The sequence below is a fragment of the Neovison vison genome, chromosome 12 (genome assembly GCF_020171115.1).
Source record: "Neovison vison isolate M4711 chromosome 12, ASM_NN_V1, whole genome shotgun sequence".
NCBI classification, from domain to species: Eukaryota; Metazoa; Chordata; class Mammalia; order Carnivora; family Mustelidae; genus Neogale; species Neogale vison.
Window position 1 is genome coordinate 73,406,596 of NC_058102.1, and position 144,179 is coordinate 73,550,774.

A 144,179-nucleotide genomic window follows, 5' to 3' on the forward strand; every position below is an offset into this window, starting at 1 on the left:
GCTGGCTGTTTCACAGGCACCAGGCAGAAGACACCTGTGGTGCCTTGTCCCAGGAAGCAAGGGGCACACTGGGCAAACATCCATAATGCTGCCTGTGGGCTGCTTCCCACCAAGCCCTCTGCTGAGATGAGAGCTGGAGAACCAAATAGGAAGCAAGTTCCCTATCACATCTGCGGCAGGAGGCTGGCCAGGGAGCAGAGTCCTGTCCCTGGAGCAAGCTGGCCTGTGCATCAAGAACAAAGGCCTACCACTACACTACCACAATGTCTCAGTTATCTGATCTGACTACCCTGCCAGGCTCACACCTACTCACACAATGAGTCATAAGACCCAGAGACTGCTTTCCTTTCCAGCTCAATGCTGCTCACAGAGAAGCCAACTCCAGGCTCAGAAATGTGTTCATTGTTAGCTCTGGAATTCCCTGTGTTTGTCTACACTGGCCCACCAGTGTATGTCCTTTCCAGATGTCCCTTCCAGATCATTCCTCCAGTGCCCTAGGGTTTCACGCTACCTTCAAGCTTCCCTTCAAAAGGCAGGAATGGGTCCATTTAGGCAGACCAGCTGAGTGACTCTGTGGGAAACTCAGACCACATCCTCCCTGAACACCAGCGCTCCCAAGTCCAAGCTTCAAACCTCACTCACTGGGCACAGAGCACCACGTCAGCATGAACACTGCTCTTTCAAATCTCTTGTCTCCCATTCCTTCAAATCAGAAGCCAAGCTCCAGTCACCACTTTATTTTCCCTTTAGAGAAGTAAGGAAAAGCATAGAATAAAACACTACATGGGCACAGCACACTTCTATCCAAATAGAATTCCGTGCTCTTTCTCATACAGGCATCCTGATGTCACCCATACTAATGAGAGGCACCACAAGTTCAGTCCTCATAGATATAGCTTACCTTGTGTTTTTCCTTTTGATATTTGGATCTCGAAGTCAATGTCTATATTGTTTTCTTAAAATAACAAGAATAAGAATGATGTGGTCACATAAAGGTCTAGGTCTCCATAACCAAACAACATGGCTCTGGTTCAGATAAGGATGAAGACACAAAGTCTTCCCCAGAAACAAAGCCCACACCCTCAGGGATCCTGATGTGCCTCATGGGTGATGAGTTCCTTTGCTCTCTGGAGTTGTCTGAGTGCAGAGGATGCAGGCCCCCTCCAGGGCTCATTCTGTTTTCTTCATCAGTTCCCCAGTTCAAGTCACAAGGGACACACTGGGTCAGATTTCAGGGCCCAGGATGGGCCACCAAGTAAGCAGCCACCACCAAGTAAGCGGCCACCACCACCGCCTCCCCCCAAGGGTAGATGTTCTCTGGAAGCACAATAAGCCACTCCCTGAGCTACTCAACAACCTACACTCCACCTCCATTTGTCCTCACAAAGGCCACTGTGCTCTGTTAGAGCCCCGTCCTGTGGTTTACGACAAAAAAATACTTCAGAAGATTTGTTTCCCATTGTTTAATTAAAACAGGAAATAAAAATGCATAAATAGCCCCTTCCACTAGCAGGTATGACTCACTGAGGTGACTTAGAGAAGAGCAGGAAATACAAGAGGAACAGATGTTCTGATGACCCATCATTTCCATCATCTAGGTTTGGAAACTCCACACGCACTCAGAGAAAGAAGCCCAAACCAATGGCTTGGCCTGGCAATGCAGAGAAGTCTGAACTGGAGGAACAGGGACAGATGAAGAGCTCATGTGTGTTCACTGAGGCCAGTGGCACAGAAGAAGGGGTTCTGCCAGCTCTCCACCCAGTCCTCCCCTGTCCTCAGCCAGGAACCTGCTCATAGCCCTGACTTTTCACAACTGTCAGGATCCTGCAGGATCACGATGGGCAGAGGTAAAAAGGCCAGCTGAATTCATTCCAGTTGATCACACAACAGGAAAATCCTGAGACTTGAGATGTTTCCAGACTGAGAAGACCAGAGATAAGAGGGAAATAGTACCATGTATGGAAGGGATTTGGAGTCAGTTTGGGGATCCCACTTGGGTTTCTGACACTCAAATCCTCTGTGACTCGAATCATCTCCGAGCCCCTGTCTAATCATCTAGAAAATGTGACTAATAATATCTACATCCTAGTTTGGAAGTTTAAGAGGGACAATCCCACAGAGCCAGTGTGCTGCTCTCAAGAGCATGTGCTCAAGAAGCCGTGATTACTATTGGGGTCTGTTTCTTTTCCAGAAGAGAGAAACATGTTGAATGCATGCTTTTAGGAGATGACTCACAAGATGATTTTCAAAGCTTAAGGAAGGTCAAGAACATGTTATTGTGCCATATTTCACTCAGAAAACATGCTATTGGACTGGTGAGGACAATACAATAGCACCGTCATCACTAGGGGTGTGGAGCTTCCCATTTTCATGCAGCCATGTTGTCCCCCTTAGCTCAGGGCCACCAGAAAGCGCAGCTTGGGCAGGGGGCACCATCATCACTAGGAGTGGGGAGCTTCCCATTTCCATATGGCCATGTTGCCCCTCTCAGCTCAGGGCTACCAAAAAGGGCAGCTGTGGGCGGACCACAGACCAAGGTTGCCAGGTGTGGCTGGGGCAGGCAGAACTCTGACTTAAGGCTCAACTCCTGTCTAACTAATTATACTGCTCTTCACAGATAGAGTGCCATTGTCTGCAAGATCTGATGTAGGAAAGGTGGAGAATTTCCCTTATGATTCCCTCTCTGGCCCTTAGGATATGTAGCAAAGTTACATTTCATTTTTAAACATTGAGGGACTTCCTGGTTTTCTTTTCATTATGACTATGGCTCAATTCCCCTGTGGCCTAAGAATATAATATAGTGAATTTCAGGCTTTAAAATGTGCAGATTTGCTTCATGGCCCAACATTTCATCTACTTGAGTAAATATCCTAGGACCACTTGAAAATAATGTATTCTGTACTTAATGTGTAATGCTCCATCTATGTCAATTAGGTCACATTTGTTACCAATATTTCATCTGCTTTTTCTATATTGAGAAAGGTCTATTAAAATCTTCAAACAATGCTACTCTAGTCAGCATTGCATTGGAGAATCTACCAAGTGTTATAAGGCAAGAGAAACAAAAAAGAATAAGAATTGAGGGGATAATTGTGACTATTCACAAATAATATGAGGGCATACATAGAAAATATAGTCTAGAAATATACTATTAGAATTAAAAATGGAAAACTTGCAAATCTTAGTACCAAGAAAGCAGCCCAGGGGAAGAGATTTCTTTCTTTATTTTTTTTTAAGATTTTATTTATCTATTTGACAGATAGACATCACAAGTAGGCAGAGAGAGAGAGAGGAGGAAGCAGGCTTGCTGTTGGCACAGAACCTGACATGGGGCTCGATCCCAGGACCCTGGAATCAGGACCTGAGCCAAAGGCAGAGGCTTTAACACACTGAGCCACTCAGGTGCCCCGGGGAAGAGATTTCTTATGAATTGAGGGAGGAACATCAGAATAATGTCAGTCTTGTCCACAGAGACTGGGCAAGCCAGAAAGGGTTGGCAAGACATATTCAGGATACTAAATGAGAAGAGCATGCGGCCAAGGATACCTTATCCAGCAAGGCTGTCATTCAAACAAGAAATAATACCTATTCTTCTGAAGCTGTTTCAAAAAATAGAAACAGAAGGAAAACTTCCAAACTTGTTCTATGTGGGCAGCACTACCTTGATCCCAGGCAAAGACCCCAACAAAAAAGAGAATTACAGAGCAACATCCCTGATGAACATGGATGCCAAAGTACTCAACAGGATCCTAGGTGATAGAATCCAACAGTACATTAAAAGGATTATCCATCACGACCAGCTGGAATTTATTCCTGGGATGCAAGTGTGTGGTTTAACATTCACAAATCAATCAACATGATAGAGCACATTAATCAAAGAAAAGACAAGAACCATAGGATCCTCTCAATTAATGCAGAAAAAGCATTTGACAAAGTACAGCACCCCTTCCTGATTAACTCTTCAGAGTGTAGGGATAGAGGGGGAATTCCTCAGTTTCATAAAAACCATCTATGAAAAGCTCACAACAAATACCATTCCCAATGTGGAAAAGCTGGGGGCCTTTTACTTAAGATCAGGAACACAACCCGGATGCCCACTCTCACCACTATTGTTCAACATAGTTCTAGAAGTCCTAGCAATCAGACTACAGAAAGAAATAAAAGGCATTCAAATTGGCAAAGAAGTCAAACTCTCTCTTCGCAGATGATATGATGCTTTATGTGGAAAACCCAAAAGTCTCCACTCCCAAATTACTAGAACTCATACAGCAACTCAGTAATGTGACAGGATACAAAGTCAATGCACAGAAATCTGTTGCTTTTCTATACAGTAACAATGTAACTGTAGAAAGAGAAATTAGGGAATTGATTCCATTTACAATAGCACCAAAAACTGAAAGATACCTTGGAATAAACCTAACCAAAGAGGCAAAGGATCTATACTCTAGAAACTATAGAACACTTATCAAAGAAATGGAGGAAGACACAAAAATATGGAAAACTATTCCATGCTCATGGATCGGAAGAATAAACATGGCTAAAATGTCTAAGCTGCCCAGAGCAATTTACACCTTCAACACCTCCCCTATTAAAATGCCATTGGCATTTTTCATCAAGCTGGAGCAAATAACCCTAAAGCTTGTATGGAACCAGAAAAGACCCCACACAGACAGGAAAATGTTGAAAAAGAAAACCAAAGCTGGGGCATCACAATGCCTGACTTGAAGCTATATTCCAAAGCTGTGACAGCATGGTATTCACACAAAAACAGACTCATAGATCAATGGAACAGAATAGAGACCTCAGAAATGGACCCTCAACTCTATGGTCAACTCATCTTTGACAAAGCAGGAATGATTATCCAATGGAAAAAAGCCAGTCTCTCCAAAGCTGGAAAATTTTATGGGAAAATTGGATAGCCACATGCAGAAGATTGAAACTCAACCATTCTCTTACATCATACACAAAGATAAACTCAAAATGGATGGAAGGCCTCAGTGTGATACAGGAATCTGTCAAAATCCTAGAGGAGAACATAGACAGTTACCTCTTTGACATCAGCCACAGCAGCTTCTTCCTAAACACATCACCAAAGGCCAGGGAAACAAAAGCAAAAATGAACTATTGGGACTTCATCAAGATAAAACACTTCTGCACATCAAATGAAACAGTCAGTAAAACTAAGAGGCAGCCCATGGAATGGGAGATGTTTGGAAATGACATGTCATTCCAATCAAGAAGTGGGCAGAAAACATGAACAGACATTTCTCCAAAGACATGCAAATAGCTAACAGACACATAACAACATGTTCAACATCACTTGCCATCAGGGAAATACAAATCAAAACCACAATGAGATACCACCTGACACTAGTTAGTCAAAATTAACAAGTCAGGAAATGACAGATGTTGGCGAGGATATGGAGAAAGGGGAACACTCCTATACTATTGGTGGGAGAGCAAGCTTGTGCAGCCACTCTGGAAAACAGTATTGAGGCTCCTCAAGATGTTAAAAATAGAACTACCCTAACACCCAGCAATTTCACTACTGGGTATTTACCCCAAAGTTACAGATATAGTGAAAAGAAGGGGCACCTGCTCCCCAATGTTCATAGCAGCAATGTCCACAATAGCCAAACTGTAGAAGGAGCTGAGATGACCTTCAACACATAAATGGATAAAGAAGATGTGGTTCATATATACAATGCAATATTCCTCAGCCATCAGAAAGGATGAATACCTACCATTTGCATCAACATGGGTGGAACTGGAGGGGATTATGCTGAATGAAATAAGTCAGGTGGAGAAGAACAATTACCATATGGTTTTTCTCATATGTGAAATGTAAGGAATAGGGTGGAAGACCACAGGGGAAGGGAGGAAAAAATGAATGGGAAGAAATCAGACAGGGAGATAAACCATGAGAGACTCTGGACGCTGGGAACCAAACTGAGGGTTACAGAGGGGAGGGAGAGGGGTAACAGGGTGATGGGTATTAAGGAGGGCACATGTTGTGATGAGGACTGGCTGTTACATGCAACAAATGAATCGTTGAACACTACATCAAAAACTAATCTTGTACTATATGTTGGCTAACTGAACATAAATAAATAAATATGCTTTCTACATGAAAAACATATAGTAATGGGAAAGGAATTTCAGATTTGCATGATGAAATATTCTCAAGATATACTTCACAGCAGTGTAAATATACTTAACACTACCGGACTTTATACTGAAAATGTTTAAAATGGCCAAATCTATGTTAGAATTTTTTTACAAGTTTTTAAAAGTACATTCTGTATAATTCAATAAAGACTTTATTAATTTATTTTAGAGAGAGAGAGAGAGCGCGCATGGCATGAGAGTTGTGGGAGAGGCAGGAGGTGGAAGAGAGAATCGTGAGCCCACACTGCACTGAACACAGATCCTACATGAAGTTTGATCCCACACCATGAGATCACATCCTGAGCCAAAATCAAGAGTAAGCAACTTAACCAACTGAGCCCATCCATCTCTTTGGGCATTAGTATTGGTGCATTCCCTGCTCTCTCTACCACCACTGTTCTGAACACTCCTGAAAATACATCTATGAAAAATCATGCCAGAGTTTTCTGGGGTGAGTCTGAATACAAGCACTACTAAGTGATAGGTGCACCTGCAACCTGGGATGGGTGCTACTCACTGTTTTCTCAGACAGGGGTGCCCGTCACCCTTCTTCTCCAGGGGACCCCCATGTCCTCAGGCACCTGAGGGCCACCAGGCCCAGGAATTCACTTTCTCTAGCAGAGGACAGATGGGACTTCTTTCTCTGGTCAGGACTATGAAGGCTGATCCTGGGAAAGGAGAGCTCTCCTGGACTCCTGGCCCAGCCAGGCAGCCTCAGCCACTGGGTACACGTGACAGAGCCAGGGCAGCTAGGCCTTGGAGGGAATGAGTGCCTTAAACCAGCCTTGCATGGGGCATGTGGGAGCAGCAGCCTCTGCTTCTTGGGGAGGAGTGATATGTGTAGAAGGAGGGAGGCTGGGGTGGAGCCTTCTAAGACACACCACAGGCTCTCCCTTGGTCCTGAAACCAGCAGAAAGGAAGCTCTGAGGACAGAGACTCCAGGAGAATTCCCATCCAGGGAAAGAGGGCCCTCTGGATGGCACTGCAGCTGCCAGCCAGCTGGCCACAGACCATTTGCATAGGACCACTTCCAGTGCTTCCATAGCACATTGTCTATGTTCATGTGTGGGCAGTGATTGGCCCACTCAGTGCTGGTGCACTTCCAGAGGCAGACTAGAACCCTTCCAGGGCCTGTTTGTGGATCAGAGGAACCCCACCCAGAGAAGCAGAGGATGTTCTTCTTCCTCTGGAGCTGGGGAAGGCAGCCACCATCCTGGGGCAGGACCTGGGCCAAGCATGTGTTCTTTCTGAAGTCCCCATGATCAGTGGGCATTTCTCTGCCTGAGAAAGGCACTCTCAACCCCAGGGTCAGGAGCTGTGAGCAGCTGTCTCCCATCCTGGCCCAGGATCATGACTTGGGGTGTGAACATGACTTGCCCACTGAGCATCTGACCCTTTGTCAAACCTGCTCTTGAATGGGGTGGGCACACCCCACGTGAGCCTTCTTTACAAGCACACACACACACACACACACACACGGGGAGGACACGTGGGCTGCACAGGTCTGGTCAGAGCATATGGGCCTAGGGGCTGGCTCTGGGCCTCATGGTGTTACCTTTTTGTACTTCCAGCCAAATGACCAGAGATGTCAGGGAGCCCTGATATGAGATCCTCAGTAAGGAAAAGTGTTTTCAGGGTGTGGTTTCTTCTGATTGCAGCCTCCGGACTTTGGGACGCAACACTCAAACATGTTCTTCTTTTGAGGATCTCCAACAAAATGAGCTGGGTAGGGGGCTCTCTGTAATGTGGGTGCCTGGTTACCTGGGTTCCAAATTCTGTTAGGCTCTGTTGTCAGGGAAGTGAGGTCACCACTTCCTGAGGACCCCTTACTGGAATTCCTCCACATACCAGAGCCCCCTGAGGGCTCCCCTCCCCCAGCTGCTCAATGCTCACCATCTACCCCATGCTCTGTTTATACAGTGACACCCACACAGCCTACCTACAGTCCCCGCAAGGCGTGGGTGTGGATGGTGTCCTCGTTGTGAGAACACAGAGATGGGTTCAGACCAGGCTCCTGCTCAAGCCCAGGACTGTGACCCTGGACAGACCCTGTGTCTCTCAGGGCCTCTCCATGCTCCACATATGCACAGCTCCTACTTCTAGGGACACCATCAGGGTAGGACCTCTACATATGTTCTTGTGGGACATGCACGTGGCAATGCAAGGATGAGTTGGGGGCTGGGCAGAGCATAGAACACAGCTCAGAGGGGCCTGGGTCTGCTCTGGGGTCCAGGAAAAGCCACCATCCTCCTGCGTGTCTCCCAGCCCCTGTGGGAAGGTTGCAGTGAGCTGATTGACCTTGTTCAATTGTGACACAGACTTTCAGGGGCTCCCATTAGGTTTAGGCCCAGTCCCAGGGCCTCATCTGTGCTCATGTGCTGGGAAGTCCCCACAGTGGTTCCTGGCATTCCTGAATCCTGGTCACACATCCCTGTGGAATTCTTTCCCCTCCAGCATGGATGGCCTGTGTGATTGTGCCCTAAGGAATAGAATGGAGCAAAATGATGGGATGTTGTTTCCAACCCAATTGAAGAAAGTCTGTGACTTCTCCTGGTTTCCTCTCTTGTGTTCATTCTCTGTCTCTGTCTTCTCTGTGTGTCCCCCAGGAGCAGGACCTGGGGGCTCTGGGGGCAATGTGAGATACCTCAGAAACCCACCTTCTCCCCATTTCCCTCTCCTGTCCTGGTGCTTGGTTCCTTCCTAAGGCCTCCTCACCCTGACCAGGACACTGACTCTGGAACCTCTTCCAAATGGAGACCTTGAGGCTGCAACTGGAGGGCCTTGGCCTTGTTTCCTAGATCAGTGGTCCAATGCTCTGCCACATTCTGCAAACCCAGGTCATCAGGTCCCCAAACCCACAGGCTGTCCTCTGCTCAGAAGGACCTCAAGGGAGTACAAAGCATTTCCCAGGACTGGGAGCACAGTGGGTCAGGGATGAAGATCCAAGGCCAACAGAATTTTCTACAAGCCTGTAGGACACTAGGGACACCCCATCTCTACAGCCCAATTGACAGAATAGTAAGCTGAGGACTTTTGTGCTGTAACTCCGTCTGGACTTGGGGGGAGGGTATTTCTTCCTACTTCCAGTAGCCCAGGATGGACACCAGACCCCAGGCCCTGTCCTCTCCCAGTGCCCTGGCAACGTCCCTGGGCCCCTTGGGGACGCTTGGCTGTCAGCCTAGCCTGTCTCCTGACCTCATGCTCTGGGTCTGGGTTCTTGTCAAGGGTCCTGATGCCCCTGCCCCATGTCCCTGCCCCTTCCCCGGCTCCAGCCCTCGCTCCTACCCCTGCTCCTGTCCCTGCCCCTGCCAGAGCCACTCCCCCTTCCCCTGCCCCAGTCTGTGCTCCTGCTCTTGCATCTGTCCTTGCTCCTGTCCCTGTCCCTATCTCAACCCCTGCCCCTACTCCTGCTCCAGGGGGGGCTCCTAGAGCCATATCCAGAGCCCACAGCCCTGCTCCTCATACAATTATTTCTTGTTCTAGTCCCCCGACCCTTACGGCCTGCAGTAATGCTTCATCCCCTACCTGTATATTCTTTCCTTCTGGTGCATATTAACTTATTTTATCTTTTCATGGTCTGTATACTATTTATCAATTGTTTTAAATAAAATTACTTGTTTTCACTTCAACACGTCACAAGCATTAAGTACATTCCCAATGCTGTGCCACCACACCACAGAACATCACTACAGGATATCTCCTTACCCAAAGGAGACCCTGAACCCAAAGCCCTCCCTGCCCATTTATCCTCCAGCCTGGCCTCTCACAACCCCTAAGCCACTTTCTCTCTCTGTTCCTCTACCTGTTCTGGATGGTTGTGTATGTGGAATCACACTTTATGTGCCTTTATGTCTGTCCACCTATTTTCAAAGGGGACTCTTTTTTTTTCTGTGTTATTTTCTGTGACATAGAATTTTCCTTATGCGATATTGAAACCCCCAATGGATTACAAATGAGATATAATTATGGAGGCCCCTTTAGGAATTATAACACAATCTTGGAGTTAAGACCCGTGTTCCTGCTGGGACACCACAGTCTGACCCCAGACAGGACACGGCTGGTTCTTCCTGTGGCCCACGCAGAAACCAGGGAAATGCAGAAAGCTGGAAGACACACCACAGAGGGCAAACACGTCACTCACAACCCAAGGCCAGAGAAAAGTTTCACCTGACTCTGTTCCAAACCAGGCTGCAAGTCATGGGGTTCCACAGGGACAGAGACCAAATGTATGCCAGCCCAGGGGGAATAGGCATGTGGGGAGTATGTGTCAGAGATGCGGGAGCTCCCAGGGGAGGACTCTGGCCAAGGAAACCCTATGAAGGCAGTGCTGGTCACCCTCAGAGTAGCAAGTGTCTGGTATGGGGACCAGCAACCCTGGGGAGAAGGTGAAGAACCAGAGGTCCAATACAGTTCCCCTGTAGAGAAGAGTGACGGGCACCCCTGTCTGGGAGAACAGTGAGCAGCACCCATCCCAGGCCGCAGGTGCACCCATCACCTAGCAGTGCTTGACCTCAGACTCAGCCCCAGAAACTCTAGCAGCATTTTTCACAGATGTATTGTCCGGCGTGTTCAGCACAGCGATGGTGGAGAGATGGTGGAGAGAGCAGGGATAGAACAGTGCTAGCACTCAAGGAGATGGATGGGATCCACGGTCCCAGTCCTCATGAGAGAATGTCCTGTAGCTACTGTCCCAGGGTCATCCAGGCACAGGATCCAGGAAGCCCCTCCTGAGACCCCTCTCCTGCCACCCTGCTCCTAGGAACATTCAGAATTGTTTGAGGAGGTGGAGAGGATCCAGGGTGACAGGAGGGCCAAGGAGAAGGAAGGTCAGCACTGGGAGGACAGATGGATGTGCCCTGAGCTACCACCCAGGGCCCAGGCCGTGATGCCCTCGGATTTCACCCCAAATAATGGCTCCTGATGTATGAACCAGACTTCTGTTCTTTCACTCACTCCTTCCCTACCTCATTTATTATCCCCTCTCTCCTTCACCTCCACCCTCCCTTCCCTCCCCCATTCCATCACCCTCTCTGCCTCCCTCCCATCCCTCCTCCCTTCTTCCCCTCACTCCATCCCTCTCATCCTCCCTCCTTCTCCTCTCTCCCTCTTGCCCTCCTTTCCTCTCTCACTTCTCTCCCTCCCTCCCACCCTCCTGCCTTACCTCCCATCTCCCCTCCCTCCCTCCCTGCCTCCCCCATCTCTCCCTCCCTCCTTCCCCTCCCTTCCTCCTTACCCTTCCTCCACTCCCTTCCTCCTTCATTCAGCAGAAGATCTGGGGTCCCTGCTCAATGAGCCCTGAGACTTTATCAGTGAGCACTCCCCCCAACCCACATGGTCATGTCCACTGTGGGAGGTGACAGGGGGCAGTCCTCAGGGCTAGCAGTGGTGATGAATACAAGGAATCTACTCCTGAAAACAGAGGCTGGTTGCACAAAGAAAAGAATGGAGAGACCCATGCTTAGCACTTCCTCTAGAAAAATCTAGTCCTGAAAAGTGATGAAAAGTAAATATATTCTAGACTTCATGCAGTTTGAGTGCTAATGGCCCATAGGCCCTGATTCCTAGAAGCAACAAAGAGTAAATCATCCAGTGTCAACTGAGGGTTTGTGACACAACTTTTCTGACCAAATGACAGTGTTTCAGCCAATGTCTCCAGGGCCTCCGAGTTTTCCCAAGGGTCTCTCTGATCCTCTGACTCTTCCATCGACCTCTTTGGGAAGTTCTGTCCTGTTGTCTTCCTTGTCTCCTGCCTTTTCTGTGGCCCTTCTGTGGTCCCCACTGCCCCCACTAGGGCCACCCTTACCAGGATTCCCCATGCCCCTTGGCTGGGTGCCCACACCCCACACTGGGCTCCACGAGCCCTACGTTTTGTGTAAGACCTGTGCACTCCCTCTAGGTCACCTGGCATCTCCCTTGAAGTGGCCTGCATCTTCCTGCACTGGGTCTCCTCTGATGAGTCTGTGAGGCCAGCCTGTGCCCATGTCACGGGCATGGAAGTGCAAGTCCAGAAGGTCCAGACAACCCACTCCCAGTCCCAGTGTGTGGAGCCTGGGCTGAGAGTGGTGCCTGAGCAGAGGAGGAGTAGGGCCCAGGGAGCCTGAGGGAGGACATGGTAGTGAGTACCCAGGAGAAGAGTGAGACTGTGGGAGCCTGGCATTCAGGCCTGCTGGGAGACCATGTCCCACCCGCACTGGATCTGTCCCCAGGACTGGAGGTGGTCGGGGTATCCACCCTGCCAGGCTGCAGGCTGGCAGTGACTGGCAGGGGAAGGGCATGACTGGTGTAGGAGAGAGCCCTCCAGTAGAGAGGAAGGGGCAGGCCCTTTCCCAGCAGCAGGTGCACTGGGACGGACTGAGGGGGCATCAGCAGACAGCAGTGTCTGCAGCTGGGGTCTCCACACAGGCCCCCTTCTGAGGCTCAGACAAGCTTGTCTGGATGGCCTATGTCCCCAAACACAAAATCTGGCCCAGGACCTCCCTCAAGCTCCTAGTCCCAATCCTTTGTACTCAGCTCAAGTGCAAGAAATGGCCAGTAGTTTAGGTGGTGTTGGGCACACAGAGACATATGATTTTCTGGCCCACGCTATAACATTGCTGACATTTTAAAGATCTCAGGGCTTTGATTCAAAATTGGTAGAATGCCAGGGACCCCAGACAGCTTTCTGGAAACCTGCCTCTGTGCCTTGCAGCCCTTCCATCCCACCAGCTCTGCTCAGAACCCCTCCAGATCACAGGCCCATGGTCTTGTGTCCTCAGATGGCCCAGATGATGTGCCTCCAAAAAGTGATCCAGGTGGAGCAGCAGGACACACTGCAGATTCCAGTAAATCCCCCTCCCAGAAAGTGAGGGTACTGCTGGACGAACTGTCCAAACACTGCCAGGTCAGGGCTCCAGGAAGACACCAGATGCACAAGAGTAACTGAGGAACATCTGAAGGTCAGGTAGTGACAGTGGGAATCTCGGGTGGTTTTGCCTAGGGGGAGGTCCCATCTGCCTAAACCTTCAGTGTGATGGCTCCACTGGGAGATAGGGGAGGGACCATGCCTGGAGGACCTGTGGCTCCACTGTCAGAGGTTGCCAATTTGATCTGTGCACAGGTGGGGAAACCCAGCCATATCCCCAAAGAATTTCTGGAAACAGTAGCCATCTCAGTGACATCCAACCTGGAAGTCAACCTTCAAGCTGCCTAACGTGGGACTGAGCCACAGACCAGCAAGCTAGCCAGAAATGGAAGAAGGAGAACCAGTTCTTCATTTCAATAGTTTCTGAGTTACCAGTTTGTTCCTATGGTTAGCATACATTGCCAGGCCTTGAAAATGTTCTCATTGTTCTCTGCTGGAGAGGTTCTTGAGGTAAAATCATCCAAAACTGACCTTGGTTGGCACAGCCATGCTGGGAAAAGTATGGAGTTTCCCCCAAATATGAAAAATAGAACTCCTGTAGGATCCCACTACTGGGTAGACATTTGCAGGAAATGAAGTCAGTTTCTTGAAGTAAGATCTGCAATGTCTCACCCAATCTCACCAAGGAGGGGCTGCCACCCTTAGCAACAGGGCACCCAAGTGGGAAGTCCTAGGCAACCCTCCCCTGGAGGCAGGTACCTCCCTGGACAAGGGACTGCCCCAGGGCTGGGAGGTCTCCAGGGCAGCACATTCAATGTCCTGGATACTAGGAGGAGATGGACTATAGCACCAGGCCAATGAGGTTCAGGACACACTATTCCAAATGTGGCACCACCTTGGCAAAATAAATATAGAAACTGAAAGAATTTTCCAAAGAGCAAAAGCAGGAAGGTCCCTCTGATCTCCACTCATGAGCCCTTCTTCCCTGAAGCAGCTCAGAATACTCTAATGTGGCACTTTATTTCCCAGACCACAGGAAGGACATGCTTATCACCAGACTCAAGGAATTTAGGGCCACAAAGGCTAGAGGAACAAAACTAGTTAAACTAACCTTTATCTTCCTAGTTACTTTTTTACCACTTACCAGCCCTAGCTCGAACCTCTGTGTCTCTCAATTCTTTACACATTTATTGCTTCTTTGCCTAAAATGTAGACCTGTCTTCTCCAATTGCCTCTGCTGGTCTCCACACGTTCTTGTGAGGCTCCCACCAAAAAAAATCAATACACTTTACCAGCTTTTCTCCTGTTCATCTGTCTTTGTCAATTTCCAGACACAGCCAGGGACCTTAAGACGAGTAGAAGAAAACTTTCCTTTCTTACAGCCCTCGGCGGGAGGTTTGGGTGGAGACAGGGCGCAGGTGGAGTCAGGAAAAGCCATCCCTTCTTCTGACCTTGGTTAAAACCGCCACCCTCTGCTGGGAAGCAGCAAAGGGCTGAGCATGGCTGGGGGAGTCAGGGAGATTAGTGATTTTTCTAAACTAACTTTGACAAATCTGTGTTCTTTGCTGTGAGTGGCCACTGAATCCCTGTGCTGTTAACTTAGTGTTTAGCCAGTTGCTGGGCAGAGAGGTCACCCATGTTTCTGAACTATGGCTACATTGGAGGGCCCCAAAACCTCCTCCTCATGTTCAAATAGTCTGCTCAAGTGGCTCATGGAACTCAGAGAAACACGTTACTTACTAGATGACCAGTTCATTAAAAGTACTGAACTCAGGACCAGGCAGCTGGAAGAGATGAGCAGGGCAAGGTATGTAGTAGAGGCTCAGAGTTCCCCTGCTCTTGGAGTGAAAGAGGCCTTTACCCACCTCCACTCTAACGTTCATCTGTACTTCCTAACTGATGACGTCCCTCCTTCAGGCTCATCTGCTAAGTCAAAGCCCCGGCAGGCACCAAAATGACCCCTCAAGCACTAACCACTGCCTGACACCAGCAAGGCCCCACTTGTGATGGACCCCAAGACAATGATTGACCTGAAATTTACTGACCCCCTGAACCTGCCCATTGACCTTCTTCCTAGATTTTTCTGCATATAAAAGCCCAGGACTGGGTTTTTTTTCAAAGATTTTATTTATTTGGCAGATAGAGATCACAAGTAGGCAGAGAGGCAGGCAGAGAAAGAGGAGGAAGCCGGCTCCCTGCTGAGCAGAGAGCCCGATGCGGGGCTCGATCCCAGAACCCTGAGATCATGACCTGAGCTGAAGGCAGAGGCTTAACCCACTGAGCCACCCAGGTGCCCCCCCAGGAGTGTTTTCAACACCTTGAGACCATGCCAGTCCTTTGCCTTCCAGCGTCAGCTGTACTGAAATATATTCCTTTCCTGTGTCACCACCACTCATCTCTGTGCCTTTGGATCTGGAACACTGTGAATAATGTAATGTAGCAAGTGAAATACCAGTTCTTTCCGTCCCCAGGGTTCACTGCTGCCGCTCTTCTCACTGCAGCTCTGCTGTTGGCTTAGTGACATTTCTGAACTGATTTTGTCAAATCTGTATCCCTTGTCATGTGTGGCCACAAAAGTGTCTGGCCTGCGAATGTAGTGGTCAACTGTTGACTGGGTGAGTTTTCCTTAAACATCTGGAAACTGCACTCTTTCTGAAACACACACACACACACACACACACACACACACACATACACACAACTTCCAGTCTTTACAGATGGGGAGGAGGCATCTGGGTTTGTGGATGTCAGGATGCACTTTCAGCACCAGCCAGGCCTCTTAACACTCTGCCTTGGCTTTCACTTTCTACTTGCCAAGTCTGACAATCACCAGAGGGCAGAGCCTAAGGCCTTCTCAGGTCGGCCCTGAGCAGGCACCCAGCCCATGCATGCAGTGTCCCAGGGGCTTGGGAATAGGTCAGAGCTTCCAGGACCTTCTTCCCTACAGCTCCTCATCACTCTGCCTTTCTTCCAGTGATTCTGCTTGGTTTCTATTTGCACCAACTCTTATCCATTGCCCGGCAGCAGAGACTCACATACACCTTTATATGCTTTGGACATCAAATGTCCTCCAGTAGCCACCTCACTACTGGGAAAGCTGTTGGAAAGCAACAAGTCACAGAGGAATCCAAGGGTCTGGACTTGGTGTTTCCCTCTCCTGAGATGGGGACATCTGTGAGAGGAGCAGGTGGCTAGCTGATGGGGGTCTGCAGGCACCTGACATGGACAGGACACATGGGGTAAGTGAGGCGGAGACCCCCAGGGTATATTCCTGGCATCAGGACGGAACTGGTCTTCAAAGCTGCAGATTGGTTGGGATCATCTTCAGGCTGAGAAGGAAAATGAGGGGAGTAGAGGAGACTGAGGAGATTCCTAACACTTGATCTTAGCCAAAAGGCCGAGATTCATAACAGACACATAAAATTTGTTCAACATGAGGGAAATAAATTTCAAAACTATAATGAGATAACACCTTACACCTGTTAGAATGCCTAAAATTAACAAGACAGGAAACAAGTGTTGGCAAGGTTGTGAAGAAAAGGGAAACTTTTTATACCGTTGGTATATGGTTGGGAATGCAAGCTGGTGCAGTCATTCTGGAAAATAGTATGGAGTTTCCTCAAGAAGTTGAAACTACAGCTACTCTACAAGTATTTACCCTGATGATAAAGATGTAGTGAAAAGAAGGGTCACCTGCATCCCAATATTCATAGCAGCAATGTCCACAAGAGCCAAATTGTGGAAAGAGCCCAGATGTCCTTCAACGGGTGAATGGATAAAGAAGATGTGGTCCATATATATAAGGGAATATTCCTCAGCCATCAGAAAAGATGAATACCCACCATTTGCATCGACATTGATGGAACTGGAGGGGATTACGCTGACGAAATAAGTCAAGCAGAGAAAGACAATAATCATATGGTTTCTCTCATACATGGAACATAAGGAATAGAGCAGAAGACCACAGGGCAAGGGAAGGAAAACTGAATGGGAAGAAATCAGAGAGGGAGGCAACCCATGAGAGACTCTGGACTTGGGGACTCAAAATGAGGGTTACAGAAGGGAGGGGGATGGGGATATGGGGTATCTGGGTGACAGGTATTAAGGAGGTCATATGTTGTAAAGAGCACTGGGTGTTACAGGCAACTAAGGAATCACTGAACACTACATTAAAATCTACTGATGTATTATATGTTGGCTAATGAATTTAAATTTTAAAAATTAAATTAAATTAAAAAATAAAAAATAAAACCAAGGCAGAAACCGTACATAACTCAGAGGGCTCCATGCCTCTGGAGGCTGAGCTAACAACCACAGCCAAGGCCTCTGGCAGTCAGGGGACTGAAGGTCTGAGAGGTGGCTCGGCGCACCCCTACCCCTGAAGCCCCATGGCCATGGCAAGGTGCAAGGACTGGGAGGGAAGACCCAAGCAGAAGCCATCCTGGCCCCAAAGTCACTGCAGGACCACTCCCAGCCCCACCAGGCGGTGTCGGTCTAGAACCAGGAAGAAAGCCTTTTCCCTTGATTGTTCTTTTTAAGGATGGTTGCTCAGCATTGACACAGAAATCATCCAACATAAAACTGGAGCCATTCACAGCTGCAAATGACCCAGAAGTTATCAAAATGTAGTGACCACCAAGAGAGAACCTTTTGTCCTCTGGCAGGCCTCCTGTGTGCGGGTCAGCTGGGGGCCCTGGACATGCCCATGTGGGCAGGGCTGGGCTCCATGGTCTCTCTCGAAGGGACAGAAGTAGGCCTGCTCTGACAGCTCTTCTCAGGAGAGCACCCCCTGATGGAGATGGGGACAGCTCCTCATGAGTCCCAGATGTCCTAGTGATTCTTGGGCATGGCCTGAATCTCAGCTTCTTCATGAAGGTAGGGGAGGGCAGCCCAGCCACCATGGGTCCCACAGGTCTTCCTGGGACAACTCTTCAGGAGTCCCAGATGTCCTGGTGATTCTTGGGCACAGCTCAAATCTCAGCTTCTTCATGAAAGGTAGGGAGGGCAGCCCAGCCACTGCAGGTCCCACAGGTCCTCCGGGGATAGCACCTTGGCGGGCTTGTGGTCCAGCAGGTACCTGTTCAAGTGGCTCTCGTCATGCCACACAACCTCCATCCCACTAGTCAGGTCGACCTCCATCATCTGGTGACAGGCCAAAGTCAGTCAGTGAACCTTTACCACCAATCCCCCAAAAAAGGCTCCCATGTAGTAAACATCATCCTGGTCCCTGAGGATGTGGGCTTGGAACTGTGACCAGTGCTGGTAGCTGAAGTCTTCATGAAACACCCAGTGGAAACTGCAGTGCAGGGCGCCAAAGAGGGGAGAAAGGATCTCCATGCCCACATGGTCACAAAACTTTACGTCCACATCCCCACACACCAGGTCATCCACCTCATGGAGGAAGTGCTACTCACAGAAGAGGCTGACCATGGCCATGCATTTCATGGACACATCTTGCCAGTATGGGGCATCAGTGACCTTGAGGACCACCACCCTCCAGACTTCCTAGGGGGGCACATGGGCCCAGCAGCCTGCTGGTCAGTGATGACCTAGTAGGTGACCCTCTGTCCCACCATGATGGGCTTCTCTGCCCTCTGCAGGAACAGTTCCAGGAAGACCACCTGTCGACGGGGACAAGGGACAAGGTGGGAGGAGGATCACTGTCAGAGGCTGGTGGCAGAACCCCAGAGCTGGGGGCCATGGAAGTGTGTACCTTCTTCAAGGGGGTAGGCACTGGGCTGCTTTAAGCTATAGCCGCTCTCTCAGCCTGTCTCAAGCAAGTCTCCTTGTGGGGCCTCCCTATCTTATGCTCTCAGAGATGGGGCCTATCAGCACCCCATCATACAAAGGGGAGCCTGAGGCTTCAGAAGGGGAAAACCAACCCCACAGTCAGCATGCTAGAGCCAGGAACACTCACCCTGTGCCGAGCTCCCAGGCAAACCCTGTCACTGGCCCCCACAGAGCTGTCTCTACTCCCACAAAGTCCTCCCTTGAAGGCTACTGGGCCTCTTGCTGACAAGGTCCATCAGTCAACCATTGCTATTCCTAGAAGCAGTCACCCCCAAACTCTCCCAGATCAGGAATCAGGTCCAGCCCATGGGCAGGGAAGGGGAAAGAGAACTGCTAGAAGAAGAGGGGGCTTGCTTAGGTCCCAGCCGAGAATCCAAGAGTGTAAGCTTCCAGGTCCAGGTCTACATCTCCCTGGCCCCAAGAAGTTGGAAGTCTTGTCTCTCTGAGGGGACTACCTGTGAGGACAGCAGCTTCCCCAATGTCAGCAAGGGTGGTAAGCCCCTCCGAGACTGATTTTTTAAGGCTTTATATATTTGACACAGACAGAGACATCTAGAGAGGGAAAACAAGTAGGGGGAGCGGGAAAGGGTGATGCATGCTCCCCGCTGAGCAGGGGTTTGATCCCAGGACCATGGGATCATGACCTGAGCTGAAGGCAGATGCTTAATGAGTGAGCTACCCAGGCACCCTGAGACTGATTTTTTCACACAGGCACTAAGGCTATGTCCCTGTGCCTGCCCCATACCTGGCAGCTTAGTAAATCACTCACATGGGGAAAGTGGGCACTACATTTAAATAGAAAACAAGGCCACACACACCCAGCAGATATGAGTCAGGTCACTGGGGCTGGGGTGGAGGGCAAGTCCAGGTCCAGCCAACAGGGGAACAAGCCAGACATGAAGCAGTGGGAGAGAAGACTGCTCCTAGCAGAGGGCAGGAGAATATAAAGGCATGGAGTCAGGCCCAAGGCACATGGGGATGACCACACATCTAGGAGGCCCACAGGGGTGGGGAGGATATGGCAAGAGAGGTAAGGCTGGAAACGACAGGCAGCTGGGGAGCAGGTCACAGAGAGGATCAAAGGTTATGTTCTGAAAAGATCACTCTGTCGGTTACCAGAGAAATATGGGCTCTGTACAGCAGAGGACAGGGAGACCCTAACCCTAAGCCAAAACCCTAAGCCTAATCAAATGTCATGCTCAATAAGACTGACAGCTCTACTCTGAAATCACAAACAAGTCCAACAAGCTGACTTTCGCTCCTTGCTCAGTATTGTACTGAAAGTTCTACCCAGAACAATAAGGCAAAAAATAAGGAATCCATATGTGAAAGGAAACAGTAGAACTAGGTCTATTCAGAGACCAGAGATGGCATCATCTTATATAGAGCACTTCCTAAAGAATCAACAAAAAATTATTACAGCCAGCTCCACAAAGTTATAGGACAAAATATCACTACACAAAAATCTCTCTTATTTGTATACACTAGCAGTGAATCATCCAAAAAGGAATTTAAGAAAATAGTTCCATTTTAGGAAATATCAACATTGACAAAATACTTAGGAATAAATGTAATCAAGGTGTATGTCTTATACACTAAAAATTACAACATATTGCTGAAAGAAAGGGAAACCTAAATAAATCTGAGGACACCCCATGGTGGTGAAAAGACATACTATTAATAAGATGGCAATAGTACACAAAGCAATGTGGAAATTCAATGTGTTCCCAAGAAATCTCACAAAGGCCTTTGGGAAGAAATGAACAAGCTAATCGTAATAGTCATATGGAATTTTAAGGGACCGCAAAATAGCCAAAACCATCTTGAAAAAGAAAATCAAAGGTGAAAGGTCATACTTCCAAAGTTCAAATCTTAATACAAAGCAACAGTAAATGATACTGTCATAAAGGTATGCATACACCCTGAAACAAATAATACATTATATGTAATTATTTGAATTTAAATTTACCAAAAAATTTTAAATAAATAATAATTTTTTAAAAGTATGCATACAGATCAATGGGATTTAACTGAGATCCCAGAAATAAACCTGTTCATCTATGGTCTACTGAATTTTGACAAGGGTGGACAACATTACACTGGGGGGACAGAATAGTCTTTTTATCAAAGGGTGCTAGACAATCAGCTATCCATGTACAGAGGAATAGAACTGGACCCTTACCTCACACCTCATATAAACATTAACTCAAAATAAGTTAAAGGCCTAAATGTAAAAGGTAAAATTATAAATTCTAGAAGAAACAAATGGGGATCAATCTTCATAACCTTGGATTTAGCAATGCTTTTAGATCTGACACCAAAGCATAAGAAGGGACAGAAAAAAAATAGATTAAGTAATAGCCTCAAAATTAAAAATCAGTCCTGGTACCTGGGTGGCTCAATTGGTTAACTGTCTGATTTAATTTTTGGCTCAGATCATGATCCCAGAGTTATGAGATTGAGCCCCACATCTGGCTCCACACTGAGTGTGGGGCCTGCTTAAGATTCTCTTTCCTTCTCCTCTGCCCCTGTCCACTTGCACACTCTCTCTCACTAAAAAGGAACGTTAAAAAATGTTTAAAATATTTGTACATCAGAAAATACCATCCAGAAAGTGAAAAGACAGCCCCCAGAATGGAAGGAAATATTTGTACATTATTTATCTAGTAAGAGTCTGTTACCCAGAATATGTAAAGAGCCTTTACAACTCAACAAAAAGACAACCTCATTTTTAAAAGGGACAAAGTGCTTGGATAGATCCTTCTCCAGAGAAATCATAAAAATGGTGAATAGCACATGAATAGATGTTAAACATCATTAGTCTTTATGAAAATGAAGATTTAAATCATTTTTATATCATTTTAAACAAGTAGAATCACTATGATCTAGAAAACAAAATATAACGAAAGGATGTTGAGAAATTGAAACCCTTAAACTTCACTTGTGAAAAATGGTGCAGTCTATATATAAAATAGTTTGGCATTTACTCAAATACATCAAAGCAAAATTACCATGTTTCAACAATTGTACTCCTAGATATATAACCACAAAACTGAAAACACTGGTTCAAGCAAACAAACAAAAATGTACAGGAATTTTCATAGCAGCAGTGTTCACAATAGGCAAAACCCAGAAACTATGCAAATGTCCATCCGTGGGGAAAAGGATAAACAAAATGAGGTAGATCCATAAATGCCTATCTTGTTCTGCCCTATGAAGGAATGAAGTAAAATAATTCATTTGTGGGGGGAAAATATGGCTGTTCCTTAAAATATTAAACACAGAATTCCACTGCAGCCTATATGTCCCCAAATTTTGAAAGTAGGAGTACCCATATTCAGAGCAACATTTCTCACAACAGCCATCCAAGTGTCTACTGACAGATGACTAGATAAACAAAATGTGGTTTATATCACGGAACATGGTATAAACCATGGAACATGATTTAGCCCTTGAAAATGAAGGGAATTCTGACACAGGCTACAACATGGGTTGAACCTGGAAGTCATTACACTGAGTGAAATCAGCCAGTCAAGGAAGGACAGATACTGTGTGAACCCACTTAGATGAGGTATCTGGGACACAAAGCTGGATGTGGCTACAGGGGGCCGAGGGGAAAGGACAATGGTGTTTCATGCATACAGACTTCCTCCGGGAGAAAGAGAAAATTCTGGAGAACAATGTACAACTGTGGGAACTCAACGAAGGCCAGAGAATCATGTACATGAATTGTTTTAAGGGGTCAATATTCTTATGTTTAGTCACTGTGAAAAAGTGAATGAAGGACTGATGCATGTCACAATGTGTATGGACACTGAAAACGGCCCCAATGACATAAGTCATATAGAAATACCACTCAGATTGGAGCCATCTGTGCTCCTTAAGTCCATCAAGGTTATCCAAATAAGGGAAAGTCCTGGAAAAAGTTCCAGAAGAAAACTGGATCCGAATGGAGAAGACATTTCAGACTGTCAGGCCAGTGATGACATCTGAAGTGGGCCTGTGGTCTGGGATCAAATATGGGAACCATCATGATTTCCTCACTTGAGGTTACATGGTGGTTCCACTGGACAGTGTCACTGTTTGAGGTAAAATGCACTGAAGTAACCTGTGTGAAAAGAATGTGGTAAAGAAACGATGGCTGGAGAGTCTGAGTGTGCAGATAAAGGACATTTGTGCTGCTGTGACAAGTTACTGCAGATTTGAAATCACCACAGAGTAAATGACTCTTCCAAACATTCACGTTAGCAGCATGTCACAGAAGCAGAGAGGACATCAGACTTTGGGATGGAGGCCAAGCCCTCCCAGATCCAGTTCACCCACCGTGGAGAGGCCACTCGCCCTTGAAGGAGGCCACATGTTAGCAAGAGACTCATGGGAGGATTAAATCAGGGGGCCCTGTGTCCTGAGTGCAGTAGAAGCAGTGGGATCTGGAATTCTAATTCTCCACGACGCTCCACCACAACCTGGTTAGAACTGTGAAAAAGTGTGAAAGGAAGCCTCGGTAAAGTGGACTGTGGAGGCCAGAAGGGGAGGTTGGAAGGGGGCGTCTGGCACCCATTACAGAATTAGAATCCCCCACGGGAGAGACTCATCCCTTCCAGGCCCTTCCAGGGGAAGCTGGAGAGTTCATCTCCTACAAGAAATCACCATCCCCGCAGCTCGGCTGGTGAGAATCCTCCCTCACTACAAACCCCTGCCTTTCTCCAGTGGACCTTCCTTCCAAGCAACCCTCCCAGCTTCTTCCTTCTCCATGAAATAATGTTCCTCTCCTTTGTTTCTTGCACTTGCCTGTGATGTGACCATAGCTTGCTCATCCCAAATTGCCATTCTCTGCTCTTCCCAAATAAACCCATTTTGCTGGTCAAATAACTGGCAGTTTGAGTTTAAGGTGAACAGAACTAATAAATTCAAGAAACTTGAAAGGAACAAAGTCAATATACACAAATTGAACCCAAAACCTAGACTCTGAACCTGAGCCCTGGACCCAAGCCCTGAACCATGAACCCAAACCCTAAATCGGAAATCTGATCCATGAACCTTGAACCCAAATCCCAGCATGAACCCAAACCCCAAATTGGACCTTGAACTTTATGCCAGAAGCCCTGAGTCTTAAACCCTAAATCATAAACCCAAAGCCCTAAACTCTAACTGGTCCCTTGAACCTCACTCTAAATCCTCACCCTGACCCTAAACCCAAAGCTAATCTAGAACTCTGACTGAAATCTGAACCTGAACCCAAATTCAAACCCTTCAGCACACTTTGCTTATGCATTCACCAGTGATGGATATTTTCATTTTCTACCTTTTTTTTCTTGTGAGCATTGTTTGGGTTGGGGGCTAGGGTTAGGGTCTTGGATTGGGGTCAGGGCCAGGCTTGAGAGCTAGTTGAGGTCAGAATGTGGGTCTGTATCAGAGCCAGGGTCCAGTTCAGTGCCACTGTTTGGGTCAGGACAATTCATTGTTCCTTAGATATTTTGGAGAGGTTGGGGGATATTGAGCTTTATGTAGCTTGAATTTCCAGAATGAAATGGCTTCAGCTGGGCCCCAGGAGGGAGCAGGTGCTTCTGGATGAAGGCAGAGCTCCCCTAGTCCTGCACTGCCCTCCACCGCCTGAAGAGGGCGCAGGACACCCCTTGCCACCAGGACCATTCGAAAAGTCATTACATCAGAGGTCCTTTCAACCTGTGCCAATCTCCGTGGCTCCACTCCTGGCTCCAGGGATTGGCTCATCCATGGGCATGTGACCTGGTTCCAGCCACTGAGGTGGGAGGAAGCTTGGGTCTCAGCCTGCAGAGCCAAGCATGGGGTGGACTACCCAGGCCACAGTCTTTTCCATCATGACTGCAGAAGTGGCCTAGGCCAGCCACATACCCCATAACATTGCTGAGGGCTATCGAACTGGTCCTGAAGCCCACACATGTTAGATCCTCTGCTACCTCAGGAGAACCCCAAGTGTGCTCATGGTGTTGACCTGAACAGGATGAGCATCTGAGTTGTATATAACCCACGTATACCTGCCAGGCAATGGAGAAGAACTCAGCCAAACATTACCTACATGGGATTCAACCACAGACATTTTATGGGAAGCTTGAGGCCTACAGAGAAAAGGGGTAGGGGGTAAGGGAATTCACTCATAAAAATTATCAATAACGATAGCCCACTGAGGCCTTAATTGTTGGCCAATCTTACTATCATCTTTTTATCCTTTCATGCGCAGGGGCTGGGGTCAGACAGATAGATCCCAGTGTACTCCTACTCTGCCACTGGAAAAGAAGAGCCCTCTCCTCCATCATCCATCATGTTGCAAATCTGGGGTGTGAAAAACTACCACCCGGGAACCAAAAGGGAACACCCCCGCATTCTCACAATCAAGTGTGTCCTGGAACATTAGTTATGGACGGTCTGTGGCTGCTTTCAAGCCACAGTGCAAGAGTGGAGTCATTGTCAGAGACACCACATGGCCTGCAACACCTAACAGAAAATCATTACATAAGACTTTCCAGAAAAGTCTGTGCCAATCCCTGGTCTCAAAGATCCTAGCATCATCTCACTTCTTCAAGTAGAATGTAGCACATTCTGGGTAAAATCTAATTTATTCACCCCCAGAGGCAAGGACTTCCATCCTTTTAGCCATAACTCCATCTCCATCCTCCTCTATGTACACCTTGAATGGCATGTCTACGGGTCTGCAGCCCAAGGGGAATTCATGTTGTTTCCATGGTAGTGATGCTCAGAAACGGAGGTGTAAGTGTAAACTTGTGAGTGTGACCATGTGTTTCTTTTTTGTTAGCCACAGTGTGCAAGGAGAATACCACACAGTAGCATGCTTTCTGTCCCACAGGAATAGCCATGAAATGTGGTTCCATAATGATCTCAGAAGGAATCCACCTTCATAGAACAAACTTCATCTGGGAGGACTCCCAAGTCCCTTGTCCTGGACACTATGTTCCACTGAGCCTGGGGGAACACAGAGGGACAGAGATTCCCCCTGCCCATCAGGGTTTTGAAGGACACCTGCTGTTCCAGGACAAAAGATTCTGAAACCATTCATCCACTTGTCATCCAGCCAGGCACCTGTGAGAGAGATCTACTCCAAGCAGAAAGGACAGACTGAGAGACAACAAATGGGAGTCTCGTGTGACAAGTGCCACAACAGGGAACACTCAGGAGGACTGGGGGTATGCAGGGTTGGCCAGACCTGGGGGCAGGGGGACGGGGAATGCTCCAGGAGGATGATCACAGCTATGTCACAGTGGGGGATGCTCAGGAGGACTGGGTTTGTGCAGGTTTGGCCAGACTGGAGGGCAGGGTACCAGAAGTGCTCCAGGAGGATGTCACAGTTGTGAGCTTGTGTGGCTACACGTGTCAGTATGACCAGGCATTGGTCAGACAGAAAATGACAGGGCAGGTGAGGGATGGTGTCCCTAAACTGTCTTCTACAAGGCAAAAATTTTGGTAACGAGATTTCTTTCAGTAAATTTCATTTAACATACATCTGTGGGTCCCTAAACCTGATTGTGTAGAACATGAAGTATGTAGTTGGCCATGGCTTTCAAGCCTGAGGTGCCAGGGGCAGAGCACACTTGATATTTCTTTTTGTTGCTTTCAGATTATGATGACTTTTTCTGCTTTCATCTCTAACCCACAGACAGGGAACAAAGGTAACATAGATCTACAGTTTGAAATGTCAACAGAAATCTGAAAACCCAAGTTCTCCCAGGAGCTAAAGGTTCAGGACCAGGGGAGGAGATAGCAAGGAACCAAAAGAACACGTCATGTGTATGTGAGCTAGCCCACTTCTCTACCTGTCATGCCTGACAGGAGGGAGTCCCTCCTGCACCTGGTCCGTCCGTTTGCTGCAGAGCAGAGGATGTGCTCAACTGGGTGTGGGTGTCGGTGGGAGATGGCCAGCTGGCCACAGATGATACCTGCCTAGTACCTGTAGGACCAGCTCCTGGTCCTCAGCTAAGATGAAACAATAATTATGTTTGTTTTCCTATCTTCAGGGACAGGTAATGTGCTCAGTGCTTTGGTGACTATATCCTCTCCCATTTTATTTTTTTAAAAACACCTTAGGCAGGTAAGATTGACATACAAAAAGCTGTCCATAATTAATGTATGTAACTTGACCCTGATTCTAACCCTAATCTCTAGTTAAGAGATACTCTATGTATAATTCTGCTCATAAATTAAAGGATGGTTTTTAGGAGCTAAGGAATTCAGGGACCAACTTTCTTTTGCCTTTTTCTCCCTTGAATCCAGTAAATGGGAACACATTTGGCCACATGCTATGGGGAGAGTGGCCACACAGAGGCAACAGTGAGTACACAGTGCCCCAAACCCCACTGCAAAGCCCATTCGTCCTTTTTCCTGTCAAACCTTGTTCATTCAATGTTCACAGATCATTGTATAGATTGTGAAGTGTGACTTTGTTGAATTTTTTTAAAAACCAAACTAATTCTTTCAACCTGTTCAGAATAGAAGATGTTTTCTAAAATCTCAGAGTTGGCAAGCAGATGAAGGCCCAGGGGCCTGGGAAAGGGCTATTACTATTGAATCTATTCAGGTCTAGTTAGGAAACAATGATGACTTCTATTCCACTTCTTTTCAGGAAGAATTTGTGTCAACTAAGAGTCCTGAATCCACACAAAATACTGCAGCTCAAAGAAAACCAAAGGAGAATCAACAGCCTCCAGAAGCAGAGAAAGAGCCACACCCAGGAAATAAGAAGACATATCACGAAGCCTCTGCTCAGGCCAACTTGTGAATCCTCTGGAGCCAGAATGCCCCCAATGCCCCTGGGGGCCATGGGTCAGGCAGAGCGCACACCCTGATGCAGCACTGTTGTAACCGGTGACAAGTCTCCTGGTCTCTTTCTCCATGAGACACCCCACCCCCACCCATGACGACTCCAGCCTGCTTCAAGAAACTCCCATTCCCCTTTCTGACCCCATCCTTCACTTTTCCCATCACTGCCATCATACAGAGTACGTTTAATTACTTACTATTCTGTCATTTAAATGGTTTTTTGTCACGTTTGCTGTGAAACGGTGCCTTGCATCATCTACCCTGATGTAGAATCCCTCGTCGCATTGCCTGACTTCACTCTGCTCATAGTGTCATGGGGCTAGTGTCTTGGGCAAGGGCCTCACTAAGCCGGCTCAGCTGTTGCAGTGAAGGCCTGATTCAGGCACTGCTGTTTGTGTGCAAGTAGGCAGCACTGCCAAAACCTTGGTTTGGGTTCAGAATTGCTCATGGCCTCTCAGATGACCTGGGAGCACAGATAACCTGGGGGCACACCCTGAAGATACTTGCTAGCCCAGTGTTGCCCTAGGGAACTTCCATGGAATAGCCATTGTGTCCAATGAGGGAAATCAACAGGAGCAGGGACGATGGGAGTCAGAACTCCTGAGATAGAATCTGTCTTGGAGATTGCCCAGAACTTCCTAGGATCTCACTCCATAGTCTTTAATGAATCAATTAATCTAAAAACATTTTCTCATTTTAGAAATGAGGAGCCTGAAGCTCCAATGAAGGGACTCTCCTCGGTCATATTGGAAATCAGCAAAAGAGCCAGACTGAGATGGGAGGTGGCCTCCAGCATGATCCCGCAGAGTGGCTTTAGCTAGAGCCACAATCACCCATTTATCTTTCCTGGACTCCCTGACTCTCAGGGACTCTTCATGGGGCATATTCCGGGAACAAAAGTTCTGTCAGTGCCACAGAAACATCTGACACTGGTTATAACGAGACTTTGATGTCAATGGAGTCCCAAGCCATAGGCCATCTCAGAGTTTGTCTGCAAAGATATGGCTGGTAGGAAAGCCACATGCTGACAGAGGGTAGAGGAAGATGGAAAAAGCTAGGGAAAGGGAGGGTGCTCATGTAACATCTGGCCCCAGATGACAAGGTGGTGTCCAGCAGGGCAAGCCCCTCAAATACCCACCAGCGCCTTCACAGAACTCACCCACAAGGTTTGAGGCTGAGCTTCATACATGGGTCATGAGTGCTCCGACTAGTTCAGGGAAGCATGACAGGACATAATAAAGCCACAGCCTTGACAGATGTATATTCATGGAGCAATAGCTTTCTCCAAATATATTCTGATATGGTTAAAAAAATTCACTGATAAAACATGAATATTTTTTATTAAAAAGAAAGTCATTCTTGTTGAATTAATAAATATTTATGGAGTATCTTCTTACGGCAAATATAATACCACCTGGGAACTTGCAAAGACTGTGGGATATAATCAATAAAACAAAGATAGGAAGTAATGCAGGCTAAGGGCTGCGAGAGCCATTCTATTCAGAAAAGCCCATTAAGGAAGTCTACTGAGAAAATGCTTTTCAGCCAAGACCAGAAAGACAGGGCCAGCGAATTCATCTGGGAGAAGAGTCACAGAGGAATTCAATTTTTAATTATATTGACCATAAAACATAACTGTCAAGAAATAATTGTCTTAAGTGCTGCTTTGGAACATTTGGTTCTTCTCTGTAACTATTTGCGTTACATGCTAACCTTTGCTCACCATAAAATACTCTCTAAAAAAATATCTTATTTAAGCGTGGACATCTTGTATTAAAGGCAAATAAGTTAACCCTAGCAAATCCCTAAGCCCTAACTCTAGCCCGTGACCCTAAACCATGATCCTAAATCCTGACCCTAAACCTGACCTTAACCCTAACCCTAACCCTAACCCAACACGCACCTAGCGAGAAGCTAGAAGGGCTAGAAGCCCTCCCAACACAGGGTGCACACATGGCCCCAGTCACCACCAACACCCGCCAATTCTCAAGAGCATTCTGCCCAAATCAGTACCAATTTGGGCAGAATGCTCATTAGAATTGGGCAGAAACCCCCATTAAACTTGCTTCCAATGGCAGGAGCCTTCAGGGGAGCCACCTGGGCCCAGACCGAGGTCCCCAGGGGTGCCCGCAGGAACCCTGTGAGAATGGAGAATGCCCTCTAATCACCAGGTGCATGCCCAGCCCAGATCACCTCAGAATGCTGGCCAGTCCTGCCCTCTACTCAGCCCTCTGGAGATGCCACCTCAGCTCTGGCAGATCGGGCCTGTCATGCCCCTAGGCCCTAATTCTAACGGTACGGTTGCATTGTCAGGCTTCTGTACCCAGAGATCTGGCCCCCAAGCCTTCCAAATTGGGGACCCCTGAACCCCACCCCAGGAGTCCACCTGCCACCAGGAGCAAACCAGCCGTTTGGAGCTCCACAGAACCCTCAGAACAGGAGAAACCTGCACTCCTCCCTGAGGCCACCCCCACCTTCCCCAGCACCACCTGGCTCCAAACTCTGAGCCTGATGCCCCCTTTGACCCCAGCCATCCACTCATTCCCCGGGCAATCCCGCTCAGCCTCAGTGCCAGCAGATCAACCTGCCACGCCCCTAGGCCCTAACCTGAACCCTAGGTTGCGTTTTCAGGCTTCTGTCCTGAGAGGCCTGGCCCCCAAGCCCTCCAGATTGGGGAATCCAGAGCCACACCCCAGGATTCCACCTGGCACCCAGGAGGAAACTGTGCTGTTTAGAGCTGGCCGGCGTTGTGTAGCGATTCTGGCCGTGCACCCACCCAGTATCTGGAGGGCCTTCTTGCTAGGTGCGTCTTTCACCAGTCTGGGACCACAGCGCGACCCACGCTGAGGGGAGCTCTCTGGGGCAAAGTCCAGGAATGAGATCAGGCTGGACATCAGGCTCTGGGTTAATGGGCAGAGTGGGCGCCAAAGGTGGGGGTGGCCTTGGGGGTCCATGCAGGTTTCTCCAGCTCTGAGGGATGTGCACAACTCCAAAAGGCAGGTTTCCTCCTGACTGGCAGGTGGAGTCCTGGGGTATGGCTCAGGGGTCCCCAAACTGGAGGGCCCGGGAGCTAGGCCTCCAGAGGGAAGCCTTTTAACGTGAAGAATATAAATAGAGGATGTGCTCCAAAAGAAATCTATTTCCATGGATAATTACAGCATAATATGAACTAGGTGTGATAGGGAGGAATTCAGCAAAGTCTGTTGTTAAAATTCTCTCCCTGGGGGGCACGTGGGTGGCTCAGTGGGTTAGAGCCTCTGCCTTCAGCTCAGGTCATGATCCCAGATTCCCAGGATGGAGCCCCATGTCGGGCTCCCTGCTCGGCAGGGAGCCTGCTTCCCTACCTCTCTCTGCCTGCCTTTCTGCCTACTTGTGGTCTCTGTCTGTCAAATAAATAAATAAATCTTTCAAAAAAAAAAAAATTCTCTCCCTGTCCTATTGTTTCTGTGCGGCCCAGTAAACATTTATACCTTTTCATCTTCTGTGCATTACTTTCCTTCCCTTTGAAGTCCCCAACTCCCTTCTCCTTAGTTCAGGGTGACATGGAAACCTTTTACTTTTCTATTTTTGCATCTCTCCTACATCTGGCCTTCCCACAGGGACAAGATCCAATTTGGTTTTCTTCTGCTGATGTGTTTCATGTCAATTTAATTCTAGAAGCAGCTGGAAGAAGCTTTGAAGGATGGAGGAAGGGAAGTGACTGGCAAAAGCAAACGCTCCACAGTTTGGATCTCGCAGAAATCAGTTTGATGGTCCCACGCTTCCAGAGCGAGGTCGGGGCGCCGCCTCTGCTGAAGGCTCTGCCCCTTTAAGAAAAGTAGGAGAAGGCCGAGGGAGGCTGCTGGGAAGGAGGGCGGGGCGCGCGGTCCGCGGTCGACACCCCGAGTCGCGCGCAGCCTGTCGGGTTGTGGGGAACTCGGCGCACCAGGTGCGATTCTGAAGAATGCCAGGAAAGACGCGCAAAGGCTAGCGCTTCCCTGGGCCGCTGTTAGGCCAGCCTGGTAAGGACAAAAGGACGACTGTGCCTGCCCCTTTAAGACCGAGTCCCGTTCTCCTCGGAGGGAAATAACGTGGTCAGGAACACTTTGGGAACTTACCCTTTTTAACCCCTCTTCTTTCTTTAACAATTAATAACAGGTACATAGTGTCCCCCGCAAAATCACGTTCACAAAGGATGCTCCATTGGAACTAGGGTGGAAGGGGGAGGCGCCGGTGTAGACGACCTGAGGTTCCAAACCAAAATCACCTCCTGTTTGCCTTGCTTGTTTATAAGCCTCGGCTCGTGCGATTCAAGGGCTGACCCAACGCTCCTAACAATTAATCCAGAGAGAAGAGGCGAGACCCTGAGATCCCGAGAGCACGATGGGGAGATGACACCCAGTGGTCTACCCTGAGCTCGTACACAAGTGGCCTGGCAGGCGTTTTAGTCTGCCCTGTGTTCTGATATTTTAATTGATCGCTTTTGTTTACAGGTGGGGGTTTATGTGTGGAGCCCTGGATTATCTTGAGAAACTGGAAGATCTGGCAGCGTGTTCTTTTACCTGGAAGCAGTTTGCTGGCCCCTTTGCACTGCTCAGAAACAGTCTCCAGGTCGCCACAGCTCCTCTGTTATAACCAGCGGCACCACTCAGGGTCACCAGTCCGGCCCCCTGGTAGGCGTTTGAGTTTGGGGCGCCTACTGTAAATATTTGGGCGGATGGGTACAGGACTGTTTAAAACATTTATGCAGAACAGTTCAGAGGTCCCAAATAACTGGGCATGTAGTTTGTGTTTAAACTGCTGTTTCTTATTCTTTCTTATTCTTATCAAGGCATTTTTCTATTGGAGCAAGACTTTTCGGCCGAGGCTTGGTAAAGATGAGTCATCGGAGGTAGTTAAAGGAGGATATTTGCGAGTTGATATTCTTTTATGACAAGTCCATAAAGTTTTAAGAAAAAAATCTGAATTTTGATTACATTAATGTTTTATGCTACAACAGCAATTACATAAATAGAGTTTACTCAGTATAATTTGTATATCTTTGTCCACAATTATAGTTTGGTAACCTCTACAACTCTTGGCAAGACTTCATAAAGGCAAGAACCGTGTTTGCCCTGGTAACAGCTCTACCTCATCGCTAGAATCTAAGCGTCCTAAAGATGGAGACTTATTTTGCTCACAGTGCCTGCTTAAAGGTAAGTGCTTTATTGAATGTGTTAAAGAACTTTATTTTGTGTGTGTGTGTGTGTGTGAAAGAACTTTAAACTTTATTTTATGTAACCTAATTTTATGTAACTGGATGTTCTGGAGGTTTTCTCTCAAAATCAAATACTTGTATGTTTATTGTTCTAAATTATTTAAAAGGCCTTTGTTGTGAAAATACTTCCTTTTAAATTTTTTAAAAAGATTTTATTTATTTATTTGACAGAGATTACAAGTAGACATAGAGGCAGGCAGAGAGAGAGAGAGAGAGAGAGAGAGAGAGGAAGGGAAGCAAGCTCCCTGCTGAGCAGACAGATGCGGGCCTCAATCCCAGGACCCTGGTATCATGACCTGAGCTGAAGGCAGAGGCTTTAACCCACTGAGCCACACAGGCACCCCAAAATACTTCCTTTTAAAAGGTTGGATTTTCCTAAGTTGATGCACCAATATTTCCATCTGAAATGGGCTTGCACTTGTGAATCATCTGCTACAGAGCTTATACTGTAATATTTTCTTCCTGTGTAACGGGATTTGGAAGTGTCAGTGAACCTTGGAATTTTCAGTATTATTTCTGTTTTTAGAGACCCACAGATTCCAGTTGAGATTATTGTATCAGCCAGACCCTTCCTTCCTCTGGAGGAGCAGCAGCTCTTATCAACAGCCACGTTGACAGAACCTGTGTTTTGGAAAAGGACGATGGCTTCAAGCCTAGGTTGGAGATCATTTGCACTATTTCACATGAACCACTGTGGTGTCTTTCTGAAAGCTGTGAAAAGCAATGGTCTTTCCTTGTTTCCCTGGGGCCATTCCCCTTGGAGAGGAACTGGAAGCTTTTTGGACCCCGAGATGAAAGCTTTCCTGGAAGAGAACACTGAAGTCACCAGCAGTGGCAGCCTCACCCCTGAAATCCAGTTGCGGCTTTTGACGCCCAGATGCAAGTTCTGGTGGCAAAAAGCTGACCTGTGGCCCTACAGCGAGCCTTACTGGGCAATCTACTGGCCAGGAGGCCAGGCCCTGTCTAGGTATTTCCCTATCTGAAATGGGAAGCTTTAAGGCCCAAACAGATCCTGTTTTCTTCCGATTCTTTTTTCAGCCCCTTCCAACTCTGCATTCTCTTTGCTCCTCACAAAAACAAAACAAAACAAACAAACAAACAAAAACAGTGAAACCCCCAAATTCTTGTTTTCTTAATTTGGAGCAATTTAAGCATACTCCAGGCTTATCAATGTATTTCCCCAAATATAGTTCTTTCTCTAAGAGAATCCCTAGGATCAGCTGTCAAGACCCTAGACCCTATGAATGATCTGGAAATTTCACACTGTTCTCTGGTTCATGGTTCATAAGGTATGGCCAGTGCAGTTTCTTAAAGCCCCAGTCCTTCAGCTCTCCTAATTTAATCTCATAAATGTTGCTCCTCGAGCCTCACACTCCGTCACTCCCTGGAGGCTCACTTCTTTCAGTTACCCAAAAAACAAGAGATCTGAGTTGAGTGGGCCCCATAAGGATTCCCTTTTCTCTAGTGACTTAGTGACATCTCAGTTGAACTCCGGACTTGAATCTGCATTTTCTTTTTTTTTTTTTCAAGTAAGCTCTATGCCAATTGTGGGGCTTGAACTCACAACCCTGAGACCAAGAGTTGCATGCTGTACAAACTGAGCCAGCCAGGTGTGCCCTGAATCTGCTTTGTTAAGGTCTCCTCTTCCACCCACCCCCCCCAGCCCCCACACTGCAGAAATGTTCTTTCAGACATTCTCTCATACATCACACTATGCTTTTTATTAAAACACAACTGCTGAGACAAAGGCAAGAGCTTTTAGCATTTCAGTCTGGTTTTTGCTTTTAGATTGTTTAATGATTAAACTTGCTTATACCTTCAGCCTATTGACCTCTGAAATTAAATGGATAAGCACTTCTCATTTACAGGAGTGGGATGACCTAACAGAATTAATGTTGTGTATAGTTTAAATGCAAAATAAATAAATGCATATGTAGAGCTGTTTAGAGAATCCTGAAGATTGGAAAGCTTTCTAGGTGTTATCAAACAATTCTGATTTTCTGGTTTTTGCCAAATTTTCAAGCTATGTTCACTTATATCATACCTTGAAGATATTGACATTTTCAGTGATGTCTATTAAAGTGATTGTTTGTCAACTTCAAATAAAAATACAATCAAATTCCTTAAGACTGATCAGAGGTCACAAGTTGGTACACCCACAGATGTGTTTTGTTTGGCCTTTACATGTAAACTTAAAATAAAAAATCAGTTGCAAACATTTAAAACTTGGGAAGTTTAAAAAAAATAAGAAATAAAAATAAACTTGGGAAATTTCATGTAAAAATGTCTGATCTTGAAAAAACAGAAGTATCTGATTAACACAGGATTTCTACATGGCAGCAGTGAGCTAAAGATGGGTAGCAGCTTTCCATTTACACAGCCATATACACCCCTACTTTGCCATAATCCCTGATATTCTTCCATTTTTCAGTAGTAAGGTCAAGTGTTGGTTGATATATATTATTTCAGGGTTTCTAATCCATATTCAGTGTTTGATAACTGTTTAGCCTTGGTCCAAATTGATTGAACTGGACTTTGTACCTACCAGAGAGGTCATTATAACTCAACATAAGCTATAGGTAATACCACTCTCTGATGGACAATTAATTTTGAATTTTGAATTTTGAATCTAGTTTACTGAATCCTTATTATAGCAGTATTTTGTTGGTCTATATTGTAGGTGCTTGACTGTTTCAGGATCATAATAAGTGCTCAGTATTTTAAAAAGACATTTTTGGGGGGATTGCCTGGTTGGCTCAGTCATTAGAGCTTGTGACTTTTGATCTCAGGGTCATGAGTTCAACCCCTATGTTGGGCATAGAGCTTAAAAAAAAAAAAAGATTTTCTATCTCAGATAGTGTTCTTTGTTTTCTTTCCAAATTAGGTATCTTTTGGATAATCCTGATGTTGTTAAAGGAAAGTCTGTGTTAGATCTTGGGAGTGGATGTGGAGCTACAGCTATTGCTGCCAAGATGAGTGGGGCATCAAGGATCTTGGCCAACGACATAGACCCTAGTAAGGATCTCATATTTTAAAATATTTAAAGCTCATCTTTATTTTCTTCCAGGATAAATATGTATGGATGCGTCAACATGATAGCTTATTTCCATGCATATTTTGTCATCAGATATTGTGAACTTATGTTCAGTGGGACATAATCTGTGAAGAACCTGTGGGTCCTGAATTGAAGTGCATATTTCTTAAGAGGATTTGTATTTATGTCTGTCGGATAGCCCAAAGTGTACCAAGCTGGGAGTACTTACTGTTAATTTCTGGGCAAGGGATTTCCTGAAATATGTAGGTTGTATATATTTGACCCAAAACACAAGTGAAGATAGGCCTTGTGTTTTGAGGGTGATTTTATTCCATTAAAACCCAAGTTGAGACAAGTCAGTTTTAATTTTATCTGATTTTCTTTTAGTTTTCAATTTTACTGAGGATCTAGCTTTTATTCTTATTTTATTTTATTTATTTATTTGGGGGGATGGGTGGAGAGGGGTAGAAGAAGAGGGAGAGAGAGAATCTTAAGCAGGCTCCACACCCAGCATGTGAGCCTAGTACAGGGCTTGATCTCACAACTCTGAGATCAAGACATGAGCTGAAATCAAGAGTCAGACACTTAATGGACTGAGCCACCCTGGTGCCCCAAGATCCTTATTTTATACAGGGGACTCAGGTTGCTAAGTCCAAGACCTGTTTCCCTAGACAGCTATAATAAACCAAACCTCTTGGTTATTAGATCAGCAAGTATTTCTTGAAACCTCCACATTTCTAGGTGTTTTGTACTGTTTGTTTTGTTTTTAGGATATCCCACTCATATATTTGAAAATTGCAGTAAATAGTTTATGTTGGTAGATATTCTTTACCTAAAAAACAACTTTCAATAAAAGGGAAAAAATATTGTTAGATTTTCTAAATTACTTAAATTAATCAATAAGGGATTAAAACTGCCTAGCATAAAGCAATTCATTATGTGCTTTTTTTAAAGTTGCAGGAATGGCTATCATACTGAATTGTGAGTTGAACCAACTGAACCCTTTTCCCATTTTAACCAAAAATATTTTGGATTTGGAACAAGAAAAGTGGGACCTTGTTGTGCTTGGAGATATGTTTTATGATGAAGACCTTGCAGACAGTCTTCATCAATGGCTGAAGAATTGCTTTTGGATCCACAGAACTCGAGTACTGATTGGTGACCCTGGACGACCCCAGTTTAGTGGACATAGCATTCAACATCAACTGCACAAAGTGGTAGAATATTCACTTCCAGAGCCTACCAGGAGGGAAAACAATGGGTTGACAACAAGCACAGTATGGGATTTTCAGCCTTGAGTTGTCCAAGTGCTTCCAAGTGTGAATATAACTGTGTTTGGGTTTAATGCTGAAAGACCCTCCAGTTTAAAGCATGTATATCTTGTTTCCAAAATACTAAGTCCTAAGTTCTGTCAGCCTTTGTTATGTAACTCGTTCTGCATTATGCCAAATATGCAAATCTCTACCTGACAGTTTTCTACTTTTACGGCTATAGGAATAGAATTCTAGAAGGCAGTACCAAAATGGTAGCAACATGTAACTTATGTAGTAGAGAAGAATGAGAAAGAAAATGAAAAAGCGAAGTCTGTTTCTGTAGTTGAGAATAACTATATGATGGAACTTCAAACTAGACACAATACAAAATAGAGAAGAGTACTGTATTTCAAAAACAATGACCTGTAAAGATCAGAGCTGCATTTAGTGTGCTACAGAGTATGTGGGCTTTGGAGTCAGGCAACTCTTGTCACTTTCTAGTTGGGACTTTAGGCCAGTTAAGCTCTCTGAACTTTAATTTCTTCATCTATAAAACTGTAACAAACTTAAGAAACCTCACCTCAAGTGTATTTTATTAAATGAAAGAATAAAGTGCCTCATACAGTACTTGGTACACAATAGGACCTCAACTGACAGTCGTGGATAAAAATAAAGATTTTTAAATAAATAAAATAAAGATTTTAGAATTTCCTAGTGATGCCATGATACTTTCTGATGCTTCTTTATGGTTCACTAAGGTTAGCTAGAAATTGGTTATGCTACCACTTCGTGGTCCAGGTTGTCAGGATCTTATGTATCAATAAAAAAACCTATGACATAAATGAGAATGTGAAGAAGAATATGTATAGCATACCACTATTTATAGAGGAACATATGAAAAGATGTCTGTAGGTACCCATATATGTGTGTGTGTGTATATATATATATATATTTATATATATATACACAAATACAATACATATTTGTTCGCAACGTACATAGCATATCCCTGAAAAGATAAATAAGTAATTGCTAACTGTGGTTGTCTTCTGGGAGGGTACCAGATACCTGGGAGACTGGGGTGGGAGGTCTCCAAGTTTTACTTTTGGGTCTTACGATTCTGTACTATAGATTTTCTATTCTGTAATTTAAAACTAAACACCAGCATTATATGTGTTACAAGTGAAATATAAAATCCACCCTTTCTAATTCTCTTATGTTTTCAAATACTGGAGTTGTTCATAACGTGTGCATTATATACAAACTTTCTAATAACGCATGCATGCCATTGGGATTATGGTACCAGGGAGATGTGATCAGAGTTATAGTCATACAGTGGAAATGTGGAGAAAGCAATAAAAGGCAAGCTGTTGCTTAGATAGGAAAATAGGATAATTCGATGGGAGTTTGGGAGCCCAGCTCTCGAGGATTTGGATATTGTTGAACTTGGAAGTCAACGTTTATTTCCGCCCAGTGAAACAACTTTTGTGCATCTAATTTCCATTGGTATGTTGGATCTTAAATGTGATCAACCTAAATTTTGATTCAGACTTGGTTAAAATTAATAGAAATTAAAGGTTACAATGGCATTGGATGATATTTGAGAGGAAAAGGTTTTGTTGACAATATCCTTTGAAAATTCAGAGTGTTCTGCTGGTTATTGCACTTCCCAGCAAGATAAGAGTAAATTATACTCTGGAGCACTGTGGAAGTCAACTTGATGAGACAGAGAAGATTTACGTTTAAGTCTAAATATCTACAAACCCTGTTTTTGTTATCCTCTTTTGGTGATTTATTAGAAGGGTACAAGGTCTTTGAGATATCTAAATGTTACTTAAGATTATTTTATTTTATTTTATTTTGTTTTTTAAAAGATTTTATTTATTTATTTGAGAGAGAGAGACAGAGAGGGGGAACACAAGCAAGGGGAGTGGGAGAGGGAGAAGCAGGTTTCCCACTGAGCAGGGAGCCCGATGCAGGCCTTGATCCCAGGATTCCGGGGATCTTGACCTGAGCTGAAGGCAGCTGATTAACGACTGAGCCACCCAGGTGCCCGTTACTTGAGATATTTTAAAATCTCCCCTGTATATAATGGTGAGCCTTGAATGACTTCATAGTGATGCGGATAGAGACTCCCAGGCCCCAGTCCCTAACCCCTCAGCTACTCCCCATTGCTCCTGCTAGGGCAGAAGAAAAGACCAAATGGCCATCCCATTTGGTTAAGATAAGATAACAACTCATTGCTCTGCTGAGGCAGAAGAAGAAGACCAGAGGCGGGTCCTGTTTGATTAAGAAAAGAAAAAGAAACAAGTCCCTAGGGGTGATTAAGCACTCTCCTGAGATGCCTCCGCATGGATTATACTTCCACTTGAAGGGGTCATTTGGCCTTGAGAGACTGTGAAAATGTCCTGTTGCCATCCCACATCACCCGTAACCATAAAAACTCACTCCTAACCCTGTTGGGTGCTCAGCCTTTGGGAAATGATCCCGCTGGGCCTGCCTGCTATAATAAAGCTAAGTCTTCCTGCTTTGCCCCATGCCGCTTGAGGTTCCTGGGTTGCTTCAGATTTTCCACAACAATAGTTTAACAAACAGGTTTGTATTAAGACCGTTCACATTTATTTTTTTTTAAAGATTTTATTTATTTATTTGACAGAGAGAAATCACAAGTAGATGGAGAGGCAGGCAGAGAGAGAGAGATAGAGGGAAGCAGGCTCCCTGCTGAGCAGAGAGCCCGATGCGGGACTCGATCCCAGGACCCTGAGATCATGACCTGAGCCGAAGGCAGCGGCTTAACCCACTGAGCCACCCAGGTGCCCCAAGACCATTCACATTTAAAGGGGTTATTGATACAGCTAGATTAATTTCTACCATATTTATAACTGTTTTCTATTTGTTGCCCTAGTTCCTTGTTTCTTTTTTGGTGTTCCACTCTTTTCCTGCCTTCTCTGGTTTTAATTGAGAATTTTATATGATTCCATTTTCTCTCTTCTTGGATAGAAATTATACACATTTAAAAATTTGTGTTTAGTGGTTGCCCTAGTATACACTTATAACTAGTCTAAGTCCACATTCATGTAATACTGTACCACTTCATGATTTTCAGTTTGTTCAGCTTTTATCTTAGAAGGACAGGAGTAAGGACTTCTAATCACTTAATAACATCAAACTGGAAACTGGAAGTATGGGTATTATTTCTATTTATTCATTTTTCTCCATTATTTATTTATTCATTTTTTGTGTGTTTATTCATTTAACAAATATTGGGTGCTTATTATGTACCAGATACTGTTCTAGGCACTGTGAAGAAAAGACAAAAGTTCCTGTCTTTATGAAGCTTGTATTCTAGGGAGTAGATAATAAAAACAGACAAGATGCCAGAGGGTGATAGATGGTAAGAAGAAAAATAAAGAGGTCGAAGTATGAAGTGAGGATGATAGAAATAGGTAGGAATGGGGTACTGAAATTTTAAACAGAAATAGTTAATACAACCAGCAATATAAAAAGGCAAGAATATTAAACTGCAAAGTGCTTCTAGGAAGATAATTCCTTATAGACCCTAAAAAGCTGACACTTTAGATCTTGAAAAACTTGTTTGCCCAAAAGGGGGAAAAGCTACCAACTTTGCTTGATGTTTACTATAACATTTTATTGAATTTGTCTTTAGAAAAATTTCATAGGTGGAACAAGCTTTACCCATATTACACATATATACATATGTCCTACCTATGAGGGGCAATATATATCCGAGATATATATATATCTGCATTTATAAAGTAATTAGTAGTGAGGTCAAGAAATAGAGTTGACTGTATAAACCCTCTTCTAAACATTTAGAAGAAATCTACCATCCCATACTTCCCTTCTTTTGTACTACATCAGAGTTAAAGTAGGAAATCTTTTTTTAAAAAGTCCTACTGAGACAGTCTCATGGCACAGGGAATATACTAAATTTGGGATGGTTTAAACACACTATATATACTTCAGAGAATTTCGTGATTATAAAAGAGTACTGCAATTCATTTGAAAACTAAGATCTGTATTGTTTAGTTCAGGATATGAAACGGATAGATCTTTAGGAAACAGCCTCTATATTGATACTATTTACTCATTCTTCCGCTTTCCTGAGTGCAGTTGTTAAGGAGGAAGTTTCATAGATCAATAGCATGTATTTGGGAAAAGTAGCCATGACAATTAATTAAGTGGCTGGGCAAGGGTCTCAGTAACATTCATATTTTGAATGGCTGAGTTGGATGATGTCATGGGTTTATGACAGTAAACTATTCTATTTCTTTGTTTTATTGAAATATTAAATTCTGTGAGGATACATAGGCCTGATGTTCAACTTTGCTTTTTGGCCAATGAGCATTTAAATACTTAAGGAAAGTAGGGGCCAGAAAATAACTAGGAAGGTAATTATGCTTTTAGGGATACTAAGAATTCTCCTAATGGTTATTCATACTGGTAAATTTCTCTTATGGCAGCTCAACTAGGTAGGTAGGAGAAGGAAATCTCCAGGAAAAACTGGTAATTTAAAACTTTGTTACTTAAGAAACAAACACAATACTCCCCTCCCGCCCCACCCCACTCCAATACATCAGAGGGCATGCTAGGCTTACCATGTCAAAAACAATGACTCCACAAACAAACAGGATAATAGCACTATTAAATGTTTAAGGGTCTGTTAACTTCAAAGCAAAAAGCACATTATCTGAAAGCCAATCTCTAAGACCATTGTTTCCTGGGAATGTAGTATAAAGATCCTTGCTTTGAAAAGCTTCAATAAGCATCAGTAAACAGTCCATGTCACTTGCTTTAGTTTGTTTGGGCCTACTAATTGCTCCAGGACTTCTCGTGAATGATCTACAAAAGAAAACAATGACAATATATTAATTCACAATAATCAAAGATATTTAATTTGTCCTCATGTATAAACTAGGGATGATAACTATGATACCTAATAGGGTTATTGAAAAGATTAAAGGGGATAATATATAAAGAACAATAACTTAAACATTTAATTAGTGGTAACTCTCATTATCAGCTGCAGTGCACATATCATAATAATACTTGAAATTAGGCATTCATCATTTTCTCTGTAATTCTGTCTTAATTTCACCAGCCAGAGATTAAAGCTATAATGTTACCATTAACCTGTGTATAAATTTTCTCGGGGTCCTGGCAGGCAACAGACACACTAACATGGTGTGCTTGAGCAGGGATTAACAAAGCAACTGGGTGCAAAGGAGTGAGCCGGATTAAAGAAAGCCAATAGATGTGATAAGACAATTTGGGAAGCAGCAACATACCAAAAATGGTTAGGGGAGGGAGCAATTACTAGAATAGGACAACTTGACCTAGAGGTAAACATTTTCCATGTCACACAATACTATTATAAAGCATGATTTTTAATAGATAGGTAAAACATGAATTCATTATAATTTAACCAATCCATATTATTGGACTTTTAGATGGTTCTCAATTATTCTGAATTCTCAATGTATAGTATTGATTTTAATATGGTTTACATTTCTTTTGCAAAGTCAATTTTATAATGTCTTTTAAAAAATACGAGTTAAAGGGGGGCCTGGGTGTCTCAGTGGGTTAAAGCCTCTGCCTTCAGCTCAGGTTATGATCCCAGGGTCCTGAGATCAAGCCCCACATCGGGCTCTCTGCTCAGCGCGGAGCCTACTCCCCGCGCCACCCCCCCCCCCCGGCCTTCTCTGCCTGCCTCTCTGCCTACTTGTGAACTCTGTCAAATAAACAAATAAAAGTTTTAAAAAGTTTTTAAAAATATGAGTTAAAGCAAAAATACTGATGAAATTTTATTACTTTAAAAATTATTCATAAGTTTACTAAACTTGTTTAATAGAAACAACCTGTGTTGTGTATACAACAGCACTCCAAACTAGTCTTGGAAATTTTCTAGTTTAGTGGTTGTTAGAGTTATAGATTTCACAAAACAATAGAAAAAAAAAAAGTGGGTCCAACATACGGTTTCTAAATTTTATTTTTTAAGTTTTTAAATATTTAAATATTTATTCATTTGAGAGAGGGAGAGTGAACACAAGCAGGGGAGGAGCAGAGGGAGAAGCAGACTCCCCACTGAGCAGGGAGCCTGATGGGCAGGACCCTAGAATCATGACCTGAGCTGAGGGCAGATGCTTAAATGACTGGGCCACCCAGGCACTCTCTAAATTTTATTTTAAACAAACCAAAAAGAAGCCCAAATACCAGGACCCTAGAATCATGACCTGAGCTGAGGGCAGATGCTTAAATGACTGAGCCACCCAGGCACTCTCTAAATTTTATTTTAAACAAACCAAAAAGAAGCCCAAAAACCAAGACTTGGTGCAAAAAAGAGAACCAGAGTATATGAAAATGAAAAGGAATTAAACTTAAAAAAGCAAAAGTTTACATCAGCAGCTAATTTTTAAAAAATAGCAGCTCATAAGAGAAAAAGTGCAGTTTTATTGCCATAAAAATATTTATTATAAAGGAAATCCATTATATAGGAAATCTAGATTAAAGACAGGTAAAAGCATGGACAAAGTTATATCATGAAAGTAAAAGCATGGACAAAGTTATATCATGAAAACAGTAACTATAACAAAGCTGGAGTGGCTTTACTAATAGGGAGAGTACTTCCCAACTCATTCTGTGAGACCAGTATTACCCTGATGCTAAAGCCAAGTTAAGACATCACACATATACAAAACTAGACCAACATCTCTAATGAATATATACTCAAAAATCCTCAACAATACACTAGCAAATCAAATCTAGCAATATATTAAAAAAAACTTGTGTGCCATGATCAACTGGGATTTATCCCAGGAATGAAAGTTTGGTTTAACATCTGAAAAATCAGTCAATGTAATACACTTTATTAGTTTCCTATTGCTACTGTAATAAATTACAACAATCTGTGACTTAAAGCAACACAAATTCATTATTGTATAGTTTGGAGGTCAGAATTCCAAATTAGACCTCATTGGGCGAATCAGGATCAGCACTTCTTTTTGGAGGCTCAAGGGAGAGAATTCCCCTCCTTGACTTTTCCAGCTTCTAGGGGCCACCACATTCCTTGCAGGCCTCCATATTCAAAATGAGTAACAGTGGACAGAGTCCTTCTCATGCTGCCAACTCGATGATTCTCCTTCCCCCTGCCTCCTTCCCTTATAAAGACCCTTATGATTACCCTGGGCCCACCTGGATAATCAGGATAATCTCCCTATTTTAAAGTCTACTGATCAGCAACTTTAGTTCCATTTGCAGCCTTGTGGAATGTGGGCATTCCACATTTAATTAATGGGCATTAAAATGTGGACATCTTTGGTTAGGGGTGCTATTCTGCCTATGACATATATCAGTAGAATAAAGGACAAAAAAATACATGATCATCTCAATTGACACAGAAAAAGCATTTGACAATACTCGTGTAAAAACATTCAACAAACTAGGGATAGAAGGGAACTTCTTCAGCCTTATATGAAAGAACTAAATTTCATATTTAATGATGAAAGACTAATGTTTTCCTCCTAAGATGAGAAACAGGCAAGGATGTCTACTCTTTCTTCTTCTCCTCCTCCTCCTTCTCCTCCTCTTTCTTCTTCTTCAAGATTATTTATTTATTAGAGAACATGCATACACACACACACAAGCAGGGTGGGTAGGGGCAGAGGGAGATGAAGCAGATTTCCCATTGAGCAGGGAGCCAGACCCCAGGACCCTGGGATCATGACCTGAGCTGAAGGCAGCTACTTAACTAGCTGAGCCACCCAGGTGTCCCTATTCTTCCCCGCCTTCTATTCAGCATTGCATTGAAGGTTTCAGCTAAGGAAATTTAGGAAGGAAAAGAAATAAAAGGTATTCATGTCAGAAGGAAAGAAGTAAACCTATTTTTATTTGTGCATTATGTAATTCATATTGAATGTCCTGTATAATTACAGAACGTCTTAAGGGATCCACTAAAAAATTAAAACTAATAAATGAGTTCAGCAAGGTTGCACAGTACAGGATCAATATACAAAAATCAAATATATTTGTATACACTAGCAATGAACAATCCAAAAGTTAAATTAAGAAAAGAATTTCATTTATATTACCATCAAAAATAATAAAATACTTAGCGATAAATTTAACAAAAGTGAAAAACTTAGTCTGAAAACTACAAAACAATGTTGAAATAAATCCAAGATCTAAATAACTGTCTGTGTTCATAAATCAGAATATAGTACTAACATGACAATACTCTAAATTGATTTCAGATTCAATGCAATCTCTCCCAGAGTCCCAGTTGTCTCTCTCTCTCTTTTTTTAAGAAATTGACAAGATGATCCTAATATGTATATGGGAATTCAAGAGACCCAGAGCAACAAATACAATTTTAAAAAGAAAGATTAAATTGGGAACTTATACTTCCCAATTTCATTTTGGCTGGTGGTTGGTATTTTTAAATTATTTTGGCATTTTTACTGATTATGAACATGCTATCAAACATATATAAATATCTGTTTTCTGACCGCATTTGTGTCATCCTTCTATAGAAATTTATTATTATACATAAATAGGATGACATTTTTCCCTCCAGTAAACCATACAGTATATTTTTAGGTAATTTTGAAATTTTGATGCTAGATGGCAGTATTACATTACTCAAAGTCTGCTCAGGCACCTTTTTCTGGAGAAAACAGAGTATTTAGGATTATGACTTTGAATAGTAGGAATAATCAATGCCTGTGAGTTTATTATGCTATAAAGAGAAACTGTGGGTTCTCCAAGTATTTAGTGATCCCTTGCCAGAACACTGTAGAAACTGTAGGGAAGGAAAAATAATTTTCCTTCTATCCTTCTGAGTTCTTGGCTGAGACCGCCCTATAATAAAAGATAGATTAACCAGAGAAAAACAGTTTATCAATATGTATACTTCATGCATGCATGAGAGATACCCCGGGGAAAATGAGTAAACTCCCTGAGATGGCCGTAGCCACCACCTTAAATACCAACTTCAGCTAAATACAAAAGAAAGATGTTGGGGGGAGGGATTGGGAAGGGATCAAATTGTAGGAGGTTATTAGAAAAAGCACAGTAAAAAGTAAAGGTATGGTTTTTTGTTTTTTTTTTTTTTAAAGATTTTATTTATTTATTTGACAGAGAGAGATCACAAGTAGGCAGAGAGGCAGGCAGAGAGAGAGAGAGGAGGAAGCAGGCTTCCCACTGAGCAGAGAGCCGGATGCGGGACTCGATCCCAGGACCCCGAGATCATGACCTGAGCCGAAGGCAGTGGCCCAACCCACTGTGCCACCCAGGCGCCCCAAGGTATGGTTTTTTATACAGATTTGTGTCGGTGTCTCTGTTGTTAAGATTCTCTTGTGATTTAAAGTTGCCCTTTTTTTCCTAGCATAGAGAGAGAGAGATAGTTAAAGATGGAGATTTTTCTTTAAAAATGCAAACTTCTCTTATAAAAGGGTAACTTTGTAAGGACCTATTTTATATTTTTATTTTCACCAGAGGCTTCCATTGAGGTTAAACAATAACTTTGTTGTTTAACCCTTAAACTGTCCCTGCTCCCCTTAAAAACAAGTCCTGGAAACCAGCTTCAGGCATGGAGGTCAAGAAAAACAAGGCTGTACCCACCAGAGTCTAGCCCTGACAAAAGTACAGCCATCTTGGCAAAGCAAAAGCCGGCACCTTGCACTGTAAGAGTGGGTTAGCATAACAATGACCATCCTGAAGGCCGGGAAGCCATTTCACTGAGCGTCCCTAACCAGCCCATGCGGTGCACGTAATTTGAGATAAGAGAAAGTAGCTAAAACCTAAGAAACAACTTAATCATATGCCACCAGGGCAGTTAGGCGATGGCACCACAGGGACCGGATGTTAAAGAAAAACAAATAGTTAACTTGCAGAGATCACAATCCTGCAAGACAGGAGTCTCCCTTGGTTTGCAAATGTCCTGGTGATTTACAGCAAAAAAGGCTATCTCTTCAATAGCCCAATTTCCAGAGACAAATGGCTCAGTACCTCGAGGCCTAAGGTCGCCCTCCCCACCAAGAAACTGAAGGAGAGTGAGGCAGAAGGAAATGTAAATAAAGTTAAATTTTTTCTAGATCTAAATCTCACTTAACCGCCAGGGTGACACCAGGGTGGCAAAAGGTTAAACAGAGTTAAACTGTCAAAGTGGGGCGCAAGAGATGTATGTAGCTATGAAAAAGTACCTTGAAAATGCTATATAAACCCTTGACTTTGAGTGCTCGGGGTCCTTGTTGAAACCCGCTGCGCCACGCAGATAATTGGACCCCAGCTAGCTGGAAATAAACCTCGCTGTGTGACTTGCATTATCGAGAGTGTTCTCTGTCTAATTGAGGGGTGGTCGACTCCGTACCCTAACAACTTCTGCTCCTTATTCAGAGCTTTCCTAGAGTCTGCTGTTTCTCAAAAATAATCAGCTCAAAAAAATCCTTATCCTGAAGAAGCATATTGGGGTGGCATATTCTACCACCCTTCTGAACACAGACTCTCAAGATTGAAAAAGACTCAAAAAGTCATCAGTACAAATCACACTTCTGTTGCTCAGTGTCACTTTTCTATTTCCCTCTTTTTTTTTTTTTTAAGATTTTATTCCTTTATTTTGACAGAAAGAGATCACAAGTAGGCAGAGAGGCAGGCAGGGGTGTGGGAAGCAGGCTCCCTGCTGAGCAGAGTGCCCATTGAGATGCAGGGCTCCATCCCAGGACCCTGAGATCATGACCCAACCCTAAGGCAAAGGCTTAACCCACTGAGCCACCCAGATGCCCCCCTCCCTTTTCTAGTAATAGTTAAGCCACTTGACACCAAGGCACAGGAAATTGCCTCCCTGGGGAAAGAATTAGAGATTGTGGATTGGGTGACTTAAGTTTTTATTTCGAGTTCTAGTACCAAGTATTTCCACTTAAGGTCATTCTCTCTTCCCTTATCCTTAAAACAAGGGTGTTGTGTAGATGAAGTCTAAGGAAGATTTTACCGTCTTTCAATATCTATGATTAATATAGAGACCACTTTAAGGGCTTTTAGAGCACCAAGAAAAAGAAGAAATTGTGGGAAATAAAAATTAACTTTTTCAAATGATCAAGGAAAATGTAATTTAGATGTTTTTGTAGAATACACAGTGAAAAATCTAAGTCTGGCAGATTCTTACAAACAATGGTCAAAGTTCCAATGCTTCATTACAGTGTCTAGAATAAAGAAGTTATGTGGCACAGAGTCATAATGAATGAATAAATCATGATGAGGAAACAAATGATATAGGAGTTAGAAAAAGTAAAATACAAAATAATAAGAACAGTTGTCCTTTAAGCAAGGAATAGACTTTAATTAAAGGAAACTCTGAAGCAAACTACTTGGGTCTTAAAATACATTTGTTTTGGGCTCTAAGTGGAAAATCTTGACATATTTATGATCTAGGGGTCTAGTAAAGAACCTCCTTGTATAGTAATCAGGCTGAAACAAATCCTTACATATAACTAAAATTTGGATCCATTCACTCAAAAGGGGCAGATTTCCTGTTGGTTTTTCCTGCCTTTCAGTGTAAAATGTAAATTAAATCTAGTGCTGTCTAACTGCTTTATTGTCCTTCTAAAATCTAAACCTCTGTGCCCATAAATACTGTGAAACATGTATAAATAATTATAAGAAACTGAAATGCATGTCTGTTGTAGGAGATTAGTAAAGGTGTATGAACTGAACTTAGTGATAATCATTGCAGGCATAACTGAATTTAAAAGAATTTAACACATTGTAAAATTATTTTCCTGCTTCTATAACATCTAGAAAAATTATATTATATCAAAGAACAAAATTCAGCCAAGTAAATTATAGGCTTTATTAATTGATTCATGAATCGGGCAGCACTCCATCTAGCAAGCAGAGGGAAGCTCTAAGGAGTTGTACAGAATGGAAGATTTTTATAGGAAGGAGAGTAGGACAAGAAGTTATTAGGAAAAAAAAAAGTAGGGATTGGTTCAGTTAAGGTCACCTTCTCATAGAGGGAAAGGCAAAGGGTTCTATCAGGTGGATTACCTTACCTTTCTTTGGGGGGGAAGAGGAGGGCTCATGCAACAGATCACCTCATTGGTGTTTACCAGGAAATTTTACATTGATTGTCTTAAAATTTCACTCCTTGGAGAAACTGAAACTTCAGTTAAGTCTAAGTTTGCTGCACTGGGGCAGGTGACTCTACCTTGGACCTGCAGTTTTCTTTCTAAGAAATTAGACTTTACAATATCTTAAATAACAGTTTAGTTTTTATTTTATTTTCTGCAGAAATAAAATCAAGTGTTTCAAATAGTTTTAAGACATGATTTATAATGTGGAGTTCTGTTTATAGTCCAACTTTAAGATCATGAAATAAAAAAAAATACTTAGGATTATAATAGAGAAGATAAACCTATTAATTTAGGGACCTTGAGGGGAAACTATGGTAAGATTGTCAATTTGGGGGTCAGATTGCTTTAAGGATGATTAAAATTGAACATACTTATGTACCAAAATTTTTATACTATTATAATTGAACATACTTCATGTACACATATTTTTGTATTATATTATAACTGAACATACTTATGTACATATATTTTTATGGAAAGTAAATCATATTGTCTTATATAGTCATATATAAGCAACCACATAAATATATAAGCAGAAGGAAAAATGTTACATAAGTTATCAAAAGAAGAAAAACCTTTCATTTACTGGCCAACCTGCTAAATGAAAGCATTTATTTCTTTGAAGAAGAAATAAATAAAAATTAAATATAAGGTGAATATATAACCCCAATTTATTTTCATTTAATGATGGTAGCAAAAGCATACAATGGTAGTTGTATACTTCTTCCAGGAAAGGAGGAAGAGTAGAAATGATCTGGGTAGTTGAAAAACTTCAGCTTCTTCTCTTTATGAACCTTTATTAATAAAGCAATCATGTATGAACTCTTTTGGATTGTTATCAGATCTCCTAATTTTATGACTCACAATTATACACGAGGGCAAGCTGAGGTCCATAAAATGTTCTGTGCTAAAAAATTTGGGGGAAATGCTTAGAAAAGTTTCTTAGCTATAGTATTTCTCAGACCCTTTGATAAATTAACATTCTTTATAGCAGTATGCTGCATTTCTCTAACTTTTTGGATACACAAACGTTTTTAGTTCTGGGGTGTCTGGGTGGCTCAGTCGGTTAAGCCTCAGGCTCTTGGTTTCACCTCAGGTCTTGATCTCAGGGTCAGTAGATTGAGCCCTGTATTGAGCTCCAAGCTCAGTGTGGAATCAGCTTGAGATTCTCTCCATCTCCCTCTCCCTTGACCCACCCCCAGCTCTTGCATACTCTCTCTCTAAAATAAACAAATAAATAAAATCTTTCTTTTTTTAAAAAAAGCCACTTTTAGTTCTATGCTATTGTTGGAGAAGAAAAATTTCCCTCTATCCTTTAAGATTCTTCTGGCTACTCATTGAATTAAACAGGAGATAGACTAACAGGAAAAAATCAAATTTAATATTTATGTATGGAAGTCTTATAGATATGGGACATAAGAAGTGACTGAGACAGACAGCTTTTATCTTTTTAGACAGAGAAATAAAATTTTGATGACCTGACAGGACAAAGAAAACTTATGTTTGAGAGCTTTATTAATAAGGAATTCTAAACAGAATTGAGGCTGTGGTAGTAAATTAGTAAAAGTAGTAACGGTTGTTTATATAAACTTCTTAGGCCCTGAATTCCCCTTCTCTGATGATAAGGATGTCTTTCTAGCTCCTGGTGCAGGGAGGGTACCAGTCACATGGGAGATTTGTTTCCTACTTTTGGGAGACTAAAGAAGGTCAGAGTGTACTTGCACTGGATGTTTCTTAATTAACATTAATTCAAAATAATAAAAATACTCCATGGCATATTTTGGGCGTGGCCTGCCCTAAACTCCAACACAATACCTCTGATATTTTCTAGAACATCATATGATGTCTCTATAGTTAAGGGATTTCAGGCAGAGGAAGGAAAAAGATACGACCACAAGGTGGCAGTAGGACACAAGAAGCTTTATTTGGGCAGCACTTTGACAGATTTGCTTTCAAAAGTCCCTCACAACATGATACCTTCCAAAGACAACAATGTGTGTTTGGGCTGGGGGTGGGGGGGTGGGGGGTGAGGGGTGGGGAGTGGGGTTGGGGGGGGACACTACTGAGAAGGAAAGGAGGGTAAAGGAATTCCCAGAGGATTGGAGAGGAAGTTTGTGTGCCATGATGTTGCTGCTTAGCATCAAGATAGAGTCTCTAGGTCAGAGAGCTCCAAAGGGCAAGAGTGGCTTGAGTGCAGTTTTTCAGGGTATGCAAAACAGGCAGCTGTAGATAGCTAAAACTCTGCTTCATTAGGCTGTATTGAAAATCACTGACTGGGGCACATGGGTTGCTCAGTGGGTTAAAGCCTCTGCCTTCGGCTCTGGTCATGATCCCAGCGTCCTAGGATCGAGTCTCACATTGGGCTCTCTGCTCAGCAGGGAGCCTGCTTCCCCTCCCTCTCTCTGCCTGCCTCTCTGCCTACTTGTGAGCAGTCTCTCTGTCAAACAAATAAATAAAATCTTAAAAAAGAAAGAAAATCATTGACTGAATTAAGATTTAGATGTTGGTGGACTTTTTGAACTAATAGTCCCAATAAACTACATAGGGGTGCCTGGTGGCTCAGTCAGTTAGGTGTCTGCCTTCAGTTCAGGTCATGATCCTGGGGTCCTGGGTTCGAGCCCCTTGCATCTCCCTCTATTGCCTCCCCTGCTTATGCTCTCTCCCTCTCTCTCAAATAAAATCTTAAAAAAGGAAGGAAGAAAGAAAGAAAGAAAAAAGAAAGAAAGAAACTACATAGAAGCCATCTTTGATTTATTTACATAGCAGTAACGGTTGTTAATTGCTGGCCTAGATAATCTTCTAGATCAAAACTACTGTTATTCTGTTCCAAGTATTTTGAACTCCTGTCATCTTAAGGTGTACTTTCACTTCTAGTAAAGCCACATGAAAATATAAGAATTGATCCAAAAGGGATAATGTGTTCCTGCTCTAACTGCTAAAGTTAACTGGTAATTGTTCTTTCCTATAAAGCAATGGTTCTCAAAGTGTGGTCTATAGATTCTACAGTCTGAAACCCTTTTAGGGTTGTGAGCTAGGAAAGTCACTTTATTCAAGGAACATCATTTTTACTTGAAAGGACAGCTGATAACCAAAGGTTGTTCAGACTTGGTTACTTATCAGACTATTTCTCTTTTTTTTTTTTTTAATAAATTAATCAACATAGAGTGTATTATTAGTTTCAGAGGTAGAATTTAGTGATTCATCAGTTTCATGTAACAACCACTGCACATTACATCAAGTGCTCTCCTTAATGTCTATCACCCAGTTACCCTGTCTCCCCACGCACTTCCTAGCCAGCACAGATTATTCCTGAAAAAGAACAATATGAGCCTGTTACTTCAAATAATTCTTTTAAAGATTTTATTTATTTATTTGACAGAGAGATAGAGAGCACAAGTAGGCAGAGTGGCAGGCAGAGGAAGAGGGAGAAGCAGCCTCTCCACTGAGCAGGGCACCCAATGTGGGGCTCAATCCCAGGACCGTTGGATCATAACTCGAGCAGAAGGCAGCCGCTTAACTGAGACACCCAAGGCACCCCAGCCTATCACTTCAAAGAAAACAAATGTCAGAGTTTGTTGCCAGTGATAAAATTTTAGCTTTCAAATGGATTTTGGAAAATTTATAGCTGCCATTATGAACTTGACAACTATCCAATGGTCGTATTAACAAATGTGATTTTTTTTTTTTTTTGCTGTAATAAAATGTGTCAACATTGGAAGATCCATATTACTAAGAGAACCAATATTTTCCGAACTACCAATGCATGACATTGCAAAATCACGTATGGGTAAAAGACCTGATCAAAATACAAGACAAAGCAGTGGACTGTAATGTGAGTGTATAAAAATTTTATTGATATATTTTCACCTTCCATACTGCAACTAACCTTTGAGAAATGACCACTTACTGAGTTTGGGGGGTAATATCAAAGAAGAGTGTCCACTGGGTAACCAGAAAGATAATGAAGGTAAAATTAGCAAAGGTTGATTTTATAATAGGTTGCCACCCAAGTTGTCCTGAGACAAATATAACAGAACATTAAAATAGGACTATTTCAGCTAAGGTTCCAGGACTAGAGGTACCAGCTACTCTCTTATTCCAGTGAGATTCAAGACCACCTGTATATGACTTGCAAATGCTTGGCTGAAATATGATTTTGGAATCCATGGCACTTCATCCATTCAAAGATACAAAAGTGTTACAGTGAGAAGGGACAGAGAGTTGGAAGTTGAAGAAAGGATTTCTTTGAAGAGAGTTCTGGAAAAAGGATTGGAGGTGCTTGCTTTTCCATTCAAGCCTAGTGAAAGGAAACTCTAAGGAGATTGGTTGGAGAGTCTGATATGTCCCTTGGAGCTTGGGGGACACAAGATGCTAATATCAGACCCACATCTGAGAAAACTAAAGGGCAAAGGCTATGGCAAGAGTCTCTGAAGCTAAAGAGAAGACTGAGGTTGGGACGTATCTACACTGTCATTGCCTAAAGTATGTTTCTTGTGGTCATGTGAGGGCTGCCAAGGGGTTGCCTTACATTTTTCTCAAGAAAGCAACCCAGCTAAGTTAGGAAACCTGAGCAGAAAGAGACTGAAGGTATATTGTTGCATGCCTAGGGACAGAAGAAGAAAATAATAGCTATTAACTAGAAGAGACACACTGGCTTGAATCAAGAGAACTGCGGATAGGAGGTATATACAATGATGAGGGGCTGGTAGGAAGTAGACCCTGAAGAACCCCAAAAGTGCCCCACTGCTGAGAGAGGACAGATCAGCTCACCCATAAGGCCTGGAGTGCTGACACCTGATCACAGTAGGATTGGCCAAGACTTTCCCTTCCAGTACCTCTGTTCCTACTTACCCCAGTCCCAACCTGTACTAACATTTCTGGGATCAGAAACCATATGGGAAAGCTGGGGAAGGAAGAAGAGAAGTGAGGAATGGTAAAATACAGAAACCAACAACATCCCCTTACCCACTGCAGCCAAATCTGAGCTGACTGGAGGGAGCAAAAGCTCTGACTTGAGCTAGTTTGGAGTACTGCATGGACCTAAGACATTTTAATTACTGAAATGAGAGGTTTCAGTGACATGGAATGGTAAGACATTTTAATTACCTGAGAAAGATAAGTCAGTGGCACCTGAGATTTTATCTGGCAGTAGGGAAAAATTAGCCTCTTTAGAGCAGATTTGTAATAAAGTAGTGTGAAGAAAATAGAATCACTTTACAAGTACCCCTTGCTTGTTCAATATATTGATCAAATGCACACATAGCTCAGTGGATAGATTTACACATCTTGATTGGTATTTTGGAAAGATTATCAAAGATTGTTCTTATTACATTCTATATACTGTGGTCTCATCTAACTTAAAATAAGAGCCTACTGGTTAGAATACAATTTTCTGCCTTGTTTGATGACCAGGGAACCTCTGTTGGCCTTCTCACAAATCCCAGGATAATGTATGCAAGTACCAATCCCCTGCACTCAGTCCCATGACTCTTTCTTGTTCTAAGTGATTTTCTTTAAATTGTTATTACTAATTTAAATAGATAAAACCATCCAATGATAGAAAATTCAAAAGATACAAAGGGTGTATAGCACAGGGTTTTTCCTACTCTTGTCCCTGAAACAACTTTCCTTGGAGGTAAGCACTGTTAACAGTTTCTAATGTCCTTTATGACTTTAGTTTTTTGAGAAATGTCTTGGCTCAAAAGATTTAGTCTTCGTAATAGATGTCACTGATACCAAATACATTGTATACTTGGTTTACATTGACAGTCCAAACATAAGAAAGAACAGAGGTTGTTAAAAGGACTTCTAGGATCATAACTCAGCCTAGAGGAGTAACTGTTTAGACTGTAATCAGAGAAATGAGCTGGAAGGACTGGGCATCAGTGCTGACTTACAAGTGAGGTACAGGTTATACTGTGGTATGTGGCCACTGCAGGCATAATGCAAAAATTTGGTTTCAGGACACAGTTGTATATAGTATCATGGCTCTTTTTTCCCCACAATAATACAGTATTTTATTCATTATTTTATATAAATTATGACACAAAAATGATATTTTTACAATTTTGAAATTCATGTTCTTATATATTACGATTATCTATTGGCTTTTATAAGTAATAAAATATTTTTAAAGGTAAAATCTTTTCTTTTACTATCTTTAGTGGTCCTTCTTTTTGTTCTTTCTTCCTTCCTTCCTTTCTCCCTCCTTTCCTCCCTCCCTCCCTCTCCTCTTTTTATTTCTCCTTCCTTCCTTTCTTTTTTAAGTAGGTTCCACACCCAGCATGGAGTCCAACACAGGGCTTGAACTCACAACCTTGAGATCAAGACTTAAGCTGAGATCAAGAGTTGGATACTTAACGAACTGAGCCACCCAGATGTCCTTTTCTCTTAAAAAAAAATTTTTTTTTTTCTGGGACGCCTGGATGGTTCAGTTGGTTAAGTGGCTGTCTTCTGCTTGGGTCATGATCCCGGTGTCCTGGGATCGAGTCCCACATCCGGCTCCATGCTCGGCGGGGAGCCTGCTTCTCCTTCTGCCTCTGCCTGCGACTCTGTCTTCCTGTGCTCGCACTCTTTCTCTCTCTCTCTGACAAATAAAAATAAATAAAAATAATTTTTTTTCTGAGTATAGTTGATATGCAATATAATATTAGTTTCAGGTGTACAATATAGTGATTCAACATCTATGTTATGCTATCCTCACCACAGATGTAGCTACTATCTGTCACCATACAACAATATCACTGGTTATATTCCCTATGCAGTACCTTTTATTTCTAGTATCATGGCTCTTACACAGAACAAATGGGCTGTGACTACTTTGTTCTCCTTCAGTGAAGTATCATATTAGCTTAAGAATCCAAATTGTTCTCAATATGTTATGCTACGCTCACCACAAATGCAGCTACCACCTGTTACCATACAACATCATTGGCTATATGCCCTATGCTGTACTTTTTATTTCCAGTATCATGTCTCTTATGCAGGTCGAATGGGCTGTGACTACTTTGTTCTCCTTCAGTGAAGTATGTATCACTTAGCCGAAGAGTCCAAATTGGTCTGAATCTCAATGGCTATAGTTTGATGAGATTAGAGCCAACAGGTCATTTAGCATATTTGATAGATGTAATAGAATAAGTCTGATTTTTTTTTGTCTATGTAAAACATCATGTTTAATATCAAGACCACTACCATCATCATCATGACTAGCATTTATTGAGTTGTCACTATGGGCTAGCCACCATATATAAGGTGCTGTCAGATAATTATCATGACTAAGCTTATGAGGTAGGTACTGCTAATATATCCATCTTCCAGATAAAACTGAACAATGGAATGGGTTGAATAGTTTACTTAAGATCACACAGTTACTAAGCGATGAAGCCAGGATTTGAACCCACCCAGTCTATCATACTAACCTGTTATTAGGGGGCATCCGTGGAAGAGTAATATACGTATCTGAGGACAGCAAGTGAGGACAGCTTCTACAGCCTCATCAGTCAGATTCACACAGTGTCCCATATGAATCTCCTATTTAAAAATAAAGAAAGGATAGTCAAAAGAAAAAACAGATTTGTGATGACAGCATGAAAAAGCATGGGCAATACTTGATACAAAAAGAACTGGGGGTGCCTGGCTGGCTCAGTTGGAGGAGCATGAGACTCTTGATCTTGAGGTCATGGGTTTGAGCCCCATGTTGGGTGTAGAGATTACTCAAATAAATAAAACTTAAAAAACAACAAACTGGGGTGCCTGGGTGGGTCAGTCAGTTAAGCATCTGCCTTCAGCTCAGGGTCCTGAAATCAAGCCCCACATTGTCAGGCTCTCTGCTCAGTGGGGAGGTCTGCTTCTTCCCCTTCATCTTCCTCTGTGCTCATGATCTCTTTCTCTCTCTCTCTCAAATATATAAATAAAAACATCTTTAAAAAACAAAAACGAACAAAAAGAACCAAATTGTCTATTTGCAAGAAACATTCTATAGAAAGGACTAATGAAAAGTATGCAATAATTTGTAAAGTAGAGATGACTTAAAATTTAAGCCCCCAACCATTTTATAAAGCAATATGGCAAAATCTATTAAAATTAAAAATAAGTATATCCCAGAACCCAGCAGTTCTAATTGAAAATGTATACTATACACAGAGTAACTCTTGTATATGTACCCAAGGAAACAATTTATAAATGTGCTCATTTTAATATTATTTATAATAGTAAAAAAGTGGACAATGGGTAAACAAATGGTAGTTTATTAATGGAACAGATGAAACAGTTAAAATGAAAAATATCTACTTGTATTAATAGACATAAATCTCAAATAGTACAGTCATATCTTTTAAAGCTAAATGTGTACTTACTATAGATCCAGCAATCCCATTCCTAGGTGGTTTTTTGTTTTTTTTTTTTTAAGATTCTATTTATTTACTTGACAGAGAGAAATACAGCAAGAGAGGAAACACAAGTAAGGGGAGTGGAAGAGGGAGAAGCAGACTTCCTGCTCAGCAGGGAGCCTGATGGGGGACTCGATCCCAGGACCCTAGGATCATGACCTGAAGGTAGACACTTAACGACTTAGCTACCCAGTAAACACCCATCCCTAGGTGTTTACCCAAGAAAAATAAAAATGTAAGTCTACACAAAGACTTGTATGCAATTTTTTAAAAAAAGATTTTATTTATTTATTTGACAGAGAAAGAGATCACAAGTCGGCAGAGCGGCAGGCAGAGAGAGAGGGGGAAGCAGGCTCCCTGCTGAGCAGAGAGCCCAATGTGGGGCTCAATCCCAGGATGTGGGATCATGACCTGAGCCGAAGGCAGAGACTTTAACCCACTGAGCCACCCAGGCACCCCTTGTATGCAAATTTTTGCAGTAGTATTCATAACAGTCCAAAATTAGAACCACCCAATTGTCCATCAAATGGGGAGTGTCTGAACAAACTGTGTCATATCCACACTATGGAATATTACTCAGCAAAATAAACAAATAAATAAAAGGAATGAAATACTAACACATGCAACAACATGAATCAATCTCAAAAACAATGTGCTAAGTGAAAGAAGTAAAAGAAAAAAGTAAAAACCAAAAAAACTGCGCATTGCATGACTCCATTTCTAGAATGGAATTCTAGAAACTTTAAAACTATAATGAGAGGGAGGCCTATGTAGCTCTGTTCATTAAACGGCTGCCTTCAGCTCAGGTTGTGATCCCAGGGTCCTGGGATTGAGTCCTGCATGCGGCTCCTGACTCAGCAGAGAGCCCGCTTCTCCCTCCCACTCTGCTTGATGCTCCCCTGCTTGTACTCTCTCTCTCTCTCTCTGTCAAATGAATAAATAAAATCTTAAAAAAAAAAAGCTATAATGACAAAGTAAATCACTAGTTGCCTGGGGGATGGAGGCAAGGGATGGGAGAAAACATCGTAGGGTGATGGAAATGTTTTATACCTAATTGTGGTGGCAGTTAAAAGCTGTGTAACAATTACCAAAATTCATCAAACTGTACACTTAAAATGGGTAAAGTTTATTGCATGCAAATTGTATCTTAATAAAGCTTAAAAAATTAAACATAATTTTGAATGAAAAGCAAACTGTAATAGAACACATATATTATAAAACTATTATGTGAAAGTTTAAGACATAAGACAACACTTCATCTTGTTTTATGAATCCCTATCTATGTGTTTATCCATATATAGGTAAAGTATGCAAACATACAAGGGAAAATACACAGGTGTCTTTAGAACATGGTTACTTTGAAGGAGGAAAGGGAGAATAAATGTGTGGGGAGCTTTACATGTAACATATAATTTTTAATGAGGAACTGAAGTAAGTACAGAAAATGTTAAAATTTAAGCAGCTGGTTTGTGTTATATTACTTTCTGTTCTTTTTCATGTTAGAGATATTATATATCCCTCATTTGATGGTCTAATTTGGCATCCTTCTGCACTGTGGGAATGTAAAATGGTACAGCCACTGTGATAATAGTTCCTTAAAAAATTAAACATAGCATTACCATATAATCCAGCTATTACACTTCTAGGTATATATCCAAAGAACTGAAAGCAGGAACTGGAACAGACTTTTGTATACCTATGCTCATAGCAGGAGTATTCATGATAGTAAAAAGGTAGAAACAAATATTGAAAGATGAACGGATAAACAAAATGTTTATGTATATACATACAGACACATAAGCATGTACATATAAACATACTTATATAAACATAAATACATATGTGCATATATATATGAATACAACATATTATACACAATGAAATATTATACAGCTATAAAAGGAATGAAATTTTTTAAAAAGATTTTATTTACTTATTTGAGAGAGAAAGAGAGAACTCAAGCCAGGGAGAGGGGTAGGAGGAGAGGCAGATTCCACATTGAGCAGGGAGCCTGACACAGTACTCTATCCCAGGACCCTGAGACCATGACCTGAGCTAAACGCAAACACTTAACCAACTGAGCCACCCAGGCACCCCAAGAATGAAATTCTGACACATGCAGCAACACAGATAAACCTTGAAAACAGTATGCTAAGTGACATTAAGTCAGAAAAAGACAAATATTGTATGGTCCATTTATATGAGTTATCTAGAATAAGCAAATTCATAGAGACAGAAATAAAAGAAGGAAAGAAAGTAGAACATAAATAGCTAAAGGCGGAGGGGAAGGGAAAATGCGGAGATATTCTTTCATGGGTAATGAGTTTCAGAGTAGGATGAGGAAAAGTTCTGGAGAGGATTATGGCTATGGCTGCACAGCAATGTGAATGTACTTAATTCCACTGACTTGTACACAAAATTGGTTAAAGTGGTAAGTTCTGTGTTATTATATGGGACCATAATAAGATACATTTTAAGAATTCTGGAAGTAAGATTTATCTAATAGTTGACATATATATTTTATGGTATTAATATTTTTCCTCCTGAGAAGTTGATATGAAGTTGGTTATACATAGTGTAATCAATCTATCTCACAAATAAAGGAAATCTGAGTATATTGAAAACTCATAAAAACTGAGGAAAAAACCATCTTGTTATAAATTGGCAAACATGTCCTATGATATAAATTGACAAAGGCTACAGACAAAGAAATACAATTTGAGAATAGATGGAAAGAATAGTGTTGAACATTTAAAATATATTAAGGAATAAAAAAAGATGCAATGCCTCAAACTGGGTCTTGGCAAAATTGTGAATTCACAGCATAACCTTCATGGGAACCAATTTTACAATATGACTTTAGGACCATTAAAGTAGCCATACCTATTTATCCACTTGTTCTGTTTTTTGGAGTTTATTACAGCAATGGAAGAAAAAAGAATAAACCCTAACATATGAATATTTCTAAGGGCTAAAAACTGAAAATAATCTGAATTACCAGCAACCACAAAAGGAAAGAATGATACATCCTATGAACATATTTTGTTCTCTCATGTACCAATGCCTAGAATATAGAAGGTACTTAATAAATCTTTGTTGAACAAATGAAATTCTATAGGCAAATAAGGTTCTAACCATGAAGATTATAGAAACTTATAAAATGACTATCATATAAAGTTAATGTGATAACATTTACTGAAGGACTACCATGTGCCTGGAACTGCAATAAAACATTGGGATAAAATGATGAACAAAATGGTCTATGTCCACTGGGAACTCAGATCAACAGAAATTCCAGAAATAATCATACCATTCAATAAATGTTATAACATGTTCATGTGTTTATCAATCTTTAGGAGAGGTCCTTAGACTTTTTTTATTATTATTAAGTAAACTCTGCCCCCAACATGGGGCTCAAACTCATAACCCCAAGATCAAGAGTTGCATGTTCTACTGACTGAGTCAGCTGGGTGTCTTGAGGTGCTTAGACTTTTAATTGAATTTATTTTCAAGCTATAAGCAATTAAGCAACATTGATAATATAATTTTCAGGAACAGAACATATGAAAAGCAAGAGATTAAAACAGAGCATGTGATAAAACAAAGGACTACACATTGCCCAGAAAAGTCAGTAAAAAAAGATGAAAAATGTTGTATTTCAATTTGAGTCAGAAATTGTGGTCACAAAAATACTAGATGCTATGAGACAAAGGTTAAAATACATTTACTCTGTTTAAGGAAAAAATTAAATCAATAAAGTTCAGAGAGATTTCCATTGAAAGTTTTGGCACTTACAGAAATAAGATTTGGAAAACTGAAAAAATAAAAATACAATGATACGACACTATAATCGCCAGCACTTATTGGTAACTGAATCTTTTTCTAAGTCTGCTTAGGTTGGTGCTCCTAATTTTAAAATGCTGAAGTAAATATGTTGGTGTGTTTCCTATCACTGCATGACAACTAATTTCCTGGTGGTTTTATTAGGGAAAGATAAACTATGTTAACTGTTTGGGAACTTTATTAAAAATGATGATTATAAGATAATGTTACTATAAGAATTAAATAACCTAATGAATATAAAGCAATAGTAAGTTTGGAGGCTGGAATATAGTTAGTGCCTAACCAATGTTAGTATTTAAAACAGTAAACATTATGGCAGAGTTTATTGCCCCTATAATAAGGATGCAAATTGGAATGTGGAACTCGGTATAAGAAAATATGGTAATGTCTTAATCAAAATACTTGTAAAATATATATGCTATATAGACATACACATGAACACACATAAATAAATGCAGGACGTAGATATCAAAGGATAAAAAATTGTCTCTGGGCAATAACTCAAGGAGAAATATTTTAGCAAAAACATAGCACTGCTATTCTTTTATGATAGTTATTGTTAACATTTATAATTCATTTATAGCCTGTTTACTTCCCAAAAGAATTTGAAGTGGCTTTTTTTTTTTAAGATTTTATTTATTTGAGAGAGAGGGAGAACAGGAGCAGGAGGGAGGGGCAGAGGGAGAGGGAGAGGCAGACTCCCCACTGAGCAGGGAGCCCACATGGGGCTGGATCCCAGTATCCTGAGATCATGACCTGAGGTTAACTGCTTAACTGAATGAGCCACCCAGGCACCCCTGATGTGGGTTATCATTAAAAAGCATATCTATATTGAATAAGACTAACACCTCACTACAACTAGGAAAGGAAGAAACCAAAATCCTGGGGTAAAAGGCTTCTTAATATATTTAGAAGCAGATTTTAGGTGCCACATCAGTCACCAAATGGAAGGCCTGAACACTAATTTAGGATCTTCTTAAATAGCTATACAATGTGGCTGTTGGGGAGGAAAACCTTTTTCCTCTTAAATTCTCTTGGGTTCTATCTTTGGGAGCCCATGAATTAAAATGACAAAAGCAAGAGAAAAGGCAAGTTTGGTCACACATGAGCTCACAAAGAAAGCTCAAAGCTCAAAGAAATGGCTACAATACAGAGTTTATAGGTCAGCTTAATAGGAAAAGGAAGGAGGAGAAAGGACACTTAGAGAAAAACAGAAGACTTTTAGGGAAAACAAAGTGGGCCTTTAGAGAATAAATGGGAGGTGTCTTTTGACAATTTTCTTTTATGTTATCTCTCATCTGATTCCTCCAATGATAGTAGAGATCTTCCTTGGGATGGGCTAGTCTTCCTTGAAGGGGGTTTGATGGTAGCTGAATCTTTTGGAATGCTCTGGTTTTAGGAAGATGGAGGGAGAGCGTTTTAGACAAAGCTTGTTTTTTATATCTGTTGATTCTTAAACATCTTTAGCTCAAAATAATTTTTATGTGAGAGGTATATACTGGATCCCTCCACGTATATTAAGAAAATAGAATGGCAAACCACTAAATAGTCCTGGTAATGAAAATTCTAAAGAATATCACTTTACAGTGACGAACTTTCATAATCATTACTATAATAAGACTATCCTTCAATGTGTTAGAAGCTAAAACTTCTGGAAAATGGGAACTTTCACTGGACATAAAATGGGTTTTTATTTAGAGCATGCTTTACCTCCTAACTTTACCAGTTTTTCCTCACTCTGGAAATAAAAAGTTACAGGCAAAAACCAAACCAAACCAAACCCAAAAAACGTCATGGAAATACCTATTGATAATAAGGCACTGGTTGGTCTCTTCATTCAAAAAGCAATTTCTGAGGATAAAATAAAAAATTGTTTTGCATCATATTTATAGATATCTTAAAATTACCTCTAATTTCTTGGCACAAGATCCGTTAACAAGTGCAATCACACCATCGTCAGATACCTAAGCAAAGAATATGAGCAACATGCTACATAAATGAGAAAGATGAAAGTAAAATTTTCTAAATATTATTAATCATTTATATATAGTCTCGTTGCCTCCCATTGTAAGGGCCTATTTAACCAGAGCAATTTCATCTGGGTTAAACAGTGATTTTGTTGTTATGCAGTAAAACTTAAACTGACCCTGTCCCTCCAGCCCCCCAGGGGAACTTACTTAAAAACAAGTCTGGGAAACTAGTAAAAATGGCCGACCAGTCCCTGATAACAGAGACCAAATACAAGGGTGGGTCAGGTCAGGTGGAGATAACAGAGCCCAAATATAAGGGTGCATCAGGTCAGGTGGAGATAAGAGCCCAAATGCAGGAATGAGTCGGGCCAGATGGAGACATCCAATCAGTGGAGCACACATACTGTCTCCCTAGCTACCAAGGGGTGTGGGCCCCACATTTTGGGTGCCTTTTGGGCACCAATTCTGACCAAGGTGATAGGCTAGTTCAAATAGCTACTACGGGGTGACTTGTAATTCAGTTGGCCACCCATGTGTGACCTAGCATGACTGTGCAGCTTTCTCTATGTGTTGCAATCTCATTGGCCACCTGTGTGTGGCCAGGATCAACCACATGGCCTTTGCTCTATAAAAGTTAGTCTGTGAGGCTGGGAGTCATTGCTCTCTCTGTAAGAGAAGGCCCTGAATGGTCGGTTTGATTCTCGATGCTTAGTGCAAAATAAATCTTTGTTTGACCTTTACTTTGTATCAGTCTCGCTCCTTTGATCAAGGACCCTAACAAATGGGGCTTGTCCGGGATCAAACAACAAGAACTGAGCCAGCATCAGAATTTCTGGGAAAAGCCTCTGGAGGTAAGATCTCAAGATTTTATTCTGTGAGATCCAGTCTGTCTGTCTGGTTGAGGACTCCAGGGTATAGCCCACTGGGGAGAAGCTGGACACAACATTGCTCCCCGGGGCTGGAGTGGATGTGGGGACACCCCATCCCTCTTCTGGTAGATCACCGGGGGTTCAAGTCCCCCTAGGCGGTCAGGGGACCAAGAAAATCCCCACCAGCAGGTGTTTGCAGGAGACCAAGAAAATCCCCACTTGCTGCTGGGCCTGAAGTTGTCTTTGTCTTGTCTTTTTGTTGTCTGTTGTGTTGCTTGTTATGTTAGTAGGGGACCAAGAAAATCCCCACCAGCGAGTGTTTGTAGGGGACTGAGAAAATCCCCACCAGTGGCAAGTTCTGGGTAAGGGCTGCTGGGTCTGTGGTTGTCTTTGTCTTGTCTTTTTTTTTTTTTTTTTTTTTTTTTTGTCTGTTGTGTTGTTTGTTATGTTTGAAGAAATGGGGCAAGCAAAGAGTAATGGGACTCTGACTTCCATCTCTCCATTCCTCCTAATAGATGTGGGGTTTCCCCCTTTCTCACTTCTTGTGTTAATGGCTATACCTGGAGCCAACTGTGGTTAGTCTAACTTGAGACAGAGACTGTAAGGAATATTCCCAAGCAGCTGCTGAAACTCCCTTTGTTTTGGGGAAATTCCTTGCCTTCTCTGGCCCAACATGGACTGCCTAGCCCCTCCCCATTTGCTGGCGGGAAAGTATGGCATCTGCTCATCTGTTGGAGCTGATGAGCTCCAAATCTGGGAACCTTTCTCAGCCTTCTGGCAGCACTTTTTTCTTCTGTCTCCCCATTCTGTTTCTGCACCAACTTGGGTGCGGCCTGCATAACTGGCCCCTAGACCATCCTCGGTGCTTCCTGCACCATGGCTCCTTCTCTCTTCACTGTAAGGAAACAAGGAGAGCACCCCCCTGGACCTAACACCCCCTCACTCCAGATCTTCCCACCCGTGTCTCAGGTAAACATTCGAAGTGGAGTGGGCCCACGTGGAACGTAAATCAGTATTGGAACTAAGTTAAGTTTGTTGTTTTAATTAGGATGAACATGTCTTTTGAGTTAACAGCAGTAAATGTGAAACTTCAATCAGAGTTTACTGAGGGGTAATAATAAGCTCGTATTATTTGTTGAAATCTGTTAGCGAAGAGATGACTAAAACTGATGGTCAATTGTCTCTCTCAAAGTTTTAATGGGTAATTGTTAAAGTAGCTTTCAAAGTCTTTAGTAACCTGAAACTTTAAAGTTTTGCTTGGATGACAAATGGAATTAAATTTGTTGGACATCTAGGTCTTAACCAAATGGGATAAAATGCTAGATCACTGGTTGCTAGAACTAGGTTTGTGCTTTTGAAAATTGTTGGTAAACATGTTCTGTGCTTAACTGATCCATAAATTTGCCTTCTAAGAATTCTGTTGTAACAGTTCACAATTGGTTAATATTTAGTCTTCATTAGAGATTGAGATGTTTCTAAGAAAATGTAAATGCTTTTCTCTTTGCCTGCCCAGGCTTGTAAATGAGATCTCTTTGACTCATAAGGCTTTTCCTTGATATGCTAAGTTACTTGGGAAGTACTACTAAACCAATGATAAACCTTGGGTTACATTTGGGTAAATGCTTTAACTACTCTAGAGGTTCTATACATTTCCTAAAGTTTTAATGTTTTGATAAGGATCACCACTTGATATTTAACCATATCTATTCTGAGTTCTTGTCATTTGTAATTGTTTTAATTCTCTTGTAAAATGAATTCTACCTTAAAGGAATTCATATGGGAGACTTTCAGGACAAATACAGGTCTTTGATATGTTGAAATCCTGGAAGTGAATTGGGTAAGAATTTCCAGAAGTAAGAGATGCATTCAGACTAAACCAGAATTAATAACATGGGACTAAATGAACTGAAAGATTATAATGTTGTGTCTCTTAATGTTTTGTCTTATTTTAAACAATTACTGGTTCTGTAATGTTTGCTCTTCCAGACTAGGGAAACTTTTTCTTAAGTTATCTGTAACTTACAGAGATGTAAAAGTATTCATTCATAAACAAATCAAGGCATTCAACTTTTCTCTCTATCTGAACCCTCTAAAATTCAAAAGGTCTCAGCAAGTTTTCTTTCTTCCATGGCAATAAGTCATTTGCATAAGTTCAATAAGAATCTGTTCTCCTTATAACAGGACACCATTAGGAACACTGGTTATTTTACCAAGGCTTTGACTGGTAAAAGATTCACATATGACCAGACAGCTTAAAGGACCTAAGGTCAAATTTATAAAACCTGGAGCCATAAAGCCCTTTGGAACAGTTGGCCTGATACCTTGCTTACAGAGTTCCCAGCAGCCTCACCAGGTGAGTAAAGAATGTCACTTCCTGGCAGGTACAGGAACCTCAGGACACTTTGGGGACCTCAGGAAGAGAAATTCACCCAAATCCGACAGGTACTGCATGCATGCTTGATGGCAAGTATGTGGCTTGTCTTCTGGCCTGGAGAGGCTACTAAAAGTTCAACCTAGAGATTCCTTTGCTGGAACTTTGAAGTTCCAGCAAAGCAGATTCTAAAAGATCTATATGATCACTCATTGTTCTTGCTGAGCTTATGTAAATAATTAGGCCAAGTTAAAACTGGACTTGTTTTTCAAATAAATTAGTCCTGATTTGGCTATCTCTGGAAATGAGGGTTATTTTAGAGAGAAAAATTATGTTTTAATAAAACAACTTTAGGGCTATTAAATTCTAGATTTGGTTGTCTTTAAATATTTGTTTATCTAAGCTAGACAACTCTGAAGGTAAACTTCAGAGAAGTTGCACAATAGCTTGTTTAGACGATCTTGTCTTTGCCAGTCAGTCAGCCCCAGATATAAGGAGGAAACTTCAGAAAATTGAAGGATTTGAAGGGAAGAATCTGACTGAGTTAGTGGGAATAGCAGAAATAGCCACTGAGGACTATGAGTCATGAAAGCTCTCTTATAGACTCTGCGTGAAAAAGGGTATCGGATGTCAGCAACGAAAGCACAGCTTTGTCAGAGCCACACCAGTTATTTTGGCTTTGATCTCCACAAGGGAGTGCGTTCACTGTCTGATTCCAGGAAACAGGTGATGACCCAATACCCCCGCCCCACCACGTCCTGACAAGTGAGGGAGTTTCTTGGGAAAATGGGCCACTGCTGGCTGTGGATACCGTAGTTCGCGGAAATTGCCCAACCTCTCTATGAAGTGACTCAGGGAGGACTCACTATGGTAGAGTGGACGGCTGAGCCAGAAGGAACATTTCAGGAGTTACAAACAGACTTACTGAGTGCCCCAGCAGTGGCCGTCCCAGATGTTACCAAGCCCTTCCACTTGTATGTGGATGAAAAGGCAGGGGTGGCCAAAGGAGTTTTGACTCAGACTCTGGGGCCTTGGCAAAGGCCAGTAGCTTATCTTAGCAAGAAACTAGATCCAGTAGCGGCTGGGTTCCCCCCTTGCCTCCGTATAATTGCTGCCATGGCCCTCTTGGTCAAGGATGAAAGTAAATTGACTTCGGGTCAAAATCTCATCTTGACCACCACTCGTACTATGGACGGCCTTCTCCGGACTCCACCAGACTGGTGGATGACAAACGCCTGTGTGACGGGGTATCAGGACCATTTACTGTCATCCTGACCACACCCATGGCAATAAAAGTAGAAGGCATTGGGGCCTGGATTCACGCAGGTCACGTAAAACGAGCCGAGGATGAGGATGCCCGCCAGAGATGGATGCCACTGCCAATGGACCCTGTCGATTGTGGACTAAAGCTAAGACTCAAAAACAATGAGTTCATTGAGTTCATTGTTGCTCTTATTGTTAAAGTATAGGTGGGAAATATAGACAATTAGGGCTTGACATAACTATTTCCAGAAAAGGGGGGCTCTGTGTAGCCCCAGGAAAGGAATGCTGTTTCTGGGTAAATCACACTGGAGTCATTAAAAACAGTCTGGCAGCCATTAAAAAGAGAACATAGAACTAGTTGAAAAGTCAAGGATTTGACTAATCTCCAAAGAAAAGGGGGGAATGTAAGGGCCTATTTAGCCAGAGCGATTTCATCTGGGTTAAACAGTGATTTTGTTGTTATGCAGTAAAACTTAAACTGACCCTGCCCCCGCCCCCCCAGGGGAACTTACTTGAAAACAAGTCTGGGAAACCAGTAAAATATGGTCAACCAGTCTCTGATAACAGAACCCAAATATAAGGGTGCATCAGGTCAGGTGGAGATAAGAGCCCAAATGCAGGGATGGGTCGGGCCAGATGGAGACATCCAATCAGTGGAGCACACATACTGCCTCCCTAGCTACCAAGGGGTGTGGGCCCCACATTTTGGGTGCCTTTTGGGCACCAATTCTGACCAAGGTGATAGGCTAGTTCAAATAGCTACTATGGGGTGACTTGTAATTCAGTTGGCCACCCATGTGTGACCTAGCATGACTGTGCAGCTTTCTCTATGTGTTGCAATCTCATTGGCCACCTGTGTGTGGCCAGGATCAACCACATGGCCTTTGCTCTATAAAAGTTAGTCTGTGAGGCTGGGAGTCATTGCTCTCTCTGTAAGAGAAGGCCCTGAATGGTCGGTTTGATTCTCGATGCTTAGTGCAAAATAAATCTTTGTTTGACCTTCCCTTTGTTATCACTTTCACTCCTTTAATCATGGACCCTAACACCATTCAGCAAACTTATGTTATAGCCACCCTTATCTTTTTCACTTTTGCTTAAAATAATTGACAGGAATGTGCCAAGTTGTATAACTATGGAAGCATGAGGATGTCAACAATTCCAACAAAAATTTTAAAAAATTAATTATGTTCTTCTGATGAATCATGGAAAATCACTGGGCAAACACATACAGCCTAGTATTTCAAGTCTCTATTTCATTTACCTGAGTAGCTGAAAAATCAACACACTGCAAAAATGGGCAGTTTTCTCCTAATGCATGTAAGGACACATCAGTAATACCTAAACAGCCACCTAAATCAATGATCTTTAGCAGCCGGCAGTTGAGTGCAAGAGCAAGGACTCCTTCATCAGTGAGATTGCAGCATCTTTTCAAAGAAGCCTCATGCAGGTATGAACAAGAGGAAGCCACAGCTTTTATTCCTGAGGGAAAACAATTATGTATCAATGAGCTGTATACATATATACATGAGAAATGCGACTTTCATTTTAGCAATCACCGGTATTGATATATCCAACTGTATGTTAGCCTTTTGCGAAGTAGTCCATCTCTGAGGATATACTTACTTTCCAGTGATGCTGTCATCATTAAAACTTTCTTGGAATATTTTAGGAATTCTCTACATATGCTGTAGTATATCACTGAGAATATCTGCAGAGAGTGGCAAGCCTTTATTGACAACTAAATTTGCCTTTAGGAAATAGCCAAAAGACATTCAGAATCAAATTAGATCATTAAATAATAGATGAATCTCCTTTTTATTAAAACAAAAGTTTTAAAGTAATAAAGTTAATTTTCTTGTGGAGTCTGAAGGGAAATCAAAAGTTAAACTGCCCAAATGTCTTAGGTGATTGTTTTCATGCTTATCCTTAGGGATCATACTTCCACCTCTCCATTCTCTCTTCCCCTTTTGACATTTAAATCCAATTAAACTGATGTAAATACACCTTGGAGATGGGTACATGATAATGTGCCACAAAAATAAGAGTATTTTTTGTGAGGCATTATTTGTGTAAACATATAAAAACTTAGGCTTCTTTGTAATATTAAGAATAGCCTAAATGGCTAACCAAGATAATCTCAAAATACAACCAACTACTCACAAAACTTCCCAGAAACCTAGCTAGTCAAATAAGTTCCTCTTTTTTTAAAGGATTATTTATTTATTTGAGAGAGAGAGAGAGAGATTGCGAGAACCAGTGGGAGGAGGAGCAGAGGGAGAAGCAGACTCCCTGGGGAGAAGGGAGCCCAACACAGGACTCAATCCCAAGACCCTGAGATCAAGGGATCATGACTTAGGCCAACACAAATGCTTAACTGACTCAGCCACCCAGGTGCCCACGTCCCTCTTTCTGATATTGAAGGAAAAGGTTAAAATCCTTTATTGATTTTTTTAAAAGGGTAAAAATCCTCTAATTCATGTAATAATGACACTGAAAAATGTGGTTTGACTGGCTATAAAAAAACTATGCGTTATAGGGGATAAAAGGTAGCATAGGGAATATAGTCAATGGTGTTGTAATAGGGTTGTATGATGACAGATGGTAGTGCCATCTTAAAAAAACCCAACCCATAAAACTATCATTTTTTTAATTTAATTTAATTTTTTAAATTAAATTTAAATTTTTTAATTTTTTAATTTAGTTTTAATTTTAAAATTTTAATTTAAAATTTTTTAAAATTTAATTTTTTAAAATTTTTGTTGGAATTGTTGACATCCTCATGCTTCCATAGTTATACAACTTGGCACATTCCTGTCAATTATTTTAAGCAAAAGTGAAAAAGATAAGGGTGGCTATAACCCATAAAACCCATAAAAACTATCATTGAACAGACTGATAGGAGAGTGCCTAGAAAATTTAATCTGATGGTGATTTAACTTTCTGTGGTAATTTTACATCAAGAAAGCCTTAACAAAGTATGAACTGGTCAACAACAAATCAATTTCAAAGTGTTCTGAGCTCTCTTACATGGATGTCCATCCATGTTTACTCTAAATATGTTTCTCTCTCTCTCTCTTTTTTTTAAAAAAAGATTTACTTATTTACTTGAGAGAGAGAGTGTGAGAGAGAGCATGAGGGTTGGAGGGGGAAGGGCAGAAGGACCGGGAGAGAGAAACCCTAGGCAGAGGGCTCACTGAGCCTGGAGCTGAATGCCATGCCGGGCTCCATCCCATGATCCTGAGATCATGATCCTGAGCCAAAACCAAGAGTTGGATGCTTAAATGACTGCACTACCCAGGCACGCCTACTTCGAATATGTTTAAATTATAAGTAGTGACTTAGTGTATCACTTAAATTCCAGCAATGGTTGTAAGTTGGAATTCTAATTTGGATTCTTTATCTTAGCTTGAATATTTCTATTGAATAGAAATATTCTATTCTATTGAATATTTCTATTTCTGCTTCTTTAATATCTTCATACTCTGTTTTGACATATTCACTACCCCTTTGTTGTTCCAAAATTATACTAGATGGTGAATAGTAATTTATCAATTTATTCAGTGTTAATAAACATACCTTTTGAAGTTATGGAAATCCTGTTTTCTTTTGAGGAACTTAAATTTAATTTCTTTAGTTTTCTGCAGTTACACAGGTGCAGGAGAGCAGTATCTGAAATATCACAGCTTCGCAGATCTAGAGTTTGGACTTCAGGGTGTAAAATCTGTAAAAAACACATGATTGCAAAATATTAATTTTTCCTATAAATATAAAAGTTTGTTCCATATTTAGTGTTTTGGTGGTCATGACAGACAAATGGTGGATGGAAAATATAGCAAAGAATACAAAAACCTATCTGAGTGCAGATACATACATAAATCAGGAAAAAATACACCCACTTTCAATTGGAGGTACAGTTTCTAGTGCTGCCACTAGAAAGGAGGTACAGTTTCTAATGCTGCCACTAGAAAGGAGGTATAGTTTCTAGTGCTGCCACTTTACACATGGCTTTGATGAGATAGCTGGTACAGAGTAAGCACACACCAGATCTGAAAAGGATAATCAAGGTCACCACCTTGATAAGCATGTGCTTATCTTTTTCCAGTAGTTCTGACCATTATTAGAGATCCTAGCTATGTGCCTCTGCTCAGCAGGTATGAGTATATAGCCTCTATATACTGATCAGTTATAGGATGTGAGTATCGCTTTTCTATAACATTTATGTCCTTCATTCTTACTGGGAGAGAGTATAAACAAATCTAGTATTACTGATTGTTTACTTAAGGGCAAAAAACAGCAAATTGCTTTCAAAGTGTTCTGAGCTCTCTTCCTTGGTTTTTCCTTCCTTCCTTCCTTCCTTGCTCCTTCTCTCCCTCTATCCCTTCCTTCCTTCCTCCCTCCCTCTCTCCTTTCCTTTCTTCTCTCCTATGTTCCTTCCTTCCCTCCTTTAGAATGAGGGGATGGGAAGGGGCAGAGGGAGAAGAGAGAATCTTAAGCAGGCTGCTTTCTACTTTTTTCCATAGTAGAAATACCTTTACTTTTCTGAATAAAAGTAATAAAAGTAGTAATGTAAAAGAATCAGACAATATTGAAAAGTTATAAAAATGGTAAAATAACTATTTCTATTTATTGAGCACTTACCAGGAAGGATACAAAAAGTGTGCTATGTACATTATGTCATTTAATATTCTCTCTCAAACACAGACCCCTGAGAGACTTTTTATAAATCTGGGAATCGAGGCACCTGGAGCTTAAGTAGTAGAACAAAGTACATAGTCAAAAAAAAAAAAGCAGAGCTAGGATTGAAAAACAGCTCTTTCTAATTCTAAAGGCCATGCTTTTATCCACTATAACTAAAATTAACCATAATACCAATACCCAGAGAAAAACAGTATTAGTTCTGATTTTTTTTGAGTTAAAAAAAAACTGAAGAAAAATGGGATCAGATTATATATACTTATAAGATGAGCACTTTTTACAAAAATGATTTATTGTGGTTGTATTCTGTTCCATTCTATGCATACACCATAACATATTACATGCATTCTACACTGACAAATGCTTCGGCTGAACATTTAGGCTAATTTAAGAAAGCAATACAGTATAGTGATTAAGAACATGTCTTCTGGAGGCAGTCTGCCTGAGTTTGAACCCTATGAGTATGATCAAGCTCTGGTTTTTGTATGTGTGTGTGTGGCCCTCAATGTCCTCATTATTAAAATGGGGATTATATTTTGTGAGAAGTAAAGGTGCCTTGCTTATAATATATACTATATGTAACTGTCAACTATTATTATAAATATTATGATAAGCATATATCATATGCTTTCCATATTTTCTTGGAATTAATGTCAGAAGTAAATTGTAATTATATGAAGTGATGGAGTTGTTAAATAATCCTAATGTGATAATCATTTTTCAATGTATAAATGCATCAAATCATCATGTTATATTGTTTGCTTTAAACTTATACAATGTTATATGTCAGTTATATCTCAATAAAACTCAAAAATATACTAGGACTAAAATTGTAATAGTAATAGTAAGCACCTTTAGGACTTTTGATAGTTAATGGCAAGCTGTTCTCCTAAAAGGTTTTTGTTTTTGTTTTTGTTTTAATCAATTTATACTTCAACCAATAGGAGATAAAAGTGACTATTGACCACACCACTGTCCACACTATTTTTTATTATTATTCTTTTAAGTCTGCCAAACTGAAAGAAACTGTGACTTTTATTAGTAATTAGGTTAAATTTCCTTTTATATGTTAATAGGGATTTATATATTTTCCTTTGAGTATTTCCTAATTCTTTTGTTTTAGTATTTGTTTTGATTTTTCTTATTGGTTTATAGGGATTTTTTTAAATTGTCAAGATAACAAACCTGTGGAATTGCATGTGTATTGCAAATTTTTTCCTACTTTGTTATTTGATTTTGCTTCTTTTTTTTCTTCTAGCTATAAGGAAGTTCATATTGTTAGGTAATCAAATCCATCAATTTTTTCTTCTTAGTTTCTAACTCTGGTGTCATATTTAGAAAGGTCTCCTCCAGCCAACTATAAAAAGATTTAAGAAATATTTCAAAGAGAGCCATCCAATGATGCATGCAACTTTGTAATGGATGTTAGATCTGGCTTTTTGAATAATTTCATAAGTAGGACTTGTAAGGATGGAGAACAAGGGAGAGCACCAAATAAATCATATTTGTTTTTTTCTATGTCATTCATTCCTTAGCCCTTTTCTATTCAGGTAAAATTAGGGCTGGTTGTTTGTTTGTTTGTTTGTTTGTTTTCAGGTAAAATTAGGTTTAAATGAATATTAAGGATTGCCATAAAACAAAAATCTAAGCTACTGCAATATAGGTTAATGGGTGAGAACAAAATGCAGATGGTGGGGAAGTGAAGAAAACCACCAGTTTTCTGTAGTGTCATAATGATTATTCTGTGGACCACACACAAACTAGACACATCCACAGAACCATTAACAGTAAGAACCTGGGGATATTATTCTACCTCTATAGAGCTAAGCAGACAACAACACTAAAATGTCTATGTTCCAGTGCAAGCTAAATGAAGAAAACAAAGCATTACAGATACGTCGGGTTAATGTTAAAAGAAACACTAATGGCACATCTAACTGCAATTACAATATTACAGGGACAGTCATGTGCTGGAGTGCTATCATCAGATTCCTTTTGATCATAGACTTTGGGTAGAATGTGTAGTAAAGTCAGCAACTGGTTAGAACCAGAGTTTCTGTAGTAGACAAGCGTAGCGTAGACTAGAGTTTTGGCAGACAGTGATGATGGCTGCAAACTCATTTTACAGTTAAGATAACTGAGGCTCAATGTCAGAAAGAGTGGCTGAGCTAGGATTTCAGTTCAGGTTAGAAGGCCTTACTATACTTACTGCCTTATAGAATAGCCAATTAGCCAAGCTTAGTTGGCTATCTGGAGGGGAAAAAAAGAACCCCAATATTTTGTTATATTTTAAAATTATTACTGAGCCCACTGTATGTCATTGCTCCAAAAATCTGAAACCACATCTAAACAGTAAAATGTAATACTCTTGCTTTGCAATTTTACATACTCTTTTTTAAAAATTTTTTTAGAAGATTTTATTTTTATTTATTTGAGAGACAGAGATCACAAGTAGGCAGAGAGGCAGGCAGAGAGAGAGAAGGAAGCAGGCTCCCCACTGAGCAGACAGCCCAATTCAGGGCTCAGTCCCAGGACCCCGGGATCATGACACCAGCTGAAGGCAGAGGCTTTAATCCACTGAGCCACCCAGGTGCCCCACAATTTTACATAATCTTACCTCACTTATATTTGAATCTGTTATCTGCCCCTGGATACTCATTATTTTAATCAGTCTATCTTTTATGTTTGGAGGCAGAGGCTTAATGTCTGTGATATATCTGGAAATGTTCTTCATGAAGCACCACAGGCATCTGAAATACAAATGCAGTACAGTAAATTACATGGTATTGGTACCAATTCCAAATATTTATGCTCTTCACTTGCACTCAGACCTTTCATAAACTGGATGTACATTTGTATCAGTATTTGCAACTAAAGCTTGCTAAGATTCGAAAGTCTAGCATGAGCTCTATTAGGCTTTGAGGTTCTTCCTTTACATCTTTTTCTCACTATACCTCATTTACTAAAAAGCATTCTAAATGACAAAAAAAATCACAAAATTTAATTTAATTTAATTTAAAAAATTAAAGTAAAACTGCAAAAAAAATGACAAAAAAAGTTTTTCCTTAGTCAGTATAATTCCTAAGACACAGTTACTACCAAGACTAGTTACAGATTAGTAACCAACCAATATGTAATTAGTAACCAATTAAGTATTAGTAACCAAGATCAGTTACATATTCCAAAATAAATATTGAACAAGGGCCTACTGATTGACAACTTTTATCTATCTAGCAAAGTTTTCACTATTTTTCTTAAAAATTATGTGTATAATAAAACGATGAAAGAACTACAACTGCGAAGATTTCACAAACAGTACACATCATAGAGATAACAAACTTAGTGCCAGGATTGTGTATGTATAAAGAAGAGTTACCAGAGCAGGCAATAATCAAGGCCCATCTGACCCACACATCCCCTATGTAGCCTGAAATTCCATCTGAGAAAATCATACTTTAAACAAACATAAATTTTCCTTAAATCTCTGACTACAAATACATCCAATGATATAATTTGACATTCATTACTATCCCTCTCCTATCCTTCCCCATACCATTAAATTATTCCTCCCACTAATGTCTAGTGTATATTATTTTTTTGTGCTTTCACACATATGCGTGTGTGCACACACACACAACACAAGCACATTTAAAGAGATGGGGGGAATCACTGTTACCTAAAATGGCATCACTGTATACTCACTTTTCTATACCCTTTTTCACTCAATAATGTCTTACAGAATTCTTCAAGGTACCAAGTATAGTTTTAGTGCTCCCTTAATGGCTATATAATATTTCACAGCATGGAGGATTTATTTAGCTATTCTATTTATGAACATTCCACTGTTTCTAGGACATGCTAACATATGTTGTCAAATTGTTTTCTAGAAAGTCAGTGACACTTCATATTTCTATCAGCAGTACTAGAGTATTGTATTCCTCCATATCCATCAAGCAACAGGTTCATTTTATTTATTTTTCCATTTATTTCCATTGTCTTCATTTCCCAGTCCCACCTCCCACCACTCCAGGAATCCATTCTAATGTCTAGTGTGTACCCTTTTGTTGTATGTGTCTTTTTAACATGTTTGTTGTATGTATTTCTAATTTATATATCTGACATTTGTCATAGATTTGTTTAGTTTTCACTCACCAGTGTTTTTAAGATCTACGTACTCTTTTTTAAAAAGATTTTATTTATTTATTTGAGAGAGAGAGAGAGAAAGCACAAGCAGAGGGGAGGGGGGAAGTAGGCTCCCCAAAGAGCAGGGAGCCCAACATGGGGCTTGGTCCCAGGACCCTGGGATCATGACCCAAGCTGAAGGCAGATGCCCACCTAGGGCAGAGGCCCTAGGTGGCAGAGCCACCTAGGTGCCCCTAGATCTACATACTCTTAAATATTGGAAGATCTCATGTGTGAAAAGTGGTATCTTTTATTACTTTAATTTGCATTCCTCTAATTACTAGTAAATTTGACATGAACTTGTTGGTTCTTTAGATATGCTTTTCTTTAAACTGTCTATTCATATCCTTTGCCTATTTTGCTATTTTTTGACTTAAACTTGAACAGGTTGTTTTTGTGGCTAAATATATGACTGAATTTGTATTTGTTCCATAAGTATTCAGAGAATATATATTCTCAGAGAGATGTAATGTTCTAGTATATCATGTATGTCTAGAAATATCTCTACATATAAGTATATGTATATGCACACAAATATGTGAATATATATGATTGTTTGATAGTATTAACTAATTCTTCAGTTATTTTTTTACTAAATTAGCAGAATTCTTTTTTTTAAAGATTTTATTAATTTAACTTTAGGGAGAGAAAAAGAGAACATGAGCAGAGGGGAGGAGCAGAGGGGGAGGAAGAGGGAGAGACTCTCCATTAGACTCTGCACTGAACATAGAGCCTGACAGAGGGCTCAGTGTCAAGACTCTGAGATCATGACCTGAGCTGAAACCAGGAGTCGGACACTTAACTGACTGACCCAGCCAGGTGCCCCTAAATTTGTAGAAATCTTAATTTAAAATACTTATATTTTGAAATCGTTTTACTTTCATTTACTTGAGTTTTCGCTTTTTGTACATTATTGTTTTATAATGAAAATTTCAAAAATACATAAAAATAAAATAGGATGATATAAAATCCCTGAACCATAAGTCTAGAATTTTAAAATTTATTATTTATCATATTGTGTCAGATATCTTTCTTAAGACATAAAACATTTCACACTTGATTTTAGCCAAATGGCTGAAAAGTTATGACATAAAACAATTCAGATAAAAATAAAGCTTCCTTTGCACACCTATATATGTTTCCTCTTTATCTCCTTTTGCAGACGCAACCACTAGCATGAAGTTTTTAAAAACAGCTTGTGTCCATGATTTTATTTTTACTACTAAAGTATATATGCATAAATGAGACTACTGTTTTCTGTATTTGCAAAATTAGTGTATTAAGTTTCCTACCATGGCTGAAATTGTCAATTGTCCTCATAAGTGACAATTTTCCTTTTCATAAGACTTGGGTACTAGTTGCAAATTCATGATCATTATAATTTCTCAGGCAATATTCTTTTTATCATTAAGTAATATCTCTATTCATATTATTTTTCACATCAGATTGTATTCAGTCCAGTTTTAAAGTTGTTCTGTATTTCTTTGGATTCTTTTGCTAACTTTTTAAAAAGGTTTCATTTATTCATTTGAGAGAGAGAGCATGAGAAGGCAGAGGGAGAGCAAGAAGCAGACACCCCACTGAGCAGGGAGCCTCTTGCTGAGCTCAATCCCAAAACCCTGGGATCATGACCTGACCTGAAGGTAGATGCTTAAACAACTGAGTCACCCAGGTGCCCCTCTTTTGCTGACATGTTTATAAGACTTGCAGCACCTGGGTGGCTCAGTGGTTTAAAGCCCTGCCTTCAGCTCAGGTCATGATCCCAGGGTCCTGGGATCAAGCCCTTCATTGGGCTCTCTGCTCAGTGGGGAGCCTACTTCCCCCTCTCTCTCTGCCTGCCTCTCTGCCTACTTGTGATCTCTGTCAAATAAAAAATTAAAATAATTATAATAAAGAATATAAGACTCATCTGCCTTAAAGATAGCTATAATTTGTTCATTTTAATTTTCCATTTGTCCATGTCCATTTTCAATGCTGCCTACTATTCCATTGTTTGAACACTACAATTAATCTTTTCTATTGTTGATGAACAGTTCGATGGTTTATAATTTACTATTATGAATAATAGTTATAAGAGTTCTCTTGGACAGGTCTTTTGTTGCATGTGTGCCTGTTTTTTGATCAAGTATATATCCAGGCATAGAACTACTTGCTGATAAGGTATGCATATATTTAGCTAAATGCCAAATAGTTTTCTGAAGTGACTGTACTGATTCCTGGAAACCATATCCTTGCCAACACTTGGCATTGTCAGTCTTTTTTAATTTTAGCCAATTTATGAATATATGGTAGCAATGTAATGTGACTTTAAGTTTCAGTGTCTTATTATTAATTACTTTGAGCATGTTTTCATTTCCTTATTGTTCATTTGGATAATCTCTTGAGGAGTATCTGTTCAAGTATCTTGCTTAGTTTTCTTTTGGGTCTGTGTTTTACTTACTGATATGCAGGAGTTCCTCTTATACTCTGGATATGAGCTTTCTGTTGGTTATATATGTTACAAATATATTCTCCCATTCTGTGGATTGCCTTTTCATTAATCATGTCTTATTCTTGAAGAGGAGTATAATCTAATGCAGTCCAATATATTAATATTTCCTTTATGGCAAGTTTCTTTTGGGTTCTCTTTATGAACTCTTTCACTGTCCAAAGTTCATAAAGGTATTCTGCAATGCCTTCATCAAGAAAAAAAAAATCACTAAGTGGGGCGCCTAATTGGCTCAGTCATTGGACGTCTGCCTTCAGCTCAGGTCAAGATCTTAAGGTCCTGAGATCGAGCCCTGCATTGGTCTCCCTGCTCAGTGGAAAACCTGCTTCTCTTTCTCCTACTCCCCCTGCTTGTGTTCCCTCTCTCACTGTGTCTCTGTCAAATAAATAAATAAAATCTTCAAAAAAAAATTCACTAAATATATTGTTTTACCTTTCACTTAAAGAACATTTTTTTTTTAGCAGTCAAGAATACTATATCCAGCTAGGCTATCATTGAAAATAGGAGAGATAAAAAGCTTCCAGGACAAACAAAAACTGAAAAAATTTGCAAACACCAAACCAGCTCTACAGGAAATATTGAAAGGGGTCCTCTAAGCAAAGAGAGAGCCTAAAAGTAGTAGATCAGAAAGGAACAGAGAGAATATACAGTAACAGTCACCTTACAGGCAATACAAAGGCACTAAATTCATATCTCTCAATAGTTACCCTGAATGTTAATGGGCTAAATGCCCCAATCAAAACACACAGGGTATCAGAATGGATTAAAAAACAAAGCCCATCAATATGCTGCCTACAAGAAACTTATTTTAGACCCGAAGACACCTCCAGATTTAAAGTGAGCAGGTGGAAAACAATTTACCATGCTAATGGACATCAGAAGAAAGCAGACGTGGCAATCCTTACATCAGATCAATTAGATTTTAAGCCAAAGACTATAATAAGATATGAGGAAGGACACTATATCATTCTCAAAGGGTCTGTCCAACAAGAAGATCTAACAATTTTAAATACCTATGTCCCTAATGTGGGAGCAGCTAACTATATAAACCAATTAATAACAAAATCAAAGAAACACATCAACAATAATACAATAATAGTAGGGGACTTTAACACTCCCCTCACTGAAATGGACAGATCATCCAAGCAAAAGATCGACAAGGAAATAAAGGCCTTAAATGACACACTGGGCCAGATGGACATCACAGATATATTCAGAACATTTCATCCCAAAGGAACAGAATACACATTCTTCTCTAGTGCACATGGAACATTCTCCAGAACAGACCACATCCTGGGTCATAAATCAGGTCTCAACCAGTATCAAAAGATTGGGATCATTCCCTGCATATTTTCAGACCACAATGGCTCTGAAGCTAGAACTCAATCACAAGAGGAAATTAGGAAAGAACACAAATACATGGAGACTAAAGAGCATCCTTCTAAAGAATGAATGGGTCAACCAGAAAATTAAAGAAGAATTGGAAAAATTCATGGAAACAAATGATAATGAAAACACAACAGTTCAAAAATCTGTGGGACACAGCAAAGGCAGTCCTGAGAGAAAAATATATAGCAGTACAAGCATTTCTCAAGAAACAAGAAAGATCTCAAATACACAACCTAACCCTACACCTACAGGAGCTGAAGAAAGAACAACCAAGAAAGCCTAAACCCAGCAGAAGAAGAGAAATAATAAAGATCAAAGCAGAAATAAATGAAATAGAAACCAAAAAAAACCAATAGAAACAATAGAACAAATCACCAAAACTAGGAGGTGGTCCATTGAAAGAATTAATAAGATTGATAAACCCCTGGCCAGACTTATCAAAAAGAAAAGAGAAAGCACCCAAATAAATAAAATCATGAATGAAAGAGGAGAGATCACAACCAACATCAAAGAAATACAAAAAATTATAAGAACATACTATGAGCAACTCTACGCCAACAAATTTGACAATCTGGAAGAAATGGATGCATTCCTAGAGACATATAAACTACCACAACTGAACCAGGAAGAAATAGAAAACCTGAACAGACCCATAACCAGTAAGGAGATTGAAGCAGTCATCAAAAATCTCCAAACCAAAAATAATAATAATAATAATAAAAATTTTAAAATAAAAATAAAAAAATCTCCAAACAAACAAAAGCCCAGGGCCAGGCGGCTTCCCAAGGAATTCTACCAAACATTAAAAGAAGAACTAATTCCTATTCTCCTGAAACTGTTCCAAAAAAATAGAAATGGAAGGAAAACTTCCAAACTCATTTTATGAGGCCAGCATCACCTTGATCCCCAAACCAGACAAGGATCCCATCAAAAAAGAGAATTACAGACCAATATCCTTGATGAACACAGATGTAAAAATTCTCACCAAAACACTAACCAATAGGATTCAACAATATATTAAAGGGATTAATCACCACGACAAAGTGGGATTTATTCAAGGGCTGCAAGGTTGGTTTGACATCTGCAAATCAATCAATGTGATACAACACATTAATAAAAGAAAGAACAAGAACCATATGATACTCTCAATAGATGCTGAAAAAGCATTAAACAAAGTACAGCATCCCTTTCCTGATCAAAACTCTTCAAAGTGTAGGGATAAGAGGGCACAAACCTCAATATCATCAAAGCCATCTATGAAAAACCCACCGCGAATATCATTCTCAATGGACAGAAACTGAGAGCTTTTCCGCTAAGGTCAGGAACACGGCAGGGATGTCCATTATCACTACTGCTATTCAACATAGTACTAGAAGTCCTAGCTTCAGGACTCAGACAACAGAAAGAAATTAAAGGCATCCAAATCGGCAAAGAGGTCAAACTATCACTCTTAGCAGATGATATACTCTACGTAGAAAATCCAAAAGACTCCACTCCAAAACTGCTAGAACTTGTACAGGAATTCAGTAAAGTGTCAGGATATAAAATCAATGCACAGAAATCACTTGCATTTATTTACACCAGAAATTAAAGAATCAATCCCATTTACAATTGCACCCAAAACCATAAGATACCTAAGAATAAACCTAACCAAAGAGGCTAAGAATCTATACTCAGAAAACTATAAAGTACTCATGAAAGACACAAAGAATGGAAAAATGTTCCATGCTCATGGATTGGAAGAACAAATATTATGAAAATGTCTATGCTACCTAAAGCAATCTACACATTTAATGCAATCCCTATCAAAATCCCACCCATTTTTTTCAAAGAAATGGAACAAATAATCCTAAAATTTATATGGAACTAAAAAAGATCTCGAATAGCCAAAGGAATATTGAAAAAGAAAGCCAAAGTTGGTGGCATCACAATTCCAGACTTCAAGCTCTATTACAAAGCTGTCATCATCAAGACAGCATGGTACTGGCACAAAAACAGACACATAGATCAATGGAACAGAATAGAGAGCCCAGAAATAGACCCTCAATTCTATGTTCAACTAGTCTTCGACAAAGCAGGAAAGAATGTCCAATGTAAAAAGGACAGCCTCTTCAATAAATGGTGTTGGGAAAATTGAACAGCCACATGCAGAAAAATGAAATTGGACCATTTCCTTACACCACACATGAAAATAGACTCAAAATGGATGAAGGACCTCAATGTGAGAAAGGAATCCATCAAAATCCTTGAGGAGAACACAGGCAGCTACCTCTTTGACCTCAGCTGCAACAACGTCTTCCTAGGAACATCGCCAAAAGCAAGAGAAGCAAGGGCAAAAATGAACTATTGGGATTTCATTAAGATCAAAAGCTTCTGCACAGCAAAGGAAACAGTTAACAAAACCAAAAGACAACTGACAGAATGGGAGAAGATATTTGCAAACGACATATCAGATAAAGGGGTAGTGTCCAAAATCTATAAAGAATTTAGCAAACTCAACACCCAAAGAACAAATAATCCAATCAAGAAATGGGCAGAGGACATGAACAGATATTTCTGCAAAGAAGACATCCAGATGGCAAACAGACACATGAAAAAGTGCTCCACACTACTTGGCATCAGGGAAATACAAATCAAAACCACAATGAGATATTACCTCACACCAGTCAGAATGGCTAAAATTAACAAGTCAGGAAATGACATGCTGGCGAGGATGCGGAGAAAGGGGAACCCTCCTACACTGTTGGTGGGAATGCAAGCTGGTGCAACCACTCTGGAAAACAGTATGGAGTTTCCTCCAAAAGTTGAAAATAGAACTACCCTATGACCCAGCAATTGCACTACTGCAATTGCAATACAAACATAGTTATCCGAAGGGCCACATGTACCTGAATGGTTATAGCAGTAATGTCCACAATAGCCAAACTATGGAAAGAACCTAGATGTCCATCAACAGATGAATGGATAAAGAAGAGGTGGTGTATATACACAATGGAATACTATGCAGCCATCAAAAGAAATGAAATCTTGCCATTTGCGACAATGTGGATGGAACTAGAGGGTTCATGCTTAGTGAAATAAGTCAGTTAGAGAAAGACAACTATCATATGATCTCCCTGATATGAGGAAGTGGAGATGCAACATGGGATGTTAGGGGGGTAGGACAAGAATAAATGAAACAAGATGGGATCGGGAGGGAGACAAACCATAAGTGACTCTTAATCTCACAAAACAAACTGAGGGTTGCTGGGGGGAGGAGGGTCGGGCGAGGGGGATGGGGTTATGGACATTGGGGAGGGTATGTGCTATGGTGAGTGCTGTGAGGTGTGTAAACCTGGTGATTCACAGACCTGTACCCCTGGGGATAAACATACATTATATGTTTATAAAAAAATAAAAATAAATAAAAATAAAAACATTTTTTTAAAATTAAGTATTCTTTATGCCTACTGTAAGGCTCAATTCACAACCCTGAGACCAAGAGTTGCATGTTCTACTGACTAAGCCAGACAGGTGCCTTTACCTTTTGCTTTCTGACTTAAAAACTACCTGGAATTGGAGGCACCTGGGTGGCTCACTTGGTTAAATCTCTGCCTTCGGTTCAGGTCATGATCTCAGGGTCCTGGGATCAAGCCCCACATTGGGTTCTCTGCTCAGCAGGGAGCCTGCTTCCCACCCCCACCCCTCCCTGTCTCTCTACCTACTTGTGATCTCTGTCAAATTAATAAATAAAATCTTAAAAAAAAAAACTACCTCGAATTGATTGTTGCAGTTGTAAAGAACTATGCAGAATCTGAGCGTTTACTCCACTTACAAGCTTATAAGTGAGCCTATTACCAATTTATGAATGTTGGCAGAAGACCCAGAGATTCCTGGGTCAAAGAAAAAGGGCTTTATTACTTGTGACAAGAGCAGTAGCCAGTTTCACATTTATGCTGGTTCCCCATACTCTATAAGTCCTACAGTGTAATGTAGGGAGGGTCCAGATGAATGCTTGCTCACATGGTGGGTTGTATTGCAGGAGAAAACCCTGAGCTTGGGTGATTCACAATTTTTATGGTAAATTGAAGCAAGTTTGTTCTTTTTTGGAAGGAGACAGTATTTGCTGCACAAACGACCTCGAGAAATGCCATAAGTAAAGAGAAGTCAAGGCCCTACATTCTTGGCATACCCATAAGGTTCATGGCAGATTGCCTCTTCCCAACATCTATCCAACATGTTCTTGGCTGAACTCAAATATTTATAAAAGTATGCCACTCTGTCAGCTACTCTAATTAATTTGACCAAAAAAGGCAGAAACCAAATCTGTTCAATTTGTCTCTTAAAGCATTTAATTAAGGCTACTATCAATAGTATTCCAAATAGCAGGATAAGGCCAATCTGTAGTAATATCCTTGATAACACCCCCAAAGTCCCAGACTCAGCTAACTGTGTATAAGTATGGAAGGGTGGGGAGGACCAGTAAGTCTCATTTTAGACAGGATGTAATCCAATCTATCATCTACTATGAAACATGTAAAGGAATTTAGATTGTTATTTCAATGACTAGATTTTTCTTTTTTGGGCTTCTACTTACAAAAAAAAAATTCTGGGGCACCTGGGTGACTCAGTCAGTTAAGCATCTACCTTCAGCTCAGGTTGTGATCACAGGGTCTGGGCATCAAGCCCCACATCAGGCTCACTGCTCAGTGGGGAGGCTGTTTATCCCTGTTCCTCTGCCTCTCCTCCCTGCTTGTGCTCTCTCTCTCTCAAATAAGTAAAATCTTTTTAAAAATCTATTACCTGTATTCTCTTAAGGATAACTGTTTCTTTGTTTTTGAATACATCCAATACATTTGTTTCAAAATTCCTTTCAAACTGTCCTATTATTTGCAGTCAATTCTCTTCTATTTTCTGCTGAGTCTCTTTCATGCCACTTTTTGGTAAGTTTTGTTTGTTTGTTTGTTTGTTTGTTTTGTTTTGTTTTGTTTTTAATTCTTTATCTCTAGCAGACTCCCGGGTAAGCCTGGAGCCCGAGGTGGGGCTGGATGCAGGGCTCCAGACAAGGCTCAACCTCACAACTCTGAGGTCATGACCTGAGCCAAAATCAATTGTAGGTCCCTTAACCAACTGAGCCACCTAGGCACAGTCCCCTGACTTTTTAAGTTTTTAATAAAAATTCTTTTACACAAGTAGTTTTTCATAAGAGTCCTATGTTCTTTTTGTGACACATCCCCATAGTGAAGGTCTGGGTTTTCTCTGCTAAAGGATCCTGTATTTGGTTGGGCTTCAATAACAAAATATCACAGACTGGCAAGCTCATAAACAAGAGAAATTTAATCCTCACAGTTCTGGATGCTGTAAGTCTGAGATCAGAGTGCTAGCATGGTTGAATAAGGGCCCTCTTCCTGGTTCATATTCAGTGCCCTCTCTGTTTCCTCACATAGTGGAAGGGGCCAGAGATTTCTCTGGAAATTTTAAAAAGAGCACTAATCCCAATCATGAGGGCACTACCCTCATGATTTAAACACCTCCAAAAGCCCCCACCTACTGATACCATGACCTTTGAGGGTTAGGATGTTAACATGTGAATTTAGGGCTTACTCCTGTAACATTCAGCCTGTAGCAGATCCCATGAGTATTTACAAGTTCCAAAGCAAAGTTAATGTTATTTATTCATCTTAAGGATTCTGCAACATATTCACAGTGAAAATTCAAGCCATACACCTGTGCATAATAAAGGCATGAAAGACCAGTTTTTCAACAGGAATTCCACTTTTGGCTGGGAATTTTTATATCCCTGTCAGTGGATGTGGGTTGTTCTCTGTGGGGTGGGGTTAGGTGGTTCTGCAGCAGGGGTAGACTCTGAAGGAGCTGAGTAATGCAAGCTATCTGTTGACCATTCTCTCCACAGGTGGGCAGCAAGTTCTTCCCTGAAGAGTGATCCGAGTGGCACATCTCTATGGCTGTCACCCTCATTTTCCAAAACTATCTTTCATTTAGGTGTTTATATATTTTAAGTAATTCACACTTAATGGACTACATGGCATAATAAAGGTTAATAAGTTTATACACTCCCAGCTCTCATTCTCCTCTACTGTTAAGATACTGAAATCAGATACTCCATTATCAACATTTATATCATTTTCTAAAAGTTAGAGGCTTAATGAAAAAAAACTCCTAATTTTTTGGTAATGGCTTTATTATGATATAACTGATATAACATCAATGTTTTTTGGTATATCTATAGAGTTGTGCATTCATCATCACTAATTCCAGAACATTTTCATTACTCTAAAAATAAATCTTGTACCCATTAGCAGTCAACTGCCAATCTCTCCCATCTCCCACCAATCTACTTTGTCTCTCGAGATTAGCCTGTCGTGCACATTCACATAAATGGAATTATATGTGGTCTTTTGTTACTGGCTTCTTTCACTTAGCATAACATTTTCTAGTTCTTCCATTTCAATTACTGTACTTTTTCAATTCCAGGATGTCCATTAGGTTCTTTTTAATATACAATTCCTATCTCTTACTGATATAATCTATATGATGAGACACTGTCATCATACCTCCTTTTTCTTTTTTGAAATCAAGGTTAAATTCATGAACTTAAAGTGTTTAATTCAGTGGCATTCACAATGTTGTACAAATACCACCTCTATCTAATTAAAAAATATTTGTACTAGCTCAAAAGAAAATGTGTACCTATTAAAGAGTCAGTCCCCATTCTTCTTTCCACTGGGTATCTACCCAGTTGGCAACTACCAACTTGCTCTCTCTTGCTGTGGATTTACCTATTTCAGATATTTCATATAAATGAATTCATACAATATGTTGTCTTTGTGTCTGGCTTCATCCACTTAGCCTAATGTTTCCAAGGTTCATCCGTGTTGTTGTCTGTATCAATACTTTATTCTTTTTTAATGGTTAAATATTTCATTATATGGATAAACCACATTTTTAAAAAAGATTTTATTTTTAAGTAATCTCTACACCCAGTGTGGGGCTTGAAATCAAAACCTGATGATCAAGAGTCACATGCTCTACTGAATGAGCCAGCCAGGTGTCCCCCATATTTTGTTTAATGATCAATCATTGGTGATGGACATTTTGGCTGTTTCCACTTTTTGGCTATTGTGAATACTGCTGCTATGAACATATATTTATGAATATTTATTTAAATATCTAGTTTCAGTTCTTTTGGGTATATACATGTGAGTGGAGTTGCTGGGTAATATGAATATTCTACATTTAGCTTTTTTTTTTTTAAGAGATTTTATTTATTTACTTGCCAGAGAGTACAAGCAGGGGGAGAAGCAGGCAGAGGGAGAGGGAGAAGCATTCTACCTGCTGAGCAGGAAGCCTGATGTGGGGCTCGATCCCAGGACCCTGAGATCATGACCTGAGTGGAAGGCAGATGCTTAACCAGCTCAGTCACCCAGGCACCCCTCTTTGTTTAACTTTTTGAGGAACTGGCAAGCAGTTTTCCCCTTTACTTAATATATGGCTTCCTTTAATTCTTTGAATATGTTTATAACAGTTTCTTGGAGGTCTTGCTAAGTCCAACATCTGAGTCCTCTCTAAGGAAGTTTCTGTTGCCTATTTTTCTCTGCATATGGGTCCAACTTTCTGTTCCATTGTCTTGAAATTTTTTGTTGAAAACAGGACAGTTTAAATAATATAATGTAGTAACTTTGGCTATTGATCCCACACATTTGTGATTACTTGTTTTTTTAGTGACATGGCTGGACTATTTTAGTGAAGTCTATTTCCCTCACTGTATGCAAGCTCTGATTTGCTTCTTAGTGGGCACAGATTGGACATAAGCATTGTTACCCTAGTATGTCAGTGGTTTGGGTAGGGTTCTCTCTGACTATCGTTCTCTGATTATTCTTTTAAATCTGTATTGGTATCACACCCAGCTGTAAACCTTCATGCATTACAGATTAACTGCTCTAATGTTTTCAATAATGTGTGGGGGTACAAGTTGCTCCACAGTGTCATCCAATTCATTTTAGACTCCTTTGTAGGATTCGTTTCTGAGATCAGTGTTTAAGATTTGTTCCAACCCAGGGCAGGCTCTTGTTAGATGTCCCTTTCCCTGGTTCTCTCTGGTAAACTTCTTAGCCTATGGTTTAGTTTGCATCTTATGAAGCTATCAGACTCTTTGTTAATATCTATTTAGATTTGAACTTCCTCCATCCTCTGTTTCAAATAAAATCATTTTCTGGACAGCTTCAGTTCTTTGTTTTGCAGCCTATCTTTCTTCCTGGGAAAAAATCTCTAAGCTACAATTTCAGAGCTGGGAACAAGGATGATATCAATCTCTCTGAGTGAAACCTGTACTTTAGGAGCAGAGTGCTGGGCAGTAACCTCTGCTCTTCTCAGCTTGCCTCTTCTAGGATGGAACCTCCAGCCACGAATGAGCTGGGATAAGGGAGATCATCCTCTCAGTATTCTCAGCACGCCATATTGAAATAGAACTTCTCCTCCGTAAGTGGGGGCTAGGTGGAGGTAGAAATTCCCCAACCGTCAACCATACTCACTCATTTAGCCTGTGAACAAGTATCTAGGAAAAAGTATGATAAGAAATACTGGCATCCTGTTTTTTTCCAGGAAAATACTGAAGCCCTTGACAAGGAGCTGGGGGGAGAGGTAGTTCCATCACCTTAGCTATTCCTACCTACAGTGGAGGTATAGTTCAAATGTCATAGACTGCTGTTGTTCTAACTGAGTTTCAAAAGATTATCTTGAATGAGTGTTTTTTCATTTGCAGTATGCCCTTAGGAGGACTTCCAAAGACTTGAGGCAGTTGGTTTTCTTTTATAATTTTCAACTTTTATGCTTATTCTGCTGGAGAGCAGCTCTATGGACCTCCTCATACTTCCTTTTGGCTAAGTCTTCCAAATATCATCAATCCTTTCATCCATTTAACACCTGTATCCCATTAGGAAGAAGTTATCATGACTCCTTTTCTTTCAAATATGTACTTAGGCTCTTTCGAATAAGTTGGTCATTTTAAGTTTGCCTAATTTTCAGCACAAGGTCCTTCTATCCCAACTGATTCTACAATAATTCTTGAAAGAAATGGTGAGAGAACAAGGGGTGTTAGACAGGAGAAGGGAGCCGGGGTAAATTGGAAGGGGAGGTGAATCATGAGAGACTATGGACTCTGAAAAACAATCTGAGGGGTTTGAAGTGGCGGGGGTGTGGGAGGTTGGGGTACCAGGTGGTGGGTACAGATTGCACGGAGCACTGGGTGTGGTGAAAAAATAATGAATACTGTTTTTCTGAAAATAAATAAATTGAAAAAATTTAAAAAAAAAAGAAATGGTGAGAGAGACAGACAGACAGACACAAAGACATAGTATTTTTAAAAATCCATAAAATTGCTAAATTGTTTTAAAAATTGAGGTGAGATAGTTTCCCAACTTCTGGCTGGTGGTCAGTTAGGCCTTTCATAGTTCCATAGGTATGCTAAAAGGTAAGGTCCCAGCTGCTCTTTATTTGGGCCATTTCTCAAGTGGGTTGTGTTTGTAGTAAACAGTTCTGAGAGATGAGGTATTGTTTCCCTCAAAGACAAAGGGCAAGTTTGTTTATTGGTTGTATAAAACTGTGTATTCCTTGAGCTCAGGTTTTTTTCCTGCAATATACCCACTGCTCAGGCATCCATCTGAGCCCTCTGTGTCATCCACATGCGATTTGGGGAAAAGGACAAATGAGATAAACTTTTCATGTGGCTTGCTATGCTGTAACAAAGTCCTTTGTCTCTATCCCAGAAATCTTATGTCTTCTGCCACCACCAAACAGTATGAACAGTAACAGTCTCATCAAGTAAAATCAAATCCTAAATCTAACAATTTTGTGGTAAGAATGGGATGCTAATGGAAATATAACTTTATAGAAGAGGGAGGAGAAAAATTTTGTGAGCCAGGTCTGGGGATATGAGACTCCTTGGGATCTAGTAGCAAATGCTCTCCCCATTTACATCACTTTGTGCTCTAACCCAAAATGATACTTTAAAAAAATGGCACTTCTCTACCTTTACTCAATGTGATGGGGGAAACAAAGGTAGAAGAAAAGTTATTAAATTTCCTTACTGCCTACAGCCCATTGACAAGTCCATGAAACAGGAAGAGTGACATTCCTCTAGGGACTCAACTGCCTCGATGTTGAGACTTCGCTAAAGGCAAAAGGCAATCCTTGCCCAACCCGCTCCCCCTTCCCTGGATCCTGTGAGCCTACTTTAACATACAAGAATTCTTTTGGAAACTTCCTTTATCTCTAACAACCCCTCCCCAAGATATATGTTGGCAATCATCCCCCAAGCATATGGCCCACTGATATACATCTGGGGGGTTCATGACTAAGGTTTTATTAGACAGTAATAAATGAGTTGTTCCTAACAATAGCTAGCCCCCTCAAGGTCCTGGAAACCTTGCTTCCAAAATTCCTTAGAGACTTACGCTATTTCTAACTCTTTCCCAACTTGAAAGTATATAATGAGCCACTCCTCATAACCCCAGTGCAGCTCTTTCTGTCCACAGGTCCTGGCCCCGTGCTTTAATAAAACCACCTTTTTGTACCAAAGACATCTCAAGAATTCTTTTGTGGCCGTCGGCTTTAAAGCCCAACATCTTTCTTACATTACTTACTGTTTACTATACAATGGTAGAGTCCCCAGATTCAGTGTTCCTTGCCTGTAATGCATCTCACAGATTGATTAGACATTCATTTGGGACCTCTGTGTTACTCTTTTGGAATGCAGCCCACTGCTTGTGTTGACATCCATCTGAGCCCCTTGTGTTGCTGCTGTGTGTCTTGGAGGTGAAGGGGGAGTGACATAAACACGCTAATGCTCATACTACTTGCTGTGCAATGAGTAATAAAGTCCATTTGCCTTTGACCCAGAGCCTCTGTTCTACCAGCATCCATGAAACAAGACCAGACTAAAAAAATGTATTAGCTTATAAGAAGGGTAAAATCAGTTGAGGTCTATCCCGATGGGGCTTTTTCTGTAGACCTACATCGTTGGAAACGCCTCAAAGAGTATTTGTGTGGTTTCCTTTATTCACAGAACTATGTGTTAGATCTTTGGGAAAGAACTGCAAGACACTTATCATTATCTGCTAAAACTCTGATCTAATAGTTATGTTTTTTAAATCTTAGGTATTGGTGTATCCCAATAATCTGTACAGTTCTAGGGTGATAGTTTAGGGGTGAATATGATTTGAACTCACTCATATTTAGAGGGTGTTTGAAACTGAGAACCAGGCAGATCCACACTCAGACTCTAAACAGGGCCCTGAAGTAGACATTGGATCCCAAAGATTACAGGTGGGAGTTCTTAAAGTATGTCTGTATTCAAATGGAGATGCAAGAAACCCAGCTGAAAGAACTCTGGAGTGACAGTGACAACTGTGGATTGATCAAGTTCTTTTTAAAAGGGCTGTTCTGAAGATTATGATTCTAACTTTGGAGGAACTATGGTAAAGAACAGTGACTGGCAGTGGAAGGAATCACATGTAAAAACTCCTTAAATAAAAATGTATTGGCTTTAAAAAAAAAAAAAGAAGGGTAAAATCAGACTCTATACTGACATTCATTCCCCTTATATTTTCCTTTATGCAGATTTCAGCTACATTTTAAATGTCTTCCTTTTCCCCACAATGCCATCTTTGTTTCTGCTCTCTCTTCCCAGTCTTTTTCATTTGGCCCCTTTAAGGGTCATCTTCCCTGAGCTCAGCTGTCTAGCCTGTGCCATGTATTCTCCACAGTAAATGCTTTCCTCTTTCTGCTCTAGTTCCCTCTAGCTGTAACCAGGGAGCTGGGACAGAAACAAATTCAGTATTTTGAAAAATAATGCTATGAGAACTATTAAATGGCTCAGGAAGACTATCCAAAAGTGTGTTGATCAAACCAAGAAAGTTTATTAAATTTATCACAGCAAGGACTTTAACAGGGTTTTGGTAGTATCTCGATAGGGGCGAGTTATGTAAGAGCACATGCAGGATTCTCCCTCCAGGATGGGGAGTAGGTTAATATTGGGCAAAATCCGTGATTTAACAGGGTAAGACTGATGGATACAGGGTCTCAAAGCAGGCCTTGGTGAACAATCTATCCTGATACACATAGTGTTTGTTTTAACAATCAAGATGTTTGTTCTAGTAACCAAACATTTGTTTAGATAAACAGATTGCAAATATTTCCTGGAGCAAGTTATATTGACATAAGTGATCTCAGTTTTCAGTCCCATCGGTTGACACAGGCGGTCTAAGTTCTCAAGACAAAGATGAAAACTGGCCAGCTAAAGCTTAACAAAATCTTCAAAAGCTGTAAAAAAAAGGAAGGGGGGGGTGGAGTGGAGTGGGAGGATGGGTGAGGTAGACATCTCACCCAATATGAATCGCTCCAAATTTTATAGTTAAAAAAAAAAAAATCAGTTGGGTTTACATGGTGAATTAATGTAACAAAGAAATGATTTTTGGCAAAATGGCCTACTTCTAATATGAATGTTGCATAAAATTTGTTCTTTTCCTCTCCCCATATTCTCTCTTTTAAATTTAACAATGGCTTCATCTATCATCTATTAGGAATTTACTCCTAATCTTAAACTCAATCCTTGATCTTCCCATTTGATATTTCTAATGCATGTTTTGATTTATTTTTCTCATAAGACACTTGCTTGTCCATAATTATCTAATGTTGATCACCATTCTCCTGGTCAACAAAGCTGAAAACTTTAATTTTTGCTTTTTTCCTTTCCTTAGTCTTTCTATTTAAAATTATTCACCACATCCCAGATCCAAAAGATTCTCTAAGGCAGTGTTATTCCAAGTGCTAGTCAGTGAGGAGATTAGGAACTCATGCAAGGATGTAAACCAAGCAGTTTCCTGCACGGAGAAGTCACGTCCTCTGGACTAAACAGGGCACTCAGTAAAAGAGTTGATTGTTACTCTGGATTAAGCTCAGAAATAGCTTGCTGACCAACTACCAACCTAAACACACCTTTTCCCAAAAGGATTAGGAAGTGTGATTCTCAAGGCAAATATGGACCCTACAGGGGACAACACCCAACATAACAATGAAGGTCATGTGGTCATCTTCTTGCTTTATTTTATTTATTTTTAAAAAGATTTTATTTATTTGCAGAGAGAGAGAGAGAGCAAGCACAAGCAGGGAGAGTGGCAGGCAGAGGAAGAGGGAAAAGCAAGCTCCCCACTGAGCAGAGAGTACAATGTGGGGCTCTATCCCAGGACCTTAGAATCATGACCTGAGCCAAAGGCAGATAATTAACTGACTGAGTCACCAAGGCACCCCAATCCTTTTGTTTTACTTCCAAGTTCTAGATAATTTTTCTTAACGTGTTGTTTCCTCTTTTTTTTTTTTCCAGTAAGCATTATGTTTTATTTATTTATTTTATGTTAGTTGTTTATTTGTCAAGTTGTTTATTTGGCCACAGCCAAACTTACAGAAAGATGCAACCCCCAGGGGTACAGTGAATGCTCCAACAGTACGAAATCACAGATTACTTGGCCAGAAGGCCTAACAACTGAGGTTTTCTCAAAGCACTGGAAGTCACGGTAGTTATTCTCCTCAACACCAACCTCAAACCTAATGTCCTTCCTAACTCACTAAGCACTATGTATTATTTTTTTAAGACTTTATTTATTTATTTGAGAGAGAGGGAGCATGTATCCATGTATATGAGCAGGGAGAGGAGCAGAGACAGAATCTCAAGCAGACTCCACACCATCAAATGTGGGGCTGGTCTCCAGACCTGATGGGGAGGTGAGGAGGGGAGTTTGGGTGTGTGTGTGTGTGTGTGTGTGTGTGTGTGTGTGTGTGTGTGTTAAAGGGGCAGACACAGAGCAGGATGGGGGACTAGATCCCACAGCCTGTGAGATTATGACCTGAGCCCAACCAAGAGTCTGAGGCTTAACCAACTGAGCCACCCAGGCACTCCAGCATGATGTCTTAAATTTCCATCCATATACCTCTACTCTTCACTTCCCTAACAGCTGCATAATACTCTATGGCACCTTGCCCCAGTGATGGACTTTCCAATTTTCTGTCACCACAATGAAATTCTGCAATGAACATCTTCACATGTGTCTCCCTGTTTGGGCTCTTTTTACCTTTTTCCAAGATTCTGCAGTAGATTCCTAAGAGTCTCTTTATTCTCAACTTCTCTCTAATTCAAATCTCTCTCTACTCCCAGAACCATTCCAAAACCTTTTATAGCTCCTACTGTAGAGGAATTAAACACTACTCCAAATAATATGGCTTTATGTCATACTACTCTGCCATTCATGTTGTATTCTCCAGCCAAATTGAATGCTACTTTCTGGTGAAATACTGATTTCTGGTCTTCTCCCATATTTCTAACTTTCCAGCTTGTCAAGCCTTTGCCCTTATTATTCCACTCCTTCTTGGATGCATTTCCTCCAATTTCTAACTATCAGATGCTACCAATCTTCAAATACAACCCCCTTTACAAAGCCTTCTCCTAGTCTTGTATATTCTTTTCCTCATCAGAAATCTCAAAACACTTTGTTAATCCCTCTTTTGTGCAATCATTACCTATACTATTGCTATTTATACATTTGCCTTATGCTAGTCCCATAAGACTGTAACTTCTTTATGCTATTTATTTCCCACAATCATCAGCATAGTGCTTCATATGCCAAATGTGCACTTTAAATACATGCTTACCCCAATACTGAGCAACTCCTAAAAATAAGGAACTGTGGCTATGAAGAGATAAAAGACTTGATTCTGGTCACAGAAGTTCAGAGGATCATTTGTATGGATGTATCAGGGAAGCGTTAGAATAAAGACAGGAATTCAGCTAGACTTTAGTCTGTCTTCCTAACTTGCACTCTTAACTACTTCTCCAACTATTTTTCACTGAAAAAGAAAATCCTATTTGGATTAGGCATAAAATTTAAGCCAAGAATGAAAGCAAGATACTTTACTCAGGACTCTACCCAAGCCCAAGTTACACATAGGAGAAACAACAGATTTCTCTTATAAAAAGTGACTGTGGGGGCACCTGGGTGGCTTAGATGGTTAAGCATTTGCCTTCTGCTCGGGTCATGATCCTGGGGTCCTGGGATGGAGCCCACATCAGGCTCCCTGCTCAGGGAAGTCTGCTTCTCCTATGTCCTCTGCCTTCCCACCCCCATCCCCGTTTATACTCTCTCTTGAGCATGATCTCTCCACCTCAAATAAATAAAGTAAAATCTTAAAAAAAACAAAAACAAAACACATGACCGTGGACTGAGAGCCAGAAGCTTATAAGATATAATGTAAAGGTTACATCTCAGTGATTTCAACAGCACTCAGCAGGTTAAGATAATTGTTCTCCACAGCCTTAATTTTTACACAGCAATATTTTAAATGTAATATTAATGAACTGAAAGGTCTTGAAGAGAAGCAACTGCCACTATAACTCCAACTTCAAGCAAAATATCCCATGTGAAATAATAACAATAGCTAACACTTAGTGGTGCTTATTACTTTCTAGGGTTAAAATGAAATAACATGGATACACTTGAAAATCCCTCAAGCAGACAAAACCAGTTAAGTCACATAAATGAAACTTAATCTAGCTTATATCATGAATATGAGAAACTTAACCTAGGTTATTTCTTGTAAACGTCTCTGATAATGATAAATAACACTTAAATCACCTTTTAACCAATCCCCTGCCATCTACAAACTCCCATTTAAAAAAAATAATTCCAGTATACTTAACATACAGTGTTATAATAGTTTTCAGTGTATAATGTAATGATTCAACAATTCTATACATTACTCAGTGCTCATAAGTGCACTCTTTAATCCCCTTCACTTATTTCACCCATCTCTCCACACTCAACCTGCTGCTCCTCAACATACCATAAGTTTGTTCTCTATATTTTAGAATTTTTGCTTGCTTTGTTTGTCTCTTTGCTCTTTGCTCATTTGCTTGGTTTCTTAAATTCCACATAAGAGTGAAATTGGGGGGCGGGGGTCAAGATGGCAGAGGAATAGCAGGCTGAGATGACATCAGGTAGCAAGAGATCAATTAGATAGTTTATCATACCATTACAAACACCTACAAATCCAACAGGAGATTGAAGAGAAGAAGAGCAGCAATTCTAGAAATGGGAAATTGACTACTTTCTGAAAGGTAGGATCTGTGGAGAAGTGAATCCAAAGCGAGGGGAAGATAGACAGCAGGGGGATGGGCCAGCTCCTGGCAAGTGGCAGAACAACAGAGCACAAAATCAGAACTTTTACAAGTCTGCTCCACTGAGGGACATCGCTCTAGAGGCTAAGCCAGGGTGAAGCCCATGCGGGAACAGAGTGGTCTCAGGTCCCATGGGGTCACAGAAGGATCGGGGGTGTCTGAATGTCGCAGAGCTCACAGGTATTAGAGCGGGGAAGCCAGCTACAGAGACAGAGCCAAGAGGTGAGCTTTCAACTCAGTGTTACCTTAAACCGTGATCACAGTAGGGCCACTGCTCTGTGAGCAGGGACCCCACAAGATGCGAGGCGACCACCCTGGAAGAGCACAGGGATCTCCTGGGTTTGGAGACTCAAGGAGGAGCTGTGTGCCAGAGACAGAGACAGATATGCTTGGTCACAGGCTGGGTAAGCTCAGAGAGTGGCTAGAGGCCAGGGAGATGGGAGTGATTGAGCATATTCCTCTGAGAGCGCACTGAGGAGTGGGGTCCCAAGCTCTAGACTCTTCTGGGTCGGAGACTGGGAGGCCACCATTCTAATTCCTGTCCTCCAGAACTCCATAGAAAGTGTTCAGGGAATAAAAGTTCCCCAAAGCAAAACCGAGTGAATTACTTAGCCCTGCCCTTGGTAAGGGCGATGCAATTCTGCCTCTGGCAAAGACACCTGAGAAACACTACAACAGGCCTCTCCCCCAGAAGATCAGCAATCCAGCCAAGACCAAGTTCACTTGGTAAGTTCACTTACCAAGGAGAACAGCGGAATTCCAGAGGAGGAGAAAGCAAAGCATGGAATTCATGGTTTTCTTCACATGATTCTTTAGTCTGACAAAGTTAATTTTTTTAATTTTATTTTTTATGCTAAATTTTTTTAAATTTTATTCTTTTCTCTTTTAATGTTTTTAACTAGTTTATCTTAAAAATATCTTTCATAAAAAATCTTTTTGAACCTTCATTATTATAATCATATTTTATCCTTCATTGTATCTAAAATTTATTTTTTGTATACACATAGGGTTTTTTCTTCCAAAAAAAAAAAAAAATTGGGGATAGAACTTCTTCTAATAGAGCAAAATATACCCTAAACCTAGCACAGGACTTTGTTCTACTCTCCAGCCTGAGCAAATTCTCCCCACCTTCTTTTTCTTTATTCTCCCAAACAATTTATCTTATCAACTCTTTTTTCAAAAGTTTTTTTTTTAAAAATTTCTCATCTTTTGAGTCATATTCCATCCCTTCACCATGTTTACCCTTATTTTGTGTGTATGTATATATAAAGTTTTTCATTCTTTAAAATTTTGGTAGGTAGTTCCTTCTAAGACACCAAAATACTCCCAACATTAAGTGGGTTACTCAGTTCTATTCACCAGTCTAATATATATACTTTCTTTTCAATATTTTTTATTTTTTTCTTTTAAATTTTTTTTTCTGAACTTCTTTTTACCCCCTTACTTACAGTAATAGTCACCTTAAAGGCAATACAATGGCACTAAATTCACATCTCTCAATAGTTAACCTGAATGTAAACGGGCTAAATTCCCCAATCAAAAGACACAGGGTATCAGAATGGATAAAAAAAAACAAAACCCATTAATACGCTGTCTATAAGAAACTCATTTCAGACACAAAGACATCTCCATATTTAAAGTGAGTGGGTGGAAAACAATTTACCATGCTAATGGACACCCAAAGAAAGTTTGGATTGCAATCCTTATATCAGACAAATTAGATTTTAAGCCAAAGGCTATAATAAGAGATGAGGAAGACATTATATCATACTCAGAGGGTCTGTCCAACAAGAAGATCTAACAATTTTAAATATCTATGCCCCTAACATGGGAACAGCCAACTATATAAACCAATTAATAACAAAATCAAAGAAACATATCGACAATAATACAATAATATTAGGGGACTTTAACACTCCCCTCACTGAAATAGACAGATCATCCAAGCAAAAGATCAACAAGGAAATAAAGGCCTTAAATTACACACTGCACCAGATGAACATCACAGATATACTCAGAACATTCCATCCCAAAGCAGCAGAATACACATTCTTCTCAAGTGCACATGGAACATTCTCCAGAATAGATCATATCCTGGGTCACAAAGCAGGTCTCAACCAGTACCAAAAGACTGGGATCATTCCCTGCATATTATCAGACCATAACGCTCTGAACCTAGAACTCAATCACAAGAGGAAATTTGGAAAGAACCCAAATACATGGAGACTAAACAGCATCCTTCTAAAGAATGAATGGGTCAACCAGGAAATTAAGGAAAAATTAATAGGAAGGAAGGAATAGGAAGAACATGGATAGGAAGAACAAATATTGTGAAAATATCTATGCTACCTAAAACAGTCTACACATTTAATGCAATCCCTATCAAAATCCCACCCATATTTTCAGAGAAATGGAACAAATAATCCTAAAATTTATATGGGACCTGAAAAGACCTCAAATAGCCAAAGGACTATTGAAAAAGAAAGCCAAAGTTGGCGGCATCACAATTCCATACTTCAAACTCTATTACAAAGCTTCATCATCAAGAAAGTATGGTACTGGCACAAAAGCAGACACATAGATCAATGGAACAGAATAGAGAGCCCAGAAATAGACCCTCAACTCTATGGTCAACTAACTTTTGACAAAGCAGGAAAAAGATTGTCCAATAGAAAAAAGACAGTCTCTTCAATGGGAAATGGTGTTGGGAAAATTAGACAGCCACTTGCAGAAAAATGAAAGTGGACCATTTCCTTATACCACACACAAAAATAGACTCAAAATGGATGAAGGACCTCAATGTGAGAAAGGAATCCATCAAAATCCTTGAGGAGAACACAGGAAGCAACCTTTTCGACCTCAGCTGCAGCAACATCTTCCTAGGAACATCGCCAAAGGCAAGGGAAGCAAGGGCAAAAATGAACTATTGGGTCTTCATCAAGATCAAAAGGTTCTGTACAGCAAAGGAAATGGTTAACAAAACCAAAAGACTGCTGCTGCCCCTTGGAACAATTTGTTACTTAAACTGTAACCCCTGGAGGATTTTACTAGTTGCCAAGCACATTTAGATATGGCCTTAAGAAAAACATATACTGACAACAGGTCTTTGGGGAGAAGGACGATGTACGACTGTGAAGCTGGGCAGCTGGGGATGGCCGGCTCGCTCAGGGTGGAATGCCGCCCCTTCACAGAAGCTGGGCAGCTGGGGATTCCTGGCTCACTCAGGGCGGAAGGCCACCCCTTCACCGAAGCCTGCCAGCCAGGAACACCCGGCCCACGCAGGGCAGAAAGTCACCTGCTTCAGGGAAGCCGAGCACCCGGGAACACCCGGTCAGCTCAGGGTGGAACAAAAACCGCCTGCTTCCCTTTTTTGATGTTGCTCCTTTCTCTTCCCAGAAGTGCTCGTTGTTAGTTAGATGAGTCCTTTAAATGTGCTTGGTTAACTATAAACCTTACCCTCCTCCTTGCTTGCCTGCAAGACATGACTAACGTTTGACCTTCATCAATCCTTCTGTTGGCTATTGTTTTCTATCCAATAAAAGTGAGACAGTGGAGTTGCTCATGGCAGCAATCCTTTTCGACTGTTTTCCTCTGCTCCCATTCTTTTGCAGCTGATTTGTTTGTGCCTAATTCTTCTCTCGTCGCCGACTGGAAGTGGCAAAAGACAACTGGCAGAATGGAAGAAGATATTTGCAAACGACATATCAGATAAAGGTCTATTACCCAAAATCTATAAAGAACTTATCAAACTCAACACCCAAAGAATAATTAATCCAATTAAGAAATGGGCAGAGGACATGAACAGATATTTCTGCAAAGAAGACATCCAGATGGCCAACAGACACATGAAAAAGTGCTTCACACACTTGGCATCAGGGAAATACAAATCAAAACCACAATGAGATACCACTGCACACCAGTCAGAATGGCTAAAATTAACAAGTCAGGAAATGACAGGTGCTGGCGAGGATGCGGAGAAAGGGGAACCCTCCTACACTGTTGGTGGGAATGCAAGCTGGTGCAACCACTCTGGAGAACAGCACAGAGGTTCCTCATAAAGTTGAAAATAGAACTGCCCTATGACCCAACAACTGCACTACTGGGTATTTGCCCTAAAGATACAAATGTGGTGATCCGAAGGTGCAAGTGCACCTGAATGTTTATAGCAGCAATGTCCACAATAGCCAAACTATGGAAAGAACCTAGATGTCCATCAACAGATGAATGGATAAAGAAGAGGTGGTATATATATATATATATATATATATATATATAATGAAACACTATGCAGCCATCAACATAAATGAAATCTTGCCATTTACACCAACTTGGATGGAACTAGAGGGTATTATGCCTAGCGAAATAGGTTGATCAGAGAAAGATAATTATCATATGATCTCCCTGATATGAGGAAGTTGAGAGGAAATATAGTGGGCTTGGGGGGGTATGAAAAGAATAAATGAAATAAGATGGGACTGGAGGGGAGACAAACTATAAGAGACTCTTAATCTCACAAAACAAACTGAAAGTTGCCGTGGGGAGGGGTGTAGGGAGAGGGTGGTAGGGTTATTGACATTGGGGAAGGTATGTGCTATGGTGAGTGCTGTGAAGCATGTAAATCTGGTGATTCACAGACCTGTACCCCTTATAACCCCATATAATCCATTATATGTTAATTTAAAAAAAAGAAAGAGTGAAATCATATGATATTTTTCTTTCTCTTATTTTACTTAGCATTATATTCTCTAGCTCCATCCATGCTGTTGCAAATGACAATATTTCATTCTTTTTTATGGCTGAATAATATTTCAATGTGTGCATGCATGCATGTGTGCACAAGCAAGTATTGCATGTGTTTCATGTCTTCATTCATTCATCTATCAATGGACCCTTGGGTGGCTTCCATAATTTGGCTATTGAAAATAATGCTGCAATCAACAGAGGGGTACACAAACCTGTACCCCTGAAACAAATAATACATTACATGTTAATTTTAAGAAAGAAAAAAAAAAAAAAAAACATGGGGTATATATATCTTTTTGAATTAGTGTTTTTGTATTCCTTGGGTAAATACCCAGTAGTGAAATTATTGGATCATACAGTAATCCTATTTCTAACTTTCTGAGGAATCTTCATACTGTGTAAATTCCTCTTGTAAATAACCAGTCATTGTAAAGATTAAACAACTTCCTCATTCTCACCTTGTAAGCCATCCTGTAATTACATCCCTCTGAGATTCTAACCACTTCTAGTTTGAAGTCTCCCAGTTTGCTGACAATTTATTTCTCGCTCAGTAAAATATTCCTATCAAGTAAAACTCTGAATTTTATTTTAATAGTTTCTGGTGTCAGAAGTGGGATCCAAAGACGATCCCAACTCAGTCCCAAGGCCAGTGAGTAACCAGGATCCAACAGCCATGAAGCCCATTGCACACTGCTTTCTTACCAAACATGGAATTCCAGGGTAAGTCTTTCTCAGATTCAAACTCAATTCCCTTTGCATTGACCTTTCTGGTTTTACTGAGTAACCTTTATTGAAGCTTTTCAGTAAGTCACGCTATTCTGTTCAAAAGAGGGTGAAATGTGTGATCCCCTCTGTTTTCGAACAGCCACTGAAAAACAGTACCCCCGATAATTAAGAATTCCTAAGGAATCAAAGGCAAAGATGGGTTCCAACTGGTCCAAAACTCAGACTACGATCTTACACCTTTTTGAAGAAAATGAGTGAACTTTACAAAGAATAAGTGGAACTGTATTGACCATCATGGGAAAATCCTTAACTTAAATAAAATAGCCCACCTTAGGAACACCTTTTAAAAAAGAGAATTAAAAATTGCTTAAAGACAATAAATGCATTCATTTGTTGGTACGCCAAAGTGTCTATAAGACAAATTGACTCCGGGGACACCTGGGTGGCTCAGTGGGTTAAAGCCTCTGCCTTCAGCTCAGGTCATGATCCCAGGGTCCTGGGATTGAGCCCCACATCAGGCTCTCTGCTCGGCAGGGGGTCTGCTTCCCCCTCTCTGTCTGCCTGTTTCTCTGCCTACTGTCTGTCAAATAAATAAATAAAATCTTAAAAAAAAAAAAAAGACAAATTGACTCCAAAAATAGCTCTCTAGAGAATTCTTGCAGCACACAAATAAAAAACTTGTGGTAAAAAGTTTAAATCATCTGAGTAGATAAACTTCAATTATTCTATCTGCCAGAAACACAATCTGCATCCAGCTGTTCTTTTGAGTTTTGTATTACTATACTTGACACACAGTTAAAATTTTGAAATGAAAGCTATAAAATCTATTTACAACTGCCTATGTATTAATGTATATGTGTCTATGAATGTATATCATGTATATGTGATTTTAAAAAAGAGCTATATTTAATTTGCTTGAAGAAAAATAAGTACTTATATAAGTTAAGCATTCTCAAAACTCTCAGAAATATAGAAACTAACCCAAATGCTTTTCAAGTTCATAAGATCTGGGATAATCTTCAATGAACAAAAGCTTTGCAAATAGTTTAAATGTGTTGATTTAATTAAAACAGGCATGTCTTCAGAGTAATCAACATTAAATATAATGCAAAAATACAATCTTTCCTACCTGGGTTTACTAGTCAAATAAGCTGATGCTGTCTCCATTACAAAATGTGCAAGCAAGAAAAACTTAAGATGTTAGGTATTTAATAGTTAATCTAAGCATAATTATTAAAAACAAATTAAGTAGACAAATTAGATGATGGATATTCATCTAATGTAGATGAGTGAAATGAAATGAAACGTAGGTCATTTCCAAATAAGATAATGTATTGAAACATTAATTGCCAAACTTATGTTTACGTTTATTTACTTTTGGCCACTTAATTTTTATAAAGAAACAAAAAAATACTTGGATCTTTGTAGACATGTCTTTTTCCACATTTAAAAAATGTACTGTGAAAGTGCATGTCTTTAAAAAATATAATTTCTTGTAATGAAGTGTTCATAAATTTGCTAATCTACTACAAGGTGTTGATGTATGGCAGATGTTTACCATTGCCTGCTTCCTAGTTTTTGTTGGAAAATAAAGGTTACTAACACTTAAAATTCATAATCCCTAAATAAATAGAAGCCTACTAAAACAAGAGTAAAAGAAAACTATGTATACAAAGTATGAGAGGAGAATGGGATGTGTATTTTATATGAAGAGAATGCAAAGAATATAGGATGGGTTCTTATTAAGGAAAAAAAGAGTAATTTTGTTCTAAATTAAAATGGTTATCCCATAATGAGAAAGAAAAAAGGAATAAAACAAAAATCTAAATGGATGCGGAAAGTTACAGAAAGCTTGCGAAGAAATTTCATGCTGCATGGTCAAAGTTAGCTAAAATTAAATGTATTTATTTATAAAGTTTTCCAAAACTGAGTTGAATAATACACTAACAAAAAACAACAGTTTACTTTTCTCTCTGTTAAAAGGACAGAGTTTCTTGGATTGTTAGTCTGTTTTTTATAAGATTTTGAAAGGTTTTCTTTACCTTTTGTGTATTTTGTCTAGGAAACAAAGATTCTATGTCTCATGAAAATAATTTCCTGAGTTTCGCTTAGTCTTTATCAGGTTTTTGATTGCTTAGGAAAACAATCCTTTCAACATTAAAAAGAGCTAAGGCTTTTTTTTTTTTTTTTTAAACAACTATGTACTTTCTATATTTGCTTCTGAAATCTTTTTGTTGCTTTGGTTGAATAGATAACTAAGTGTTTTTTCACAATGACCTTTGAGCCTATTTAATCAAGTGGTGTTTTGTTTTGTTTTCAGAGAAAAAAGAGAGGAGAAGGGAGAGAGGGAGAGAGAGAATGTTAAGCAGGCTCCATGCCCAGCACAGAGCTGGATATGGGGCTCTATTGCACGACCCTGAGATTCTGACCTGAGCCAAAATCATGAGTCCGAGGCTTAACTGACTGCACCACTCAGGCACCCTAATCAAGTGACTGAAACCTTTTGACAGTTTTTACAAACTTCCCAAAATCAAATTCTAAACGAAGTCTTTTTGACTTCGAACTAACTTTGGGATATTCCCAAAGCTCCCTGCTTTGGGAAGATCTCAGGTTTTTTTTCCTTTTCTTATAAAAACTGAGACAAGGCATTGAACTATAAATTTTTCAAATGTTATATTGCATGGGAAACATTATCAAGTAAAGGGGATGCTTAATCTTCTTAGATTATATTTGTATGAATATGTTATTAATATAAGTGTTCCAGAAATTGCATAGAACTCCTAGGAATCTGATATGCCCTGATATAATGTTATCAGTTACATTTAAATGTTGTATACTGAAAGACCCCGAATATAGACACCCATCCCCCAGCCGTTGATTAACTAACGGGTCTCTTGCTTTTCTGTAACTGCCTGGCTGAAAAACATCCTCCCACCACCTGCCACCTTATCGCAAAAACAGGGAGAGAACAAAGGACGGAAAGTCTCTAGAGTCCCGCCCAGTAGTCTCGAGGAATTCGGAAGGAACTAACAGCTGTAACCTCAGATGACCCACATTGTGTTTTAAAACAATCAATAGGAAACCTGTTGCTTAACCGTTGCTCCTGTACCCCTTTTTCTTGCCCTATAAAAAAGCTTGTAACAAGAAGCCGGGGCTAGCTCAGCTAGCTGGTGCTGCTGACCGCCCGCAGGCGCGTCTGTGAAGAATAAACCCTCTTGCTTTTGCATCCAGTGGAAGTCTGGTGTCCGATTCTTGGGTGGTGAAGTCCAAGGGTCTTTCAATACCACAGGAGTAGCCAAGCTTACCTGTCAACCACATCTTTTTTTTTTTAATAGTGAACTCTTTAACAAGGCTATCTTTAAGTCTTTTGTCATTCACAGACAGTTATTGTTTTATACTGAATTCTTCCATGAAAACATTTATAGTCAACTACAGGCCAAAATATTTTGTTTTCAAGGAGATTCATGGAAAAGACACTGACAAGTACTCTAGAATACAAGTTTCTGATAACTTCAAGATCATACCACTTAACTAGGTAAGAATTTCTAGCATGCTATGGAGAAACTGATTCACAAAACTATTAACCCAAGAGTAAGAAAACAAGAATTCGGACTAAATCAACTAATGGGGAAGATTATAATTTTTATGACATTGTTTGCAACATTTATGGTTCTTTACTGTTTTACTCTCCAAATTTAAAGAACCCCTTTTCTCCTTTCAACCCATTATATAACTTGTAACAATTTGGTAAACTTTTATAAACAAAAATTAAACATTTATTTTTTTTCTCCCTACCTGATTTCTTCAGAACTCAAAACAAAACAAAACAACAACAAAAACCCCTTATTGAGTAGACTTATTTTCATGGCAGTGTAGGTATTTGCATAAATTCAATGAGAATTTTTTCTCTTTGTAACAGGATATAATTGGACAAGCCTTTGGCTTGGCTTCTCTTGGCCTGAAGAGGTGTTTAAACATCTTATCTGAGATTTCTTACCACCAGTTTTTAAGAAGCTAAGGTTTGATTTGTGAAGCCAATAAAACCCTTTGGATTACCAAAGCTTGGACTGGAATATCATATTTGAAACTGTGCATAAAATCACTATTCTGATGTACTTACATAAATAATAAGCTGAATTTAATGAGACAACTTATTTTGCAATTTTACTGTGATTATCTTTGTTAAAATGAAGAAACTATAGAGATAAAAATTGTGTTTCAGTAGAAAATTATAGTATACCTATTATCAGATTCTAGTCCTGTTCATGACCTTTGAGGTTTTGTTATCTGTCTGTAAACTGGACTGGTCCTGAATTCTTCTAGTTTCCTCCAACATCTGGCTACAACTTTCCAATCTAACATTTCTAATTTTTTTCTCACCATTCTGATTTGAAATAAAAACTAAAATTGTCCTTTAACTCAAGCCCTTCAACCTAAAGCCAGACAACTTGGTATAAACTTCAGAGATATTACCACAACAGATCATGTACAGACAACCTTCATGCTTATTTCTATACATGCCATTCAGAGAGTTCACCAGAACACCCAATGACATCATCAGAGTCATTCAAGCTGCAAATCAGGAAAATCAAACAGATTGAAACTGCCATCCTCACTCCATTATCTAAAAATGTTTTGAGCTCAAATCTAGAAATTTTCTTGACTGGCTGCTCTCCAGACTCAGAAACTGAATTTGTAGTTTGCTCCAATGATTAATTTTTATCCTTGTTTTATTTCCACAGAAATGCCTGATTGCTCACACTGTAAAGAGGCCCATCTGAGATGGAAGTCACCTATAACACTCCCAAAATAAGACATCCTCATGTTTATCCTAAGTAATCATGATTCAAAAGTGTAAGGCACTAAACAATATTAAAAAACTTATTTTCCACCAGGTCTAAGAAGCTTTCTGTGATGGATTCCAAATGAAGACATGAGAACTTGGAGAGTTAGTTTATTGGAAAAGACAACAACAAAAGACTGCTTTTAAATTACCAAAGAGAGGAGCGCCTGGGTGGCTCAATGTGTTAAAGCCTCCGCCTTCCGCTCAGGTCATGATCTCAGGGTCCTGGGATAGAGCCCAGCATCAGGCTCTCTGCTCAGCAGGGAGCCTGCTTACCCATCTCTCTCTCTCTCTCTCTCTCTGCCTGCCTCTCTGCCTACTTGTGATCTCTGTCTGTCATAAATAAATAAAATCTTTTTTAAAAATTATAAATTTCCAAAGAGAAATCATCTCTTCTGCAAAATCCCTACAATCACAGTAAAAATCTATAAACTCTCTAACCAGAGTTATATTAGATAACTACACAGCCTTAGACACCCTAACTAGTTAACAAGGAGATGCATATGCTCTAACTGGTTTTAAAAAAAAAAAAATTCCATGTTAATAAATTAGGAACTATGACTCCCAATTTAAAAGATCCTACAGATCAAATGTCGGTCTTTCATCAAATAGGTGATACTTCTTCCACCGATTTATTTAGTTGGTTAAATCTTGGCTCCTGGGAATCTCTGCTCCCAGGAATTCTTCACACTTATCTATTACTTCCCTCATAGTTATCATATTAACCTTGCTAGTTGTAGGAGTGCTAACAAAACTGACTCCATCTTTGGCCACCATTTTGTTTATGCTCATGCAATGATCTCCCACCGGGCTACATGTTCCAGGCCTCTTGGATGTTAATGTATGCCCTGACCAAAATACTACCCTCAAGTGGCACACAGAAGGCACACTTTAGGTAAGGAGGAGAGATGACTGATGCACAAAAGGCACCACTTTAGATAACCCAGTTTGACTGCACCTCAAGCCCCTTGCTCTATAAAAGCTGTAGCTTAAGGTTTGGACGGGGTGGAGAACAGCTGCATAGCACCTGGACCCAATGGCTCCCTTGTCAGTAGGTCACATTGAAGAAAAGTCTGTGTAAACAGTCTGGAGAGGCTTGTTTCATTTTTTGCCTTCCAAGTGCCTACTAGGTCTAGAGGATACTTTACTGTAACTCCCCCACCTTCTCACACTAGTGCACTGTCTCCTTTCAAGAGTTTTAAATGCCTTTCAGCAGCCACTGACACACCAAATGATATCCATCACGATTACACAACTCAAAGAACTCAATAATCCCACAGCCCATGCCTAAAATGACTATGCAACTGTTTGTAATGGCAACTACATGACCATACAACCCAATTACTACATCAACAGTGGTAGCGGGGGTAATAGTATATTGGCTCACACTTTCAGCTCGCTGAGGTAACGACCAAGAGGGTAATTTTTTAGATAAAATAAAATGGAGACCACCCTTGAAAATCCCCCAAGCAGAGCAAACCAGTTAGCCCACATAAATGAAACATAATCTGGTTTACTTCATGAACATAAGTGAAACTTAAGTTATTTCTTATAAATCCCTCTGATAATCATTAAAAAAAAAAAAACCTTAAATCATCTCCCTAAAATAATGTAAGATAATCACTTTTAACCAATCCCTCGCTGTTCTTTAAATTGTGGTACCAATCATTGTAATAACCAATCACTGTAAAGGTTAAACACACCTAGTCGTTCCCCTTTTATAGGCCATTTTGCAAAGACATGCCTCTCAGACTCTCGTTTCTCCCTCACTAAAATATTTATTACCAAGTAAAGCTCCTTGAAATTTGACACCAGGCATCCTTCTAAGGTCCTTACATATGTAAAATTTATTCCTCGCTACAACTCTATGAGATAGGTACTGGTGTTACACTAATTTGATAGGGCAAGAACTCAGGCACGGAGGTTAGTTCCTCTCCGTCGTCACACAGCTGCTGAATGGGACTGGAAGCTGAACCTTGTAATCGCCATCAAGCGATCGAGGAGCCGTGCTCCCTCAAAGACTCAGTACCTATCCCGGTTACAGGAACGGTGGAACTTTGCTGAAGGCTTCAGAGAGCCACATCTAGTATTTTGTTTTGATCTACCAAGGCTTTCAGCTCCCGTCAGAAACAGGCCACGGCCAGGAATTGCCTGGGCATCGAGTTGTCAAGGCTGACTGAGATTTCGGACACCAATCTGGGGGCGCCCAGGGCGGACAGAGGGGCAAACCTGCCTAGCAGCCCACTTGGTACAACCGTCGTCTATGAGGAGACAATAAATCAGGAACTCAGAAACAGAAACACCAGCACGGCCTCTTCAGAGGTCCAGAGGTGGGAAGGGGGCGGGGAGGGAGAGTGAGCACAGGGCTCCGCTGGGGCGGGGCGAAGGGGAGGCGGAGACCGGGTGGACTCACAGATCCAGAAGCTGACTGACCCGCCGCGAGCTAGGCATCGCGGCCGCCCAGGAGAGCCTCTTCCGTGGTCCCAGGGCCGCCCAAACGTAGCCAGAGACCGTCCGTCAACTCCTGCCCCCCGCGCGACGCGTAGGCCCTCGTGACGTCACACGGCTTCTTCCGGTGACCTGGACGCTGCCACGCTCGGGACTACAGAGGGAAAGAAGAGAAGGGAGGTGATAAAATGTAGAGTAGCCCTAAACTCGGTGAGGCACGACGGGAACTGTAGTTTTTCCAACTCGCGGACTCCGTTTACAGGCGGTTTCCCTGGAGTTCAAGCCCCGCGCGCAGCTTAACCCGGCACACCTCCGGCGGCGCTATGCACAGAAGCCCCTGCTTTTCCAGTAGGGTTGTATTTGATGCTGGTCCGTGCATTTGGCGTCTCCATATACTGGAAACTCCCTTGGAAGTGGACTCCGTTAACGTGAAACGGAGCGTTTTAGAGCAACCAGGAGTGACCGCTGTTTACCCAGCATTTTCTCTGAAGCACGTACCTCAGTACGTGCTCTCATTAACTACGTTCATTTAATCCTGTGAAGTCGGGATTATTTAGCCTTATTTTATAGATGAGGACACTACATGCCGGCAAAAAAGCTCAGTAAGAATTTCATCATGGGGGAGGGGCATCTGTTCCAATCAGGATTCTAAAGAAGGGGCACTATTTCCCAGGTGGAACTATTTCATTTTGGTTATGCCGCAGAGTACCGGCTATTTTTTTAGTTTTTCCATTCTTCCTTGTGGATTAATTTGTTGTTTATGTGTCTCTCTTCCTTTTGTGAGCTGCTGAAAGTTGGAACCCAGTTTTGTTCATCTTCTCAGGATGCTGCTCACTCAGGCAATACACATAAATCAAGCACTGAAGGAGAGTGGAGATAGAGCTGGTGCTGAGGATCCAGTGGTGAACACATGCACCAGACCAGTAGTAGGACAATTAGAATAACTGTTAAATGTTTAGATGAAGTTATATGCGAGCACCCAGGGAGGAGTAGGGGGAGCAGTTCACAGAAAGAACTGCGGGCTGTTAGGGACTGCAGACAGTTCAAGGAGGTGGCTGCAATGGCGGGGGGATGGTGAGAGATGAATGTAGAGCAGGAGTTGGCAAACTTTTTCTATAAAGGGCCAGACAGTAAAAATTGTAGAGTTTTTTAGGCCATACTGCCTTGGTCAGAGCTACTCAACTTGTAGCTCAAAAGAAACCATAAGCAGTACGAATGAGTGGAGCTGTGTTCTAATAAAGTTTTCTTAGGGACACTGTAGTTTGAATTTCATGTAGTTTTCACTAGCATGAAATTTTATTTATATTTTGGTTTTTCAACCATTTAAAACTAAAAGCTTTACGTAGCAAAGTACAAAAATGGGCAGTGGGCTGGATTTGGCTGGCTGGTGGTATGCTCTTCTGACCAGAAAGCCAAAATGGGGCCTGATGATCTGTGTTATGTTTAACAATTTAGGCTTAGTCTGGAGACTTTGGGTGGAGTCATAGGTAGTTTTTAAGCAGGGACAGGGCATGCATAGGACAATGAGTTTTAGAAAGAACTCTGGCTGTGAAGTGTTAAAAGAACTCTAGAGGTCACAGGAAGAGACTAGATAGGAGTACTTTGATGATAGCCTGAGCTGATAGTAGTAGCACTGGAATGGACAGATTCAAGAGGTAATGGAAGTTGAACTGATAGGATTTAGAGATTGGTGGGGATGAGGGAAAGTGAAGAGTCGAGATGAATTTTTAGGCTTTGGATTCTGAGAATGGTTGGCATATGGTGGTGCCATTTATTAAGCTGAGAGGATCAAAGGAGTTTTTAGAAGAGAGGAGGAGAATATTTAAATGTTGGACATGTGGCTTTTGAAGTATCTATGGACAATAGAGGCATGGAGCTATAAGTCTGCAAATTGTGCTAATTTGCTTTTAAAGAAGAGATTGAATAGCAGTGAAAATACGTGCATTTACTTATTAATACAGTAATTTTTTTTTTTTTGAAGAATCCTCTGCTATTCTGAGAGCCATGTAGACCTTGGAATACCAGGGGAAAGCTTGATAGAGCAGATGAGGGTAGGACTGTTGGGTCCATTGTCAAAGGAACAAGACTGAGACAAAGTGAAAGTTATGCAAAGCCTTATTCTATGCCAAGCATTAGAAGTTAGACTGACCAGCTCGGGGAATGAGGCTGAGACAAAGTGAACGTTATGTAAAGCTTGATTCTATGCCAATCGTTAGAAGTCAGACTGACCGGCCAGGGCCGCTCCTGAAGAGAGCAACCACCCCTTGGTCTTACAGGCTAGTTTTATAGGGCACAACCACAGACATCTACATATGTGGCTTTGGCTGATTGGATGTCTCCTACCTGTGTGTTTTAGTAACGGTTATCCGGAACCGATATTAGTAACTGCTGAGGCATTTATTAAACAACAAAATGGCCTTGTTTTAGGTATGTGTTTTAGCAATGGTTACCTGGAACCGGTATCAATAACAGCTGAGACATTTATTAAACAACAAAATGGCTACCTAGGCAACATGGAGTCACTACGGCTAAGTAGGCCCAGGCAGGCCCTAGGGGTTAACAGGTTTTAACGTTAAATTGGCCCTAACAGGACTTCATGGTCCTTCCTACTGTTGAGTCTGCACAGCTGTCCATCTGGGTCTTCCCACTGATTACTTGCTTCTTCAAGACTAGGAAAATACAGGCCATTGCCCATTATTATGAGATGTTCAGGGTGCCATAATTCTTCTCATTAGTCAAAGGAAGTCAACACAGCTGGGTTTTTTTTTCTTTTAAGAAAATATTTATATAATGAGGTAAGATGACAAAGTCCTAGTTATTTCTAGCCAATTATCTTATTTTTTAAATTTTTGTGTATTTTTTAAGATTTTATTCATTTATTTGACAGAGTGAGAGCACAAGCAGGTAGAGTGAGAGAGAGAAACAGGCTCTCTCTCTGCTTAGCAGAGAGCCTGACATGGGGCTCAATCCCAGGGTTCTGGGATCACGACATAAGCTGAAGGCAACTGCTTAACTGACTGAGGGGCACCCAGGTGCCCCTTTAGCCAATTATTTTAAAGGTCAAAGATGCATACATGGTATCACAATTCTTAGAGCTTTCTTTTTTCTTCAAAGGTTTATTTATTTATTTTAGAGAGTGAGTGGATCAGATGTACCTTGAGTGAGAACAAGTACTTGGAGAGGTAGCTGAGAATAGCAATTGATGGGCGATGGACACTGAGAAGGAACAGTCAAAGAGGTAGAGAAAAAAATAGTGGGGTGCTACGAAGATAAACATGACCCAAATTGTCACATGCTGAAGAGAAATCAAGTGAGATAACACTTAAAGGTGGTTTAGCCAGAAGAAGGTCATCAAGGCTCTTTGAGGTGGTGATGGAGGATGTAGTCTGATTCTAATGGGAGGAATGAATGGTAAGTAAGGAAATGAACACACAAGTAGCCCAACTCTCATTTACCATATGTACTTATTCACATGACTTGCTGCTTCTATTAAGACTCATGTTGAGAAAAGGAGATTGTAAAAGGGTATAGCTCTACTTTTTAGAAGGTAAAGTGGAATAACTCAGAACTGTTATTTATGGACCATCTAGGTATAAAACACATGATTACATGATCTCATGTAGTCATCAATCAAGTCTGAGCTATGCTGTTTTATAGATGACAGTGAGTAAGTAAAACCTAAGTAAGTAGGTCTGTCAGACTCCAAAGACAATGCTGTTTCTACTTTATTTGAGTGCTCAGGAGAGAGGTTTATGGTACATCTTAGATCATCAGTATAACTCGCAAAGGCCCTTTTCAGAAAGTTACTAGGTTTTTCAAGATGGTAAAGCAGAACATTAAGCCAAGGTAGGAACCTGTACAACTGCACCAGTGGTCCACCCATGAAACTGACCTTGGTATACGCAGGAATTCCCAAGGAAATCCTATTACTACTACTACTACTACTACTACTGACTATCCAATAGCTCTTTGTTAAAATAAGATACAGAGACAAATGTAAACACAGGGAAACTTTAAAAAAAAAAAAACTGAAGTACAGTTGACATAGTATATAAGTTTCTGGTGTACAACATGGTGTTTCAACAGTTACATTCATTATGAAATGCTCATCATGATGAAGTTAAGTTACCATCAGTCACCATACTGAGTCATTATAATATTATCGACTATATTCCCTATACAGTACTTTTCATCCCTGTGGCTTGTTTCTTTTACAACTACAGGTTTATACCTCTTCATCCCCTTTACCTGTGTTGCCTTTTCAGAAAACATTTTCACTAGCAGTTCAGAAGTAGTGGCTCATCCCATGGAAGAGGAGGAATTTATAGCTCTGATAATATGGCAGATATTTATAGCTCAGATATGGCAGCTGACCATTTAGATTGGATAAGAATAAGATGTTCCTGTCTTTTTGTTAGGAAAACAGGATGTTCTTATTTTTGTGGCTTATCTCATGAAGCAAAACTTTCAGGATTTCCTGTTAGTCAATGCTTTTAGGAGGTTCCTGTTATTCATGGTTTATCTTGGAATGCAAGGTTATTAAAGTCTTTACTAGTGCATGGTAAGTGATTTGTGGACAGCGCTAGGCTAAGAGCAAGATGTCATGTTCCCATTCTCCCCTCTTTGCTTGCTGTGCCCACTTTATTGTAGTTTCCTTTAGCTCAGAACTTCCTCCATTTTCTGTCCTAGCTACCATATAAAGAAAACGTATGGTTTGTTTTTCTGGGCAGGTTATATAGGAATAATAAGCACCATTAGTTACCTTAAATCATGCTATTTATTCCTAGTGTGTTTGTGTACATGTAGAAAAATACATAATAAGTGTCTACAGATATGTGCATATATATACACACACACAGTTGACCCTTGAACAACATGGGTTTCAGCTGTGCAGGTCTACTTATATGGAATTTCTTTTCGTACAGTACTGCAAATGTATTTTCTCTTATGATTTTCTTAATATTTTCTTCTCTCTAGCTTACTTTATTGTAAGAAAATAGTGTGAAATATATATATAACATACAAAACATGTGTTTACTTTATGTTTGGTAAGGCTTCCTTAACAGTAGACTATGAATAATTAAGTTTTGGAGGAATCAAAAGTTTTATGTGGATTTTTGACTGTGTAGGGGGGTCCGGCCCCTAGGTCAACTGTGTATGTGTGTATATATGTATGTAATGAATATTGGGTCATTTTTTAAGAATGTATGTGTATACCATCAGAAAGGATGAATACCCAACTTTTGTACCAACATGGACAGGACTGGAGGAAATTATGCTGAGTGAGATAAGTCAAGTAGAGAAAGTCAATTATTGTATGGTTTCACTTATTGCGGAACATAAGGAACAGCATGGAGGACATTAGGAGAAGGAAGGGAAAAATGAAGGTGGGGGGAAATCAGGGAGGGAGATGAACCATGAGAGAATATGGACTCCGGGAAACAAACTGAAGGTTTAAAAGGGGTGAGGGGGGCACCTGGGTGGCCCAGTGATTAAACCTCTGCCTTCGGCTCAGGTCATGGTCTCAGGGTCCTGGGATCAAGCCCCGCGTCTGCTCTCTGCTCAGCAGAGAGCCTGCTTCCCTCCCCACTTCCGCCTGCCTCTCTACCTCCTTGTGATCACTCCATCAAATAAATAAATAAAATCAAAAAAAAAAAAAAAAAGGGAGGGGGTGCAGGATGGGTAAGCCCAGTAATGGGTATCAAGGAGGGCATGGATTTCATGGAGCGCTGGGTGTTACATGTAAACAATGAATCATGGAACACTACATCAAAAACTAATGTTGTACTGTATGGTGACTAACATAACATAATAAAAAAAAAAGAATGCATGTACACACAAGTAGATAGCAATAAATTGTTCAAATCATCTTTACACGTCATATCTCAAAATGTAAGAACAGGCTATAAGTTAGGTTCTTCACTTTTAAACTATACTGCTTAAATATAAGCATACTTAAGCATACTACTTAAATCTAAATATAGATTCAAATAGTAATTGCTCTTCTTCTTTTTAAGATTTATTTATTTATTTGAGAGAGAGAGAGCAAGAGTACACATGATTAAGCAGGGGGCTGGAAGCAGAGGGTGAGAGAGAGAGAGAGAGAATCCCAAGCAGACTCTCTGCTGAACATGGAGCCTAACACCAGGCTTGATCCCAGGACCCCAAGACCATGACCTGAGCCAAAATCAAGAGTCAGAAGCTTAACCAACTGAGCCACCCAGGTGCCCCAGGAATGGCTCATCTAATTTTAATTTTCAGCTCAGTATAACCTATACATTATTATTTACTACTAACCCCAAATCATTTCAGTTGGGTATTGTTAGTGTCTAGACTAGGTGCAAGATGGCACCACTTATGCTAATCCCACATCAGCAAACTGGAATTTTAAGTTCTATGCTTACCCTTCCCAGAAAAAATGGGCCTTGGCCAACCAATCGGTGCTTGACTGACCAGCACAAGTTATCTGCCCTGGCTCTAAGACTCTCCTTTCCTCCATATAAGGGAAGTAATCCTTTAACCAATCAGCAAATGCCAAGTATAACTTCCTTGTTCCATTTCACTTTGGTTTGTAAACATTTCTTGTCTTGAACAGCTTTGTAGAGCTCTTTTCTATCTGCTAGATGAGATGTTGCCCCATTTAGGAATTGCTGAATAAAACCTCCTAGATCAGTAAATTGTGGAAAATTTTCTGTAACACTTATTGAGGGGTTAGAATAATGCCTTGCACACAGTGAGTATTTTACAAGTTCTAACTCATTTCACCCTCAAAGAAACCCTCATGTAGATATTTGTATTGTTATCATACTCATTTTCCAGACAAGGAAACTGAGGCCCAAAGAGATTAAGAAACATGCCCAATTTCATGTGCTAGTCAGTGGTAGAGCTGGGATTTGAAGCCAAACAATTAGGCTGCAGAGCTGGGTTCTTCAATAATCCTATATTGTTGCCCCTACCACCTTTAAAATAAAAACTCTTGATAGTTCTTGACAGTTTTCAGAGATTTAAAACTAATGGATATCTTAGCTATAATTTATTTCAACAACTTAATTTTGCAGTTCAGGCCACTGTGTTTCAGAAAAGTTGACTGATTTCTGAACAAAGGTGGGACTAGAATATATTTGCCAATCATATGTCCAGTACATTTTCTAAACCTGATCTTTAGGTAATAAATCTGAAGGGGGCTGAAAACAAACAGAATAAAGAGAAGCCAAATGAGTGACTACTTTTTTATCCTACCATGTATGGGTTATTTCCAAGTGGGAATGTCCTTAATTCATGCCAATGTGAAAAATAACACATGTTCTTTTTATTTAATTTCTTTTTATATTTCATATCATGTCTTACTCCAAATTGGAAACAACAGTGCCCATGCTTATGAATTCTTGTGCATTATTAAAATTTTCCATTGACTTAGCCCTTCATTTAATTTGAGGCATAAAATGTATGACTCAGGATCCTTGCAGGAAACAGCTGGGCAAGTTCAAACAGGTCAGGCAAGGAAGTATTAATAAAGAAACTGTTCATAAAGGTATGACCGGAATTAAGGGAAAGCAGAGTTAAGGGTGGTTTAATACCCTTATACTAGCAATAGCAGGAAGCCCTTACCTCTCCTAGTCCTGAAAGTCGGGGAGGGACTTTCCTCCCTGGTTTACCTTTCCTGATTTACCAAAACCAGGAGAGAGTGGCCATAGGTGAGGTCACCTAGAAGGACCTATGGCTTTTGGGCCAGTAAAAGGACATTGTCCACCTGTGACAACCCAGCTGGGAGGGATCCTGGAAGAATAAATATTCTAACCCTATTCTCCATCCCCCTTTTGATCTCCTGGTGCTTCTGCTTATAGTTTTAACCCACCCAGAATTTAGAAGTCAAGAAATCCTAGTTTGTGCAGTCTGTAAAAGTCAGTCTCTTAAAACCCAAAGTTGGGAAAGATAGAGTGGAAAATAACCAGTTTATAAGTCATTGGTTTTTAGATAAGATAATTAAATATCATGAACATTTTGAAAAATTAATGAGTAATAAGTCAGTCTGAGCCAAAGTAATAATTATTATAGTTTTATAACTGAAAAGGATGGCAATTGTGGTCTTTATTGAGATTCTGAGAGCCTGGGCAATGACAGCGTAAGCCCTATCTTTTTATAGTTAACTTCATTGGTTATTTTTATTTTTATAAAGTTATGCAATTCCTAACTCACGTTTATTGATCATTTGCAGTGGAATCAAATGCCTGGTATTTCCATTGGATAGACTTTAAAAATCCATTAATAACAGTTATTCAACTAAGTGTTTAATGCCTATTACGTGCCAGGCAGGATAAATCAGTAAACAAATATGTCCTCTTGGAGTTTATATTTTAGTGTGAAAGCAAGAAAACAAGTACACAAACAAAAAAATATGTGGAGATAAGAACTACAAAAAACAAGATAGGATGGGGGACCAAAGGGTACTAGAGAGAAAGGAAGGAGGAGAGGGAGAGACAGAAATAGAGGGATTTATTTTGCTTTGGTGGTCAAGGAAGGTATCTTTTTTTCTTTTTTTAAGATTTTATTTATTTATTTGAGAGAGAGCAAGAATATGAGTGGTGGGGGAGGGTCAGAGGGACAGAGAGAGAGAGGAAGAAGCAGACTCCTCACTAAGCAGGGAGCCTGATGCGGGACTTGATCTCAGGATCCTGGGATAATGACCCGAGTCAAAGTCAGATGCTTACCCAACTGAGACACACAGGTGCCCCAAGGAAGGTATCTTTAAGGCTGTGACATTTTTGTTGAGATCTGTTAAAAGATAAACTAAGGAATATTGAAATTTTTAAGTTTATTTGAGCAAAAATTGATTGGAATTAGGCGCTGTCAAACCAAATGTAGTTATGTGTGCTGAGCCAATAGAATTCAGGGGAAAGACTTCTGGGGACAAAGTGCAGAAAAAGAGAAAGGAAATTGTTTGGTTGGCTATATATTAAAGTCTAGTTGGCTTTTTGTGATTGGTTATCCTTAGTGTTTTGATATTGGAACCTTGAGGCATTTCCAGGCTTAGACTCTGGTTTGTACAGAGCCACCTCAATCCAATGGCCTCCTTGTTTAATTAACTTAACATACTTGGAAGATTAAAGGAGCTAACCCATGCAGAGCTCTGGAGATGAAAGAGAAAGATTCTGAAGCAAAAAATGTGCTTGATAAAGTTGAAAGAACATAAGGAGCAGGTGGAAGGAGCCCCCGGAAGGAGAACTATGATGATAGTAAGCAGCACATGCATCCATAGGGCCTTTATGCCTGGGACTCTGAAGGTTGCAATCCTGGGTTGCTGTCATGGTGGTGATGATCTCAGAACCATGAAGCCTGCATGTGGCTAAGAGCTTGGGCTCTAACCTCAGAGTCTGAACCCTTATTTTTGCCCAAGGTGAGTGTAGTGTTGTGATTTATAATAATAAAAAATATGTATATTTATATATTTGATATATGTGTATAATAAAATACATATGTTTACATGTATTTTATATGTATGAAATAATATGTTTGATTTATAATTATTTATATACATACACACATATGTATACATATATGTTTTGGTCTTCATCTTGTTTCTAGTATTGAGCTCTTAAAACTCTTGGAATTTTCCTAAGAGCAATAGGAACATCTTTTGTTATAGTATTTGGTCTTTTGTCCTTGGTTCCTGAAATAGCTCCAGAGCCTTAAAGGTGAAAGGAATACATCATATTATTCATAACATTCCCCTTTCAACGACACCTGAATTTATGTTAATGCATTGACTTTTGGAAAGCCCCTAAAGAGGAGCTGGTTGCCAGCGGAACTAACCTGATTAGAAGATTGAAACTTCCAGTGTCCCCTCCCTCTGGGGAGAGGAAGAGGGGCTGGAGGTTAAATCAATCACCAATAGCTAACGATTTAGTCAACTGTGCCTGCTTGTGATACTTCCATAAAAACTCAAAAGAATAGGTTTGGAGAGCTTCTGAATTGGTGAACACATGGAGATTTGGGGAGGGTGGTGCACCAAGAGAGAACATGTAAGCTCCATGCTCCTTCTCCCAAAACTTGAACGCTTGGTGTTTCTTACATCTGGCTGTTCTGAGTTATATTCTTTTATGATAAATTGGTAATCTAGTAAGTAAAAATTTTTCCTGAGTTCTGTGAGCTGTTCTACCAAAGTAATTGAACCCAAGAAGAAGTTCAATGGAATTTCCATTTTACAGCCAGTAAGTCAGAAGCGTAGGTGACAGCCTGGGAAGGGTTATTTTTGTTTTTAATGTCATCTGAGGCGAGGAACATTTGCAAGTATCTGCCTGACCTTTCCTTATATATATAAGGAAATGCTCCCAACCTAATACTAAACCCCATCTCCACCCCTGCACAGAACACAGGGGCTCCTTGTCTTCTGCCTGTCTTCTGTGCAACTGGAGTGAGGATTGCAGGTTTCCAGCTGCCCAGACCACCATACCCACCTTTGTATCTCCTATTTCTTATGCAGTAATGACCTGTGTCAGTATCCCTCTCTCAATTCCCCGACTAGACTATGGGTTCATGAGAGTAGCCCAGTGCCCTGCATGTACCTCAATAAACATGGGATCAATGAAAACAGGAAGAGGAGTAAAGAGATTACTAGGTAAACAGGAGGGTGAGACACTTCCAACCAGGACACTTACTGATGATAACCCCAGGGGTGGTCAGAGTAGTCAAATTTGGATATATTTTGAAGGTTGAGCAATAGACTTGCTGAAGGTTTAGAAGTGAGGGAAAGAGAGAAATCAATGTATTGTTCATTCATTCGTGTTTAACTAATAATTATTGGCTCTTGACTAGATACTAGGTACCATTAAAGATGCTTTAGGTACAGTAGCAAATGAGAGAAGCTCCTCATGTTAAAGAGCTTATGTTCTAATTGATGGAGACAAAGCAATAAACAAGATATTACACAGAATGTTAAGTGCTGAGAAAATAAAAGAGGGCAATGTAACAGGTTATTAGGTAGGATATATTTGGCTGAAAACCCAACTCAAAATGCCTTTAGCATTAAGATTTTTATCTCATAGGAAAAGTCAGAGTAGGATTGTTCCATGGTTGGTTACTCAGTGGCTCAATGACATCCTGACTACAACTCAGCATCTCTGTGATTCTCAAGAATTCTTCTCATGCTTGTAAGATGACCCTACAGTTCTAAGCAATATATCCTCCATCCAAGGTATAGGCAAGGAAAATCTGTTTTTTCTCACATCTTTCTTTTTTTTTTTTAATTTAAATTCAGTTAGCCAACATGTGGCAAATGTAGTGTTCAATAGTTTATCAGTTGTGTATAATACCCAATGCTCATCACATCACATGACCTCCTTAATGCCTATCATCCAGTTACCCCATCCTCCTACCCACCACCCCTCCAGCAACTTTCAGTTTGTTTCCCATATTTAAGAGTCTCTCATGATTTTTTTCCCTTCTCTGATGTCTTCCCATTCAGTTTTCCCTACCTTCCCTTATGATCCTCTACTCTGTTTCTTATATTCCCACATATGAGTCAAACCATATAATTGCCCTTCTCTAGTTGAGTTATTTCACTCAGCACAATCCCCTCCAGTTCCATCAATGTCCATGTAAATGGTAAGTATTCATTCTTTCTGACGGATGACTATTTCATAGTGTGTATGTATATGTGTATGTGTGTTCATATACACACACACATCTTCTTTATCCATTCATCTTTCAAAAGACATCTGTGCTCTTTCCCCAGTTTGGCTAATATGGACATTGCTGCTATAAATATTGGGGTGCAGGTGCTCCTTAGGGTCAGTACATTTGTATCTTTGGGGTAAATACCCAGTAGTTCAATTGCTAGGTCATAGGGTAGCTCCATTTTTAACTTCTTTTTTTTTAAGATTTTACTTATTTATTTGAGAGAGTGAGAATACAAACTGGGAGACAGAGGGAGAGGGAGAAGCAGGCTCTCCACGGAGCAGGGAGCCCAATGCAGAGCTTGATCCCAGGACCCTGGGATCATGACCTGAATTGAAGGCAGCCACTTAACTGACTGAGGCACTCAGGTGCCCCTATTTTTAACTTCTTGAGGAGCCTCCATACTGTTCCAAAGTGGCTGCACCAGCTTACATTCCCACTAACAGTATAAGAAGGTTCTCCTTTCTCTGCATCCCCGCCAACAACTGTTGTTTTCTGACTTGTTAATTTTAGCCATTCTGACAATGTGAGATTGTATCTCAATGATTTTGATATGTATTTCCCTGATGCCAAGTGATGTGGAGCATTTTTTCATGTGTCTGATGACCATTTGTATGTCGTTTTTGGAGAAATGTATGTTCATGTTTTCTGCCTATTTCTTGACATGATTATCTGTTTTTTGGGTTTTGAATTTGATAAGTTCTTTATAGATCTTGGATACTAGTCCTTTCTCTGATATGTCATTTGCAAATATCTTCTCCCATTTTGTAGGTTGCCTTTCAGTCTTTTTCATTCTTTCCTTTGCTATGCAGAAGTGTTTTATCTTGATGAGTTCCCAATAGTTCATTTTTGCTTTTGTTTCCCTTGCCTCTGGAGATGTGTCTAGTAAGAAGTTGCTGCAGACGAGGTCACAGAGGTTGCTACTTGTGCTCTTCTCTAGGATTTTGATGGATTCCTATCTCAGATTTAGGTCTTTCATCCATTTTCAGTTTATCTTTGTGCATGGTTTAAAAAAATGGTCCAATTTCATTCTTCTACATGTGGCTGTCCAATTTTCCCAGCCCCATTAATTTAAGGGGCAGTCCCTTTTTCCATTGGATACTGTCCTATTTTGTTGAAGATCAGTTGACCATAGAGTTGAGGGTCCATTTCTGGGCTTTCTATTCTGTTCCACTGATCTATGTGTCTGTTTTTGTGCCAGTACCATACTGTCTTGATGATTACTGCTTTGTAATATAGCTTGAAGTCTGGCATTGTGATGCCCCCAGCTTTGGTTTCTTTTCCAACATTCCTTTGTCTATTCAGGGTCTTTTCTTTTTCCATACAAATTTTAGGATTACTTGTTCCACATCTGTGAAAAATGTTGATGGTATTTTTATAGGAATTTCATGGAATGCATAGATTGCTGTGGATAGCATATATATTTTAACAATATTTATTCTTCTAATCCATGAGCATGGAATGTTTTTCCATTTCTTTGTGTCTTCCTCAATTTCTTTCATAAGTGTTCTGTAGTTTTTAGAGTACAGATCCTTTACCACTTTGGTTAGATTATTTTTTTATCTTATGGTTTTTCATGCAATTATAAATGGGATTGATTTCTTAATTTCTTTTTCTTCTGTCTCATTGTTAGAAATGCAACTGATTTCTGTGGATTGATTTTATATCCTGCCACTTTACTGAATTCCTGTATGAATTCTAGCAATTTTTGGGTAGAGTATTTTGAGTTTTCCACATAAAGTAAGTCATCTGCAAAGAGTGAGAGTTTGACTTCTTTGCTGATTTTGATCCTTTGATTTATTTTTGTTGTCTAATTGCTGAGGTTAGGACTTCTACTACTATGTTGAACAACAGTGGTGAGAGTGGGCATGTGTCATGTTCCTGACCTTAGAGGAAATGCTCTCCGTTTTTCCCCATTGAGAATGATGTTCCCTATGGGCTTTTCATATGTGGCTTTTACAATATTGAGGTATGTTCATCAGGAATATTGGTCTGTTATTCTCCTTTTCCATGGGGTCTTTGTCTGGTTTGGGGATCAAGGTAATGCTAACCTCATAGAATGAGTTTGGAAGTTTTCCTTCCATTCCTATTTTTTGAAACGCTTCAGAAAAATGGGTATTCATTCTTCTTTAAATGTTTGGTAGAATTCCCCTGGGAAAACATCTGCCCCTGGACTCTTCTTTGTTGGGATATTTCCGATTACCCCTTCAGTTTCCTTGCTAGTTATGGGTCTCTTCAGGTTTTCTTCCTGTTTCAGTTTTGGTAGTTAAATTGCCAGGAATGCATCCATTTCTTCCAGACTGCTTAATATGTTAGCATGTAGTTGCTCATAATATGTTCCTAAAACTGTTTGTGTTTCCTTGGTGTTGGTTGTTGTCTCTCCTCTTTCATTCATGATTTTATTAATGTGGGTCCTTTCTCTTTTCTTTTTGATAAGTCTGGCTAGGGGTTTATCAATCTTATTAATTATTTCAAAGAACCAGCTCTTAGTTTCATTGATCTTCTGGTTTCTATTTCATTGATTTGTGCTCTGATCTTTATTATTTCTCTTGTCCTGCTGGGCCTCATTTGCTGTTCTTTCTCTAGCTCCATTAGATGTAAGGTTAGCTTGTATATTTGCCTTTTCTAATTTTTTGAAGAAGGTTGTATTGGTCTGTTCTTCCCTCTTTGGACTGCCTTTGCTGCATCCCAAAGGTTTTGAACAGCTGTGTTTTCATTTTCATTTCTTTCCATTAATTTTTAAAAATTCTCCTTTAATTTCCTGGTTGACCATTCATTCTTTAGTAGGATGCTCTTTAACCTCTAAATGTTTGAATTCCTTCCAAATTTCCTCTTGTGATTGAGTTCAAGTTTCAAACCACTGTGGTCTGAAAATATGCAGAAAATTATCCCTATCTTTTGATATTTGTTGAGGCCTGATTTGTGACTTAGAATGTGATCTATTCTGGAGAATGTTTCATGTGCACTTGAGAAAAATGTGTGTTCTGTTGCTTTAGGATGGAATGCTCTGAATATATTTGTAAAGTCCATCTGGTCCAGTGTGTGATCCAAAGCATGTATTTCTTTGTTAATTTTTTTTAAGATTTTATTTATTTATTTGACAGAGAGAGACATAACAAGAAAGGGAACATAAGCAGGGGGAGTGGGTGAGGGAGAAACAGGCTTCCTGCTGAGTAGGAAGCCCAATGTGGGGCTCAATCCCAGGAGTCTGGGATCATGACCTGAGCTGAAGTTAGACACTTAAAGACTGAGCCATCCAGGTGCCCCTATTCGTCAATCTTCTGCTTAGGTAATCTGTCCATTGCTGTGAGTGTGGTGTTAAAGTCCCCAAATATTATTGTATTATCAATGTGTTTCTTTAATTTTGTTATTAGTTGCCTTATATAATTGGCTGCTCCTCTGTTAGGAGCATAAATGTTTATAATTGTTAGATCTTCTTGTTGGATAGACCCTTTAGTTGTGGTATAGTGTCCCTCTACATCCCTTACTACAGTCTTCGATTTAAAATATAATCTTTGTCTGATATGAGGATTGCTATCCCAGCTTTCTTTTGAGGTCCGTTAGCATGATAAATGGTACTCCACCTCTTCACTTTCAATCTGAAGGTGTCTTTGGGATATGAGTCTCTTGTAAATAGCATATACATGGGTCTTGCTTTCTTGCTTTTTAAAAAAAGACTTTATTTATTTGACATAGAGAACATGAGCAGGGGGACTGGCAGGCAGAGGAAGAGGGAGAAGCAGGCTCCCTGCTGATCAAAGAGCCCAATGCATGACGTGATCCCAGCTGAAGGCAGACACTTTTTTTTTTTAAAGATTTTATTTATTTATCAGAGAGAGAGGGAGAGAGCGAACACAGGCAGACAGTATGGCCGGCAGAGGCAGAGGCAGAGGGAGAAGCAGGCTCCCTGCCGAGCAAGGAGCCCGATGTGGGACTCGATCCCAGGACGCTGGGATCATGACCTGAGCCGAAGGCAGCTGCTTAACCAACTGAGCCACCCAGGCATCCCTGAACTGAACTACCTAGGTGTCCCAGGATCTGGCTTTTTTTGTCCAATCTGACACCCGTGTCTTGATTGGAGCATTTAGCCCATTTACATTCAAAGTTACTGTTGAAAGATATGAATTTAATGCCATTGTATTACCTGTAAAGTCCCTGTTTCTGTAGATTGTCTTTGTTTCTTTCTGGTCTCTGTTATTTTGGAGCTCTCTCTTTGCTTACGGGATACTTTAATATTTCTGGCAGGGCTGGTTTAGCAGTCACAAATTCTTTGTGTTTCTGTTTGTATTGGAAACTCTTTATCTCTCTTTCCATTCTGAATGAGGCAGCCTTGCTGGATAAAGTATTCTTGGCTGAATATTTTACTCATTTAGTACCCTGAATATATCATTCCATCCCTTTCTGCCCTGCCAGATCTCTGTGGATAGACCTGCTGCCAGCCTAATGTTTCTTCTATAGGTTAAGAACCTCTTGTCTTGAGCTGCGCTCAGGATTTTCTCTTTATCTCTAAAATTTGCAAGGTTCACTATTATATTTTGATTTTTTTTTTTTTTTTAAAGAGGGGCCCTCTTTACCTCTTGAATTTGAAAACCTGTTTTCTTCCCCAGATTAGGGAAGCTCTCAACTATGATTTTCTGAAATATACCTTCTGTTCCTCTTTCTTTTCTTCCTCCTCAGGGACCCAAATAATATAACATAGTTTACTCTATGTTAAGCCTCTCCTCATGGTCCTTTATTTGTTTCTCTCTCTTTTCTTCAACTCCTTTACTTTCTTACAACTTGTCTTCTGTGTTACCCTTTCTTCTGCCTCATTTACTCTAGCTGTTGGAATACCCAATTTAGACTGCATCTCAGTTAAAGCATTCCTAATTTCAGGCTGATTAGATCTTATTTCTGCACTAAGATATTCTCTAGTGTCTTTTCTTGCTTTTTTCAAGCCCAGCTAGTAACTTCATAATCATTACGCTGAATTTCTGACATTTTACTTATATCTATATCAATTTGATCTGTGGCAGAGTATTACCTCTGGTTATTTCTCTTGTTGTCAATTCCTCCTTCTAGTCATTTTTCCCAGAGAAGAATGGATGAATGAGAGAGCAACATAAAAAATACCAACCATGACCCAAAATACACACTAGACAAATCCAAAGAGATCAGAAACTAAAAAAGAAAAGCAAAAGCAAAAAAAAAAAAAAAAGGTGGGGGAAGAATATAATCTAGGTGGACAAAATAGAGGAATCCACTTCGTCCTGGTTGTATTTTGGTCTATTAGAAGACACTAAATCCCAAAAGTATAAAGAAAGAAAAACTTACATATATGCAAAAAATAAAATTGAATACAGTGAAAGGAAGTAAAAAATGAAAAATATATCTATAAAATGTAAATGTAAACAATGAAATTTTTTTAAAAAGACTTAAAAACAAAGAATTAGTAAAGTAAACTAGTTGAAAGGGAAAAAAGAAAGAAAATATAAATTTTAAGATGAAAGATAAATGAATCATGAGGAAAAAACTTGAATTCTATATACTATTTTCTCCTAGTGCTGGAGTTTTGCAGTCCTATGTGCTCCATAAACTTGGTATTCACTGGGTGTTTCAGCTGGTCTTCTGAGGGAGGGGCCAGCTGTGCTGATTCTCATGCATCTTTGCCTGGGCAGAGTTACACTACACCTTTTGGGGGGGCTGGACTCAGTGTAAGCTGCTACTGGTTGCTCTATATGGTTTTTGTTCCCTGAAGGTGTTCCATGTCTCTTTAGAGGATGAAAATAAAAATGAGAATAAAAATAAAAATAAAAATGGCCATACCCTGATATCCAGCCCCAGGGCTGAAAGATTGTTTTCCCTGTCTTCAGGAAACCCACAGGATAAGCGGTCTTCACTTTTGTGTGTGCAAAACTTTGTTGACTCCTGCCATTTGCACCCACACTAGTGCTCCTGAGGGAAGGCAGAGGTTCACAGTGCTTTAGTCCTTTGCAGGGCCCCCACATGGAGAGCCATCACCTGATCATGCATGCTCCCATGCCGTGCCTCTGGCAAGAAGATGGAGGGTCACCACTTTTCTGTCCTTTTCAGGGACAATCATACCAAAGTTCATGGTTTATGGTGAACAGAGCTGAGAGTCCCCTCCTGGGCTCATTGACCATAACTGGTTTCCCCACTCCAATACTAGGAAACTCTGTGGGCTCAGGCACCCCCATTTTTTCTGTGACCCCAGGGATTCTGAGACTGCGCTGTCCCACCTATGATTCTGCCTACCCCCCTTTACCACATGAGCACCTTTCAGGCAGAGACATCTCTCATTGGAACAGATTTCTAAAGGTTAAAATTTTGTTCTCCAGGACTATATCACTCTCCATTAGCTGACTTACAGAGGCTCCCTCCCCCTGCCATATATTTTCCAAAATATCCCCTCAGATTCACTTCTCTGTACCTTCTACCTTACAAAAAGTGGTTGGTTTTCTATTTGTTTAATTCTAGCAATTCATTTCTTATATCTGAGGTCAAATTCATAGGTGTTCAGAATGATTTGATAGTTATCTAGCTAAATTCAAGGAACCAGATGAAACAAGGCCCCCTACTCTTCCATCATCTTGCCTTTCTCCAGCCTCACATTTCTCTTTTAATTTTTAATTTTTTTCACATCTCTCTCTAAAGATTACAGAAATCTTCTCCTAGAAGAACCCTCCACTGTACCCTTAGTATTATAGCACATACCATTACTATAGCATTTTTGCCAAGGGGAACGAGACATCATCTTTGGTCTAGATCAGTCATGGTTTATCCCTTGGGGTTGGGCATGAGCCTGACCACCCTTGTAGCATGTAGGTACTGGATATCTGAGCAAAGTAATGATGCTGTTAAAGGGATGAGATGGAAAGGGAATGACCATAAGCAACAAACACCATCATCCACAGAAAGGCAGGACATAAATAAGAAGTGTTAAGATGAGCTCCATAGAGATGGTAATGCCTGCCTAAGTCTTGTCAGGAAGTAGTTGTCAGTCATAGGAAGTCTGGGGACTAGCCATTTAGGTGTAAAGAAGAACAAATTAACTTTTTATGAGAAAAAGTACAGGGTTTCTTTCTGGGGTTATGAAATGTTCTAAATTGATTGTGGTGATGGTTGCACACCATCTGTGAATATACTAAAATCTATTAAATTATATACTTTGAGTGAGTGAGTTATGTGGCATATGAATGATATCTTAAAGATGTTATTTTTTTTTTAAAGAACAGTAAATGCAATGCCCTGAGACTACACAAACTTGGTATGAATCACAAAAATCATTTGATTCACTGGGTCTGATTCAGTGGAGAATTCTCATAGCCAACTTTAGTTATAGGTCATCCATTCACAAAGGATATGAAACTCAATTTCAGAACTTTAAAAAAAGGTAGAGAAATACCATGTATTTCAGGTGTGATATTCCCTGTTTGGGTTTCTTTCCCAGGAATGTGGTTTCCCTAGGCTTCAATCCACCCAGCATGTGTGCCCTCCAATAGAACTGTAGCCACTAGTAAGTGGGATCTTGTCTCATCTGAAGGGCTGCTTCTCTGACTAATAGGTAGATGTTGCATCCTCCTTATGTATAATATCTGGCCTACTAATTAAGGCTGATAATTTTCCATTAGATACAGCTTTAACAATAGATATACCCAATTTAGTTTCTGTTTTTCTCTTTTGTGGCTAAGATTTGCTATTTTGGGATTGGTTTGTTTGTTTGTTTTGGTCTTACCATAATTACAAGAAAGCATTTTTTAAAAATCATTTGAAAATAATTGAACCATAATTGACATACAATGTTCTGTTAGTTTCAGGTGTAAAACATTCTGATTCAACAATTCTTTTTATTAAAAGATAGCATTTTTATCAGAGCTAATGCCATGCACGTTGCAGCTGGGCCTTTCTAACACTCTGCAGAGGTGCAAATGAGCATTTGTCAATGATTGGCACTTTTCCAAAGTTGTGCAAGGGAGGAAGCTCAAGTCCATCTCATATACATAATTGAGGAACAGAAGGAAGGCCAGTGTTGTTGGAGTTTAGGGAAAGAGATAGTACAAAGTGGTGGGCAGGGACTAGATCATATAGGGCCTTGACGATTATGAGAGATTAGATTTTACAGCCAACTGTAATTGGGAGCCACTGGAAGTCTTTAAACAAGGACATCACAAAATGTTGCGTATTTTAAACAGATCAGTTTGGAGTCATAAATTTGGAGGAAATATCTGCTACACAAATAACTAAAGACTAGTACCTAGAGTATAAAAAGTACACCTACAGATAAATTTGATAAAAGACAAAAAAAACACAATTGGAAAATCAGCAGAATACTGGAATCAGCAGTTCTCCAAAGAGAAAATCTAGATGGTCAATAACGTGTGGAATATGTTCAATCTCATTAATCAACCAGGGAAGTATATGCTAAAATCACAATAAAATACCCATATAAGCCATTTGATTGGTAAAAGTAGGGAAAAAATCTGGAGCCATCCAGATTTTGACAATAGTAATGCAAACCCATCCTCTTGTGGTCAGTATTAAATTGATATAACCATTTTGGAAAATAGAAAGTATACATCTTTATTTAATTTTATTTATTTGTTTGAGAGAGGAGGTGGAGGGGAGGGGCAGAGGAGATGGGGGCAGAGAGGGAGGAGAGAGAGAATCTCAGACAGGCTACACCCTGAGTATGGATCCTGATGCAGGGCTCTGTCTCTTGATTGTGAGATCATGACCTGAGCCAAAACCAAGAATCAGATGCTTAACTGACTGAACCACTCAGGAGCCCCCATGTTTGTTAAGACAGTCCAGTATCTATATTCTTACATAACTATATGTCTCTGTGTGTGTTTATGGATGTATTTGTATAGATATATAAATATAGATATTGATAGATATAAATATAGAAATAAAATGTGCAAGAAAAAGTCTTGCACGTTAGTATCAGGAGACTGGTATTAGATTGTTCACTGTAACACTGGTAATAACTGAAAATATGCCAAAGTCCATAAATAGTATAATCTAATGATACTACTTGTGGTGTATTATACTATGAAATTTTATACAGAGCTTTGGCTATATCCTTCATCATCAGCTCATGAACTTAATATTGAGCAATAAGAAGCAAGTCACAAAAGAATACGTGTAATGAGATTCCATTTATATAATTATAAATTGATAAAATGAAACTATTATTTAGGCACGTATACACATGTGGCAAATGGTAGTAAGGAAAGAGAATGATTTTTTAAAAAGGATTTTGTTTATATCAACAGAAAGGGAGGAGATGTGAACAGGAGGCAATGATATAAGGTACTGGAAGTGTACTATTTCTATGATGTACTAAAGTTTTTAATTTTTTTTCTTTTTATTACCTTTTTTAAAATTTTTTATTTTTTAAAATTTTTTATAAACATATAATATATTTTTATCCCCAGGGGTACAGGTCTGTGAATCGCCAGGTTTACACACTTCACAGCACTCATGATAGCACATACCCTCCCCAATGTCCATAAGCCCACCCCTCTTCTCCCAAACCCCCTCCCCCCAGCAAACTTCAGTTTATTTTGTGAGATTAAGAGTTACTTATGGTTTGTCTCCCTCCCAATCTCATCTTGTTTCATTTATTCTTCTCCTACCCCCTTAACCCCCCAAGTTACATCACCACTACCTAATATCAGGGAGATCACATGAGAGTTGTCTTTCTCTGATTGACTTATTTCGCTAAGCATGATACCTTATAGTTCCATCCACGTTGTCGCAAATGGCAAGATTTCATTTCTTTTGATGGCTGCATAGTATTCTATTGTGTATATATACCACCTCTTCTTTATCCATTCATCGGTTGATGGACATCTAGGTTCTTTCCATAGTTTGGCTATTGTAGACATTGCTGCTATAAACATTCGGGTGCACATGTCCCTTTGGATCACTACCTTTGTATCTTTGGGGTAAATACCCAGTAGTGCAATTGCTGAGTCATAGGGCAGTTCTATTTTCAACATTTTGAGGAACCTCCATGCTATTTTCCAGAGTGGTTGCACCAGATTGCATTCCCACCAACAGTGTAGGAGGGTTCCCCTTTCTCCGCATCCTCGCCAGCATCTGTCATTTCCTGACTTGTTAATTTTAGCCATTCTGACTGGTGTGAGGTGGTATCTCATTATGGTTTTGATTTTTATTTCCCTGATGCCAAGTGATATGGAGCACTTTTTCATGTGTCTGTTGGCCATCTGGATGTCTTCTTTGCAGAAATGTCTATTCATGCCTTCTGCCCATTTCTTGATTGGATTATTTGTTCTTTGGGTGTTGAGTTTTCTAAGATCTTTATAAATTTTGGACACTAGCCCTTTATCTGATATGTCGTTTGCAAATATCTTCTCCCATTCTGTCAGTTGTCTTTTGGTTTTGTTAACTGTTTCCTTTGCTGTGCAAAAGCTTTTGATCTTGATGAAATCCCAATAGTTCATTTTTGCCCTTGCTTCCCTTGCCTTTGGTGATGTTCCTAGGAAGATGTTGCTGCGGGTGAGGTCGAAGAGGTTGCTGCCTGTGTTCTCCTCAAAGATTTTGATGGATTCCTTTCTCACATTGAGGTCCTTCATCCATTTTGAGTCTATTTTCATGTGTGGTGTAAGGAAATGGTCCAATTTCATTTTTCTGCATGTGGCAGTCCAATTTTCCCAACACCATTTATTGAAGAGGCTGTCTTTTTTCCATTGGACATTCTGTCCTGCTTTGTCGAGGATTAGTTGACCATAGAGTTGAGGGTCTATTTCTGGGCTCTCTATTATGTTCCATTGATCTACTTGTCTGTTTTTGTGCCAGTACCATGCTGTCTTGATGATAACAGCTTTGTAATAGAGCTTGAAGTCTGGAATTGTGATGCCACCAACTTTGGCTTTCTTTTTCAATATTCCTTTGGCTATTCGAGGTCTTTTCTAGTTCCATATAAATTTTAGGATTATTTGTTCCATTTCTTTGAAAAAGATGGATGGTACTTTGATAGGAATTGCATTAAGTGTGTAGATTGCTTTAGGTAGCATAGACATTTTCACAATGTTTATTCTTTCAATCCTGGAGCATGCAACATTTTTCCATTTCTTTGTGTCTTCCTCAATTTCTTTCATGAGTACTTTATACTTTTCTGGGTATAGATTCTTTGCCTGTTTGGTTAGGTTTATTCCTAGGTATCTTATGGTCTTGGGTGCAGTTGTAAATGGGATTGACTCCTTAATTTCTCTTTCTTCTGTCTTGTTGTTGGTATAGAGAAATGCAACTTATTTCTATGCATTGATTTTATATCCTGACACTTTGCTAAATTCCTGTACAAGTTTTAGCAGTTTTGGAGTGGAGTCTTTTGGGTTATCCACATATAGTATCATATCATCTGCGAAGAGTGATAGTTTGACTTCTTTGCAGATTTGGATGCCTTTAATTTCCTTTTGTTGTCTGATTGATGAGGCTAGGACTTCTAGTATTATGTTGAATAGCAGTAGTGATAATGGACATCCCTGCAGTGTTCCTGACCTTAGCAGAAAAGTTTTCAGTTTTTCTCCATTGAGAATGATATTTGCAGTGGGTTTTTCATAGATGGCTTTGATGATATTGAGGTATGTGCCCTGTATTCCTGCACTTTGAAGAGTTTTGATCAGGAAGGGATGATGTACTTTGTCAAATGCTTTTTCAGCATCTATTGAGAGTATCATATGGTTCTTGTTCTTTCTTTCATTAATGTGTTGTATCACATTGATTGATTTGTGGATGTTGAACCAAACTTGCAGCCCTGGAATAAATCCCACTTGGTCATGGTGAATAATCCTTTTAATGTACTGTTGAATCCTATTGGCTAGTATTTTAGTGAGAATTTTCACATCTGTGTCATCAAGGATATTGGTCTGTAGTTCTCTTTCTTGATGGGATCCTTGTCTGGTTTTGGGATCAAGGTGATGCTGGCCTCATAAAATGAGTTTGGAAGTTTTCCTTCCACTTCTATTTTTTGGAACAGTTTCAAGAGAATAGGAATTAGTTCCTCTTTAAATGTTTGGTAGAAATCCCCTGGGAAGCCGTCTGGCCCTGGGCTTTTGTTTATTTGGAGATTTTTGATGACTGTTTCAATCTCCTTACTGGTTATGGATCTGTTCAGGCTTTCTATTTCTTCCTGGTTCAGTTGTGGTAGTTTATATGTCTCTAGGAATGCATCCATTTCTTCCAGATTGTCAAATTTGTTGGCGTAGAGTTGCTCATAGTATGTTCTTATAATTGTCTATATTTCTTTGGTGTTAGTTGTGATCTCTCCTCTTTCATTCATAATTTTATTTATTTGGGTCATTTCTCTCTTCTTTTTGATAAGTCTGGCCATGGGTTTATCAATCTTCTTAATTCTTTCAAAGAACCATCTTCTAATTTTGTTGATTTGTTCTATTTTTTGTTTGTTTGTTTCTATTTCATTGATTTCTGCTCTGATCTTTCTGATTTCTCTTCTCCTGCTGGGTTTAGGGTTTCTTTCTTGTTCTTTCTCCAGATCCTTTAGGTGTAGGGTTAGGTTGTTTACTTGAGACCATTCTTGTTTCTTGAGAAAGGCTTGAACCGCTATATATTTTCCTCTCATGACTGCCTTTGTTGTGTCCCACAGATTTTGAACCATTGTGTTTTCATTATCATTTGTTTCCATGGATTTTTTCAATTTTTCTTTAATTTCCTGGTTGACCCATTCATTCTTTAGAAGGTTGCTGTTTAGTCTCCATGTATTTGGGTTCTTTCCAAATTTTCTCTTGTGATTGAGTTCTAGCATCAGAGCATTGTGTTCTGAAAATATGCAGGGAATGATCCCAATCTTTTGATACCAGTTGAGGCCTGATTTAGGATCGAGGATGTGATCTATTCTGGAGAATGTTCCATGTGCACTAGAGAAGAATGTGTATTCTGTTGCTTTGGGATGAAATGTTCTGAATATATCTGTGATGTCCATCTGGTCCAGTGTGTCAGTTAAGGCCTTTATTTCCTTGTTGATCTTTTGCTTGGATGATCTGCCCATTTCAGTGAGGGGAGTGTTAAAGTCCCCTACTATTATTGTATTATTGTTGATGTGTTTCTTTGATTTTGTTATTAATTGGTTTATATAGTTGGCTGCTCCCACATTAGGGACATAGGTATTTAAAATTGTTAGATCTTCCTGTTGGACAGATCCTTTGAGTATGATATAGTGTCCTCCCTCATCTCTTATTATAGTCTTTGGTAAAATCTAATTGATCTGATGTAAGGATTGCCACGTCTGCTTTCTTCTGATGTCCATTAGCATGGTAAATTCTTTTCCACCCCCTCACTTTAAATCTGGAGGTGTCTTTGGGTTTAAAATGAGTTTCTTGTAGGCAACATATAGATGGGTTTTGTTTTTTTATCCATTCTGATATCCTGTGTCTTTTGATTGGGGCATTTAACCCATTAACATTCAGGGTAACTATTGAGAGATATGAATTTAGTGCCACTGTATTGCCTGTAAGGTGACTGTTACTGTGTATTGTCTCTGTTCCTTTCTGATCTACTACTTTTAGGCTCTCTCTTTGCTTAGAGGACCCCTTTCAATATTTCCTGTAGAGCTGGTTTGGTGCTTGCAAATTCTTTCAGTTTTTGTTTGTCCTGGAAGCTTTTAATGTCTCCTTCTATTTTCAATGATAGCCTAGCTGGATACAGTATTCTTGGCTGCATGTTTTTCTTGTTTATTGCTCTGAATATATCATGCCAGCTCTTTCTGGGCCTGCCATGTGGATAAGTCTGCTGCCAATCTAATATTTTTACCATTGTATGTTACAGACTTCTTTTCCCAGGCTGCTTTCAGGATTTTCTCTTTGTCACTAAGACTTGTAAATTTTACTATTAGGTGACGGGGTGTGAGCCTATTCTTATTGATTTTGAGGGGGTTCTCTGCACCTCCTGGATTTTGATGCTTGTTCCCTTTGCCATATTGGGGAAATTCTCCCCAATAATTCTCTCCAGTATACCTTCTGCTCCCCTCTCTCTTTCTTCTTCTTCTGGAATCCCAATTATTCTAATGCTGTTTCGTCTTATGGTGTCACTTATCTCTCAAATTCTCCCCTCGTGGTCCAATAGCTGTTTGTCCCTCTTTTGCTCAGCTTCTTTATTCTCTGTCATTTGGTCTTCTATATCACTAATTCTTTCTTCTGCCTCATTTATCCTAGCAGTGAGAGCCTCCATTTTTTATTGCACCTCATTAATAGCTTTTTTAATTTCAACTTGGTTAGATTTTAGTTCTTTTATTTTTCCAGAAAGGGCTTTTATATCTCCCGAGAGAGTTTCCCTAATATCTTCCATGCCTTTTCCAAGCCTGGCTAGAACCTTGAGAATCATCATTCTGAACTCTAGATCTGACATATTACCAATGTCTGTATTGATTAGGTCCCTAGCCTTCGGTACTACCTCTTGTTCTTTTTTTTGTGGTGAATTTTTCTGCCTTGTTTTGTCCAGGTAAGAGTATATGAAGGAGCAAGTAAAATACTAAAAGGGTGGCAACAACCCCAGGAAAATATGCTTTAACCAAATCAGAAGAGATCCCAAATCATGAGGGGGGAGAAAGGGGGTAAAAAGAGGTTCAGAAAGAAAAAAAGAAAAGAAAAGAAACAATTAAGCAAAGAAAATGAATAAAGAAAAAATATAAAAAAGAAATATATATATATATAAGATAATAGTTTAAAAAAACGTTAAAAAAGAAAAGGGTAAAAGTTAAAAAAATTTAGAAGAAGAGAAAAAAAATTGAAAAAGAAGAAAAAATTAAATAAACTGCAAGACTAAAGAATCATGGGGAGAAAGTCAAGAGTTCTGAGCTTTGCTTTCTCTTCCTCTGGAATTCCGGGGCTCTCCTCAGGCTGAGTAATCCGCTCAGGTTTGCTTTCAGGAGCTTTTGTTCCCTGAGCACTTTCCGTAGAGTTCCGGAGGATGGGAATGAAAATGTCAGCCTCCCAGTCTCCGGCCTGGAGGAGCGGAGAGTCCAGGGCCCCACTCCTCAATGCGCCCTCAGAGAACAGTGCCCAATTACTCCCATCTCCCTGGCTTCCGGCCATGCTCCGAGCTCACCAAGCCTGCAACCGGTTCAAGGTAACCCCAAGCTGAGAGCTCACTCCTCAGCTCTGTCTTTGTAGTTGGCTTCCCTAGTCTAATACCTGTAAGCTCTGTGACACTCAGACACCCCTGATCCTTCTGTGACCCTGCAAGACCTGAGGCCACGCTGACCCCGCATGGGCTTCACCCCGGTTTAGCCTCTAGAGCGATGTCCCTCAGCGGAACAAACTTTTAAACATCCTAATTTTATGCTCCATTGCTCCGCCACTTGCCGGGAGCTGGCCCCTCCCCCCGCGGTCTATCTTCCCATCGCTTTGGATTCACTTCTCCACCAGTCCTCCCTTTCAGAAAGTGCTTGATTTGCTGTTTCTAGAATTGCTGTTCTTCTCTTCCATCTCCCATTGGATTTGTAGGTGTTTGCAATCTTTAGATAAGCTATCTAGCTGATCTCCTGCTAGCTGAAGTAGTCTCAGCCTGCTACTTCTCTGCCATCTTGACTCCTCCCCTAAAGTTTTTAATTTTGATGAAACTTAGTTTATCTATGTTTTTTTTTCCTTTGTTGCTTGTGCTTTTGGTGTTATATGAAAAAAAAAAATCCTTCATGGGACACCTGGGTGGCTCAGTTGGTTAAGTGTTCTACTCTTGATTTTGGCTCAGGTCATGATCTCACAGTCCTAAGATTGAGTCCCATCAGGCTCTGCTCAGTGGAGAGTCTGCTTGAGATTTTCTCTCTCTCTGTCCCTTCATTGCTCATGCATGATCTTGCTCTCTCTCAATTAATTAATTAATTAATTAAAATCTTTAAAAAGAAAAAAAAATCCTTCCCAAATCTGCAGACACAGTATTTACCCCTATGTTTTTTCAAAGAGTTTCATAGTTTTGGTTCTTACATTTAGATCTTTAGTCCATTCTCAGTTAATTTTTTATATATAGTGTGAGATAGTGGGCATCATTCTTTTGCAGATAATGTTACATTTCTAAACCTGTGTATAGATACATTGATATTAACTTGCATATGTGAGATATGTTTCATAGATTTAAAAATACAATTGGAAATAATTGCTGGGATGCCGTGTGGAGTACCCTGTCTGTGGAGAACACATGTTATAATGAAATGATAGACAAATCAGGTACACCAGTTGGAATGTCTTATGGGGTTTTTAAATGAAGTAACAGGATAGGTGGTGGTGCCGTTAACTGGGACAGCAATGAATACAGAAGGAACAAGGTTTTGGGAGAGGGAAGCAAAACTATTTGAAGGATATGTTAAAGCTGAGGAGCTTTTCAACATCTAAGTGGAGAAGTCAAAAATACCTTCTGATATATGAATCTGGAGTTTAGGATGAAAAGTGGGTCTATAGGTGTACACTTGTGGGTCTGTGGCATAAAGGTGTCATAAAACTATGGAACTGATCAAAATAACACAGGGAGACAGTGTAGACACAGGAGGGAAGAGCATCAAGGACTCATGAAGAGCATCAAGGACTTCTAATAATTAGAAGGTAGGCAGAGGAAGCAGTGGGTCCTCCCAAGGAGACTCAGAAGGAGCAACCAGTGAGGAGAAGGTGAACAGAAGACTGTGGTTTAAGGAAATTTTAGGGAGGAAACTGTTTCAAAGAGAAAGGAATTGTCAAATACTGCTCAAAAATCAAGTATGATTTAGACAGAACTAAATGTTAGATTTGGCAAAGTAAAGATGGTCAGTAAGTGTAAGAGATATTTTGTGGAGGAAGCAGGCAAAAACCTGATTGGCTTTACACAGCACATTGGGGAGTTGAACACTTAGCTTTCTTCTTTTTTACATTTTCTTTCAAAAAATACCAGGAGGCATATCATTGACCACCAATTCTTCCTTATGAAGCAGAGCATATATTCCTTGTTATGTATAGCTATCCGGTATCAGAACTGAATCTATCATACCCTTTCCAGTCCATGTTATGGCTCACAAAATAGTGATTATCTTAGAAAAAAAAAAAGTTTTCCTGAAGCACTGGATTTTAGTAATGAGCAGAGTAAAGAGTCCCTTAGCACTTCTCCTGATACCACATATGTGTAAGAACTGATTTATTTTCTAGACATTAGCGATTAGAGGCTTCATGCAACTCTAAATAAAATATTTGCTAGCAAAAAAAAAAAATTTGCTAGCATGAGCACAGAACATCAATTCCTCTTTCACATTAAATGCCATTGATGTTATGTAATGTCAAATAAGTTGACAATGGAATTTTGCCAGTAGCTTGTTTTGCTTTCTCTGAATGTATCTTCAACAACTTTCCACACTGTTTTACAGAACTTTTGACAACAGTGAGAACTACCCTATTTAGTGTACAAGGAACACAACACTGAATAAAATATTGATAGTTTTGGGCTCTTTATGATTTTAGCAAAAATATTTATTTAATCCTGTATGACGTTGATTTGTTTTAGTATTGAAAAATTTAATTGGTTTACTGGGGGTTATGGTGTTACGTTAGACCTTGAAATCAAAGTGTCATTAATTTCTTGCCAAAATTTGACAAAGTTTCTTAGAAGATAGCACAGCGTGAAAAAAAAAATACATTGCTAATTTTCAGATAGTCACTGTCACACTTCATATATTTTTTAGTTGTTTCTGTAAAATTATCACATTTGCCTCTTATTTAAAAATGGGAGTCCTGTTCATTTTTTATACTTATGAAATTCTGAATTTTAACATTTACATTACTATTTATCATTATATTTTTGCTTTAGTGCTTCTGAAATTCTTAATAACATTTCTTCGAACATTGGAGATATAAGACCACACAATAGTAACAACACAAAAATTAAAGTGTTGGGAAAGGATTTGAAATCAAGATCAACTGTACCTGATAATTGAATATTAGTGGAGACAAATTGCCAATGACGGGTCTTATCGTTCATGTGATATTTTTTAAAACAGTGTTATCACAGAGAATGTAGCAGGACTTATTATTTGAAGACAGTAGCATAAAGTTAGCATTTTTCCTTTTGGAGGCTAAATCACCCAGAAGTAAAGAATAGAAAAAGGAATAGTATGAGATAAATCCTTAAATTACAAAATAAGTGGATGGGAGTGAGAGTATGGGAGGATGTTGAGAGTGCAGATTTTAGAAAGATCTCATTAGATTTAGGGTTTCAGATTGGCTTGGCGTCAGAGTTAGGGTTAAGTAGCAAAATATACTGCTTATAAGTTAAGGACATAGATTAAAAATCCTGTATAGAACCTAAATACCTCATTTAAAAAGCAGGAATTCAATTCACAGATTGGTTACGAGACCTTCCCTGTATCCACATGGGTCCAAGAAGCAGAGAAAGTATCATCGCCTGGGGAAAAGTCAAACAAGCTCCCACACAAAACACTGGGTCATAGTAAGATTCCTGTTGGCTTGGAAAACAGTGTAGATAGCCAGAGTAACAGGAAGCTGCCTGGCTGCGGGAAGCCAGGAAGAGCAATACTGGCCTGAGAAAATATTCCTGTAACAACACATTTGTTTTGGGTACCAACCCTTGGAATGGCAGCTATCTGGACAAGCTATACCTGGGACACTCTAAGCCAAAGCCCCAAAGAGGACTAAAGTGGTCTTGGTAACTGACAGAAATAGAAACAAACATTGTCTAGAGGAGAGCTCTCCAAGTTTGGTCCAGAGGACCTCGACAGATTATGATTAAGCAGTGAACTCAGAAACAAGATTGCCAAACACACAAGAAGACAATAACCATGAGTGAGAGTCAGCAGAAACAAACAGCAGATTTAGATTCCCTAAAAATTCCAAGGATTGGAATTATAGTTACATATGTATAACATAAAACAGCTGTGTGTGAACTGTTTAAATAAAGCATGCAATTTAAAAAGTTATCATTCAATTAGAAACATCCAGGAATTTTCAGAAACAGGTTGGGAACAATCCAAAAGAAACCAGAAATTTAAAAATATAATTGTTGGCAGCAAAAACAAATAAACAAACAACTGTGAAAGGATTAAATCAATTAGATGACTCAAATGAGAATTTGTAAACTCCAAAGAACTGATCCAGAATGTAGTATGAGAAACATGAAAATGGAAAATGTGAAAAAAGAAAAAGGTTAAAAGATATGGAAGATGGAATGACAAGATCTAACGTTTAGAGTTCCACATAGAAAGAGTAATAAGAAAGGAGGAGAGGCAATATATAGAGAAATAATGGCTGTGAATTTTCCAGAATTGATGAAAAGGCATAAATCCATAGGTCTTAAAACCAAAGAAGAAAAAAAATAATGGGACAGGAAAAAATATTTAAAATATAATTCAAGGGAAAAAATCAGAAATAAAAAGAGACTTGAGTCTGAAAACAATATAAAAAGGCAAATATAATTTTTACAAAATAGTCCCACATGGTCAACACCAATATATGTCCTCATAAAATTACTGGATTTCAAAAATAAGCATTCTTTGAAAGTTAAAGAAAACAAATCACTTATAATGAGAAAAACAGGCTGACTTCAGATTTCTCTATAATATTCATTCCTAGAAGACATTAGAGATAGAATAACAAAGTCAAAGAAAGAGGTGTGACCCAGGAATTGTATATCCTGTCAAACTTTTGTGTAAGTAAAAAGGCAGAGAATTCTAAAAACACAAGATCATAGGGATGATGTTTCCATTAACTCACTTGAAGATTCTGCCAGTGGACACATTTTATGGAATAGGTGACTAGAAAACATAAGATAGATAGCATTAAGGACTGCTGACAAATAGGATTAAAATGAAAACAAATATGGGCGTCAATTTTACTAAACTGAAAGCTAAACATTAAGAAAGATAACATAATTAATGAAAATTGGGAAGTTGTGAAGAGAAAGGGGAGGTGGAAGGATGGAGCAAGTTACTAATTTATTGCTTAGACTATGGCATTTATAATCCTACCTAAAGAAAGAAAAGATTAGACATTAGACAAAAATACAAATAGTCATAGTCATCAGAAGAATTATACATACATATAACCAAGTAAAATCCCAAATAGGAAATAATTTTTAACTTTAAAAGCAAGAATCATACCACAATCTAACATGACATAACCATGACTAAACATATCTTTCATATAAATAATGGTAAATACATGTAACAATTATAAATGAGTTAAACTCATGCAGTAAAAGGGGGGAAAGTCAGATTGGATAAAAAAAAATAATTCTATGCTGTAAGGAAAGAGAAACTTAAAAATAAGAGGAGAAAAAGCATTAAATAAGATAAGGGCACATCATATAGAGAAGGTGCAATTCACAGACATAGCAGGGATATCTCTGTACAAATAACAGCATCAGTATAAGCATAGTCGTTAAACAAAAGTTAAGGTCTATACAGAGAAGTAGACAGAAGCGCATTAGGGGCAGGATACTTAAGTTCATCCCTCCAGTTCATGACAGATAAAGCATACAAAGAAACAAATGAGTATATAATGGACTTAAATAACATAATACAGTAGAGTTAATTGTTGTTTGTAAAATTCTGTGATTCTGAAATCAGAGAATATACCTCCTATTTATGTTCCTAATTAAGAAGGAAATCTCAATAAATTCCAAAAAGAAAAGAAAAGAAAAAAACAGTACAGATAACTTTCTCTAGTAACAGTACAATCAAACTAAAAGGCAACAAAGGGCCCACTTGGAAATAAAATATCTTGGGTTAAAAACTTTTGGGTCCAAGAGAAAAATGGAATTGCACCTTTTTAGATAAAACAATAATAAAAACATTACATGTTGGAACATATGTCATGTTGCTAAAGCAGTGTTTAGAGGAAACATATTTTAAATACTTTGGTAATATGTCACAATTTGTTTAAAATAGCTAGGGATTGTACTAGAGGATTCAAAAAGCCAACTACACATGTAAATAACCTATAATAAGCAAAAGTCACTAGGAACAAAACTTAAATCCAAAAATCAATGAAGTTCTAGAAATCAAAGTATCTTTCAAACTATTCTGGTGTCAAAACAAAAATGTGGCGTCTGGATATTAGAAAGGCAAGAGTTTATTAAGGGGGACTACTGCAATAGAGAGATACTTAAAACCTAAGCCAGAAACATCCCTGAGAAGAAGTGGGCAAGCAAAACTTTTATGTTCAGAGACCATGGGACAGGTATGCTGTGGAAAGAGGAAGGCACGTACTAAAATTGACCTTAAAGAACTTTGTTAAATATTGTAAAAGCAGGAGGATCAAAGCAGGAAATTTTAGTTGCTGGTTAGACACCTGGGTGGAGTTTGTGTCTAAGATAGAGCAAACCAGCTTCAGCACAGAAAGTTCACATGAAGTTTAGGGTTAGCCATCCCTTAGCAAACTAAAGTTATGTGAAGCATTAAGTTTGACCAGTTTTGTCATTGGCTCTCAGTGCCTGCTTAAATGATTTTGTTTTTTAAGCAGATATAAATTTTGTTAGGTCATGCTGACAAAAACATATCCTAGAATATAGCTCTATAAATATTCCAAACTAGCTCTTAGTCACAGGTAAATAAATTACAAAGCAGTTAGAAAATTTCACCATATTAACTAAGAAGAAAGAATGAAAACAAATGAAGTAAGCATCCAAATGAAATTAAATAAAGATCAGCAACATAAATCTAAGAAAACAGAGAGAGGAGATTAAAAAGATAAAAGAAGAAATTACTTAATTTTAAAATAAAAAATAGTAAAATTAAATAACCCAAGAGCTGGTTGCTTAAAAAAAAAAAAAAAAGATAAACTTTTAAGTGAATTAATTAAGAAAAAAAGCACAAATCTACTTGATGCAATAATCTGGAAATTCTAGTTAAAACAGATTTGTTTTTAAGAAGCTGTAATATACCAAAACTGATCTCAAAAGAAACTAAAAGTTTAAACAAGTCAATTACTGTAAAAGAAAGTGTAAAGAGCTATCCCACACAATCAAATCACTTTTTATAAGTTGTTATGCTGAAACTTTAAGGAGCAGATAATTCCAAAATTTAAGTTATTCCAGCACATACAGAAAGAAACCTCCCAAATTCTTTATATGAAGCAAGAATAATTTTGATACTAAATCTGACAAAGATGATAGGGAAAAGAAATGTCCATTAGTTTCACTTATATATATTGATGAAATAAATACTAAATAAAATATTAAGCAAAGGAAACCTGCAGTATCTTGAAAGATAACATGACAAAATGGGATTTAGTTCAGGAATACAAAGGTGATTAAATATCAGGACATATATTTTATGAATAGATATAAAGAAGTTCAATTCTACAGACTGAAATAGAATTTGATAAAAATTTAAAATCTCCTTTGAAAAATAAAATCTACTTTTGTGTCAAAGATGTTTATAAAAGAATAAGAATAGAATACATTACCTTACCATAAATCTATTTTAACCCCCAAGCCAGCTTATGATCAACAGGAAAATATTAGAAGTACTCCCATTAACAAATAGTTAAAAATATGATGATTACTATTTCTACCAACATTTTCCTAGCTAATGCAATTATCTTTATAATTTGGGGATAAATTAAAAGTTAAAAAATATGGAGATAAATATGTTTGTTTCCATCATTTCTACTCAACATCATACTAGAGGTTCTAGTCAAGGCAATTAGGCAAGAAAATGAAATAAAACGAATCTAGATTTAAAAAGAAGTAAAATTATTTCTATTTGCAGATGACATTTTTTAATATATAGAAAATCCTGAAGAATCCACAAATCCATTAGGGCTAATAAATGAATTT

The 144,179-nt window shown here is 40.0% G+C and overlaps 2 protein-coding genes, 1 non-coding gene and 1 pseudogene across 5 annotated transcripts; 2 read left to right on the forward strand and 2 right to left on the reverse strand.

The window, feature by feature from the left end:
• Window positions 1-17,995: 17,995 nt before the first annotated feature.
• Window positions 17,996-18,633, reverse strand: LOC122890933 (annotated as a pseudogene).
• Window positions 18,634-31,472: 12,839 nt separating this feature from the next.
• Window positions 31,473-38,347, forward strand: ETFBKMT (electron transfer flavoprotein subunit beta lysine methyltransferase). 2 transcript variants are annotated; one of them, XM_044227682.1, is made up of 6 exons: window positions 31,473-31,611; window positions 32,083-32,262; window positions 32,647-32,784; window positions 33,355-33,813; window positions 35,731-35,861; window positions 36,835-38,347. In XM_044227682.1, the coding sequence occupies exons 4-6, from the start codon at window positions 33,488-33,490 to the stop codon at window positions 37,176-37,178; spliced, it is 801 nt and encodes a 266-aa protein (XP_044083617.1). In that variant the 5' UTR covers window positions 31,473-31,611; window positions 32,083-32,262; window positions 32,647-32,784; window positions 33,355-33,487; the 3' UTR covers window positions 37,179-38,347. The 2 variants fall into 2 exon arrangements, with proteins under 2 accessions (XP_044083617.1, XP_044083616.1); XM_044227681.1 differs by having other exon boundaries at window positions 33,373-33,813.
• Window positions 38,348-40,457: 2,110 nt separating this feature from the next.
• On the reverse strand, window positions 40,458-109,853 carry AMN1 (antagonist of mitotic exit network 1 homolog). Of its 2 annotated transcripts, XM_044227818.1 has the most exons (7): window positions 109,684-109,851; window positions 75,295-75,427; window positions 71,559-71,703; window positions 69,244-69,461; window positions 63,417-63,473; window positions 56,698-56,809; window positions 40,458-41,996 (listed from the first exon to the last, which is right to left on the reverse strand). In XM_044227818.1, the coding sequence occupies exons 1-7, from the start codon at window positions 109,719-109,721 to the stop codon at window positions 41,923-41,925; spliced, it is 777 nt and encodes a 258-aa protein (XP_044083753.1). In that variant the 5' UTR covers window positions 109,722-109,851; the 3' UTR covers window positions 40,458-41,922. The 2 variants fall into 2 exon arrangements, with proteins under 2 accessions (XP_044083753.1, XP_044083754.1); XM_044227819.1 differs by lacking the exon at window positions 63,417-63,473 and having other exon boundaries at window positions 109,684-109,853.
• LOC122892846 lies at window positions 91,709-91,839 on the forward strand. Its single transcript, XR_006381519.1, has one exon. It is a non-coding gene; the product is annotated as a small nucleolar RNA SNORA18 (small nucleolar RNA).
• Window positions 109,854-144,179: the final 34,326 nt, after the last annotated feature.

Coding starts and splice junctions, on each gene's coding strand:
- AMN1 (XM_044227818.1), bottom strand. CDS start 109,721: ATGCCTAGCTCGCGGCGGGTCAGTCAGCTTCTGGATCT. Junction 69,462..71,558: donor GATTTCCATAACTTCAAAAG/GTATGTTTATTA, acceptor GTTTTCCCTCAG/GAATAAAAGCTGTGGCTTCC. Junction 41,997..56,697: donor CGGATGCCCCCTAATAACAG/GTTAGTATGATA, acceptor TTTCTTTTGTAG/ATCATTCACGAGAAGTCCTG.
- ETFBKMT (XM_044227682.1), top strand. CDS start 33,488: ATGGCTTCAAGCCTAGGTTGGAGATCATTTGCACTATTTCACATGAAC. Junction 33,814..35,730: donor GGAGGCCAGGCCCTGTCTAG/GTATTTCCCTAT, acceptor TTTCCAAATTAG/GTATCTTTTGGATAATCCTG. Junction 35,862..36,834: donor GGCCAACGACATAGACCCTA/GTAAGGATCTCA, acceptor CTTTTTTTAAAG/TTGCAGGAATGGCTATCATA.